General features: G+C 39.9%; 4 protein-coding genes across 5 annotated transcripts; 2 read left to right on the top strand and 2 right to left on the bottom strand.

The window, feature by feature from the left end:
- The first annotated feature begins 1,143 nt into the window (after positions 1–1,143).
- Positions 1,144–46,367, top strand: bmp6 (bone morphogenetic protein 6). The gene is made up of 7 exons (XM_072691370.1): positions 1,144–1,976; positions 25,781–25,973; positions 31,632–31,780; positions 32,759–32,953; positions 41,943–42,019; positions 42,281–42,391; positions 44,104–46,367. The coding sequence occupies exons 1-7, from the start codon at positions 1,583–1,585 to the stop codon at positions 44,251–44,253; spliced, it is 1,269 nt and encodes a 422-aa protein (XP_072547471.1). The 5' UTR covers positions 1,144–1,582; the 3' UTR covers positions 44,254–46,367.
- On the bottom strand, positions 46,168–59,158 carry txndc5 (thioredoxin domain containing 5). The gene is made up of 10 exons (XM_072691382.1): positions 58,910–59,158; positions 57,806–57,958; positions 55,939–56,044; positions 55,424–55,520; positions 54,610–54,725; positions 54,149–54,235; positions 52,537–52,686; positions 50,670–50,752; positions 50,416–50,545; positions 46,168–47,958 (listed from the first exon to the last, which is right to left on the bottom strand). Exons 1-10 carry the CDS (start codon positions 59,095–59,097, stop codon positions 47,836–47,838), a joined length of 1,233 nt encoding a protein of 410 aa, XP_072547483.1. The 5' UTR covers positions 59,098–59,158; the 3' UTR covers positions 46,168–47,835.
- A 19,808-nt stretch (positions 59,159–78,966) lies between these two features.
- On the bottom strand, positions 78,967–83,295 carry bloc1s5 (biogenesis of lysosomal organelles complex-1, subunit 5, muted). The gene is made up of 5 exons (XM_072658657.1): positions 83,058–83,295; positions 81,727–81,809; positions 81,102–81,231; positions 80,532–80,590; positions 78,967–79,932 (listed from the first exon to the last, which is right to left on the bottom strand). Exons 1-5 carry the CDS (start codon positions 83,074–83,076, stop codon positions 79,759–79,761), a joined length of 465 nt encoding a protein of 154 aa, XP_072514758.1. The 5' UTR covers positions 83,077–83,295; the 3' UTR covers positions 78,967–79,758.
- Positions 83,296–91,248: 7,953 nt separating this feature from the next.
- Positions 91,249–101,526, top strand: tfap2a (transcription factor AP-2 alpha). Of its 2 annotated transcripts, none has more exons than XM_072658644.1 (7): positions 91,249–91,326; positions 93,833–94,252; positions 95,268–95,319; positions 96,815–97,040; positions 97,596–97,714; positions 99,165–99,306; positions 99,977–101,526. In XM_072658644.1, the coding sequence occupies exons 1-7, from the start codon at positions 91,276–91,278 to the stop codon at positions 100,263–100,265; spliced, it is 1,299 nt and encodes a 432-aa protein (XP_072514745.1). In that variant the 5' UTR covers positions 91,249–91,275; the 3' UTR covers positions 100,266–101,526. The 2 variants fall into 2 exon arrangements, with proteins under 2 accessions (XP_072514745.1, XP_072514735.1); XM_072658634.1 differs by lacking the exon at positions 91,249–91,326 and adding an exon at positions 92,851–93,446.
- The last annotated feature ends 6,002 nt before the right edge of the window (positions 101,527–107,528 follow it).

Here is a 107,528-nt window from a genome sequence, read left to right as displayed (position 1 = left end):
CTTGAGAAGAAAATCCTGGCAATTAAGTAAAGGACTTTAGTCAGGCAATGCGTAGATATAAAAACATGATTTCTGCCTTGTGCTTTGTGTCTATGTGTGTGTGTTGGGGTGGGGTGGTGGTGGGTTCCTACTGTCTTCTGAGTATGTGTTGTTTATGGTTTACACTTGTGTGGGGCTGCTGTGGGTGGGGGCCCAGTTCAGCCAGCATCTGCTGGCTTTGATGCACATGCTCTGCTCTAGTGCTAGATAAGATTAGTCACTTAGAGATAACGCCTCACCTATCACATCCATCTTAAACCACAGCAGACACAACATGCTAGGTGTTTATGTGTGTTCATTTCTGGATATGCAAGTCCTCTATTCCCTCACACTGTAAAATAAACATGGAGGTTCTCGTCTTTTTTTTTCTTCCCCTAGAAGATCACCTCAAGCCCAAGCACCTGATTCTGCTCCAGAAGCTGGCAGGTCTCTTCAACCCCCCTCTAGCCCACCAACTACTGTGATCTCCTAGACTTCAACTTCAAGAGTCATTGGGCCTGATTGAGCAGGGGACAACCTTTGTTTTAGAAGTCTTGAAGGAGATCTTGGATTTCTCTCTGTCGTTAGGGGTCGTGCTTTGGCCAGAAAAACGCTCTGTCCAGGCGCTTTCTTCTAACGAGGCCTTCAACCAACACGTTTCAGAGCATTTCAGTGGAGTCTGTTCTCAAAGACTGGCTGGAGGTGGATATTAACTACATGTGTTTATTAATAGCTACTGAAATAAAATGTTAACGCACTAGCTTTTGCTATTTTATGGGGGTGAGACTTGCTTATAAAAGAGACTACCCTCTTCACTTCTTCCCCGCGTTAAGATTAGATGAACACCTTCACGTAAATGTTAACAGGTGTGACTCTTAAATGGACTCTGTTTGCGCGTCACTTCAGAGCATTTAAGCGCATTTGCGCGTCATTTTAGACCACAAAGATCCTTAAAAGCCCGAACACTTCTTTGACCTGATCATCTACCTCTACTTTTATTAGTCAGGACTTCATCTAACCAATAATACTTTGAATAGCTCCTCCTCTGGGCGTGTCCCGTGTGCGTGCGCTCCGCTTCCATGCCCAGTTCTCCCAGTGTGACAGGCTTCGCCGTGGACGGCCAATGTGGAAGCTCTTCTATGAAGACTCCGACTGAAGTAAAGTCCACTCCTGTGGCACGAACGTTTGGGAATACCGGCGTCTTTCCTTTTTGAGAAGTTAAACGCGAGCCTTCAAACGTCTCTTGGTGTTTCTTGGTGTTTCTTGGTAAAATCAACCATTACGCGGAATTAATGGAGATTTTGCTAAACAAACCATCCCATGCCTTCAAGCGCGTCCCCGCTGCTCTCGTATGGGACACTATCTCTGATGGCGTGACTTCTGGTGCTGCCCTGAGCTCGTTTTATCGCAAAGGATCGTAGAACCGTGCGCCTCTGCAGTACACTACCGCGCGCTCCGTCTCTCCGGGATCTGTACTGTTGTTGTTTTGTTGTTTAAGTTTTTTTTTTTTTTTTTTTTTGGAAAGTCCACAGCTTCATCCTCCTCCGAACAAACTGGATCTAAGATGAGAAGCCACCGCTTTGCTCTAACGGGCTTATGGTGGATCTCTTATTGCATGTTCCTCGTGCATGCGGGTAGCGCTGTCGAAAGCAACAACGAGCTTCACCAGCCCCGGCGGCTGCGGACGCACGAGAGGCGAGAGATGCAGAAGGAGATCCTATCCATCCTCGGACTGCCGCACAGACCCAGACCGCATCTGCTGAACGGCAAGTACAACTCAGCTCCTCTGTTCATGCTGGACCTGTACAACACCATGAACAGCGAGGAGAAGAACCAGGTGGACGGGATCTTGGACCAGTATAAGCCCATGTTCACCACGCAAGGACCTCCTTTAGCCACATTTCAAGACAATGCCTACTTGAACGACGCCGACATGGTGATGAGCTTTGTCAATCTGGGTGAGCACATACTTTCTGTTCAGCTGTTGTTGAGATTTTTGCAGAGTGCTGGTTGCTCGTATCGGTGGTCTTATGGTATGTCAGGCGGGTGCACGGGCTCTTCGGGCTGTTATACTCCTGCCTCCAGAGTCGGTTTAAATGAGCAAATGCAGCGAATTGCATGAACAACGAAGGGGCCACAACTTTTGCGCACCCAGTTGCGCAACGCAATTTAGCCTGAAACATGGGACTCAGCACACAAACAAACGACATGAGAACTCTTGCAGTCGTGTACGGCGATATTGCCTGTTTACACGACCCGGTGCTTTCCTTTAAAATCGCGAATCGCGAACCCAAACCGGTGCGTGCGTTCTCCAACTCGAGCAGGATACTAGCTGTATTAGTATTAGTGATAGCAGTTTTTAACATATCTCCACATATCATATCATATCTCCAAAACAGTAACTTTCAAGAAGAAGGAAAAATCTTCATAGCGTTCAATGGAAGTCAGTGTAAAAATATTTTATTCCACGTCATTTTGAACCATTTCATCGCGTTATAATGTTAAAGATTAAAAACTGCGATGACCTACAGATCTTCAGCCAGCACCTCCTAATAGGACCCCCGTCCGAAACCTGAGTGGTCTATCTCGTGTAAATGGGGAACAGTGCGGTGTATCTTTATGATTGATGGGTTTTTATTAAGAGCGCGCTTTATACTGTGGAACAGGAACAGCGAACTAATCAGCCTCGGATGCTTATCATCCACACTCAGTCATCAGCTCAGCCTCTTCACCATTACACAGTCAGGTTTAATCTTCATATCAAATAATCTTCATATAAAAAAAAAAACCTGTGGCAACTTTACAGGAGAAGGAAGAAAACCTTCTCAGCTTTTAATGGGAGTGAATGTAAAAACGAGTTTATTCCAAGTCATTTTGGAGCTTTTCTATTGGTCCATTCATTATAACATTTAGTCAAAACATCAAAAATTTAGACACTGGGTTTGTTCGTGGTTTGCCTGAGATGCGCGTGTTACTTCCAGTTCCAGAATTGTAGAATTTAACGGGAATTCAAGAAGAAGGGGATTATATCATTTATTTTAGAGAATTCTAGAGAAAAGCTGAAGATAAATGATGAAATTAGAGGGGGATTCCAGGAAAAGAGATGTAGGATAAAACATGACATTCAACGTTTAGGGAAAATATGAAATTTAAGAGGACAAAAGTCTAATATTAGTATTCACTGATTGAAAACCGAAGCTTTTATAAACACTAGAGATATTCTCTAGTGTTTACAGGGATACTGGAATGACCTCTTTACCGGTCAGTGCTGCTATGTATGGGCTGCAAGTCTTCAGGCGTTTATAAAGAACTAGGGAATGATTCGGAGGATCAGATTATTTTCTTCCTTAATGAGAGCCCTTCTCTCGCGCTCTTTTCCTGTCTGTGCTCCTCTGCTTTCTGTCTGCTCTGCTCTGTTCAGCAGACTGTCCTGCTTTCTCACGCCCGCAGCGCACAACTCTTTGGATGTGATTGCAATTAATGTTAGCTCAGCCAAGACCGGCCATCTGCTTTGGAGATAAAGGGGTGTGTGTGTGTGTGTGTGTGTGTGTGTGTGGAGGGGGGGGGGTATTCTGACTACCGTTCAGCACAGATCGCGTCGCGCTGCCACACCGAGCCAGTAGCGGACGAGGACGGTGGTCCTGACTGCGCGTTTATTTACTGATGTGTTTATTTGAACTTGCGTTTCGGGGTGAAGAGGAGGAGAGGATTGCTGGTAGACTCGAGATGACTCGCTTATGATCATCCCAGAGCACCCGTGAGTCAGCCCCAAAAGCCAGAGAAGAAGGAACATGTGTGCTGATGTTTACGGAGCTGCTGCTTAATATCCAGAAATGGTATCACTGAGAAAAATAAGTCTGATGGTCTGTCAAAGTCATCTCAGCATCTCATCATCTCTTTGTCTCTTTCCCTCTCTCCCTGTCTCTCTCTCTCCCTGTCTCTCTCTCTCTCTCTCTCTCTCTCTCTCTCTCTCTGTCTAATAATTATCAAAAGCATCTAATCTGAGCAGTACGTGTTTATTTATTCAGTTACTGCGATCATTAAACCATTTACAAAGCTCTCCTCATTAAATCAGGTGATCTGGTGATGGAATCGAGTCCAGGAGAAATCTGGAACCAAGCCTTGTTCTTCAAACTAGCTCAGATTTCAACAAGAAACTCTTTAATAATCAATAATGAAATAAATTGCCCCAAATCTTTCTGACTAGGGATGAATATCGGTTAGTGGGAAAGCTAATGAAGTAAAATATGACCTGATTTCCAGCTTGTAAATGCTTTTTGTAACCATTTATTCAATTTATTTTGTGAGGAATTTTCACTGATATTCATGTCAAAAGGTATCTAGTTCTGTGAGAAGCCATGCTCTTTTCATCTAAAGCTTTTTTTTAGACAGTGTGATGTTTGCTTCCAGAATGTGCTGGTATTTAATTTATTCCAGTGAAATGTTCCCATTGTCACTGGCTGCATCACAAGACAAAACATAAATCATCCGCCCCATGTTTAACAGTTGGAGAGGTGTTCTTTTCATGACATTCTGCCCTCTCTCAGCCCCCATGCATGCGATCACATAATTCTATTTAACTTCTTTTATTTTAACAAAATGCATCAGGCTTGGTTAGATATTTCCTTGAAAACATCTGTTGGTGAATTTTGTGGTGAGGATATAGAAAAGGCTTTCTTCTGATTACTCTTTCATGAAGGGTATATCTGTACAGGTGCCTTTGCACAGTAGAACAGTGCACCTCCACTCCAGAGTCAGCTAAATCGTCCTGAAGGTCTTTTGCAGTCAAGCAGATAGTTGGATTCGCTTTTCAAACAATCTTATGGGCAGTTATTTGTGAAGGCTTCCTTGTCTTCCAGGCCTCAACCTGGCCTCCACCATTCCGGTTAACTGCTTTTTTTAGAATTACATTACAAACTGAGGAAACTGTTACCTGAAAATGCTTTGCCATTTGCTTATAGCCCTACCCTGCTTTGTAGGGATCAGTTATTTTAATTGGAATTCAGAGCACTAAGCAGCTGCTTAGAAGAACCCATAGCTACTGAATGTTTGTAGTTTATTTGGAGTTGAATTTGCATCACCTGGCCTTTCTTAACTAGGATTGTAAACAGGCCATAACCATATACATATATAATTGGTTGGTTGGTTGGAAAATGGCATCATTTCTGTTCATTAACTTTTCCACCTGGTCGAGTGTCTGACTCTTCCAGTAACCTCGTTAAAAATAAGTTTTCCTTTACCTCATCCCTCCATCATGTCCTCCCTCCCTCTCCCACACAAACAAAACACACTCAGATACACTAACACACAAACACACACATCTTCTATTCCTATCTTTGCTGAGTGTCGTCTAAATACTGCTTTGCCTTCATCTAAATCCATCTCTAACCTTAACCTCAGAATATGAAATGAACCTTCTTAGATCTTTAACCTTTTCAAAAAAGGCTGTAATTTCATTTAGGGGAAAAAAGGCCGGACGAAGACCAGCCAAATGTCACACACAGACAAAATGACCAAATATACACAGGTTCAATATGAAGGTGACATTTAGTTCCCCAAAAGAGCTACGTACATGTCTACACACTCCCTAACGCTGGAGATTAGGGTCTTTGGAGTTTGCATTGTTATGAGGGGAGTACAGAATCTCACTTGAATCATTAGTCAATACTTCTAACGTCAGTCCAGCTGATCCCCGGTGGACTTATCGGCTCTTGCAGACGGATCGCAGGGCTGTTCTTGGCACACAGAGCTCTAAAGAAAAATCCATGTTTTGTGTGTGCTCATGATGTTGGGTTCTTTCTTTATTTGTTGCTGAAGGGATCTTCCAGTAATCCAGGGAAAACCCTGAAGGAATAAAGCTGCTCTGTGCTCTTGTTTTTACGCAGCTGTCATCGTTGCGTACCTGGGGTCCTTTTTTGTATTTCAGACTATATTGTGGCTTCTGGACCGGATTGAAATAAAGAATGAAATACACATAGAATCCTCTCCCTGTCTCTCTGTTTCTCTCTTCACCTCTCTGTCATTTTACCACTTAGTTTCTTGTCTCGGTAACTGAGAAGCCTTAACATTCTGAAGACAGGGAGTTTCTCAGGAGCTTAAGAGGGGTCTAGACAATCCTGGCTAATCACTTGTGTGAGTTCTGCTTTTTTTTTAAATGCTCAATGCTCTGGAACTTTGTTGATTTCCAAACCTGTGGCAAGCAGTTAATTCTGAACCTGTACCTGCGGCCAAGTCTGATCAAGTCTAATTAGTTAGGTATGATCAAAGAGTTAATTGTTGTTGAGGCTTTGAGTAATACCAGTTATCCTTTCTGAAAGACTGCCCGGGGATCACACACAGAGGAGTGCCGTATCTGCACTGTTTGGCGAGCAGGGTGTTAACATGGAAATTAAGAGAGGAATTTGAGTTATGCTCCAGCTCACAATAGAAGAAAGGGGATTTTCTTGGGAATGACTCAGCAGAGACAAGAAACAGAGAGGGGCATAAAACATTGTATCTTGTTTAGCAGTGGCCTCATGTGAGTATGATGTACTTTGAGGCGGCTTTCTGGACACAGGCTAAATGCAGTCTTCGGCTTAATGATAGTTTTAGTTAAGATTCTCTTTTTTATATACGTCATTACTTACTATGCATATACATATATACATATGAATACATTTAACCATTTCACATTTGTAACTCTATTGAAAAATAAATAAAATTACCAAGCTAAGTGATAAAAACCCTGCATCTCAAAAAAGGTAACATTACAGGAGAAGGGAAGGACCTTGTTAACATTCAGTGGAGGTCAATGTAAAAAGATTTTGGAGCATTTCTATTGGTCCATTCATCGTGAAATGTTGGCACAATGGAGATTGCTTTTACCTTGATGCTTAATTTTGAAGATTTTGCATTTTATCTTAGACCAAAGCAAGTCCAAAATCAGAAGAATGAGATCTAGAAAAATCAGTTTCTATGCTAATGGGTGCTCAACGTTTAAGTGATTTTGACCTAATACTTTTTAACTTTTTTTCTAGGCTTCTTTTGTTTGTACTGGAGTGATTAACCTGAAGTAATATTGCAATCTAAGTATGTTTTAATGCTACTCTGCCCAGTTATGATGTTATGGATAGGACAGAGTCAGTAGCTAAGTAGTAAAGCTAGCTGTACTCAGAATTTACTCCTGTATATCAAATTCAGATCTGGTGACTGGGAGGAACATATAGGAACACTGAACATTAATGAAATCAGTTTGAGACGACTGTTGCTTTGTGATATGGTGCATTATCATGCTGGAAATAGCCATTAAAAGATGGGATTTTAGAGCATTTGTATTGGTCCATTCATCATGAAATTTTGAAACAATGTAACGTTTCCAATCATGTTAAAAAGTGAAAAATAGAGATAACATGTTTGTGTGACACTGACATTTTTTTTTAATTTTATGCATGAATACTTTAATGTTTATTAAATATAAAGAAAAACTCAGTAGTTGCAGCTTTGTTTTATTTGCTGCAAAGAACTAACAGCTGAAACATCCATCAATGTTCCGAGTTGCTCGCTCCCACACTGGAGATAACTCTCAGAGATCCTCAGATGAAGTAAACATTTTCTGACTCTGATTATCCAACCAGGAATGTGACTTTTAATCTCTGGGCCTAACACGCGCATGCTCAAACACATGGCTGGTGACCGGAAGGTCAGAGATAAGAGTTTTTAGGAGACTGTCCTGCTTTTTTCCCCCCTCTTGTACCCAAGAATGCTTGATGATATCGTTCCTTCTCACGCCATAGTTGTTTGAGATTGCACCAGCGCTGATGCCGCAGATGATCCTTAGGGAATGTGCAGGTTTCTATGGGTAGCTGTTTAAAATGGATGGAGAACTCTATATCCATGACACTGCTACTGTCAGCCATTGGTTTAGATCTTTTTTGTTGGGAGTTTGACCATGATTAACAGCTCTGTGCTGTGATAATTTGGTTCAGTATAGGTTAGTCGTAACTGCATCAGTTACTGTATGTAATGTACTTACAAGTAATTATAATAACCTTTTTTCTAGGCTGAGTCATTTTCTCACTAAAGTTATATAGTTATTTGAGTATGGGTTAATGATACTCTGCCTAGTTACGATGTTCTGGCTAGGACAGTAGCTAAGTAGGAGTCAGTAGCTAAGTAGTAAAGCTATCCAAACTTAGAGTTTACTCCTGTATAATCACATGCCCTTTAGATCTACACTTTGTGGACAAAAGTATTGGGACACATACTCATTCCTTGTTTCTTCTGAAATAGAGAATATTAAAATTTATTTGATTTTTATTTTTTTGGAGTTACTGTCCATAATACCCAGGGAAGGCTTTGCTGTGAGGAATTGATCGCATTCAGCAACAAGAGCATTATGTTGGATGATCACAACTCAGCTAAGTGCTGGGGGGCTTTTTACACCTCTGACCCACACTACGCATTAGGCATGATGGCAAAAGATTCATGTTTATCTGCCCCATTTAGAGTCCTATCCTATTGGCAATACTTCTCCACAGGGACTAGACAAGCTGTGTCTGTTTGCGTGTGCATTTGAACATCTGTGGCAGCAATAGTTGTACTTCAAGTGCCTAAATACATTCATTAGAATGGTTGTCCACACACATTTGGACATATAGTGTACATGAATGCAAACTTCACAGTTTAATATGTAGTGTTTTAAATAAAAGCTGGTTGGGCCTCCTCTTAAAATAGCTTCAGTTCCTGAAACGTCTTGAGATTCTGGGCCATCACACAATTCCTGTAGGTTTCTCAGGTCCACTTTAATTATTCAAATCTATTGTTCAACCACATGCCACTGGTGTTCTACTGGATTCAGATCTGGTGATTGGGAAGAACATAGAGGAACACTGAACTCATTTTTATAGTCATGAAATCAGTTTGAGATGAATGCGTGTTGATATGTGATATGGTGCATTATCATGATGGAACTAGCCATTAAACGATGGGTAAATTGTGGCTATAAAGGGATACACATGTTCAGCAGAAATACTTAAATAGCCTGTGCCCACTGCAGCCTCAGCTTTCTGTTCTTGGCTGACAGAAGTGAAACCAGACGTGGTCTTCTTCCGATATGCTTTTCTGCTCACCAGAGTAGTTATGTGAGTTACCATAGCCTTTTTGTCAGCTTCAATCAGTCCAGCAATTCTTTGGTGATATCTCTCATCAACAAGGTGTGTTTTTTTCTTTATTACACCATGCTAAACAAAACTGTAGAGACTGCTGGGATTCACAGGAGATCAGCAGGTCTAGAAATCAAGAATCATGCCACACTAAATGTCACTGAAATCACATTGCCCCTCATTCTGATGGTTAATGTGAACGCTAAGTTAATCGGCTGGCCATGTTTCGGCATAATTTTATGAATTGCACTGCTGCTACACAATTGTCTGGTTAGAACATTGAATGAATGAGTAGTTCAGTGAGTGAACACTGTATATTTAACTCTCACTTTAATGGCCACTAATTAAATAATGGCATTAAATGAGTCTTTGAGTCTTTGAAGAGCCTTGCCCAATGTAGTAATGCTCTCTCAGTATACCTAGAGAATACTAGCTGTATGTGATTAGTTATGTTAAGTTGTGCAGGCTGTCCATTGTGCATTTTGAGAAGCCCCTGACCTCTGGAGAGTGAGTGAGAGATGAGATAGTAGCAAGTCTGTGAGTGTCACTCCTAATAGAGCACTGCATTCCAGCCACATTCTCAACAATGGCAAGACAAGGATTTATCCCTGTGTAATAAAACGTAAAATACAGCATGCAGAGAAAAAAGAACACCACACAAAGGCTTTGACCAAACAGTGACAGAAGCAGGGTCTACATATGACAAAGCTATGTGTGGAAAGAAACGTGAAGTGAAGGAGCTAAAAGGCTCTGAAAGACTCGTGGCAACAACTCATATAAAGACATAAGTGGAGAGAAAAGAAAGCAAGAGAGAGAGAGAGAGAAACATGGACAGATGAACAGACTTCAGATGATTTAACTGTTTGTCCTGAGTCCTAAGGGGCCAGAGGATAAGACGAGGGTCAGAGTTCAGCTGCCTTGGAGATGATATTGCCCACACACACACACACACACACACACACTTAACAGGGTATGTCCAGCGCTCTCTGAATTAGGACTCTCCACATAGTCTCAGGGGGACCTGCTAGAAGACATTCCTGAAACACTGCTGATGACTTTCTCTCTTTCTTAACTCAATTCATTATTACTGTATTGAGTTCAAAGTTCCCAAAGCATAGTTAAAACTTTAAGCTCACCACATTCAGTAGAAGCAACAAGAACAACAACAAATAACAATAATAATAATAAATTAAATAAAACAACAACGTTAACCCTTAAACATTAAGACTTAGAAAGACATTTGCAAAATAACCAACATTCTCTGCATTCAAATTTGACAGCTTTTCATTTTTTTCCCAGATGTCCCATTCAGGAAGTGGATACGCAAGTCAACCAGCTGGTTGACTTGCCCAGTTAGTGTAATTCTAGGCATGAACAAACAAACATTACAAACAATCCCTGTTATGCAACAGAAATGCAATATAATTACGTTTCCTGTGCTAAATAAAACATGGAGAATACAATCCAACTTTATTATATTAATATATATTAATATATTAACATTATACTAATATAGGGTTAGGCTAAATCTCCAGTGCATGGGACATAATGCATGGTGCACAGACAATAAAAAATGAATAAATGCAATAATTACAAATATGTGCATGTAAATGTGCAAATATGTGCAGGGTGAAGGCAACATGATTAATGTGGAAGCTAAGCTAAGTTAACTAAGTTACTATACTAATATGTTTAAGACATATATATGTAGTCCAGCCATTACAAGTGGCCATTGTACATGTATATGGACAGTACAGTAAGTTCAGGTGTGTATACTGAGATAGACCAGGTATGGTGTTGTAAACAGCATCACATATGTAAACAATGTGTACAGTGCAGTAATGAGTACATCAGCTTTGTGTCTAGAAAATAGTACGCGTACGTCCATCCCTTAAATTACAGCCTTATATACATGATGGAATAAAACGTAATGTTAATAGCTACCTACCTGTCTAGATAGCTGTAGCTATAGCTACAATACGGATTCTATCCAATGAGGTGAATAAGGTCAAACAGATGGGTTTTGCCAAGTTTTAATTACAATTTAATTGTGAAAAAGGTCTACCGTGCGGTTACAATGCCTGTTCAAGGGTCAGAAATAAAGTCTGTCTCTCTGCAACACAGTTATCGCTTCTGTCTAATGGCAGCGAGAATGTTGAGAATTGAATGCAAACAAAATGGGGAGGTAAAGAGAGTGACAATCTTTTTTTCCCCTCTTTCCTTCTCTCACAGACACATCCCGAGTGACACATCACACTCTGCAGTGTTTAGATTTGCCATACACAGACACGCCTACAAAATGCATTCTTCTTCACACACTTTTACTTGCTCACACACACAAACATATACACTCTGACCCGTGGAGACATTACCCAACACACTCCAGAAGTGAGCAGGATGTTGTGTATTCACCCTGTTTGTGTTTACTCTGTCAGTGCTTGGGTCTGGAGTAAGTAAGCATGACTAAATCTATTGGCCAGACCACAGGAGAGCAGTACATTCATTTCTGTATCAGTTTAACACAACTACGGCACATTCTTCCATAGCAGTAGATCTCATAGCAGTAGGTTTCATTATCTAATACAATTACATCATCAGATCATACACCTACTCATTAATGCAGTTATTTAATTAGCCAATCAGATGACTGCATGTGATCTGCAGTGCATAAAATCATGCAGATACAGACCAGCAGTTTCAGGTAACAATCAAATCAACCATTAGAAACAGGAAAAATGTGATCTCAGAGATGTCCAGAAATGTAGCATGTTTGTTGGTGCCAGACAGGCTGGTTTGAGTATTTCCACAACTGCTGATCCTCCAGAGTTTCTTCAGAGTGGTGCCATAAAGAAAAACCATTCAATGAGTGGCAGATCTGCAGATGGAAAAGCTTTGTTGACAAGAGGGAAGTCAATGGAGAATGGCCAGACAGGTTCAAGCTGGCAGAAAGGTTACAGCAACTCAGATAACCCCTCTCAGATAATGCACATAACGTCCAACCTTGATGCAGATGGGCTACAATAGCAGCAGGTCAGATAGCTGAGGCATAGCCTGATCTGATGAATCTGGATTTCTGCTGAAGCACACTGAATCCATGGACCCAACCTCCCTTGTGTCAACAGTCCAGGCTGGTAGAGGTGGTGTAATTATTTTGGGAATGTAATCTTGGCACACTTTTGGTCTGTTCATACCAAAGCCTCAGTAAAGATACAATGAAAATAGTAGTTCCCATGATTTCCATGTGTGTAATTGTCACAGCACACAGAAACATGTCCTACAACTTGCTGTGTGAATCTTTCTCTATCTTCTGTCATTTATATCAATGTAAATTTGATGTCTAGTATTAAGGCTAGTTTTGCATGATGCACTACACATGGAACAGCAAGGAGAAAATGAAAGGGAGACAAAGAGAGAGAGAAAGGTGCAGTCAGCGGGTGGCACAGTGTAAAAGAGAGAGAGAGAGAGAGAGAGAGAGAGAGAGAGAGAGTGGGTTTGGCTGTTGCTCTGGAATGCAAGCCACTAATATTTTGACTTCTCCTTTGGAAACAGCTGCGTTTCCTTTTTCAAAGATATTTTTTCCTTATTTATCAGATCCCTCAGGAGAGATCCATCTCTGCTGTCTGACAGTGGCTTCCTCCTCTAAATCTGACTCTCTGGCCAGCCCTGAGACACACACACATACACACACCTGCTGCAGCACACACAGATCACTCTAGCAGGTCTCCACATGTAGCTCACACACATACATACACACAATCACACACTATAATACATGCACAAGAACCAAAAAAACATGCACACCTTCACTAAAAACATGCACACAAGCCACAGTAGCACTGGAAAGCACACACACACACACACACACACACACACACTTTTGTACCCCAGGGACTTGCCCTTAGGTGACATCACAAACCTGGTGAAGGCCAATAAAAGGAATCCTTGTCAAAATCACGCCTGGCTTGGCTGCCGGTAAAAACGTGAATGCTAAAATTAGAAGAGTTCCAAGACCGAAGGGGTTGAAAGGGAAACACGCCAGTGCTCCTCTCTGTGTGGATTTGCTTGTTTTAATGAGAGACAAACGGTAAGGCAGCAGGGGAGTCGCTGGTGAGGAGAGCCAGGAACACAGGCCTGAAATCACAAGTCCTCTCGCGCTGTGTAACTTCCGAAGGAAATTGACTGAAACATCAAGGCGAAGGAGTCCAGCTGAAGGAAAAACAGGTCAAGAGATCTGTTTTTTCTGTTCCCTGATCTGATGGTCAGTGATTTCCAAATAAATAACGTGATAGATGGAATCTGACAGAACGTAGCTTTTTTGATGCATTTGGAGCGACTTCAGAAAACAACTTCACAAGAGGCGCAGCGAGCTCAGAGCACTTACGTCCTTCATGCATAAGCAAAACAAACTCTGCAAACTTCATCATCTTGCTGGTGTGAAAGAAAACACCTGCTTATGTGTGCGTGGATGCTGCTTATACGGCAAAGAATATTTTTCCTATGCTGAGGAACCATTGTTTTTTTTTTGTCGATATCGTATATTCATTTGCCAACTTTGTAGTTTGTATGTTGGTAGACACTGTGTCTCTTTTTGTGTGTATACAGATGCTATTAGGTGCGATTTGTAGTTGATGCCCTTATGATTTGATTTGTAGTAGAGGTTGTAGTAGTTTAAGTTGTAGTAGGTATGTGGTTGAGGTGAAAAATGCTTAGATGCAGTCTGTTTACCACCCTGTTATTTTGAGTCAGAATGAAACACACTGTACGGACTTAAAATTGATGACTAGCTAGTTTAACTTAAAATAGATTAGCTAGTTTATGGCACCACAATGGCTCAGGGGAGCTGCATAGTCTAGCATAGCTTAGCATACTTTTTAGCACTGTAATAAGAATGGTGTAATTATATTTAGTAATTATTCATTAGTCTAGGTAGTGTTGCTGTCCTCTCAGTGTCCTCTCAGTCTTCTCTCTGGAGGAGTGTGGTTAGTTAGCTGAAAAGATTGTAGCCTGGGTTGACTGGGGTTAGCTTTTAGCCTAGCACCTGCCCAGCACCTGTTCATTTTCTTGGGTTTTTGCTTCTTGGTGCTCTGGTATTTTGCTCTGTTTTGGTTATGCTGGATTTTCTTTTCAGTGAAGAGACAACAATGTTTGAGGCGCTCTTATTTTTTAACTATGCCAGAGTCAATATGATTTTCCATTGATGGGCATCTTTTAAGGGGAAACAATACTGAGCAGCTAATTGGAACACAGGTCATTTGCATAAACCAACATTATACACTTTTTAAATGCAAAGGTGCCTCAACTGACTCTTTGAGCAAAGCCACAGAAGAACCACTTTTGGTTCCATAAAGAACTGAACCATGTTTGTAATTGAGATGTGTGAGTGTGAAGAACCTTTAACTTCTTTCAGTTAGAAAGTTCTTCACTGTCACACATTTCTAATACAATCATGTTCTTGAAACACCTTTACTTCAGTGTAGGCCCAGCAAAGACCCTGTTTAATTCTCAGGCACAAAGACACACTGGAAAATACTCACATAAAAATGAATTGTGCATGTTTCTGGTACATAAACCTGCATAACTGTCATAAGTGGACCTTAGGGGACAGGAAGAAATACAAGAAACATGTTGGATATGAGAACTACAGTGAACACAAAATTGACTAGAGGAACTGTTTACACAGCAGGTAATTCCAGAAAAAAAAACAGCTTTTTATTTTATTATTTTTCTTTTTTGTGTTTGAAGACAGATTGATCAGGTTATTTTGGCCAAAACCTGAGCACATACCCTATTAAATATTATTATTGCTGTTATTATTATAGTTCTAACATAAAAAAATCAATCAATCGAGTTGAAGTGCCACATTCTGATGAATCGTGGTACATTCACTTTCACACTCTTAGTTGCAACTTGCATAATATCAATAATTATGTTGAAATTGAGATGGATGTGAGATAATGACACATAAACTAATTAAAAGCTGAGAGCTTTCTCTTTAGAACTGCTTTTGTTAACTTGTGAACAGACCAGTCAGAACATGGTCATGGGCTGATTTTGTTTGTCTGTGTTTTGATAACATTATTGGTCTCTGAGCGAATGAGTTCAAGCATCTCTGTTCTCCCCAGAGGAGTGTATTTTTTAGCCTGTCAGTTGTGAGGCCCAGAATCTAGCAGTGAGATTCAGACATCATCTTTTCTGAGCACCAAGCACCATTAGCCTGTCCCAAAATATTTTGTCAGCTGGACTCTGTGGATTGTGTTGTTTTAATGAATGTCTATATGTAGAAAAGAAGGAAAGAATGGGGAATGTTTATTTTCCAGCCCATGTCCTCAATTTTATGGAATTTCCTTCGTATAAAAAGGTTATTATATTTGTTGACAGGCCGTTGGCTTGTATTGGCACCTAAATGAAATATGGATGCTTTTTTTTTTACAAAGCCTGCAGAAGAACTAGCAACTGACCATTGAGTGACTAAGACATGCTAGGCAGTATTAAAAACATACAGTCACTGTGGCTAAATTGTTGCTCTTATCCAAATGCTAGCTCAAAGATTTCTTAAAGCCTGTACATTTAGTGTCTAACATGAGATCCTAAATGAGAAGTTGGTGGAAGTTGTAAGTGGTGGAGAAGTAACATTAAAAAGTGGATAGATAAACTATCTTGCATGCATTACTTTTTTGAGGTCTATCCAAACAGTTTTGATGATGGTTAGGTCAGAATTATGACAGAATTGCAACACTCAGTCTGTGATGTAATGGATTTTGAGATGTGTTTTTGTTCAAGTTTGATGGTTTATCTGCTCTACTTGCATGACAACTACTTGACTATTTGCTAGACATCCAGTATGACCAAGATGGACAAGACCAAGCAAGAGGACAGGCAAAACCAAGCTGGTTGACCAACACAACCAGTGTGACCACACTGGTCAATCAGCATTACCAGCATGACCAAGATCAAATGCAACACACACATGCTGGTCGACAGCTAGCTTACCCGCATAGGGTATGCTTTCACTTGGCTAACCAGCTTTTCAACCACCTTGACAATCAAAGACCAGCTACCAGCAAAAGCTGGTCTTGAGCCGGATTTTCAGCAGGAATATCTAGCCCTTGAGACCCAACAGCCCTGCTCCCTGCCTGAGCTATGCCCCTGAAGTACAGTGACTCAAAATTTCTGCCTGTCATGTGCAATGGGGCAAAATCTCCTACTGACACACAGGTATGAGCATCTGACTGGTGCCATTCAGCTGACCGCTGATCCACATACAGATAGTCTCCATTGGCTACAGTTGTTGAGATGAGGACACAGACAAGATTCAGGCATCTTTTAGCACAGTCCTTACGCAGCTGCAATTATCCCAAATTACTCTGAAACAGACCCTTTCCACTGGATCCCTTGCCACTGCAAAATAGCTTCAGTTTTCATTTAGCTCTGCATGGAATGTCAGCGCTGATAAAATGGACAGCAAAATATGCATTTTGTTGGCTGAGGTCTGTCCAAAAATTTTGAATTCAGTTCCTTGCAATAAGGCGTTCTTCCTGCTGATGTTCTTGAGTGGCATGTTTGTAAAATAACACAAACAGTGTATGGGTGGGATTGAATCCCAGTTGTGACATATGCATGTTCATAATTGATGAGTTATGTTATATTAGTTATATTAAATAAAGATTTATATTATTTACAGATTCAAGCCATTTGGTGTCTGCATGGTTACACAGTAAATATGAGAGATGGATATTCATTCAAAAGTTCCAAAGACCTTATTCTGGGGAACATGTTAAGACATGTATTATAAAGAGTGTACAATGTGTGTACATCTATATATAGATGACTATATTCAGTACAGCAAATACATTCTGGTCAATGTCTTATAAAACAGGATATGTTTATTATTTTTATTTTATTGTATTTTATTCATACTGAAAATTACACATTTTTATATGTATCCCTAGTGTGTTTCCATATATAAACTATTAAAAACATATGCTGGTGTCTATTTATACTTTTTATTACACTGAAAACATATAAATATATAATTTCCTTATATTAATAAGTTAACTGTTTAGTTGGTTTAGTTTAGTTGTTTAGTTGGTTATGGAACAACAATGATCTGAAAAATTATGGCTTAGTACTGATGCTGATAGTAGTGGGACATTTGCTTACAGAACTTGCAAGTATTTAATTCAATCCATTCTTCCCTCTACCAGTGAAACTTTCTCCGTGCCACTGGCTGCAACACAAACCCAGGGCATTATCGGTCCAGCCCCATGCTTAACAGTTGGAGAGGTGTTCTTTTTATGACATTCTTCACCCTTTTTCTCCAACCCTACTTTTGCTTATTGTGGCCAAAATGTTCTTTTTAAACTTTACCAGCCCACAGAATTCCAAAATGCATCAAGGTTGTATACATATGCCTTAAAGAGATTCTGAATTCTAAACCAGTGAACTGTCTGTTCCTTTTATAATGGCTCCATTTTCAGTAACAATTCACTTTCCAATCCAACTCTTTCATACACCCTTGCTGATGTTCACCATCCAGCCAGTTTAATGCTTTGTGATTTCTTTTAAGACAGCACACACAAGCAGCATCATTCACCTAATCTACTGAAGCCACCCATTACTCATCTTTAGTCTCGTCACCCAAGCCCAGTATCCATCCACTCTGTAGGGTTGTGGTTCTAGGAGTAGCTTTACTAACACCCTGTTGAGAGGAACTACGGTTAGCTGTAAACTCCTACGCCTCTAACTGACCCATGCCAAGTCTAGTAGCTCCTGCAGGGTTACCTTTCATGCCTTTTCCAGGTCAAAGACTTGGATCAGAGCCGTAAAGAAATGTCCAGGGAGCACTGACTCAAGCCCCTGCTGCCTCCCAGCTGCACTACAAAGCACCATGACCAGAAGTCTGAAGAAAATGGACCCTGTGACGATCCAAAATGGCTGCCCCATCCCTGGGGAGACCTGAGTTCGAGTGAACAGGACCTAATCTTGAATCCATGAAATATGCTACTACACATAGTGTCTCTTTAATGAGTTCATAGTCAAAAGTGAGAAAGGCAGCATGCTTGAGCGTTCAAAATTGCTGAACTTGTCTGGGGAAACTCCAAGAACTTGCATCTGTTGTAAGATTAAGTGATAGTTCTAAACAGGAGTTAATTATCATTCACATTCCTGAGAGGAACAAAACAAGTGAACCCCAAGAGCTTCTCAAGAGAAAGGGAGCAGCCATGGCCTTTAATTATGGAAGCTGGTGGAATTTGAATGTGGGGGAGAGCATTGAGATGTGTGAGCCAGTCCCCTCTGGAGTTGTATAATGTGAAAAGGGAAGCCTGGGAGAATCTGAGAATAATTGCATAAACACTTATGAATTCTTCACATGCCTGGGGCTTCAGCACATTTTTACTGGTTTATCCAAAAGAGACCACTTCCAAATCTTCTGCCTTTGACCATGTCATGGGGTGCAAAGATATTGGATGCAATTAAATGCTTTGTTTGACATTAAATTTTCACGCTTGCCAAGTTTGTGGTAGCACATATTTGACAAGGCCAAGTAATAAGAAAAGTCTGACCCTGAAGTAAGTAAGTTGCAGTTACTACTTGCAAAATGTAAATGATATTGTTACACACAGACATTATAAAAAGTACTCTACTCATACTTATTTCAGTAACTATTAGCTGTTACAGTCCACCTAATTGCTTATGTAAAAGAATCAGTAGTATGACTGGCCTGTAGTATATTGCTGTGTAACTACTAATGTCAAACAGCAACTCTTCATGCAATCTGTGATGATGTATTACTTCTAATACATTATTACATCTATGTGATAAGTGGGGCTACACATCTTATATATAGTACATAAAAATTAGTTATGCCAACTTAAAATGATATAGTAACAGATTGCAGAGAGTTCTCCTAACTCCTTTTTTTTATTCAGAATCTCAGCAAAAACATTAGCTAATGGGTTAATTCCCAGCTTCAGGTTAAGAGCTTCCCTATCATGGTTATGGAGGGCTGAAGGATTTATTTAACCTCATCAAATCATCAAATTCACTGAACTGGGTTCACAGCTCTAGGGTGGTACAACAGTCTAACTGCCAGCTTGTCAAATGTGACTGTTGTGAATCATGAGTTGAAAGGACTCAATTCAGTTCAAATGTATTTAAATAGCGACTGTTGTCACAAAGCAGCTTTTTAGAGTCCAAGCCAAAGGCGACTAAAAATCGTGAGTTAGGAAAACTTTTGACTAAACTAATTAGATTTCATTAGAAAAATGCTCAGTAATCAGCTACTTTATGATTTTTAAACTTTTTTTTTTTTTTAATGTGATATACTTATTGGTAAACAGGATGAATCATAACTAAAGATGTCGTAGCTAAAAGTTTTCTAGCTTCCAACTCTTTGGGCCTTGACAATGCTTTCAGTTTCCACTGATGCCCCTGGCAATTGTTTAAATTGTGCTTAATTCCGTTTCATTTCTTTGGTTCACCTCAAACCTTATCTATTTGCTACAGGTAATAAGGTAATTATAAATTTGCATGCTTAAAATATCCACTCTCTGCCACTGCATGCTTTAACTCCATGGGGTTGTCTCCCCATACTTGCATGAACTGGATCATGCCTGAATTACTTTAGTGACTGCAGCTTGCTGACCTGAATCCTGACTCTGGCGTGAAGTTTTGTGTGGTCTAAATCCCCAGGTTTCCAGCTATGAAGCATAATGGTCCTACAGGCACTACAGCTAAGTAGGCCTTGCCAAAGAACTAGTCTAGGATTACGTGACTGTTTTGTTCTTCTACTACAACACACCTGATTGGGGTTTTTGAGGGATTGATAAGAATGTTATTAATTAAATTACTTGTGGTTGAGACAGGTACACAACCATTTGATCCTTCCACCATTTTGTGTTGTTATCTTAAATCAATTTGCATATTGTTGTACTACTGGAGTCACACTTTGGCCTGCTCTGATGCTCTATTACTTCCAAGGCTTTGCTCCTACTGTTCTAAAAAAAAAAAAAAAAAAAATTAATAAATAATGAGTAGCATCCAGTATTAGGAATATTAGGAGCTTTTTATAAACAGAGCATGTTGCACTAAATAGTGCAGCCGTAGCCATAGCCGTACCTATGTGGTTACTAGGGGTGTAATGATATACGAAAGCCAAGGTTTGGGTCACACTGAGGTTTGTGAAATCTACCTCCACAATACCCTCAGCAATCTTCACATCTACCATTACACCTTCTTCCTTGGACTGTTTTATGCAATTACACCAGAAGAATATCAGCCTATAGGTAAGGTGTTTTATTGTAGAATAGTTTATGCTGTCTCTGCTAATATATGAACCCTCCCCCTCGCTCTTATTCTCTTTCATGCTTGTGCAAAGCACAGCTGTGTCACCTTAGACTCACAAATCTGCATAGTTATCAGCCAACTTCAGCTCTTAATAAACACTGTGAAATACCATAAGAGTTGCCAAGAAATTACGTTGACACAATGCTGTTAATGGAAGAAGAAAGTCATGCTTGACATTATGCCATTGTATAGTATGTTGCAGGTGCACCAACATGTAATATTTATCCTGTCATGACATAATCCAGAAGAGGTGGTGCATGTGTTTTTGTATACCTTTAAACGTTATATTTTAAGGAACTATACTTGCTGCTGCTGGTTTCGTAGGTTTGGAGAGTTTTCTTGGTGTTAGATTCTGAATGCTAAAACCTTTAAATATTTCTGCATTATAAAATAACCATTGCACTCTCAGGATAATAACTCATAACACCTCATATTTCATATTCACTAAGGGACTTGTTCGCTCTCTGAAACGTTTTCCTTTTCAAACAATCTCCATTTCTAACACAAGCCTGCCAAAAAATGTTGCAAAACAAAGAGGTCGTAGACAGTTTGCGATTGTTAAATGTGGCTTTATATTATGTAATTTACCCTGGTTGGAACTGAACTCTGATGCTGCATGTCTTTTTCTAAATGTAATCAGATCTATCAAATTGTTTTGGTCAAAATGCTTTCGGTTTGTCTCTGCTCATTCTTTCTTTCTTTCTGCAGTACTGAATGCTGTGGTGGCTCAGTTCTCAGTCTGCAGAAACAACTGTCATTAATCACGGCATGATGTCAATGAGTAGATCCACTTCCACATGCTAAAACATCTTCTGGCTAGCAGACATATGACCACTTCACACTGAAAGTGAAGTGTTTTTAGTCATCTCTCTGATGAGGGAACACATGTGCTTCCTTTTAAATGTATGTTTTAGTTTCACTCTTTAGACTTACAGGTTAAAGGGAAATTCCACTGATTTTTCTTCCATTTCTACAATCCGACAGGTGGGACAGTATTTGCGAAAGTATTCAAATTCAGAAGACAGCTTGTTATGACTACCATTGTACAATGTACCACTTTACACCAATCCACTCTAAGTAGATTTGTTTACATACACAGAATCCTGCTGTCTCTTAAGTGAGGCATAAACTTGGTATCAAATTTGCCACTGTTGGACCCTTGAGCAAGGCCCTTACTGATCCAGGAGCGCTGTAGCATGGCTGACCCAGCAATGTGACCCTGGCTTTCTGCTGGGATACGTGAAGAGAAGAATAATAAAGGCACTTACTCATATTTATGCTGCACATATCGGCTCTGTCCCCAAAAACTTTGTATCTCCACTTTTTTCTCTTTTTGACACAGTTTGAATCAGGTGGTTGTTCTTTACATTTCCATGATGAATCGACCAATAGAAAAGCTCCAAAATAATAGAATAAGATATTCTTACATTGACTTTTGATGTTTTTTCCTTCTCTTGTAAAGTTGCCGCCTTGGAGAAACAAGTTTTTTTGCGTTACAGCATTATGTGTAGCAGACATGTTTTGTCCTTTACTGCTGACATCCGCTGCTTCTGTCAGGACTGTGAAGTAGTAAAGGGGTGTTATTATTTCACTGCAGTCCCCACTGAGCAACGAATTGTAGAATGCACAAATCAAGGCTTTCCACCGGAGCAGTATCAACGCAATGCAGCATGCTATTTCACTACTAAAGCACATCTGCTGTACTCTCACGACTAACTGGACCCAAATATGGGTCAACAGCATGTGAAAAACAGAGGGAAAAAAGAACGAGATTTGGCTGCATAGCCGTTGCCACTTTATCACTCCCTTTGTTTTGGGAGGAGATGGATGTGGGAGGAGAAAAGAGGAAAGGAGATGTGTTTTTTTCCCCTCTCTTTGTGGTTGTAGACAGGGAGGAAAAAGATGAGATGTGGTAGGGATTAAATGCAGACGACCGCAGCGCTTCTCCGGAGGATGCGATGGAAAACATTTAGTGCGCTACTCGTAGCTGACCACTGACCACAGTGCGGCCCCACTGCCCATTTCTGTGCATCATCAAACTCATCCAGCCTTTGTATTGATTTCACTTTTATTTTATCCAACCAACCCCCAAACACACACACATACACACACACATCTTTGAGATGTTTCTCATTTTCTCTCTCTAGCTCTTACTCTACCTCTCTCTCTCATTTTCTCTATTCCTCTCCAAGCCTATGTTTTTCTCGCTGGAGAGTTTGGACTCAGTGAGTAGTTTCCCACAGCTGCTTGGTAGGTCACAGCCTCTTCTGTGTCACTCTGTGTGGGCTAATGACAATAGCACAAAGCTGGAGGAGCCAGAGGTTACGCAAGTGGAAGCACAAAATCAGACCTAATTACAATAACTTAGAGCTTTCCCTGCCGACCTTTCCCTCCAGCATTCACTCTCAATTTATTTTTCTTCTATATGCTTCTGTGGGCCTTTACACGTACATAATTCTCTATACACCACTGTGCATCTGTGTCAGTGAAGGTGAGGGAAATCACACCCACAGTGACAGAGACTCAAGCCATTTTCCATTCTAGAGTCAGTTGCATCCTCTCATGAATTGGTCTTTTGCCCAGTACCTTGTGTCCTTTTGCATATTTGCTATGTTGCACAGGCACAGGGTGGCTGGTGTAGGTCCTGTCTGGATCTTTCCACTAAGGCCACCACATTAATAATAAAGTGGACCATCTACCATTTTGTTTGCATTCAGCTGTGTTCTTTTTCTGTAATTCCTTTATGAATATTGTAGCCATTATGGCAAAACCTTGTATCTCCAAAATTACTTTGTAGGTGAAGGAAAAAAAATGTGAACCTGAAATTGCGTTCCAAGTCATTTTGGACCATTTTGGACATTGACATGTTCACACAATGTTAATGGCAGCTGACAATGATAAATAAAGCACAACGCATTAATGTTCATCAATTATAAAGTTAATTTTAAAAATCTGCAGGGATTTATTTTGTCAATACAACAAGAATGAGTTCTTCCCATTGGTCCATTTGTAAAAGTAAAAGTCTGCCATTCCTGCCTACCTACAGTATTTGGATGTTTAAATCTGAACTGAGAGTGAAGCTTGACGTTCTTTTTTTCTCTCAAAGAAGAAAAGAAAAATGGCTGTTTATTTGATGGAGACGGTTTTTGTGGTCTGACACTGTGGTTTCCAAACCCTTTAATGCCAAGACAAGACCAACTTGTAGGCATAGCAATCCAACAACTATTTTATAAAGAGAAATTCAGAGGAAGATTTTTTTTAAACTTTTACTCAGTATAATGTGCTTTCACTAAAATCTCACTTTCACTCATCTCATATATAATCTCCTCATAAATATCTCTGAAAAATGAATAACTGTACTTGAATGTACTAAATTTACTGTTGTGGCTGGAAATGAACAGAAGAAAGCCCAGTCACTGACTTTTGGACAGTGGTATATTCTGTATACCATAGCTTTTAAGCAAAAACTTTAAAATTTTTGACTTAATTTCATACTGGCAGTTGTTATTAGCATTGTGTTAAAATTTCCTGGACCAATAGAAATGTTCAAAAATAACTAGAATAAATAGCTAATAATAGATTTTTACATTACATTTCCTTCTTCTGTAAAGTCATTTCAGAGAATAACCTCCCATAATATAGCTGTTTTATGCCAATTAAATATTACAAACAAGCTAAAGCCAGTTATAAACGTACATTTTCTAAGAATTTGTGTGACTTATTATTAGCGCTAATCATTAAGACCCCAAAGCAACCCCCACTAAAGAGCTTTCTAAAGTAATTTGTGAGCCAGTGACCCCTGCTGTAGCTCCTGCTAGTGCTCCATGTAATAGATCTATCATCTATGAAGGCTGTGCCGCTGATGGACTGGCTTTTCGCTGCTCTTATGGAAACAGCTGTGAGGGAAGTTAATGAAATGGTCTCAGCTGCGTGCAACAAAGGCTGCGTTCAGGCTTTAGGTGATGGCATGTTCTGATGTAAAAAACATCACAAAGGAGACCTTTGGAGGGTTCTATCAATACACCTTACACATGCAATATTGCAGGGGTGGAAAAGTCAGGTGTAGAGTCACCACTGTGCTGGTCCTGCAGCTGGGACTGGGCAGAAGGGCATCCTCTCTTCCTCATCCTGTTCCTCTCATCCTTCTGGTTTAGACTGAAACTTTTGTGGGCTGCTGATAGGTTTGGAGGCCCCAGAGGATGCTCCACAGACTCTGGATTATAAATGAATTGTCCATGGCAACTCAGTCAGTTAGTTAGTACTGAGGAGGCTGGACAAGGACAAGCCTGTCCCAAGGATGCCCCTTAAGATGTACTCTCTGTTGCAGCCTTGTTGAGTTTCTCCACAGACACTGGTTATTAATTGATAACACATGTGTTAGGGCCTCCTTGTTTGAAGGGATGGAGATCAGAGATGACACTCCCTGGAGAACTTTGACCTCTTTATTCTGCTACTGTAACTCATCAGCAAGAGGAAGGGGGCACACCTTGGGTAACTCCCCTAACCCCTTGCCTGATCCCCCTCCATCCGTCTGTTCCCAGTTTAATTTACTCCTCAGACCCCAGATCTCTCCCCCACTCTCATACCCCCCTTCCTCTCTATGTAGGGAGGGAGGAGGCTGCCTGGGGTGGAAGTGTGGGCTCCTTACCTCCACGTGGTGAAGAGACATGGAAATCCAATCAGAACAGGCTAGTTCGTCCTGGGCCCGTGCACAGGGGTATCCGGCTGGACATGTACTTATGTGGCAAGACGACAGGCCGTGCACCAAGCTTGGGAAACAGAGGGAGAATTGGTGGTGGCATCTGTGGGGGAGTTGAACAGGAGATGACAAAGCTGTCGTCTGACTAAAAGGCATACTCTGGTTTCCATTCCTCCTTTTTTCCTCTTCCTCTGCTAGTGTTTAACTGCATGGAAACATGTCTGTCATGATGGAGCTTTGCTGTGGGAACCGCTTTAAACAAATAGGGAATTAGTGTCCCACCAGAAATACTGGATCATTATTGCAGAGCAGGCTCCCCAGCATGTGGCCTCTCTATGAAGTGGAGCTATATTATAAATGCATATGGCTGCATACTTACCATGAGGAGGAATTGTAATGGCAGTCAATTATAGGGTATGACTAAGTGTATGATTAGTATGTTTGCTAGATGTACAGTATATCATACTATAGCCTAAATAAAAAAAATAACATAATTTATTAACCTTCATATAAGAAGATATATGTCCTAAGTCCTATAAGTACTAACATTGGTGTCCTTGTGTGTTTTTCTGAACAGTGGAGTATGAGCGGGAGTTGTCTCCGCACAGAAGACACCATAAAGAGTTCAAGTTCAATTTGTCTCAGATCCCAGAGGGAGAGGCAGTTACAGCAGCAGAGTTCAGGATCTACAAGGAATGTGTGAGCAGTACGTTCCGCAACGAAACCTTCCTGCTCAGTGTCTTCCAGGTGGTGGGAGAACATCCAGACAGGTAAGGAAGTGACCAGAATGTTACCAGTGACATGCATGCCACTTTGCAAGCTGATTGGTTATGCTAGTAAACACACCCTACCTTACTCTTAAAAATAAAGGTGCTTCAAATAGTTCTATGAGCACCACTTTTGGTTCCTTAAAGAACCTTGTAGTAGAGTGTGAGTGTTTTAAGGACAATCTGAAGAACCTTTATTGATTAAAAGAATCTCTACCAATTTGAAGGTTGTTTTTACACTTTAACATCTCTATTACAAACATGATTTTTATGAAACTTACCTCAAGGAACCATCTGAAGACCTTTCATTTTTCAGAGTATAATTCAATAGCGATGTCTAAAAGATGTCTTCTGGTAACTACATGTCACCAGTACAGTGCCAGTTACAGTATTTAATTACAATTACAATACTTATTACTTAGATAATTAGATACATTATTTTTGGTTTATTTTTTATTTATTTGGATTTCTTTTTGTTCTTCTGACCTAACGTTTAAGCTCTTATATTCCAAAAAAAATAGATAACTGTTAGACAGAGATGATTTGGTCTTGTGGAGCTGAGTGAATGTTGTTTATGGAAGAGAATTTGTGTAAACATTGTGTAAACCTCATGATAAATGAACTGGACTTAGCATGATAATGACAACTGCAAGCATTATTCCAAAACTGTATTGGGTAAATAGACCTCACTTAACCTGTTTAAATATACTCTTGCTTGTGCTTCCATGTTGAAAGGCCAATGACTTGGCACATGCACATGGCACATAAACAAACAAACACTTAAATATGCAAGTAAACAATTTCCTTTAGAACATTCCGCTCTGTAAAAAGAGGTCTTACATGTTAGAGGTAACTTTAGGATATGTAAACACTCTTTTCTCTAGTCTCAAGGGCTCCAAACTCTTGTTTGTGGCCCACTGTGCTGGGAATTCAGAGCAGAACTGGGACGCAGACGAGATGCCTCCATCTCTGTTTTCTACCATGTATTTTGCACGGCCGAAGCCATCACCACAGCGGCCGGCCGAAAATAGTTCATTTGACGTCTAAAAATGAACCAAGCCAAACACACGTCAGACGTTGACATTGTGGGCGGAAGGAGGAACGATCTCCATGAATCACACCAGCAGCATGATTGGATGTAGTGACCGTTGTGAAAAAGGTGACCAATGAAGTGACAACGTATGCTTAGTCATCAGGTCACATTTTACAGGAAAAGCCACTAGTCTCATTTAAAATGGATCCTGTCCCTAAACTTAGCAAAATGGACCTCTCTGTCCTGTTTCTCCCCCCCCCCCCCCCCCCCCTTTCAGCACATTGTATGACTAGAAACTGTTCCAAAGCCTAGTGTGCTGTAATGAAACATAAGTCAAGGGGAGATTTTCGCTAATTGCTTAGCTCCCTTTTTTTCTGGAGCAGTCTCTAATCTTTATCATGAGGTCTTGTTTAGCAGACCTTCTCATTTTAATAGTAGGGACATTTTTGTTCCTTTCATTTTCACACAACAAAATCCCTTTGTCCAGCTGGACCCAAATGAACTGGTTAACACTGGGGACTTGAATGTGTAGAAGAAGACTAAACATTGCATTAAAAGTTTTCCTAAATACAGCTTTGTCATGTCTCCTTCAGTTAGCCTACCACTTGGGTGTGCAAATCCCCATAGTTGTGTAGTTTGCAAAAAGCATTTGCTTACAAGCAGATTAATTTGCCATTTTTAACGACATAATTACTTTAATTACAGCAGTCTGGAATAGTCTGGAGAAAGTGGCAGACATAGGATAAGCACATGCATGTAAGAAATGCTCTGAAGTGTGAAAGTCTTTAATCAAGATGCAAAATATTCCACCAGAGGTGGTGTTTACCCACATCAGCAGCATGCTAAACCTCAATACCACCAGAATCCCACTTTACCGCCATGTTTAGCTCCTTGGCCTACTTTACAACGGCTTTGTAATTATTTTATAATATGGTAGCATGTTCTTTTTAAGCAAATATTTTTAAGCAAGCCACTTTTCAGCAGAACAAAGTGATTAGGTAGGCTGGTAGATTACTGTGCTAGTAGATTGACTCATTACATTACTCGCATTACAGAATTGCTGCTAAATGGAAAAGAAAATAGAATTCAGTGTTTGTCCCACCTACCTGGACTAACACCTAACATGTTCAGAGTCCTGGCCAGGGACTCTTATTGGTATATCATGGTCTGTTTACCCAGTCAGAGAATTCAACCCTGGTCTAGGAAAGGCGTGTCGTTACACCAGCCACTACTTGATGATGTCTAAGCTGAAGCAGCTGTGGCCTAAAGGTTAGAGAAATGGGCCTGGGACCAGAAGACCACTGGTTTGATCCCCTGGACTGGCAGGAAGTGAGAAACAGGGTGAATGAATGAAAACCCACTTTTTCCTCCTTCAACACCTACGCAAGAAACCTAACCTAATTGCTTCCTAGCTGCTGAGGTGGCTTTCCACTGCTGTGTGTGTGCTCACTGCCCCTATTCATTAGTGTGTGTGTTCATTGCCATGAGTGGGTTAAATATGGAGGTTAAATTCAGTCGTACTGCTGTTTAGTGGCTGTACAGTCTGTTTCTTACTCAAAATCCTGGGGAAGATTTGTACTTTCTCAACCCGTACTACTACAAGGTCTGTAAAGACTATGTGTGGCTTATAGCAAGAAGCTGCCATGTGATTGCCCTAAGCTTTTGCAGCCCTACACATTATTCTATTCACTCAGATCCCTCAATACTGGTCTACTGGTTTCTAAGACCAGGTTGAAATTAATGAGGGGGCAAATCATTTAGTACTGTGTTTATACCTCCATCAGGACCTCTCTGACTGATCTCCCTTCTTCCATTTTAAAGCTCCTCTTTCTGCCGGTTTTTACTTTTTGACATCATTTGAATCTGAAAGTTGTTCTTTACATTGACTCAAAATGTCATGATGAATGGGCCTATAGAAATGCTCTAAAATGACTGGAAAAAATGTTTTACATTGACCACAGGGACAACAATATGGAATATGCCTGCAGAGCTAAATGCAAGGGAATTATTGTATAAATACTTACTAATACTGGACAAAATCATACAACAGCAAGGCCAGAATTGTCCATGCTCAAACCGCAGGCTAAAACCATGCACAATGATTTATGTAATAAAAATACTTGTGTTACCTCAAACCTTATCATTAAAGTTAAATTTAGAGTTTTACAGTAAGTCTGTCTATATGCTGCTACCAGAAACACTCCCTGCCAAGCAACAGTGGCTGACCAGTAGTGAGCAGACCAGCCGTTCACTCCAAGCATAATGTGTGAACTCTGTGTGAAGCGGACATCATATTGAGGGCTTCGAAGCAGCTCTAATTAGTGCACTGTAAAGAGGGGCAGCTGAAGCATGACTGCAGGGGCATTCCCAGAACACCTGTGTGCCTGGGTTGCTTTGAAGTACCTCGGTAAGGAAGAGGCTTTCTGCTGACCAGCATAGTGTGTCATTAGTGTAATGAGGATTGGCCTCTGTGTAATGTGCAGTTTTGGGGCAGACGTGTGAACTCATGGGAAGACCTGGAAGGTGTAAAAAGGAGTCAAAAGGTGTGACATTACGTAGATACTCAAGGCTAGGCGTAAAGCTGTCAGGTGTGGGTAAAAACTGCACGATGAGCAGTTTGTTAATGCACAACATCCAGCTTTATATATATATATATATATATATATATATATATATATATATATTACAGTCACCTTTAAGCAGCACTGTGTAGCCTTTATACCTTAAAATAACAGCTTTAGTCATTGTGATGCTCCACTGACTTACAATAGAGAGAATATTGTCTAGATCATTGCTACTCCAGGCTCGCAATGCCAACACTCATGAGAATTACGTAAATCACTGTGTAACCCGACTCATATTTGTGTAAAATCCTGTAATATTACTGTACTGCCTCAGTCCACATGCTTCCACATGGTTCTGTATCTCTCAGTTTGTCCAGAAATGCATGTAAGCATGTCCTTTGGGGTGGCTAAAGCAAATTACACTTCCTGACTATAGGGGGAGCCCAGGAGCAAGAAATTATTTTTTTGCATAATCCTGCTTTAACCTTTATCTAACCTTAAAACTAACACTCACTTTAAACCCAACCTTAAGCTCTATACAGTTGACTGTCAGTCATAGGCTGCAATTAAGCCATCATTGATTATCTTTATTCACTTTTTTCATCATTGATTATCTTTATTCTTAAGTTTTTTCAGTATGTCCCTAGCTCTAGCTCTGGCCCTGATTGACTCCTTAACTCCTCAACTTAGACAATGAGGAGAGAAACAAAAATGTGAAAAGCAAGCAAACCACTCCAACAAAAGTCCAATGAATTTCTTTTATCAGGAGTTGTGTTCCTATGAATGGGCAAGTTAACCAGTTCAGGGACTGCATATGCTGTGTAGGCTGCGTAGACTGTGAAGGCCAAACTGAAGTGAGACGGACTGCTCTACGACAGATTTCCTGTTTGTGTCTCCGCACCGCTGTTCCTGCCCTTACTTCTGCGTCACACAATGCTACTCCTCTCACCAAGCAACCTGCTGCAATTGGCATCCAGTGGATCTTGGGATATGTTGGCTTCAAAATAGGACAGCCTAATTTATATCACCTATTTTATAGCTAAAGCAAACACCTATGAACTTCTTAGAGATTATTTTTTATTATAATTTTAAGATTCACACTTTTCTAGTGATTAAGCTTTATTGAAGTAGCTTAAGGCAACTCACTAAGTTATGGTACAGGCTGTGACTTTAACTTAGCTTGCTAGAAATGTTACATACAAAGCACTGAATGGTCATTAATGTGCCTATTTTATTTACTCTTATTTTTCCCATTATAACTAGGTATTTATTTTATTGAGATTTTGTTTATTAGGTCATTTCACAATCTAACAAATGTTTTCCCAAGATAATGGAATTATTTTATTGAAACTAATTGGCATTTAACCCATCAATGACACTGAACACCTCAGCACCCAGAGACCAATATGAAGGGAGGAGAATGTACAGTTTTCATTCCTCCACTTCCTGCTTGTCCAGGGGATCAAACTGGTGACCTTCCGCTTCCAAGCCTGCTTCTCAAACCTTAAGGCCCCAACTGCCTTTGTGAAAATGTGGCCTTGTAGGATCATAAATAAAACTACCAAACCATTTATAAACTTTACTCTTACATGCCCCACAACTTTAATTCTGCAAAAATACTCAAGTAATATTTTTGTTTTTTAATCACAGGCCCTTCAAATCATCCTAACTTCTCCCCGCATTGCGGAGTAAGAGCTCTTAGGCTGCCAACCAGATGTGGATCTCTAAAATGTCTGATAGTAGTAATCTGATCTATCGTTGTCTAAATGCAGCTGTTTTAATGGAAAATGCTCATTATGCTCCAAAAGATTTTAACAATTTTCTGTAAAGTTTGTCCAACACAGTAACAGTACCTAAAAGATCGTAGAGCATGGGTAGGTCATTTGTGTAGCCACATGTGTCTTTATAATAGCAACTGTAAGGTGCATGTATTGCTAATACTGGGGTTTAGTTGTGCACACAGCTTGTATAATATCCGTAGTTAAGCATCATCAACAGGATGAGACATTCTTGAGAAGCTGCATTTGATCATAACTTAAGATCTTTTTTTTTTTTTTACTTCAGAGACGCAGATCTGTTTCTGTTGGAGTCCCGCCAACTGTGGGCTGTGGAAGAAGGCTGGCTGGAGTTTGACATCACAGCCACCAGTAACCTGTGGGTAATGAGTCCCCATCACAATCTGGGTCTGCAGATCAGTGTGGAGACCAGCAGTGGTAAGATACAGGGCAGGGACTGAGGGTTAAGATATTAGAGTTTAAGAGTTTTTGTGCAATTCTTGCCTAAAGACATCAACAAGCTATACAGCATGTCCAGAGGCTACAAGGCAGGGAATGCCCAAAAATTGTGCTATTCTGTGGTTTAAGAAAGCCATTTTCAATCCCAGTTTTATATGCCCTGTGCATTTTTTGTCTTTCCTGATCTAAGTCATCACTTTATTTTTTTTAGAACCTTTATTATCAAGATAGATCATCCAGTATCTATAAACATTTTTACATTCATACTTCTTGTAGCAATTTGCAATTTGTTGACAAGTGATTTGTGTCAATAAATTATACTTTTGCTGCTCCAAACCTGTTTTGAGTGCCCCCAAAAAGTGGAAATTTCAGTTCTGCTATGTCTGTAACTCTGCCTCAATTGATGACAAAATAGTGAGGATTTTTCCTGTTTTATATAGCGATATCAAAAATAGTAGCAATACCTGATTGTCTCACTCCTCATCCCCAGACATTTTTCAAATGTCCTAAGAAGGCGGGGGACTAGCCAATATTTATTCATAAATATAAAATTGAATGGGGGAAACAGCTGTGCAGAGCTACTGGCCTTATTATTGGCAGACTGCTGATTTGAACCCTGCTGATGTCACAACCACCTATTGGCCTTGCTCTTCCTTGGTGGGTAGCATCTCCCCCCATTGCTCATTGCATAGCATTGCATTATGTTAGTCAGTGCTGGTGTCTGTTACACATAACAGAACTGACAGTAAGACCTTTCCTTTACCCCCTCAGCACTGGTGCCATTCTGTGATTAATAGTTTTAGCTAAGTGTAGCAATATGTAAATGTCATTTTTACTTTCAATAAAACAGTGCTGCTTTATAACTTATAAATCAATTTCAAACATGTAAAATATGTATTTTTCTTGCTATTTCTGTTACAAACACATGTAATAACGACACCTTTGTGTTCTTCTCAGGTCAGAACATTAGCCCCAGAGAAGCTGGGTTAGTGGGTCGTGATGGAGCTCTAGAGCGGCAACCGTTCATGGTTGCCTTCTTCAAGGTGAGCGAGGTCCATGTCCGCACTGCGCGCTCCACAGGAAAACGCAGGCAGCAAAACCGCAACCGCTCCTCTCATCCACAGGAGGCGCCCAAAGGTCCTGGACAGACAGGTTGGTTGCAGTCACTCCTCCTGCCTAAAACTAGTCTTTGTCCACAAGCCCATTTCTAACAGTGAAATGACAGGATTTGCAGGCCTACCTTGTACTAGTCCAAAAGATGTATGGTGGACAGCTCACTACATTTTAATTAGACCTAGAAGTCACATGTGGTTCGCTGTTTGGTTAAAACTCTAAACCCCTTTTAAAGTTGACAAAGGTGAGCTCCAGTGCCGGTGAGTGCCAGTAGTACAGTTCAGTTGTGCCATTTGTACAGTTCAGTATGACATGTTGCCATTTCTGAAACCCATTACGAGTCTGTTCAGTGAGTTATTTTCCTCAGAACGCTACAAAGGAAGTTGAGAGGAAATTTGTCAGAGCTGTTAGAGAAAGATACTATACTTGGATCCTCAAAATAATTTGCAGCTGCTATTATGTAGCAATTTTATCTTAAAATAACGGCTTCAAAATCTCTGACTTATGATATGGAGAATGGTGTCTCTGTTATTGCCACTCCAAGTCCAACTTCTGTGGAACACTGCGAGACCTCTTTGCAGAACTCTGTAACGTTGTTTAACCCAAATCATATTAGTGTAAAATCCTGTGATATTACTATATGGTATGTATAGTATATTAGTAATGTCAGTCCACAGTTTTGGCTGGTAGCTGGTTTTGGACAGTCAAAGTTGTTTTTTTCTGGTCAAGGTGGTTGAAAAGTCACTCATACAGACAAAAACATACCCTATGCTGGTAAGCTGGCTAGTTCTTACCAGCCCTGACCAGTACAGTATATGTTGCTTTTGATCATGCCTGGTCATGCTGGAGGACCAGCTTGGTGATGCTGGTCATGCTGATCATCCAGTTTGCTCATGCTAATAATGACCATGGTAATGCTGGTCGTGCTAGTCGACCAGCTTTGTTATAGTTGTTCATGCTAGTCGACCAGCATGGTCATATTTGGTCAACCTGCATGACCAAGCCTCTGGCCAACCACTTTTTCAGAGGGTCCTTCTCCCACATTAGTACTTAACAAACTAATACAAGTAAGACAAGGAAAAGCTAACATCCTCTTTTGAAAACGGCAATCTAATTCTATCTAATTCTAGTTCTATCCAATGTCCCTCATTCTAAGACGGGCATTTTTGCTGGGAAGGGAGGGGGAGCTTAAACACAGCTCTGGTCAAAGTAGAATTACTCAATGAATTATGTGCACATCACACAATTGCCTCTCAGTACTGAGCTAGTTTGGACAGCTCTTAGCGGGAAAGAGGTTGAGGAGGTCTAAATCCAGAATCTCTGTTTCTCATTACATCACAGCTTTGAGGTGGTCTTTGTGTTTTGTGGGAGCTGGGCTTGGGAAAGGACCAGATGGCTTAACACTAATACCCACTTGATCCAGTGCTAATTTAGCATTTGGGAGTGAACTGTATTGGGCCTGAAGGATAAATCTGTGAACGTGCATTTTGTGACATGCGCTCATGTGTTCTTCCAGCATTAGAGTTTTCAACATGAGCTTCTACATGTCCCAGCTAAGAGGGAATAGCATACTTGATCCTTAATGGTACTGTATATGCTGATTCGGGAATCAAACAACAAAGCATAGATAGATTGAAGAGCTGAAAAGAGAGAGCCGAGTAGAACGTCTTCAGCTTTGTTTCTTTAGAGAATTCACTCAGACTGTAACTGAGCCCTATTTACATTAGTAGCTTTGGTAGGTCAGTTCACAGCAAGGTCTCTCATGTTGTTCTTCTCAGCCCATACTGCAGTGGTGAGACTCACCTCAAAAAGGCCACACGCTACATGTCATGGGTAATGAGGAAAATCTGCTTAATTTGACCTAGAGGATTGGACTTTATATAACCCAAAATCAGTCTTGCTTGCTTGCTCCACTTGGGATGATTGGAGCGTAAATATTTAGATTCAGAGCAGGAAGTTGTGAGGCCCGTGTGATAGCAGTCCCTGTGTGGCTGTTCAGATGGCATATGGTTCCAATACCATATTGCACTTCTCACAGCGTACAGTGACAGCTGTCTTCCTAATAATAAGATAGATACACACTTCTTTTCTGATATCTTTACTGTTATTGCTCTTTTACAATCATTATTAAGGCCTTTCTTGGGTTCCGGTCCCAGTTCATCATTTAACTCACAGTTTATATAGAGCTTCGCCTCTCTTTCACAACTTTGGATAACTATGGAAAAAAGAGAGGGAGAGAAAAAAAAAAAACCAAAAAAACCCAAACACCTTCATGGATAATTGCTGGTTTGCATTGCAGCGGGAGCTGGGCTGCACTCCAGAGAAGTTAACGACCATCTAGCATTGCTCAGTGAGGCGTTCCTGAGCAAGACCTGTAATTACCTCAGGACCGTCATTAGCCACTGTGCTAAAGCGTCTGACAGAGCTAACAGTATCGCTTAAAGAATTATAATAACACGCCACTGTCCAGCTGCAAGGTTTCATGTGGGCCACCCTCCCAGCCCCTGGCCCCCACGCCTCCTCCACCCCCCAAGCCCCCCCCCCGACCCCCCGCCTTCCTTTTGTTTACCGTCAGCGTAATTAGACATTGGCGTGCTCCAGAGAGAGGGGCTTAATAACGGCAGTGATGAAAGACAGGAAGAAAGATAAACTTCACATGGACACAGACAACAGTAACATTCTCTTTCAAGTCTTATTGGGAGCTGGGAACGAGAGCGAGAATGAGGGAGTGCTTCAGGGCTTCTGTTCTTGCCTCTGTGAAGTCAGTGTGTGTCACTCTCCTTGTCCGAGTGTCTGACGTGACGTCTGCCCTGTGACTGCATAATTGTGGGTGAATCTTCCTCTAGAGGACGGCAGTCCAACAGCTTGAATGACTTGACCTTTAAAGGAGTAATGTAGTTGCATCTGTAGCGTACAGTGGGATCACCATGGGTAATAGCGTTCCTGTTGAGTCATTCTACGAAACCCGTGCCATTTGTGACCACAACGTTTGATGAGCTGCATAAGGTACAAAAAATGTGCCAAAGTGTTTCCAATGACATAAGAGTTTGTTTAAAGTAAGTACTATTACTATTATAAGAGTACTATTTTTAATTATATAATGAATACAATATTTTTCATTAGTACATGGCCATTTTCACATGAATCAAACCATTATTCTACTGATTATTATTGATTCATTTAGAAATAAAATGTAGAAAGGCTGTAGAAAAGCTGTTAATTTAGAGGTAATATGTTTAATATAACATCTTTTGTTTGGCTTTTTGTTTTCCCTGATATTTTTATATGTTATAACTTTATATTACATTATATTACATTACAACTCTTTTTTATCAGAGAGTTAAACAGCTCAGCTGATCCTTGCCACACTGGAACAAGGGTGCCCCATCACTCAAAAATGAGAGGGAAAATAGAGAGTTTTTAAATTCAAAATGTTCTTTACGCAGACAAATGTGCGCTAGGTCAAGAACTTGACCACATGAAAACTGTATTTTAGCAATTTTAGAATAACATTTACTACCATGTTACATAGCACCCCACAATGTATTATTGTGAGTATGGCTTCCATGTTGGAATAAAATAATAATATTAATAAGTAGTAATTATAATTATTAATAAGTAGTAATTTAGTATAATAAATATTGTATTTGTATGCATATGTTTAATGTCTTAGTTTAATATGTTTAATAGCATGTTTAACAGTGTTTACTCTGGATGGAAATGTTGAAAATGTGGACGTGGAAATGTTTTGAGTCATTTATAGACTCAATGCACATATCATTTAAAACATCATTTTGAAGAAATACATTTAATACAACAGGTTTTCCTGGGGTTTTTGCTTTTCACTGATTTATATTTTTTACAACCTCCTCAATAATTTTACATTTCCTGTGGGAGAGTGACACAGAGTCATAAAGATAACTCTGTTGCTTATCAGAGAGTTAAACAGCTCAGCGGAGCCTTGGCATAGTGGGATAAGGATGCCTGTTTTCTCAAGCCAGGGGTGAGGTTGGGAGGGGTACAGATGGAGTGCACAGGGGGCCAAGCTCTCAGCAGTAGCAGTGTGGCATTAAACTTTTATGGACAGGAATGGATGAGGTGCTTTATGGGGTACCACAAATCTGGCCTTTACACTCAATGAAACAGAGAGCACTAAATATCTGCTTTATTTCTCCTAAAGAGCTCCCTGACTGTAAACACTGGCAGCAGTAAAAGTAAAAAGGCAGTTACACTAAATGTGTGTGTGTGTGTGTGTGTTATTATATGTTTCTCCTCATGGTCAGTCATTGCACTTGAGGCCCATTTTTCTTATGCATGCTGACATTAAAATCATATATAAGCCTGCAGTTTTAGACTATACATTCCCACATTTGGTGTGTATGTGTAACTTTTTCCCATCCTGGGGCTTTGGATAGGTGTTTATCCATGTGGGTGTCTGTGTATGTGATTATTGAGGTGGCGTGGCAGTCTCAGCCTATGATTTGAAGTGAGGTAGATGGTCTAAGACCGCAAACTCGTACCTAAAACGAAATCAGAGGGGAAGGGGGACCCCCAAGGGCATGCTGGGAGGTCTCAGGGGCCACTCCTACTGGCAGATTTATCTCAGTAAATATTTACCCTCCTCAGCCTGGATAGAAGGAGAGGAAAACAAGCGGAGGTCTCATTTAAGGGTCTGCATATCAAGGCTGGAGGCACTAGGCCAAACTCTTGCTTCATGGGCCTGAAAAGTTCACTACTGTTGGTTCATAACAGTTGGTAACAGGTAGACAGTGCAGGCTACTCATGTAAAAGTCTTTTCGATCAAAAAAGCAATGCAACTGCTTAAGTTGGAGTAAAAACAAAGTATCAGACTAAAAGAGCATAACTGAGTACTGGATTATTTGTGGGATTTCTTAGTATATATCAGGATAGAAACTGGAAGTCTTAAAGAAGCTCTTTTTTGGGGTGTGAGCAGCAGCAGTCCATGATGAAATTTAAAACAAATAAACCTTACATCTAAAAACGAAACTTGAATTCCATTTGAACAGGGATGTCTGACTTCCGAGAATTTTACCTGGCACACCTCCGGAAGTTGCATTTCCTACTTGAAAAGTCGGCACACTTTCCAACCCCGAGTTCGAAATCCAAGGGGCTGCACTGTACAGTTGTAAAACAGTAGAATTATACAGTTTATCAGCACTTCTATCCATTTATGTCTCATTAAATCAGTCATACACACAGTACTGTCCAACTTCTATCTGTGGACATATTTCCATGATGTTTGGATGTGCAAAATATTGTATAATGTGTTGTTATCAACTGGTATAACTAATAATGCTAACCTGGGACCTAAAAGGTGGAACCTATTTAGGTTAGATTCACCATAAAACACAAATATAGGATTGTCAAAACAGTTGTGGTAAACTTTGAAGTCTTTAGCAAAACATTTTATTTTTGGAAATATTGTTGAATAGTGTTTTCAAACAATTTTAAACAATTGGAATGTTTAACTGGAACATGGTCAACATGGGTCAGACCATATTCACAGCTCTTCTCATTTGGGAACCCTATGATAAGTACTGCAAATACGTAAAAAATATTTAAACACCATTTAAACACAAATACAGAATTTGTGTATTGTTAAGCATTATAAGCATTTTTCATTTTGGACATTTAAATCTGGCAGTTGTTTTCTATGTTGTGTCATTGGACCAATAGAAATGCTCTGAAATTGACTTCCATTGAAAGGTAAGTTGCTAGTTTGGAAATACAAGGAGTTTGTGTGTCATCTATAAAATATAACTTACTACCCATCTGTTTATTAATAAAAGAACATATTCCACTGCATTTAATCTGTTTATGCTACATGCTGTGTAACAGGGGATCCATGTGGTTGGTAAAATGTGAAGGAATCAGTAAAGTATCACAAACATAAAATATGGTTGATATTAAACTAATGAAATCAGTCTATTAAAAACAAAGTTGCAAAACCTCTCTCCTCAAACACCATTTTCTTTCAGTCCTTAAAACAGTTGTTAATTAAACATGCAGTGCAGTGGGCGGACACCTACACTGTTCTTCTTTGCGGAAGGCGTAGTTTGCCAGGACTTGTTGCTTGTGGAACATTTAAGCCGGGAGTGGCCATCCCTACTTGTTAGAGCCTAGATTAGCTCTAATCCTAATCTCAAACACCTCACTGCAGTATGCAGATGCACCTGAAGATCCTGACTAGTGGGATCAGGTGTGGTCAGTTAAGGATGGACACTGGATGTTGATTTTTCTGCTCCAATAATAAACTATATAATACTACACTAAAGCTAAAGAGCTAAAAGATGTGTATAAGTGAATGTGTATTTGAGCAGAAAAATCACTAAGATGCTATATATATATATATATATATATATATATATATATATATATATATATATATATATATATATATATATACATATACATTCCTATATTCATATACATATACATTACATTCCTTAATGAAACTTTTCCTGAATGAAACGCGAGCTACATTTAAAAACCTAAAGTGCAATATATATATATATATATATATATATATATATATATATATATATATATTGCACTTTAGGTTTTTAAATGTAGCTCGCGTTTCATTCAGGAAAAGTTTCATTAAGGAATGTTCATATATATAATTTTTTTTTTTGGGGGGGGTTTCAATGACTTGGTTTTATGACTTCTTTCTTTTTCTATATCATATCTTCTTCATGTGAGCTGACAGTTGTTAAGGCATTTACCAGTTATTGTATTAATGTAATATAACTTATATACATTCATACAGTCATAGCTCCATGTATTTTAAATTTTTGACTATCAAGCCCTTCACTGGGTTTCCTCCAATTGCAGCTGAGAACTCCTAAATTAGAAACTGCTATCTGAGTGTGCTTTGTTGTGACTAGTGGACTGACCTCCTGTGACCTTACTGTTGTGTCATGCTCAACTGTTTCCTATTCTTGTAGGCAGATTAACTAGGAGCCCTGTTAAGAGCCAAGTGTTAATATGAGATATGAGGTTATGTTTTTTCTCTTCTTGAAAATTTCGCACAGAATGTATGGTTGAATTTTCCTTGCAGAATGTTAATAGTTTTTTTATATTTTAAGACGATTTTTTTCAATTACATTCAAGTCAAGGGACGCTTCAGCTTGCATTTCCTGAAGTGGTTTGAGGTAGAGTCTGATATACAGTGTATGGACACAAATACTAGGACACTTGTTATTCATTCATCTGAAATCAAGGGCATTAAAAACAAGCTTATCCTGCTTTTTTGGAGCGCTGCTGTGAACATATGCGTGAGGAGGAATTTCTTTGGCATTTCTGGCACTGGAAATATTACAATTTGCTTACTACTGTTTTAAACAGTAATTTAGCAGTAATGATGTCCATAGTTTCGTACATGCCACAATAACTTTTTTTTCTATTTTCTAAGTATGTATAAGTAAGTAAGTGTGCATTAATAGCGATTCAGTTAATTGTCATCCATAATGCCACAAGGCCACATGAATGAATGTGGTGACTGAGTCGTCCCTGTTCCTGTCCTGCTTAGCACTCGCGCTCTCCCTTTTAGGCCTCAAAAATTAATCCAATTTGCACCACAAAGCAGAAAATGCCACAGCGCGTTGTACAATTGCTGTGGTCAGCTTTGCATGTTATAAAGACTGAATGCGCCTTTCTGGGCAGGGACATAAAATAACAGGAAGCGATTGCATCTGGTCAAGGCTGATATCATATATAGTGCCCTTTCATTCTTTCACTCTGCGATTTCTCTTTCACACCCTTTCTTTTCTTTTCTTGTTATATTTCTCTATTTCTATATGACTGGTGTTATTAAAAAATGGTGCGTTTAAAGAAGAAGGAAAAATGTTTTCCACTTTAATGTACATTAATCCCGCAAGCTTTTATTTTAAGCATATTTATCTTGGATACCACAAAGCTAGTTTTCCAGTGGTGTTAGAAAACGGTTGAGGTTTTGATATGACAGCGACATAGTCTGTCTCTCACAAAAAAATGTAACGTCAGTGGAAAGTAGGAGTCAGAGTGTAGGTCAGAGCTGAAGGCAGAGCCGGAGATGACCTTCTGCTTAGAACACTCATAGCTACCTGCTGGCCATAATGCTCTCACACCCTCGGCAGCAGGGAGATCATTACATTGCCCACAGAAAAAAATAATCATCACTGCCTATGATGATAGATGTCTGGTACAGGAACAGTGAAAGCAATAGTCTTTCATTTTACACCTGATGTTCTTTTGTTGGTAACAGTTGAAGAAAAACACAGCTCCTAAAGACAATGGCAAATATACACTCATGTTCCAAAGAAACACTGATATTCTGATGCAAACATTTAATTTTGTGAAAAGTTTGGGTTGGTTTCCTTCCTTTATTTTATTTTTTTAATGCAGGTCATATTTTTGTGAGCAATGGCGCACAGTTGAATTGTGCACCCCCATTCCAGTCCTAGCAAATCCTCTTGCAGTCCCTTGGTGTCATATAGTGTTTTTGCTTTACCTTTCTGACCAGCATATGAGCAATTCTGTCTAAATATTTTCTTGGTCTTCTAGATCTTTTGTTTTGTAATTGTTAGATTTAGTTTTGCTTCCTTTGGGCATTTAATTTTGTGATAAGTTTGGATTATTCTTTGAAATGAAATATATATGCAGATCATATTTGTGTAATCAACAGTAGAACGCTGCACCCCCAGCAAACCTTTCTGCAGGAGCAGTTTAGCAATGGTTCCCTCAGAAATCCCTCAGAAATGTTGGCAGCTGACTTCAAACTGATTCAGGGAATAGAGGAGGACATACTGGAGATCCCCACCACAAGCTTGACAAGCCAACCCATGTTTGTCTGTGTTTGCTGGAGAACTTAAGCGTGAACGAGATAAATATAAATTTTTGGAGGTCTTCACACCAAGCCCTTGAACTTATAATTATTAGGTTCTTATTTCTGTGGGGAGAGGGAGCATAACATCTAGTGTGGGAGTTAATGAAATGCTTCACACCTCTCTTGTTTTCTCATTTACAGATTACAACAGCAGTGATCAGAAGACGGCATGCAGAAAGCATGAACTATATGTTAGCTTCAGAGAGCTGGGCTGGCAGGTAAGAAAACATACAGGCACATCCGATGTATGAGCACACATAACTCACATGCACTCATGACTACCATAAACAGCTGCGGCAGATAAATCAATTTATATAATATATAAATGTATATATGTATATAATGAGCATTCTCAAAGCAATAGGATTTTCCTCTTAAAAAGTAACAGCAAATAATGTGCTGTAGGTCTGAAATCAGGTCTTACAAAGACTTTACACTGACCTAGACAATTTACTGTATTTGTTTTTGTCTCCTGCCAGGACTGGATCATTGCACCTGAAGGCTATGCAGCCAACTACTGTGATGGCGAATGCTCCTTTCCGTTGAATGCTCACATGAACGCTACCAACCATGCTATTGTACAGACACTGGTGAGCTTTGAAAAACATATTACCTAGAAAACAGCCTCAAGGCCAAGCTGCTTTATAGATGGTGATGATAATCTGGTATTTTTTATGTCTTGAATTAGTCAGAATAGTCCTAACAGGCTATATGAAACCAAGCCACTGCCAAACCCATACCTTGTTTAGCTTTTCATTTTCCAGTGTATTTAAAAAGAATTATAGACATTTTTTACTACAATTACTTCCTGGACTCCACTTTTCTTCATTCCACAGAGACGGGTAGTCTATAGATGTTCGTGAACTAAAGGGTGTATTTCAGACATAAAGTGCTGGCCAGTAATAAGTGTCTGCATCAAGTATTTGAGCCTATAAGTGTATGGAGACATTTACACTAAATGGTCGTTATTAACTTGCAGAAAAGGGTTCAAAACTACTGTGGAATAAAATGTTATACAACTTTATATATGTAGAAGAAATCCATGTAGAATATGGTTTGTCCTCCTTTCAGTCACTCATGAATTTTGACTGTATTCAGAAAGACTCAGGATTACTGTGAAGACCATACTATAAATGTATTTTTATCATCATAAGTGTTCAGTTAAGAAAGTCACAATTTAATCCTAGAGCTACTAGACCATGCTCTTAGTAGCTATAACTTGGAAGCTTTTGAAGCATGTACACAACTCACAGTGAGTGCTAGCCAGGCAAAAGTAGTTAGTTGTATGAAAGAATGAGCCTTATTCACAAATCGTTCTTATGTAGAATCTTCTTTTTAAAAAACACCTACAGTTTTCACAAAGATTTTGACATTTGGGATTTGTTGCATTTCAAGGACATTCATTAAATTCATAAGAGCAAACTGTGAAAAATTCTTTAGTTTAACAACACATCATTTACAGACTTGTTGTGAGGATTTTTTTCAAGAACAAATTTAAGACACATTCTTAGGAAGATTGGTGAATGAGTCCCAATGACAGACCAGCCAAAAGTGTTTTTTGGGATCACTGCATCCTAAAATGCTGAATTTCCAGCAGAATTTCTCAAATTATGCAGCAGTATTTTAAGTAATATACTTATAAGTAGAAATGCTTGGAGACTATGAGTTTGATATTCCTTTAACATGGTTTAAATGTCGATTAGATAAGATAAACTCACACATTATTCAATGATTTCTGCGAACTTCAATTCACAATAAAGGTACAATAACATGCATTACTTGATGTTGCTAAAAGTCCAAAAATGTTTTAAGGCCTCCTAACTTCCTGTTAGTGCTCATTATTGACTACAGCTGGTGGCTTCCCTGTGCCCATATATGAAGGCTTTGTTTGACAGCTCTCATTGGTGGGCTGACTAACATACAGTACATTGGGAGGGTCCAAGAAGCTAAATGTATATCATATACCATCGCATATACCATTATGCAAAAACCTTGAATCTCCATTTTTGCTGATTTTCACTTTTGGACATAACATGAACATGACAATTATTTGTTCATTGTCCAAATATCATGAGACATAAACCTATCGAAATGCTCCAAAAATCACTTGAAATAATGAAATCTTTTTCTATTTTACTTTCACTGAATGGAATAGTTGCCATTTTGGAGATGCAAGATTTCTGCATGACAGTGACGATCTTTGACTAAGATGCTTATGGTTTTTGTACTCGTGCACATTGTAGTCTAGAAAATGTAACTGTATTCATCATGGCTGAGCTCCTGTGTCCCTCTTGCTCTCCAGGTCCACCTGATGAATCCTGAAAACGTCCCAAAGCCATGCTGCGCCCCCACCAAGCTGCATGCCATCTCTGTGCTCTACTTCGATGACAACTCCAACGTCATTCTGAAGAAGTACAAGAACATGGTGGTGCGTGCCTGTGGCTGCCACTGACCCCAAGGACGTCACGCTAGCTTACCCCCCCCTCCTTTACCCCCTGCCCAGCGGCTGCAGCCTAGTGTGTGTGTACGTGTGCGTGTGAGACGTGTGTGAGACAGAGGACGGGGAGGGAAAGAGAGAGAGAGGTGGAAAAGATATGTTTGTGTGTGTGTGTGCTAAAACGTTTGAGTTCAAATGCTAGAATAGATGCATTGAATGCATGTGTGTGTGTATGTGTGTGTGCACGCGTGCATATCCCTCTTTTCGACCTGGCTGTACTGGATGTGGGATTATTAAGGACTGTGTGAGGAATGTGCTGCTTTCCCCCCCTCTTTCCTGTTCACACACAGTCAGTTCTCGTGTACCGGTTCCTAATCCTACTAAAGTCCGGAAAGTATGTACAGCCACATCTGAATACAGAGCCAGTGCCTAAAACAGTGAACTGTCACTGAACCATATTAGCCTAAATCCATTCTATATTTTATAAGAGGTATTTATTCTGTATTTGACTAACCAAAGCTTGATTTAACATCTCAGACTGTCGAAACCTAATCATTCCCTGCCACAGCCACATCACAGCACAAAAATGGAGATTTATTTTTATTTCCTGTTTTTGTACATTTTATACAGTTGCTCAGCCGTCCAAAAAGGCAACAGCTGAACTTGGATGAACTCTTTTAGGGTCTTAATAAAATGACTTATTTTTATTCTCTCAATATTTGCTCTACACTATGCGTGGTTTGCCGTTGCCAGAGAAAGCGGCCACAGGCATCAAAGCAACCAAAACAACAGGACTATTATTCTCAAGAGGACAGAACCCTTCTTTTGTTCTCCTGCCTCATTCACAATACTACACACACCTCTCTCTTTTTAATGCAACACCTGCCTCTGGCCATCTTCCAGCTTCTTACAGTTCATTTTACAGTTTTTCCAGGGTCAGTTTCCACAAATGATGCTCTAGTTTGCCAGCCAGCTCATGTCCATTTTTGCTGTTTGTTGCTTTTAGTTTCATACCGTCAATGTTGGGCAAAAACCTTGCATCTCCATTTTTTCTGTATTTAACTTTGACAATTTGAATCTGGAGAGTTTATTCTTGACATCATGTCAAAATGTCCATGATAACAAGACAAATAGAAAAGCTCTAAAATGACATTACTTGGAATAAAATCTTTTTACACTGACATTGTTGCGGTCACACAAAACCTTCCAGTTTTGCCGTTTTTTACGTTTTTAAAATAATTTCTTTCTAATTTTACCTCATTTTCTACCCAACGTGGAAGGCCGATTATTTAATCACCGTTCATGTGAACTCCCCAATCACTAGCAATGCCCCAAACAAAAGCCTCAGACACATGTGCAGCCAACCACCGCGGTCATATCTCTAGCTCCAATTCAACAGCTAACAGATGCCTGTGCTGACCATCATTACACTAGGAGTGATGTGGGGAGGAAGTAGCATCAACCGAACCCTGAGAGAAAAAGAACAATTGTGCTCTCTGCGCCTCTGGCTGCTAATGGCAAGCAGCATGAGCCCAATGAGTTTTCCATGATGAATGGACCAATAGAAATGCTCCAAAATGACTTCTTACTGGAAAAAAAATATTAAGAGTTTTTCCTTCTCCTGTAAAATTGCTATTTGGAAATTTTTGCATGGCTTTTTTTGTGTGCATGACAGCAACGACATGCTTTACCCAGTCATCAAGGACTATGTGCAACGTTCAACGGTACAAGTATAAACCCTACTAACTTGTTGCAGATAGATTTGCTTTTTTGCAACCAGCCACACGGTCATATACCTCTAGTAAACTGCTGTTTACATATGTTTCCATGTCTAGATGTCTGTATGTAAATACTTCTGTATATTTTCTAGGTTATTTATTGCACCTCTTCAGAAAATCTTAGACAGTAAATAACCATTCTGACAGCTACTTTTGGAAAACAAAAAAAGCCTTAACATTTTATTATGAAATTTGTATTACAACTTTCATTGTTTTCTTTTTGTACAAAATTTCACAGGCAGTGTGTAACCTATAAAAAAAAAGAAAGTAAAAGGAGAAAAAAAAAAAAAAAAAAAAAAAAAACTGCTCTCTCTTTCACTGGGGTCTGCCTGTACCATGTGCCTCCCATAAACAAACTTTGTTGAAAAAAAGCTGCTTTCCTTCCTTTTGTTACTCTTCATGCTCTTCAGAAATTAGTGGAAAACTTCAGGAGAATGGAGATAGCAGGAGGGGGAGGGTTGATTCAGCTCAACCACTCAAGAGCTCACTAGCATGTGGATAAGGAAATACAGTCATAATACAAAACTGCAGGTGGAAGAAAATGAGAAGGAAAAACTAAAAAGGTCCCAAAACAAAAAACTACTATGCATGATTAGCAGCTTGTAGTGTTTTGAATTCAGTTCTAGTGGCAGGTTACATGATGCTTCTGGAGTCCTATTTACATACAAAGCAAAGAGATAAACAGCTTATCTAAATAGAAGAATAAATGCTTAAAGTGAAATTCCCTTAAATGTGTCAGTCATGAGTGGTTTTTGATCCCAGTACAGGACTCCAAGGTAACCCCATGCACTGTACTGTAATAGTCCCAGAAATGTAGCACTTCTGCACTGAACTCAAACATTTTGCAAGACCCAATAATGTAATAAGGTATTAACAATGGGCAAGCTGAAATTACCAATGTTATAATAAGGTTTAACAGTACTAGTAAAACCTTTTACAACACTGACAGTCAATATCCAGTCTAAAAATTGGCAAGTTATTCCATTATTAGGTGTCAACATTGAGTTTTCTGAAAATGTTTGTTACATGTCTGGAATTATTACTTCATTGGGACAGTATTACTATAAGTGCTACAGGCTCACAGAGTAAATGTGTGAAAAAACATGCTGCGCTTATAATGGAAAAATATTGAACTTGTCTATGCAAAACACACAAACAAAAGTGCAGTCCTCACATGGAGATTTAAAATTGAGGGTAGAGATGGTGGTGTAAAAGAAGAGAAAAGGCAGAAAGGAGGAACATATGATTTTAACTTTATATTTAAAAAAAAAATGTTCTCCCTGAGAGCCAAGTCACATGATTCTCTATTTACAGTAAAAATAAACCGGGCTGTCTTTCCGGGCACTGTAAACACATAAAGGCCAAACCGTTGGCCTCAAAAAGCAACAGAATTTCTCGTTATAAAATTTCTCCACTTATACATGGTGCAATAATCTCTATTTCTGTGTTTATAACATTGTCAAAAGGAAAGACTATAATAACTCACTGTGTTGACAGACAGAAAAACAAAGGGGAAAAAAAGGGAATTTCTAGAATTGGATAATTGGTGTAATTAATCAGGTACCGTTTCCTCTCATTGGTCCATAAGTTGAAAAAGACTTAACTGCAATCACTTATTCACATTTTATCTATGGACATAATGAATTGTAGCGCTTACTCTAGACTTTTGATGAGTTGAAAGCAAAAAAATTCAAATAAAATAAAGAGAAGGGTTTTCATGGACCGACATGCCTGTACTGCTGGGGGGGGGGGAAACACCGGGGAAAGATCAGTGATCAGAGCAAGGGATACTGTGAAACGTAGGTAGATATAAGGAGAGTTACAGCTCATCTCTGGCCTGCTTCATGACGAAGCTGTGAAGGCTCTCCAAGTCACGCCCGCCATTGTGCTCTTCTCCTTGCTTGCCTGCACGGAACATCAGCAGCGTTGGGTACCCGTGCACCTAAAGTGGTGAAACAGCCAGCACTCATAAGTCAGAAGTAACCAGCACCGGTACATCACTCATCTAGGAGGTTTAAGAGTGAAGTTTTTCCCCCCATTTCAATGTGAAGACAAACCTCCACAACGCATCTCTAATTCAAACATATGTATTACAAAGAAGGGGGCCTTATTTACCAGTACCTTCCCATAAATCTCACCGTCCTCATAAAATGAACAAATTCCAAGTAAGGAAACATGGGTGCTTGTTAGAATCTGTGAAAACTGTAAGTGGTTTTTAAGAAGAAGGGTCTTCTTTAGAATGGTTGGTGAATAAGGTCCAGTGTCTATAGCAGTGGGTAGCAGCTCAAACAAGGATAAGTGACAGCAAAAACAACTAAATATAGTGAGTGCAGACGTATACTGCATGAATAAATTCAGTAATTACAGTGGCAATCAACATTTCAATCCCCATGGCAAATTAGGTTTTTAAGCATAATTTACGACCTTTCAGCTGTTTGCAATAAACCAATCAAACAAGAGCATTTTAAATAGCTCAACACATTCGTGGGTTTGCGTGCTGCAAAGGGGATAGAACCATTTTGATTGAAACTGGAACATCCTACCGTGATTGAGTGGCATCTCCAAAAAAAATAAAAAAAATACAGCCTGTCCAGCTGGCAGTGTTTTAATAAGCACAGTAACAACATTAAAATGTTTGATGGTTCTAAATGCAGAAAAGTAAATATGGTTGAACGATTTGGGCGAAAGCTGACTGATGCTTGTACACTAGTGCGATAAGCAAGGAAAAACAGAAGAGCAACTGTTCCTCAGGTGAGGGACAACGTCAATACAGGACGTAATAAGACTGCGTCAACAACAGTTTGCCACACAACTGCCTAGAAAAGGTTATAACAATAAAGAGGAAGAACATTAACCTCATCACAAGGGCAACTGCACATTACAGAGATTTGAGAAGAGTGACATGGTCAGACGAGCCAAGCTTTGATATGCACTCGCCCACATGTGAATGATCCAGGCCATTGAAATGGCGACCCTTTTCTAAAAGGCCAAATACAGAGGAAACGCTCATGTTAGTTGTATCTAAGCTTGACCGTTTCTTTCCTATTGGCTCCAAAACCCGTCTTCTAAAAGAGCGACTGCACCCAAAGTCAGCCAGGAAACTGATGATAAATGAATCAGCTAGCATGCTAATATTGCAGTCAAATTTAAATCCTTGGCTGAACAGAGCTGATTTAACAGAAACTAAAAGATACAGATACTAAAAATCAATGTGCAGTACTGTACACTGTTCACTGCTCGTTTTACTGTTTATCTACGTTTGCCAGCCTGCTTATTGCTAGGTTAGCTCCAAGCTAAGTGCAGCTCCATGCACAGACCCAACCACAGCAGTCCTATACTTTTTCGCTGTGACTGTGTGTGTCACTGTACTAGACATCCAGACAGACATCCCTATAGAGAACTACTGCCAATAGAACAGGACTCTTTGGAGCAGGTAAACAAACTTCTTGGCACCATGCCTTATGCCATGTGAGGGCTAAATGGGAATAACGCCCGCCAGCATTAAACTGTGGAGCAGTGGAACAGATCTCTGGAATGATGGCGCTCCATTTATTACTTTTGGAAGGAGTTGGGGATGAGGTGAGGTGAGGTGGGGTGGAGGCTCATCCAACATCCCGACCTCACAAACGCTTTTGTTGCTGAATGCAATCAAATCCTCACAGGAATGCTCAAATCTTGTAGATAGCCTTCCCTGGACTCTAGGCACATTTACTCCAACAAAGGCAGAACTCACCTCAATCACAACATGCCTTTAATTTCAGAAGAAACGAATCAGCAGGTGTCCCAATATTTTTGTCCATATAGTGTATAATTTTTAAAACTAAACTTTGTGTTTGGCAAGTTAGCTAATGTTAGCATGCTAAAAGCAACCAAAAACTTTGCAAATGGACTTTTTGTCCATCACCAGTCACTCATTTCACAACGCGATGCAAACGGCAAAGGTCTGGCATGACTACAGCTTTATGCTATGGGGGAAGAGATTGGCTTCCAATGTTTGGATTCTGTTTGGCTTTGCTTAAGAGTAAAGGTCATCCCTATCTGAGGATTTTAAAACTCCAAGCATTTTAGCATTGGTCTAAACATCTAAACATTCTACTGTAAGACAAAGGTTTAAAACTCCCGTTTGTGGAGAGCCACAGGATTGCAAACGTTACCAGCTCCAGCATGTTAATTTAAAAAAAAAAAAAAAAGCCCAGTAATTAACTGAAGAATAAATCTGTATGTCACAACAGAGAAAACATTAACATGTCAGTGCTGTGGTCCTCCAGGAATGCAGCCTAATACATGCCATAATCCATAAGCAAAAAGTATGAGATTTGTTCTTTGATCACGGTTACATATCAGAGTCAGAAGATCTTTGGCTTTGTGTGTTGAACAGAAACAATGGCGAGTGACTCACTGAGAATCTGTTGCAGAGGGATCTCTCAACAGTGCAGTCCACTTTAGCAATCTTCACATCTGTCAAGCCAGGAAACTCCTTCTTAGACAGGTCCTCCCATGCAGGAGCCAGGTTCTTACAGTGGCCACACCTTCAACACAAACCAAGAAACACAAGCATCAGAATCTTGGGGGTTATAAAGGACGACTTCTGCCATCAGAGACCGTTTGATCAGATTACAAAAAAAATTGTCAATTTGGCAAACAAGAACTTACCATGGAGCATAAAACTTAATGAAGGAGACCCCTTTGGCAACAATTTCATCAAAGTTGCTTTCAGTGAGGACAACGACACTGGACTGAAAGAGAAAAGGGAAATGAGGGGAGAGAGAAAAAAAAACAAAAAACACATTTTTGTATTAATCTGTAACTTACAATTAAAGTTGGTTACACAGCATCAACTGATGACTTAAAGGAAAATTAATATACATTACATACACACATTCTAGAAAGCAGAGCTGGTTGAATCTCAATTCAGTCATTCCTTGTTTTAGAAAATACATTATAAAAGCAGACAAATGTTCAACCTTAGGTTCTGTCAAAACAAAATGTTCTAAACTAAACAGAGATGGACATTTGTGCATATTATGGTCACAAGTGATGCAGCATCCTGAACAGTGTTGATACAGATACTGAAGTAGTATGAAAAACATTGAGAGTCTGCAGTGATCTTTTTTTGGCAGCAGGTTACCAGGGGCTTGTCCGAAACTGAAAATTGTAAGTAGTGTTTTCACAGTTTTCACATTGTGGGGAGACAGATGTACATCCTAAAGGTATTTGAAATTATTTGGTAACACACTCCTGATTTCTTTGTAAAGTACTTCTAGCGATTGTTATGCAGTTCTGTTAATCTGGTTGCTGAACTGGCAGAAAGCAGATCAGACTGGTTATAAAGCCCTCAGATCACAGAAAATAGTACAGTGTGAAAACTGACATCCTGAATTCTGAATGGTTGTGCTCAGAGTTTTTTTTTTGTGTCCCAGCTAAACTCAACACTACCACCACTTACTCACATACCAACACTGGATAAATACACATGTGATGGTAGCATTCAAAGGCAGTCGTATTTTGAATGATCAAAACTGCCGAGGCATATGTGAAAGTGTAAAATATGTATTTTGCTATTAAATGGGGTTCTATGGAAGAGTGGATGGGAAGGGTTGTTTTATATGAATTTCCTTTAACAAATTAAGTAATTAAACTAAGGTCCTAAATATATAAAAACCCAAAAACCAAACATCTTGTATGGCTCAAAGGCTCAAATGTAGAATAAAGTCAACTTCCCCTTTAAGATTATTTATATAGAGTGCTATTTCTGAACATCGCTCCACATTAAGTAACAAGCCACAGAAATTCCATTGATTTAGACTACATCCTCTACCACAGCAAAAATGGAAAAAGTGAACCTCGCAAAGGCTATGTTGCAAAACCTCGGAAGCTCATACTTGAACACACTCCGGCCACTCATGCACACATTATATTATATATCTAAAAACATACACAATTTCTCTCCCTGTCTCGCTCTCCTGCTCATACACTCACACAAATATTTGCATCAGCAGGAGGAGGAAATAGCTAGTCTACCCATAATTGCTACTTCACTTCTGGGATGCAGATTCATGACTACAGGCTAGACACTGATGACAATCTCACGGTTCAAACATCTGCCTAAGAACTCCCTCCTTAATCAAACCTCTGCGGAGCCAGACAATATTACCAACTACCTATAATCTCAACAGGGAAATGTTGCATACATCAAAGACTATGGGCTAGACTTTAACCTCAATAAAATGACCTAGTGTTGTGGTCAGTCCACCAGTGCTTCATTTCCAGTTATGTTTAATAGCCAATATTTTGTATTTTGATCATACCATCAAGACAAACCCACAATTCCACCTATAGACAACCAATAAATGATAAGGCCACTTTAATGCCACATTATGCACAGGTGTACCAACATAAACATTATAATCCTTAGCAAGCGTTAGGCCTATCAAGTGTGTAATTGCTGGGTATTCAAATCCAATGACCAAATCTATTCTTCTAAAACCTGTTGAGTATTTCGTGCAAACACATACACTACCTCTTGTTTAGCAGGCTCTGTACTCCCTGGGATTTCATTGGCCTTTGCATCCTCTGTAGCAGGCTGATCTTTGGAAGCAGCCTCAGCCAAGTGATTATCCACAAATTCCTTGAAGGACTCTAGATCACGCTTACCCCTGTACTGATCCACCTGAAAAACAACAAATCAGAAGAGCTTTCAGTCATAATTGCAAAGAATGGAAGAATGACTGTGTTAATGTCTTATTCTTCTGAATATCTGTCAGCAGGCTGTGTACTTGTACAGTCTGTTTGCTATGTTTTACATGGCACGTGTGGGTGCTCTCCAAAACATAATTCGTATGTGTAACATAACTGGCCAAAAAGTGATTGATCCACTCTGCAATTAAATTTGTATTAGGGATGCATAATATTTTATTTACCAGCCATTGATAATTAAATGGAACAAGTACATTTTAGCCCAATGCTGAAATAAATGCACACTGAATAATGTGTAGAAGTGCGTAATCACAAGTGCCTAGACCCCATAGTGGCATCTGCCGGCCGCACCTTTCCTCCCCAAACTCTCGTTCACCAATCTTCGCCAACAATCATGTACTGTAAAATCTTCTTTAATCATGAAGTGTCTTTTAGTAAGTTAGATATTTTAGTGTTCTAAAATATGTTAGTTTGTAATCAGCAACAGTGCTGCACATTAACACAATCTGCTCAGTGCTCACGAAAGTATGAGACATACAAGTCATCACTGCTTATGTTTGCTTTTTATTGGTTTGATTTTAATACAATTCTCTGTGTCAATATAAATGTTGTAGTAATTCTGCAGTTGGTAACTACTGCAACATTTAGGGTAGAATGGAAAGACAGTAGACAGGAGTAATTTCTGTTCACCTATACAAACTTAGCAAAATGTCTTCGGTATAGTACTGAAAAAAAGTCCTTATCAATTTAAAAAATCAAAAAACTAATAATCCATTTAAAAAGGGGACACTAGCATTGTGCTAGAGTCTGGTCTCTGTCTGAAGGTCATAAATGAGCGGGTTCTGTCTTGAACTTATTTGAAATCTGTCTTTTCTCGGTTTATTAGTATTCTATAGTTATTGAATAAGATTTTATTTTAAATTTAAGGGTATACAAGTCAACTCTACACTCTCCATTAAAGACACCATACACTGGGGAGCAGACACACTGCATTGTGCCGTTTAGCATAACATAGCAGATACAGAACAAAGCAGACACAGAATGTGTTGCAATGAGAGTACTGATAAACACATACGGAGCACTGTGAGTTGTTGAGTGCTGGCACATGTTGAGGATCTAACTGTTTCTTTCCATTATAACTCAACTGGATAGTTTTTGTTTGAGGGCAGATTGAAATGTATTAATTATATCAATTAACGAATAATTATGAATACAAATGGATGGAATGGATGTTGGTGGTTTATATTCAGTTGGTTTATGTGGTGATTTCTGATTCTTAGAAAAGTCTTTGAAAAGTAAGAATACAGAATAACTGCTACAGAAAGTTACATAGCTTTAGTGCAACTATAAGACTAAAATAAATTAATAATTTTATAAAAATATAAATACCCCTCTCTTTGAGTACTGAATATTCAAGTTGCGTCAGGGTAGTTTACCTTCTCTCCGTCTGTGAAGAAGAGCAGTGTAGGATAGCCTCGGACCTGGTTCTCTGAACAGATCTCATAATGCTGCGTGCAGTCCAGCTGTGGCAAGTAAACCAAATCAAAGACCCTGATCAAACCAAACATGAAACTCACTACACACTGACAGGATCTTAAATGTTAAAAATCATACACAATGTTTTACATAACTCCTCATGTACAGAGATTTACATAAGACGACAAATACGACACATTGAATGACACCTTTTGGTGAAATTGCTTTGAGATCAGTGAAATCTGATTTGAGCACAATTATAATAAAGCATTGACTGCATGCTAAGTGACAGCAAACGATGTGCATAATACGCAAAATAGCTAGCATGTTTGAGGCATTTACAAGCAGAGAACAACTATGGCTTACACAGCTTAGCAGATGATTAACCCCTTATAAAAATTATTCTGAAATATGGTCTTACCTTGCCAATTTTGACCAAATCTGAGTGCTCAAAGCTGGTAGCAAGCTGCTCCCACGTTGGGGCCATAGCTTTGCAGTGTCCGCACCACGGCGCAAAGAACTTCACAAAGTGAGATCCTGCAGAACAAGACAGAATGTAAATAAGGTAAAAGACTTGTGTACTTTTAAGATAAGAAGAATATCACTTAATAACCAAATACAAATATTTTTTGTTGGTTAATGAAATTATTTTTTTATTTAGTTATTTCCTACTACCCCACTTCATATGATGCCACCGGCACTCAAACCTGCAATCACCCGATGATAGGAAGAACAGGTCACTTGATAGCATGGCTTTAGCACTTTGGAGCCCTACAGTGAGCATTTGTGAAGCAGCAAGATTTACAAAACTACACATTTCTTTTGTTTTGTTCTGAACACAAACTTTTCTGTTCTTGCTCCAGTGCTCTGTTGCATAATCAGTAAAAAACGAAATAAAAGAACATGCATCTAGCAACTCATCATGTGGCTAAAAATAAACAAATGCACAACTGCCACAGAAACTGAAAGAGATGGTGTCAGAGTTAAAACTGGAAAAGACCTAAATAGTATACAACCTTAAGCATAATGAAACTCAGACACCTGTTCTGAGAACAGTGAGTTGTGAGTGTATATATTTAGAGGGATATGTTAACTTTTCAGAGATGCCAATCCTTACAGTGATACCATTTCAAAACAATTTTTTTTAATAGTGTGGAAACTAGCTCAACAAATATATTTTAAGAGACCTCATCTGGTTCATTTAAATGTGCGTCAAGCTGTTTTTGAAGTGATACCTTTGGAAATATGTGCTTTGAAGTTGGAAGCAGTCAGGTCATACATGCCCTGCTTGGGCTCTGGCACTTTGGGGGGCTCAGGCTCACTTTGGGGGTCCTGGGAAATTAATAAAAACCAGACATACAGGCTGTGTATTACTCTTCTCTGTTTATTTTCTTTTTACTGAAGTAAAATGTACACACGTTCTGCCTTTGTGTTGTCACAGTAAGGACACTGTGTTAAAGCTAAAGGATTAATTCACCTTTCAACTACCCCACAACACATGAGAGACTGAGCAAAGGGGGGGGGTGGACAAAAAACATAAAAAGTCCCACAATGGTCAAAGTCCAGATCTCAATTTAACTCACTATATCTATAGCCCTATGCAAACCTGTACATCCTGGTAGTCAATCTGCCAAACTGACTTAAAGTTGAATACCAAACAGGAAGTGCAAAAAAAAAAAAAATAGATAATACAAATAATTCTGGCTTTGTTATTTTTGTATCCTATCTCTCCTTCAAGAGAGATTCTTACCTCAGGCTCATCCTGAAGAGTTTTCAGCATCCAGGTCTCCAGGGATTGCAGGTCTCTTGGGCCCTGATATTTCACTGCCTCCTGCTCAGGTTTGAACAGCTTCAGACTACACATAACCAAATCACACACAAAAAAAAAAAAAAAGTTTAAACACCTAAAAGACAGTCAGATGTAGAAAACACAGCCTCTGTAGGTAATCAAATATACAAATATATTTTCAGCTAACCATAACACAGATCCATCAAATTAATAATCTAACAAATAAAAATAAAATAAAAATCAACATCTTCAGTGTGGCTTTGCAAAGGCTCCGATTTTATTTTTTGACATATCTTAGTCTCAGGACTTAGCAAACCAGGCCTATGTCACCAACTACAATTAATGAACCAAATTTTCAAGCTTTATAAATTCTGGCCTTTAAAAGACTTCATTACATTCACGAAATTTAGCTGACGCTCTTATGCAGAGCGACTTACAAGATTACTCATATTACATAAGATACATATATACATTACAGATGTCCACAAGGCAAGGGAAGGCTAAAAGAAGGCAGTCAAGCATTTCCAGCTTGTTTCACAAGAGTGGAGTTAAAGGTGAGATCTGCAAAACCAAGACAACTCTTGGAGAGAACTGCTTGTATGATGAGAAGATTGGCAAATCTAAACACCCACATCTTCATGAAAGAGCTCAAAAACAAACAAACAAAAAATCCCTTAACTCCCTTAAAGAATACCTAGCCAACTGTGTTGAGGGGGATTGATCATGTTTTTGGGTTGTTTTGCTGCCAGTGGCAATATTTTATAGGTGGAGGGAAGAAAAGACTCCCCAAAATACAGAAAATACCTGGAGTCACATTTAAAAGCACCTGCAAACTGTCTGAAGCTGAAAATGTACCGTTTTAAACACCTACAAGAATTTAAAGATTTGTAGCTGCCTACAAAAAGAAGTAACCCAAACATGTGAAAGCTGTGATTTCACAGGCCACATTGATGATTTTTGCTATTTCATATGTTTGATTAGGCTGTTCATAAGAACAGGACGAGAGGTACAGAGCTGTTATGGAATAAATCACTTTGCAACTCTGCCCTATATCCCAGTGCTGTAAACCTTTGTAAGTATGGGGATGGCTCAACTAATGAAATGTGAAGTTGCATTTATGCAAGTATTTGAGCCGAGGACGCCATCAACTGGAGTTAAACATCACTCTGGGAATAACCAAATGATAGGAGACTTTGGCCCTCCACTGTTAACACATGACAGTCATTCGAGTGACCTGTGGACACTACTTTTCCTCTTACTATTCTCAATGAATACAGCAACCCCTCAACAATGTACACTATATGGACAAAAGTACTGGGACACCTGCTTATTCACTGTCCCTTCCACAATCAAGGGTATTAAAAATAGTTTACCCTGCTTTTGTTGGGACTAACTGTCTACTTTCCAGGGAAGGCTTTCAACTAGATCCAGGAGCATTGCTGTGAGGATCTGATTGCAGCAGCTACAAGAGCATCACTAAGGTCAGGATTGTGGACGATCTCAACCCCCATCTCATCCCAAAACTACTGGATAGAGCACCATCATTCTAGAGAACACAGTTTCACTGGACTTTATACCCCTCTGGCCCACGCCTGGCATTAGACAGTGCCGATGGGTTCATGTTTCCTATTGGTAGCACTTCTCTACAGGGACTTGACAATCTGCATGTTTGCTTCTGTACACCTGTCAGCAGCCGAATGCATTGGTTAGAAGGGGTGACCACAAACATTTGGACATGTAGTGTACCGTCATTATAGTTTTATCCATTTTAACACCATGATAGCTTTTAAGGAGGTCTCAGCGACAACATAAAAGTTGTAAAGCTTACGTAGGATATCCGCGGATTCCATGGTCACTGGAGCAAAACTTGGTGTCTTTAGTGCAGTCTACTTTTACAACATAGGCGGGGGGAGTCTCCATACTGTTGTACTTATCTGCCAGCTCATTCCACGTCCCCTGTAGCCTCTGGCAGTGACCACACCTGTGTAGAACAAAGCACATGATACCATCTTAACACATCCTGGGGACAGAAATGAAGATTAACAAAAGCACTGAGTGGAGCTGCCTTTGATTAGAGGGTCTTTCCTGGGGATGCAACTCTAGGGTTTAACTTACAGGCCTATAACAATGCTATGTAAAGACTGGGATTTTGAGCTCAGGTATACTCCTTTATTAAAATAAGAAAAAAAAAAGACAAAAACATATTCACGGCATGTTAGGATCAATGTGAGGTCTGTCTCGTTACTTTTTGCTGCTTCTTGCCACGTAAGCTGAAACTTCTCATACTGGATGAACTGTGAACTTGGCTAGCCAGCTTTGAGCGCTAGCTAGCTAACCCGCTACAACTGCAATTGAGTTTACCCCTCCAGATAAGCTGGATACTCCTTATATCTTTTAATGGCTAAATTCGAAACGAGATAACAGCCATTATAAAAACCACACGCGGCATAGATATCCCACTTTTTCGGCATTTATGTACTAGAGGTGGCAAATCCCGATCCAGAAAGTGAAAATCCGCCACAGGATTTTGCCCCGACTGCCCGTGCGGCTCTGCTGCAGTCCAGATGGATTGGAGCGGCCGCGGCCGTCGGAACAAAGACCCGCGCCGGATTTTCACTACCTGGATCTGGATCTGGCACCATTGTACGCATTTGCGTTAGGCTTCTTCCAGCAAGCTGAGCTAACGGATAGCTATCTAGCTAACCTAGATAGATAGCTTAGCAAAGCACCTGGGAGACTCCTAGATTGTTCTCCTGCAGAAACGACACCGAACAAAGAGTTTTAATCGCGTAGCGCCCGTTTTCACATTAACACGTGTCTCACCTACCTGCATTAGCTAGCACTAGGTTAGACAGCTGAGCTAGAACTGAGCTAACACGAACTCTGAGAGCCGGCTACAGCTAGGCGAAGTTAAAGATGTCTGTAACTTTACCAAGGGGCGAAGAACATCACGAAGTGTGGAGCTGTTGGGATCGCATTGTTGAACATTTCCACCGTGTAAGTGTGCTTGGCGTGTTCATCCTCCTCCGTCTCATTATCGCACAATATCGTACCAAAGAGTAATACTGAATACATACAACTTATTAAAACAGGGGACATTCTCAGTGCTGAGGTGGCCATGACACCGCCGAGCTGAAGCAGGGATGCCCAGTGAATGAAACCAGCTCACTTCACTCGCTCTCTGCTAAAGCTTGGCTATAAAGCGTTTACTACGCTAGATACGTAAATACACGCTTAGTTCGGAATCACTAGGAAACGCGGTGCGTATGACTTGGAGATCTGCAGTGCGGCGCGGACGCGGGACTAAACGCCCCCTAACAGGCCTAGGAAGATTGCAGGCACTGGTTTTATACATGGGTGACGTTACAACATTTAATAACTGTTAAAATGTTTTATTATTTTTATTATTATTATTATTACGTATAACACAAATCTGAATATATAAGTATAAGTATAAATATTTGTTTTATTTGTAAATATTTAGTTATATTTAGTTTTATTCATTTTGTAATCTTTTTTTCAGTATGTTTGGGTCATTATTTGCTCATTAATTCATTAAAAACACAATATGTTGCACTAAAACATTGTGAAACCTTAAACAAGCTGTGCATGACATGACCCAGGAACATCTTCTTTTTGTAAAGAACAGTGGGAAAAATTCAAGAGTTAATAAAAAAAAATAAAAGACTTTGTAAGCGTTTAGTTATTAGTCTTTTGAACTCTAAACTATTTAATAATGTAAACAACCGGATATAAATAATTATAGAAAAAAACTGTAACAGAATAAAAGGAGAAATAATGTAAAGGTAAATACAGAAATAGTAATTAATGCTAGATGTTTTGTTTATTTGTTTTACATGTATTTGCATACCATACCTTTTTGTGTATTTTTTGACACCTAAAACTACTTTCGCCTACCTGTTTAAGCTGATGCAAGACTGTCAGTCAAATGCCATATATAATTACCTTCATTATATCAAAGCATTCTCGCAGTCACAGGAAAACAATCAAATGCGTTCATTCATGTGCAAGATATCAGGTATCCAGGAAAAGTAATAATTACATGTAAAACCTCAGAAATGAATTTTTCAGAAAAGATTTATGAGGCACTAAAAAACTTTTCCCCAGTCTTTCCACAGGTTCCACATGTTTTCCATGTCATGAAAGCAAGACATCATTGCCATGACTCTGAATACTTGGAAGCAACTTTAAAGCACTTGAATGACCAAGATTCCAGTCATTCCCTGATGTTGTGAACAGCAGCCAGACACAACAAATGTGTTCATATATGTACGAATGTTAATAGTGTGAAATATTGAACTCTTAGTTCATTAAGAGTTCATTAAGCCTTAGTCCATGTTGTTCTGACATTGTGCACTAATGTAATTTGATGCTTTGACATCTGCAGGAAATCCTGTAGAAATTCATCACCAGCCTGTAGAAGAACTTAGAGCCTTGACTCCTTGCCTGGTGGGAAACCCATTGCTATACCTACACCAACTTCTAATTTATATATTACAATAAGTTTAAGAACGAAACAGGCAAAATTAGCAGTGACCTCCTGATTAAGAAGCTGGTGGGAACGTCCGACGTCAACAATTTGAATTTGTATTGTATTAAGGTTTTATGTGCTCCTTCTGCTGGAAGCGTCAGTCAAGGCTAAGACTTCTGGAACAGTGCTCGCTTCCAGGGTCGAGTGCTAAATAGCAGGAACTCTTCTTGAAAAGATGTTGCTAGTCTAAACACATACAGGCACACACATGCACTCACACACTTCAAAGAGGGTACGTATGGCTGCCTTCAGGCACCAAAGTTGGTGTCTACTTCTATTCTTCAGTTTTTATAACCACAAGCTGTTGAATTCTGGTGACTTCACCCCTCTAGCACCTCCAGATCAGATCCAGATCCTCTCTGCTCCAATATCAACATGTCAGAGGTCTGTGGATCAGGGGTACAACTCAAACCACTCTGCTGCTCTGAGGCTCTGCGTTAACTGAGCTTGTCCACTAAAGACATATTGCTTTGGCTGTTCTCTACAGCTACAACAGACATGCCCAGTTTCACTCACTATTTCACTTACTATAGCTATTAGCACTTTGCAATTACTGGAGCTTTGGCGACAGGGGTCCGTGTCAGGGCTTTTGACATGGGCGATGGCTAACTGTTGTTGGCACAAAGTGTGAGCACTTGCTGGGAAAGTTATTAGAGGAAAAGATGTCCAGAATGGTCAAGAGAAGTTAGGTAATATAGAGGAGCTCCTTTAGAGAGAAGGTCTCCCCCTCTCTATATACAAGCCTGGTCTGAGAGAGTGCAGTGGGGTTAGGCTGTGAAGTCTATTAGTACAACACTCCCAACATGACTGTAAGAGTTGGTCAACACCAGCTTTTTATGACCTATTTTTCCAAATGTGGATTTAATGCTTTGATCTTATGCTTTAGAGATACATCTGTATTCATTAAGAGTTGTGAGTTTGATACCCATGTCCCCTAGTCTGCCACTGTTGAGCCCTTGGTGGTTAGTATCCTGAGTATGTGGGTTTAATATATGGTTGATGTAGTGTAGTGGATAACAACACTGCTTTCCTTGCGATCGACTAGAGTTCAGTTCCCTGGCCAGACAGGCATGCAATGCTATACCAGTTAGAATCCTTGGGCAAGAAGACCCCTAACACAACAATTGTCTACAATCTGTTTAACCTAATTCAAATGGTTAAACAAGGTTTTGAGTCACAAGAAAATAAGCTAATGCCTTCTGAGGCCCACTGTTGGGCTTCTGGTGGTTAGGACCCTGGGCTATTGACTACAGGGCTTTGCTACCATGTCTGCTAAGCTGCCACTGTTGATTACAGGGCTGATCACAGGGTTGTGAGTTCGTTACCCATGTCCCCTAAACTGCCACTTTCAGGCTTTGGTGGTTAGGACCCTGGGTTATTGACTACAGGATTGTGGCTTTGCTACTCGTGTCTGTTAAGCTGTCACTGTTGATCACAGGGCTGATCATAGGGTTGTGAGTTTGATACCCATATCCCCCAAACTGCCACTGTCAGGCTCTGGTGGTTAGAACCCTGGGTTATTGACTAAAGGGCTTTGCTACCCATGTCTGCTAAGCTGCCACTGTTGATTACAGGGCTGATCACAGGGTTGTGAGTTCGAAACCCATGTCCCCTAAACTGCCACTGTCAGGCTTTGGTGGTTAGGACCCTGGGTTATTGACTACAGGGTTGTGGCTTTGCTACTCGTGTCTGTTGAGCTGTCACTGTTGATCACAGGGCTGATCATAGGGTTGTGAGTTTGATACCCATATCCCCTAAGCTGCCACTGTAGGACCATTAATGGATAAAGCACTGGGTTATTGATCACATGATTGAGGGTTCAATACCCACTTCTACTGAACTGCCACTTCTGGACCTTTGACCAAGACCCTTAACCTTCTCTGCAACAGAGGCTCTATAGCATGACTGACCCTGTACTTTGACCCCAGCTTTCTTAGCTGGGATATGCAGAAAGAAAAGTACAGGTACAGGTTCAGTACAGGTGTATAATGAAAATAATTCGGAAACCACAATTATAAAGTCACTTTGTCTTCAGTTGCTAGTTGAGGTCAAAGTTGTTTTGTGAAAGTAGGAACCAAAAACCATCTGGCTGAAGGCTTCCCCTAAAAAATTTTTATCCAGTTTAAGTAAAGCAAAACTGGCCACTAACATTAACTTTTGGGAAACTTTGAGCTCCTCCTGTCTTTGATGCTGGTTGAACATGTTGCAAGGCACTTAAGCAGACCTACATTGCATCAAGGTTTGTTTTTATTTTCCCCCTGAAAAGAAATTACAGATGTTGTCACTTACTACTCTCATGGAAAATGACCCTGCTTGGCTGAAGGCAGTGGGACTGCGCCAGACAGAAGAGGCCAAGTCTCCAAACAGATGCACAGTGTTTTTCTTAGAGATGATTTGTTCTGTTTCGTTTTGATGGCTGTCCAACCAAAACGGCTCTTTAATGCACACTGCAGGTTCAAAGATGGAGAGCGTTGCTGTACACAGCCGGGAGCAGGTGTACATGCAGTTGTGTGTGTGTGGTAGGAGGTAATTTTAACACATGTATTTATGTTTCTAAATGTACTGAGGTGTATGCGGGTACATTAAAGATGCATTTTTCAATATAATATTCTTTATGGAACCAAATATGTTTTTTCTGTGGCATCACTCACATCCTCACTTTTAAGAGTGTACTGTGAATGATATATATCAATCAAGGTGTTTCGTAAAACCGTACACCCAAGCCATGAATGACACCTTCATTTTGTGTGTGTAAATGGATGTATATGTGTCTTATGATTGCATTTGCATTGCATTCACAGACAGTGTAAACAGTGGAACTGTATACCTGCATAATCCTTTTGCAGGAGTCTTGAGTGAGCACATGGATGTTTTGCCTTATATGAAAGTATTATTCTTTAGCCTTGTAGCTTCAGTTTAGTAATAGTTTTGTGCTAATGTTTTTCTAGCCTCTTTTCCCTCTAAGGAGCAGTCAATGGGACAGTCTTGCCATGGCTCACTGTTCGCAGGGTCACCACAGAGCCATTAAGTGGCTGTACCAGTGGAATAATGTGTTTGTGTTGGCCAGAGGGCAGCAGCAGGTGCAGGCAGCCTTAGCCCCAGTCTGGCCCTCTTTGCAGCTTTGATCTCCCAGTCTCCCAGAGGCCTTGGATCTCCTGCACTGGTACATCCAACATTACATCAGCTCCAGCACACCTCTGACAGAGTGGCTGCACTGGTTTAGTACCACAGCTTATATTAGATGTATCATAGGAACAGAGGATCACATTCACATGTATGGTAGACTGTGCAAAAAGCAAAAGTCTGTAAGAGCTATATGCAGAATAAAGAGTATAAAGCAAACCATATAAAGTTACATATATTTCTGATTTGATAATAGCTAAGCATATGAAAGCATATGATAATAGAATTGTATCAATATTAGATACACACAAGGGTTTGTCCTTTTCTGCTTCTCTATTTTTAAGTAATTTCAAGGTTTTATTATTTTTTTTACTTGATATGTAGGCACACATTTCTGGTATCTGATTAAAAACTATACCTATACATACCTTAACATCCCATCTAATGATTGCAATAGAACAGGATTCTCTGGAGCAGATAAGCATGAATCTGTTGGCACCATGCCTAAAGCCAGGCGTGGGCTAGCGGGGTATAAAGCCCCCAGCATTGATCTGTGGAACAGTGGAGCTGTGTTCTCTGGAATGATGAGGAATGGAGCTCCATCCTATACTTTTTCTGGATTAGTTGGGCAGTTGGGGATGAGGTGGGGTGATGATCATCTAACATCCTAACCTCTACTAATGCTCTTGCTCTTGTTGCTCTTGCTGAATGCAAACAGATCCTCACAGCAATGCTCCAAAATCTAGTAGAAAGCCTTCCTTGAGACAGTTACTCCAACAAAAGCAGGGTAATCTATTTTTTAATGAATAAGCAGGTGTCCCAATAAAGTTTGTCCATATAATGTATTTGGCATCTTTGGTCACAATTTCTTGCAGTGTGAATAGCTAAGTAGGTAAAAAGTTGACAAACTCATTTTGATTAAGCATTTCTGGAAGATTTTAAGCAAGATTTGCTTTTCTTATTTACATATTTTACAAATTTAAAATAGCAAAAAAAGGAAAAGGGCACAAGGCAAAAGTTTGGGAACCTTTGGTCAAAATGCATCACGATTGTTTAGATGTTCCTTTGAAAACATCAGATGCTGAATTTTGTGGTGAAGACCACACCACGCACCATCACGCCGAAGTCTGCAAAAACATCCTGAAAGTCTTTTGCTGTCGAGCAGCGGTTCTTATTAGCCTGTCTAGCCATGCTATGAGCAGCTTTATTTCATTTCTACACATAAATACATTTCAAGTAAATGGTGACTTGAAAATCTTGTCCTGCTTTTTGGGCATCACTAATTGTCATCTTCAGAGGGCTAGACAGCTGCTCAGAGGAGGCTGCTGATTGTTTGGAAAATGATTGAGAGGTCAGTGCTCAGAGTTATACATGGTGCTCTATTTCGTTGTTCACTATAAAATTCAAACAAAACAAAAATAATACACACATCTTGCTTAAAATGTTCCATTCCTAACTTGCCTTTTGGAGACCAGGTCATTTCCTACTGAACTATTCACAGTAACAGAACTTTGTGACCAGTGTGGCCACACTTTCTTTATTAAAAACAGCTGGACATATAAAATATATTCCTCACTTTGTGCTTTTTGATTTGTGCACATGAGGCAGGGATTGTGAGATCATTTTGATACTTTTAAGACCTCTTGGAGAAGACAGTGTAACACAGAAAAAACACAGCAGGTGGCTTCCATAAGAGTGAATCCGGAATGACATCAACTCAATAAATTGGTGTTGCTCTTTAAGGACCTTAGCTGTGATAGGCAAAGACATCTATTTAGAATTGTCTTTCATACTGTAGACAGGCGACAGACAAATGTCTCTGCTGCTGCGTTAGTCATGAGCGACAGATCCAGCAGACGTTACATCAGCCTGCATGATGTCCTACAGGATGGTGCATGTCAGCAAGTCTATTACAGCCTAAACCCTTTATTCTGTAGCCAGATTTAACAATGCATTCACTTCAATTTTAGGTGCACAGCGAATATTCCAAAGCATCAGGGCTGAATCTGCCAAACACACTCACCAGTCATTTTTTAGGAGACCTGTACACCTACACATTCATGCAGCTGTCTCATTGTTAACCGTGTGGCAGCAGCACAGTGTATAAAACCCTGCAAATATGGGCCAACAGCTTCAGATAATGTTCACATCAACCATTAGAATGTGATCTCAGTGATTATTACATGATTGAAGGTCCTAGAGAGGCTGGATTTAGAATTTCTAACTTATCTCAGCACAGTGGTCTCCAGTGAGCGGCAGGTCTGCAGAAAGAAATGCCTGTGTTGATTAGAGGGGTCAACAGAAGATGGTCAGACAGGTTCAAGTTGACAGAAAGGCTACAGTAACTGTGTACAGTTGTCTGTACCAATGTTGAACCCTGAGGTAGATGGGCAACAACAGCAAAAGGCCATCTCAGGCCAAGAACAGAAGGCTAGAGGCTGCAGTGGACACAGACTCACCGAAACTGGGCAGTTGAAGACTGAAGAAATGTAACCTGTTCTGATAAATCTCAATTTCTGCTGAGGCACACAGATGGTTGGGTCAGGATTTGACCACCAACAGCTTAAATCCATGGACCCCACCTGTCTTATGTCAACAGTGCATGCTAGTGGAGGTGGTGTAATGTGTAATAAGGGGGGATCAATCATCACTAGAATTATATTCTGATATTTATTACTTAACAACTGTAGCACAGACTTAAAGGACCATCTTAAGACACTAAACAGGCCTTGACAGTTGTGGCAAGAAAAAGTGTGAATAATTGTGTTTTTTTTTTCATCACTTTAAGATGCATGCATGCTTCATGTCACTGCTCCTGCACTGCACCGGCAAGTCAGTGCAGCATGTTGCAGCTCTTAGGCCTCCAGCATCAGGGAAAGTCATTACAATATAGCCTCAGCAGACAGGAAGGCTCAGGGTAGACTATCAGAGTGTGGATCAGGAATTACATCAGGCATTTCTCTGGAAAAGCCCACAGTTAAGCACAGGGCTTCCAGCATAAGTGCTTCACCCCCCCACCCCACACACACTTTCTTTACTAAAGGCAAACCAATATGCTCTTAAAAAGGTGTTCAAAGACAATGCATCATCAGCATTAACTCTGGTGTGTTAAGAGTTTAAATAAGGTTGTTACTGATTTTTCCTGATGCCTACCAACTAGTTAGGACTACATATTCATGATGCTATGGGAAGGGAAAGGCTAGCATGTGCCTCCTTAATACGTCAATGAACAGGTAGTTCTGTTCCGTCAGCCAACAGACACCCACACTGGTAAGCATCATGTTGAATGATGTAAGTAGAGGAAGGGCCACCCTACCCACCAAGAGAGAGTGAGGCCACTCATGCTCTTTGGAAGCCATATGTTGTATTTACAGGGATCACCATGATCCCCCAATGATTGGGCCAACGCTTAGAAAACAACACCATTCAGGAGCCCCCCCTTTAATTTGAACATGATGACCAGTCACTACTGATATAAACCAACACCATAGCATGATGCTGCCACACCCATATTTCACTGTTCAAATGAAGGTGTTTATTGAGGAATGGACAGTATTAGCACCTGTGTTAGCATAGTGTTTTGAATTGTGGACAAAAGCCTCATCTTACTGATTCCTGACAGATAAACATGTTTGGTTTTTTAATTTGCTTTTTTTTTCCAAATTAAATGCTAAATTAAAAATGGCACATGGTTCACTGTTGTTGGTTCTATGACCTAACTGAACACCATATATGTAAATGTCGTTTGGAAAAGTAAATGGATATATAAATGTAAAAGTATATGTAAACACCTTTGTCTCTGAATTTTGTGGTGAGGACACAGGAAAGGTTTTTTTCTGATTTATCTTCCATGAAGGCCATAATCGTGCAGGTGTCGCTGCACAGTAGAACAGTGCACCATCGCTGCAGAGTCTGCAAAATCTTTCTAAAGGTCTTTAGCTGTCAAACGAAGGTAGTAATCCTACAAGCAGTTTTTTTGAGTACAAATTACTCAAATGTATTTCTGAGCAACTAATTCACACAGTTGCATTGAACCATGTAATGTTTTAATTCAACATTTTATAAAAACGTAGTCACCAAACATTATTTACATTAAACTTATCTTCTCCAAACATATTTATCTACACAAAATCATAGGCAATAAAATATTAATACATGTGAAATAAAAATATGAAAACGAATAACACACTGTTCTATGTGTCAATGTTCTTTGAAAAACCTGTTAGATACACAGTATTTTAACAAACCGAGCAATTCTAGTATTGCACCAAAAAGGGTTCTCAAAGGTAGAAGCATAGACCATATAGCTCTGGAAACCCTTTTTGAACACACACACCATGTTAGATAAGGAAAGAAGCTCAAGAAGCATCTTCCATAAAGACCTAGATCTAGAAGATCTAGAGGCTGAGAAAAACAGAAGCAGACAAGATTTTATCACACATACCTTTCCTTATGGGTTCCATCATTGCTTTTCAATGTAGAAGAGCAGTGACACGACAGCAAAAGCAGCCAGCTGAGTGAGTGCTGACACACTCACAAAAACTGACTGATTGATTTATTACATTTGGAGGACTCTGTCCTCTATGGGCTATTAGGTTTAGAAAATACTGGCTAGATGCTTGGCCCTTGAGGAGAGCCCAAAACACCTGGTCACAGCCGTCTGCCCTGAAATAAAACTTTAAAAGAAAAACCACCACTGTGCAGAGAGAAATCCCATGGAAACACGGCAGAGCCCCAAACCTGTACGTGCATTAGCTATTATTTATAACTTCAATGTTATGATAAAAGGAGTGGTGGTAAGAGAGAAAAAAGATGTACATAAAAACATGACCAAAAAAACATTAAAAAGTAAAGCCAGTCTGGGACGGGGTCCCAAAAGATTCCTAATATAATGTATAATGTGTCTTGGAAAGGAGAGATCAGAAGAATATATGCTTTGAGTCTCATGCTGATGACCTATAGGATTGGCCCTGACCGCAGACAGGAAGTGAGGTATTGGTTGCCATGGAGATTTTGTGACTTTCCACTGAACAGGCACTAGACCCTGAATCATTTTTTATTTTTTGTTTTTATAGTAGCTCTCCTGCTTGACTTACTGCCTTGAATCTGTATGCCGACAGTAAATAACTAGCAAAATGTACACAGATGATGGCTCTCCCATGATCTTTGACCAATCAAAAAGCTTTCTTCTTTCTGACAAAGTTAAGAAAATAAGAAGCTTAACGATGGGATGCAAATTCTATGTTGCCAGTAAGATAAATTAATCTCACTATTGACAGACTGACAAACTACTGAATGGGCAAACATTTTAAAGCCCTATAGCTATAGTCTATTGATGCGTGAAAATTAACCAATGAAAGTCGACATTGCTTTTCAACCATGCTTCAACAGAATTATTAAAAAAAACAATAAACTCATGAAACAGGCCTGGACAGAAATGATGGTACCCATAACTTAATATTTTGTTGCACAACTTTTTGAGGCAATTACTGCAATCAAACTATTCCTGTAACTGTCAATGAGACTTCTGCACCTCTCAGCAGATATTTTGGCCCACTCCTCATGAGCAAATTGCTCGAGTCGTGTCAGGTTTGAAGGGTGCCTTTTCCAAACGGCATGTTTCAGCTCTATCCAAAGATGCTCAATAGGATTTAGGTCAGGGCTCCTAGAAGGCCACTTCAGAATAGTCCAATGTTTCCCTATTAGCCATTCTTGGGTGTTTTTAGCTGTGTGTTTTCAGTCATTATCCTGCTGCAAGACCCATGACCTGCGACTCAGACCAAGCTTTCTGACATGGGCAGCACATTCCTCTCTAGAATCCCTTGATAGTCTAGAGATTTTATTGTACCCTGCACAGATTCAAGACACCCTGTGCCAGATGCAGCAAAGCAGCCCCAGAACATAATAGAGCCACGTCCAAGTTTCACAGTAGAGACAGTGTTAATTTCTTGATATGCTTTTTCCATCTACATGAACATAGAGCTGATGTGCCTTGTCTCATCTGTCTATAGGACATTCTCCCAGAAGCTTTGATGCTTGTCAACATGTAGTTTGGCAAATTCCAGTCTGACTTTTTTATGATTTGTTTTCAACAATGATGTCCTCTTTGGTCGTCTCCCATTAAGGCCACTTTGGCTCAAACAAAGACGGATGGTGTGATCTGATACTGATATACCTTGAGCTTGAAGTTCACCTTTAATCTCTTTAGAAATTGTTCTGGGCGCTTTTGTTACCATTCGTATTATCCGTCTCTTTGATTTGTCATCAATTTTCCTCCGGCCACATTCAGGGAGGTCGGCTACAGTCCCATAGATCTTAAATTTATGAATAATATGTGCAACTGTAGTCACAGGAACATCAAGCTGCTTGGAGATGGTTTTATAACCTTTACCTTTAACATGCTTGTCTATAATTTTCTTTCTAATTTTCTGAGACAACTCTAATCTCCTGAGACAACCTCTGGTCCATGTTGAGTGTGGTACACACCATGTCACCAAACAGCACAGTGACTACCTGTAGCCCTATATATAGGCCCACTGACTGATTACAAGATTGTAGACACCTGTGATGCTAATTAGTGGACACGCCTTGATTTAACATGTCCCTTTAGTCACATTATTTTCAGGGGTACCATCATTTTTGTCCAGGCCAGTTTAATGAGTTTACTTTTTAGAATAATTCTGTTGAAGCATGGTTTTTCATTTGTTAATTTTCATAGAATTTTTATTTATTATTTCTTTTGTCAGATTCAAGTTATTTCCGTGACCATTGTGGGTTTTTCTTTCATTAACCGAGGGGTGCCAACAGTTTTGTCCACGTGTGTATATATATGTATGAAGCTAAGAAATTCTTCATGAAACACTAAAGGACTATTCCTTTATGTAAATACAGGAATGTAGCATATTTAAGGGTTCCTTTTATCTCTGGTAGTTGGATCTTGCATTCAGATCAACATAACATTCCTGCAAATCCCTCTTAAGTGTTTCAAAAGCAGAGTGCTGAAGCAAGCACGTTGTTTTTCTGAAATCCCAGACTGTAAATTTGATGATAACACTGGCAAGAAAAGAAAAAAAAAACATTATCTACATACACTGTCTGCAGGAACAAGGAAAATGGAAAAATATGTAGAGGTGCTGCTGGCACATGGTCCAGACATTCCTCTAGACACGACAACATGCAGTGGCGGGCCTGCAGTGACAGGGCATTCTCTCCAGCTCGGCCATCCATTGTTTGGAGAGTGATTGACTGAGGAAGCGGGTTGTTGATACTACCCTTATCTGTGTTCTTCTGGACTTGCCACAGTAGGGGTGAAGGGTCCTGTCTGGACTAGTGAAAAATACCTACTCCTCCAAACACACTGTTATACCAAACTGGACAGGTCATAGACAAGGTGAGATAGAGAGGTCACTTAGGTCAAAAAATGATTTACAGTTGATCACCCAACCTTTGTTATTATATTTACAACCCCTTTAGGTGGAAACAAGTGTGTTATTCCTTTTTTTCATTTCCTTTTTTGTTTTTGCATGAAATATCTAAAGTGTGAGAAGATACCATGTCTCAGCACTACAGTGGCAAGAAAAAGTATGTAAACCCTTTTTTTTTATTGTATATTTAATTTTGCATTAATTTGTCATAAAATGTAATCTAGTCAAGTCAAGCATATCGATAAATCTAATGTGCCTAAAATAGTAACACAACAGAGATATGATCTTTCAGGTCTTTACTGACCTGATGGTCTTTATTGCTGGTGGAAAAAGTAAGTGAACCCTATCTGTGGATCAGACCTGCACATCATTTAGGAGGAATTTTAGCCCATTCTTCCTGACAGAACTGCTTTAGCTCTGTCATGTCCCCTGGACGCCTCATGTGTATGGCTCTCTTCAAGCCAATCTACAGCATTTCTTCTAGCATATTTTGATTTTCGTAAGCCATTCTGTTTAGGATTTGCGTCAGTGTTTTGGGTCATTGTCCTGTTGTATCATCCAACTTTTACAGAGTTTCAGTTGACATAGAGACACTCTTACTTTATCCAGTAGAATTTTTTGATACACTTGGGAATTCATCTTCCCCTCAGTGATTGTAAGCTGGTGAGGCCCTGATGCAGCAAAGCAGGCCCAAATCATGATGCTCCCTCCACCATACTTTATAGTTGGGTTGATATTTTCATGGTGATGTGCAGATGTTTCTTTTCAAGTAGTTCAATTTTAGTTTCATCTGTCTATAAAGTTTTGCCAGTACCGCAATGTTCTCTTTATTAAGCAACGGCTTCCTTTATGGTGTCCTGCCATAGACACCCTGCTTGTTCAAGGTTTTACGGACTGTAGACTCATGAACACAGATGTTACCTGTACCAATGACGCCTTCAAATCTTTGGCTGTCACTCTGGGTTGTTTCTTTACCTCACTGATGAGTCTCTGTTTTGCTATTGGGGTCATTTTGACTGGACGCCCATGTCTTGGCCACAGTCCCAAATTGTCTCCATTTTTACATTGTTTGCCTCACTGTAGACTGGTGAATTTCTAAAGTTTCTGAAATCACTTTGTAACCCTTTGTAACTTTATGTAAATCACCAATTTCTGATCGTAGATCCTCTGAAAGCTCTTTTTGGCAAGACATGGCTCACATATGTTTGAGTGTTTTTTATCAGTCAAAGTAGCTCTAGTCCACACCTCCAAACTCATTTCCTTAAGAAGCCTGACTCCAGTTAGCTTTTTTGGGTTCACATACCATAGGCATGAAAGATCAAATTTGTTTTGCGTTATTATTTTGGGAACATTATATATATCTGTCAATACGCTGAGGATCATATTTTATGACAAATTAATGCAGAAAACCATAAAATTCCAAATGATTCACATACTTTTTCTTGCCACTGTATGTGCTGTAAAAGCGAGTAAAAAGGATCTGAATTCTTTACTTGCTGTATGGCCTGCTGGCCAAGATTAGGCAGATCCCCCTCCTCTTCTTTAGCTGAATCTCAGGGGAAACATTTGCCAGTGCCAAAGAATTCATATTACCACCTGTTTTACTGTGCACTCAAGACCCATCTGCCTGGCCCCTGTGGAGCCGTAAGACGGCCTTATTAACTGGGTAGCACACCCAAGTGCTTGCCGCTGTTTTCATTTGTGCGGGGCAATAACGGAGCATGATGGTTATAAAGAGACACAATAGACAGAGAACAATCGACACAGGGAGAAACTCAACCTGCTCATAATGAATAGCTCTGGAAATTAATACTCTGGCTACTTATGCTTTGTGGTGAATAATAGGATAGTCCCCTTCTCAACCCTCCTTTGCAACCCCCCATTGCCTCACCTCCCTCGTTTGCTAAGATGATGAATGCACTTTTAATTTAGCAGGTTGAAAAGTGCATGCTAGGCAGTGCCAAGGGCCTCTGCCGGGTTTCCAGAGGCTTCGCTGAGCTGGAGCAGGACTTTATTGTTCCTGAAGGTAAGAGAAAAAGCCAGAGCAGTGTGCAGCTGGGGCCCAAGAACACTGCGGCAGCTGGCCTTTGTTCTTCACTTCAGAGAAGGATAAACGTGGTAAAAGTAGCAAGCAAGGAGTCATGGGACCCAGTACAACAGAGGAGCAGCTGAGCAGCCAGGAACACCATTTCATTTCTTGGACATTAGGCCTACTTTTCCATATCATTACTCTTGCTCTTTTATCTCATGTAGAAAACTGAAGGAATTGGTGGTGACTAGTGTTTCACAAAGCAAGACTTGCCTTTTTTTCAGGCAATTAGGTAAGATTGAGACAGCTTAGGCTAAATGTGTCTGATCAACTGAAAATCTTTGCCTCTTAATACAAAATAGGTAATACTGGAAGACCACACCTTTTAGGTGCATGTTTTATTCTATCACTTTTGGCTAGTATAGATTTATCTTTTATTGCTGATGTGTGGTCAGGCCAAGCTGGCCTTTGTTCCTCAGAGAAGAATAAAGGTGGCAAAGGTAACTCTGCTGAACAGCATAGGAATATCATTTCTGTTCATGGCTATTAGGGCTACTTTTCCATATTATTCTGGGAGAGTTTGATGGGAGACGCAAACTATAGGCTTAAATGGAAAAGAGTGCTCCACAGCTGCACACATCTTGCAACTATGGTTCTCATATTTACAGCAGTGGTTGGAAGTTTACAGACATTCACCATGTTCATGAATGTCATGGCAACACTGGACTTTCAATGGTTTCTTCATGGGTTCATGGGTTTAATGTTTCACTTCTCCCAAAAAAATCTGCCTCATCTGACAAAATACCCTTTCGTCCTGAAGACGGTTTATTGTCTATGTAGCTGCAAACTTTAGTTGAGCTTGAACTGTACTGTGTGATGGCCAATGCAACAAGAGCTGTCAATCAACACTTATGTGGACTCAAAAAAGTCTTCGAGATGTACTCAATCATGATCCTTATCAGGAAGATAAGAGCCCTTGGCAAGTTGAAAGACATTTTGGAACTTTTAACACCACTGAATTAATAATCTAATCTGTGCATGTATATGTATATTTCTGGCCCTGTGATGATTTCAGAAAACACCCAAAACATAAAAAATTGTGCACCACTTCTATTAAAGATGTATGTTGAACAATCATTCTGCCCCAGAAAAAGACTTAGTTGGCTGTAAATAGTTTAAATCCATTGTTTATGCATTACAGCCACTGCAAGAGCATGATGTCTCACGTATGAACTACGAGCGCAATTATATTAGCTGACACATAACTTGACAAATCTGGTGCTTTGTGGAATTCCGTCACGATTACATATTCAGATGGTATAGTCATTAAAAAGAAAAGAGGATGTTGCCTGCTAGTCTCCCAGTTATCAGTCCCTAGTAGTACATGATTGGCTGGTTAGTAATTAGTAGAACAGCAAGGCAGGTCAGAACAGCTAACAGAGACTGAAGTTCTTTGTTCTGTGAGTAGACATGAGATAGTTGGACGTTCAGTTTCTGTTAAGATGTGGCCTTGCTAATTAAACCTTAAATTCGAGACATTTTGTGGTCTGCACAAGTTTACAGTACACTTAATAATTTGCTGTGACATGCTGTTCGCCTTTGGAGAACTGTGGATGGATGTTCCTTTGTTTAAAGGAAGGTGGAGCAAGCAGGAACGTAGATTGGACGTCTGATCTCTGTGCATTCCCCTGACAGAGCAGCTCTTGCTGCATTTCTCCTGCACGATTTATGTTGGCAGGCTAGTCCGGCTTCTGACCAGGATCACTGCACTCCCTCCAAAACAGGAAGACCTCTGCAACACTGATAGAGAGGAGGCCAAAAAAAAAAAAACCTCAGACAAGCTTGGGTTCCTGGAGCGCTGGCGAGGCAGGCCTGGGTCTGATAAAATTCCACGGCAACAGGCTCACTCTGCTCCCATCTTGCTGGATGGTCAGTCTTAAGAGGCAAAGACAGGAAATGGTGGCGCAAAGCACCGTTTCCTGAACCAAACACTACATCCGAAGGAGCCTCCCTCCAGGGTCAGTGAGCAGAAGTGATGCAGCCTCTGTTGGGAACCACATCAGGACGGAGTCAGTGCTGCAGTCTGACCCCTCTGTTGGGTTTGTTTCATGACAACACTATCCCTGGGCAGCCATTTTAAATTAGGGCTCAGTCTGGCTAACTGGTAAAACTATTAAAGCCTAGATAAAGAATATAATATAGAATAGATGGTCACTGCTAAATTGAGAGTCTTCGCCAATTAAATATAATCAGCCAAGCGTTTCCTGTGGTCCAAAACTGACCTCTGATAAACGGCTACAGGATAATTAACACCAACTGTGAATAGAAAAAGCTGAACTATACTGTCTATGAAAGTGGTCAGTAGGTGTAGACAGTTTTGTAAAATGCCCACTGCCACTTCACTGCACCAACACAACACTCACTACCATGCTACTGCCATGTCAATATCACTGACATGCTGTACTGAGAATGGTACTGCACCCTAATAGTATCTGGTCAGTGGTGGCCTAATAGTACATTGACCCACCTCTGTAATATGAATAACCTTGTTAGTCACTCTGAATAAGAGTGTCAAATGTAAATGTACTCTTGGAAGAGCTGGGTCTTCAGTCTGCATTTAAAGACGGCAAGTGACTCTACTGTTCGGACACCCAGGGGAAGTTCATTCCACCACTTCCGTCGCAGTACAGAAAAAATGGCTGGATTAGGAGCTACTGGTCTCCATGGATGCTTGTCTTCCATGGATCTTAAAGGATGGCGGATCTAGCTGAGGCTAGACTCTTGGTCTAAGGCTCTTGGTACAGATCGACTTTTGACCATTGCCATCAAGTATGAAGGAAACGGTCCATTCTTGACTTTTTAGGCCAGCTTTAGGGTTTTTAATCTGGTTGAATTCTCTGGATGTTGTAAAGGAGAAATCTGCATGACCGAGTCGGATTTGCAACATTGATTGAGAACAATAACTGGTCATCTATGGCTTTGTGCTTCAGCAGATGGAGTAACCAGTGAGTTCTTGAAGGAGATGGCAAGTTAGCCTGTTAATCTAGTTCACCAACACCTTGAGGTATGTTCTGGGGCATTGTCTTTTTGGAACACCCAACCATATTCAACAGTCTACCTGATGGTTTGAGGTTATGTTGAAGAACTCTGAGGTAGTCTTTCTTCTTGATTATTCCATACACTCAATACAATTTGCCAGTTCCACTGACAACGAAACTACCAGGGATAACAGTTAGTACTGTGTTTTTGAGGTTCAATGCCTTAATTTTACTCCACCAAACATTTTTGTGTCATCAGACTGGACATTTTTCCATCTTTGTCCATGTGATAAAGGTGTAATTTTTTTAAATTGCTCCAAGAGACATTCCCAATCTGTAAACTTATGATCATCCTTCTCAGATCTGCACTGAGCTCCTTGGACTTTCCCACTGTTAGTCAATCCAGTGAGTGATGTAAAACAATTTTTTTTTACGTGGACAAAGAATTAGCAGCTGTCACTGAAAGCCAAATATCAACAAGGCATTCATGTGCATGATGTGAACTTCCAACCACAACTACAGCTCAAAAATATCTTCAGTTGGAATTAACACTGGACTGTTAAATAGGTGAAAGTGTGGTAAACACACTCAGGATTAGTTCATCCTGTGACTTCATTTTTGATCTTTCCATTGACGATGTGCAGCCTAGCATGCGTGAAGGGCAAATGGTTGGAGATAAAAGCCTTCTTGTTGGTGAAGGGGCGCTTTGTTTTTCGCTGTCACTCGTTATTAGACAGATGACCAACCGTATAATATACTACACTTTGGCATGCCTCAAAAAGAGCTGCCACTGGCATCACCCCTTCAAACATAAACATTCATACATGTATGTATAGAGTGACAGAAACACACATGGCTCACTTGTTTGCTGATGTGCAAATGAGAACCCCTCAAACCAGAAGTCAGCCACTGGCCAGAAAGAGGTACTGTAAACCTACAAAAACAGCTAAACTAATCACAAGTGAAAAAGACTAATTTGACAAGATATGCGATTTTACAATGACTTAATTTGTTTTAATATCAAGCAAAGAGCTGTGCTGCAGCTATACTTTCTCAGTTTACTTGCATGCTCTGGAACGTTAAAGCCAATTTGGAATGATGGTTTAAAATAACAGGACATTATAGGACCAATTCTATCTTCTCTGAAGTCTTTTCAATCTATTTTCCTGTTCACCATCTTAGTGCTGGTCACAAACATAATTCATATAAAGTTCACAGATACTTCTACAGTGTTTTAATCTAATTTAAATATTAAACAGCAACCTTCAGTAAAATGAAAAACAGAGGTGTATATATAATATAACAACAGTATGTACCAAGCAGAGCCAGCACATGTAACTGTTAACATACTAATGAAAGATAAAAGAGGCAGGAGATAGATACAGGTTTAGCTAGCTAGTGTCAGTGAATAATGCTCTATACCCACAAAATACTAATATAATTGAGCCTAGTGCTTCTCACACTGGTCCTCAGGACTTCTCAGACAGTCCACATACAGGCATGTGAAGTTAGGACACTCCATGAAACACTTTGTTCATATTTAAACATATGGACATTTGAGCATCATGTGAACACTACTGGGAGATGGAGGATCATTTGTAAAACATAATGAATAAAAATACTATTTTCCTCTGATGAAAAAGTTAGGACACTCCCACATTTATTACTACTTTAAATGCCTAAAATTAAAATCACCACATTAGAGGGAGCCTGTTTTACATTTAGTTTGGTTTGACCTCGATGGGTAAAGTGAGTGTTATTACCATGGCAAGAACAAAGAACAAAAGAACAAAAGAATATATTTTTGCTAAAGGTTGTAGATGCATATCTGTCTGGCAATGGATCTCAGAAGATCTCACACAATTAGCTGTTTCACTGTCTGCGAAGTAATTTACAAGTGCAACAACTGCCAACATGGCCAAAATGCAAAGAAGTCTCTAACAATCCTAAAATGTCATTATGGGATCTACAGGTAGCTCTTGCCTCAGCTAAAGTCATAGTACAGCATCCACCATCAGAAAGAGACCATACACATTTGATTATCATGGGAGGTGTCCAAGGAGGAAACCCTTGCTGTCAAAAAATAAAAAATCAGAGCAAGACTAAAGTTTTCCAGAGAACACCTAGACCAAAACCAGAACATCTGAACCAGTGTGCTTGAATTATTTGGACAGAGCAAGAAAGGGCATTATTGGGATAAACTAGACACAGCATTTGAGCACAAGATCCCATATCAACTGTGAAGTGTAGAGGTGAAAAGGTCATGGTTTGGGGCTGATTTTCTGCAGTTGGGCCTGGAAAGCTCTCCTACACAGAATACACTTGAAAGTCTGAGAGTTTGAGGAAAATGTGAGATCATCTGTCCAAAAAACACATCACACAGCTAAAAGAATTCTGCACAAATTTTCTCCCAGGTGGTCAGAGACTGGTACATTATTATAGGAAATGTCTAACATATGTCTAAAATAAGTTATTTCAGCCAGGGAGGAAAATACCAGCTATTAGGGCATTAGGTGTCTTAACTTTTTCCTCACAAGAAAATTGCATTGTTACATTTTACAAATTAGTTTTTTTTTTTAAATATCATCTTCTTCTGTTAATATTGTTTAAAAGATCAAATGTTCATATATTTAAATAGGTCTGGGGGGGGGGTCCTGAGGACAGTTTTGAGAACAACTGATCAGTTCCAGTTTCAACCTTTTAAACATTACCATGACCGAGAGAGAATACACTGGTGATTCCAGTCAGAGACACTGGTTCAGATGCTTGGGGTAAGACATGTCCAAATTATGTTCCAGTGCATAAAAAGACACACCAACAGGCTTTAATATACTCTAATTTAATTTATACAACAATTATATATGTACAAAATGTTTGAAGTTGTTTCTATTTATTCACCCAATAATAACCTTTCTAAACCTCTACATTTGCAATGTATCAATCATTTCAAAACAATAAATTACAGAGACAAAAGGCATACGTGCACACCTAGGCCTCTTAATGTGGAAGATTTATACAACTGGAAATGCATCTTCTTGGCTACGGCTGTTAGTTTGTTGTGGTTTTGATGAAAAAAAACTCTAACACTAGTATCTTGGTTAAAAGGGTGCAACATTAATATGGAACAATGTATAGCAAGTAACAGTAGTAGCATCAGAAAGCAAGAAACATTAATTGATGTATTGGTAAAATTACTCCATAATTTGATATGATATCAATGAGAGAAACCAATTTAAACAAAATGAATGAATGAAGAAATGAAACCACACTTTGATTGTATTGGCATTTTAAATGTCCATGTTAATGCTTTGCATGTATGATGAAAAAATATTATCATTATGGATCATCTAACAAGTCTAATATGAATATTGCAAATTTGGTCAGCAACTTTGACAGCCTATGCAGAGAATTAACAAATGTCTTCAAACATAGCTCCAGACCAGGGCCATTCTCAGCTCAGAGGTAGAGTGGTAGCTGTTTCTAGGTGTGGTAATTAATACACAGATGGGTCTCAAAGAATATCAGAGTGAGATGAGAATTGTACACCTGTCCCCCTTGCACCACAGGCAGACTAACAGAAATACTTTACATTAACTGGGACATACATAGAGGGTGTCAGAAGTGGGAGTACTTGGTGAGATCCTTCTTCATCTCGCTGTACTGGGTGCTAAGTCTGCCCACAGCTTTAGCATGTTCCTCATCCACCTCCTCCTTCAGCTGAGCCTGCTCCTTCAGGAACTCGTCCCAGTCCTCCCTACGCCTCTCCATACACACCTGCAGCTGTGGACTCTACATGCACATATACGAGAATCACAGAGACCCTTTTTAAACCTGGTCACTTTAAGTGACAATTATCTGGATTGTCTCTTGATAAGATGTAGGCCACATGCATTTACACTTGAGTGGTCAAATTTGTCACTGGTTGGGCAGGCTGAAATCTGATAGCTGTGCAAGAAATATGCTTGTTGTGCAGCAGTTATTACTGGTGTTTCGGTTGTGCTGGGAGGGGTTTTGGTTGTTGAATGCGTCTTGGAAAGGCGGATGTGTTACACTGCTTTAACGTGGCTCCAGTGGGCCTCAGACCACCTCCTAAAGTGGAATGTATATCTGCATTTTTATGTGGCTTGACCTTATCCAGACAAAATCCTGATACTCAAGGTTGGAGTGACCAATTGTTGGAAGGGTCAGGATATATTTGGTAAAAACAGTATCAGAGGTTAGTGTGTGTTTGCTGAAATTCTTTCAAAATAAAAAATAACACTTTATTGCCTAGAAACTTAATGTAAACTATAAAATAGCAGTTCACTGATGCCTTCTAGGCGTTCCAGTTATACACACCACTAAATAAATTCACTTCTGGTAATAACATAAGTAGAGCTCAAACTTACATTCTGGGCTTCTAGCTCCCTCTGCTGGATCCTTTGTGTCATATGATTGGCAGCTTCCACTTCATAAGAAAAAGCAGGCATTTTCAACTATTCAAAATTATTCATTAGTTTAAAAACTTGTCATTTTCTATTTTTGATTTGACTGTAAAATTTAATAGATATAGAAAAGACAAGATGTGATCATAATTGTTAAACAGCTGTTTACTTTTGCTTAAACAGCTAAATGAACAAAAAAGTTATTTGTGTCTTACATTTTACCTTTAACAATCCTGAAGTATAATCAATTATAAATAAATTATTAAACAATAAGCAAAGTGTGCTGTGAAATATATATATATATATATATATATATATATATATATATATATATATATATATATATATATTGTAAGAATATATCACAAAACTATATAACAAACTGTTCCCATATAGACAGAAGTACAGACATAATATTACACACCTTCATTGAAAACACATGCATTGCTTACTACTTTGTTTCACTATAATTACTATAGTTCTTTTATCTTGTAAAAGAAAAAGACTAAAAGAAATAAACAGTACTACACGTACATCGGGTCAGTATGTCACATAAATTGTTCTGCATGCTCTCTGTGCATTTGGGCAGTACTTGTTCATTGGTCTCGGTTGCCATCTTGTTAAGGTTTTCCAGGAGACGGCACTCCCTAAAAGCCCGTTTCTCCTGTAGAGCGAAAAACACATTAAATACAGATAAACTAAAGAAGTTAGGCTACTTGTATGAGCTACATATAGACTAAATATCTCCATACATGAATGCTGAAACAGGTTGCCAATTTCTTTTTGCCGACTGTCAAACAACTGGTATTGCACACTTTTGCAATGTTGCAATGTTTTACAGGAGTGCTGGATCTAACCTCTCCAAGGTGGAAGATCTCCAGGACCAGGATATGGCTACGCAATTGTGACTTTAAGTGGAAAAACTTGCTTTGTTAGATCTTGATTTCTTTTGAATTAAGGATAACGGAAGAAATAGAATTTTGTGCAAGCAACATTGATGGATGGAGTCTACAGTACAGGGCACTAGAGGCAGGCGTGGGGAAGGTTTTTCTGGAACACTTTACAACCCCTGATACCCTGACTCATGTGCAACTGCCTCAGTGTACACCATTAGCTTTGCATGTTAAATCTTGAGACAAAGCAGTAGAAACATTCTCACCTCAAATTCTCTAACAAAGTATCTGATCTCCCCCTGTAAAACTGGTCTGTGGTCCAACAGCCTGGACTGGATTTCACCAACATCTGTGAATGAAAAAGCACATTGTTGAACACAGAAAATCTACCCTTTTGCATTGAACTGCTTAACTCTTTTTCATGATTCCCTCACACAATAATCCACTTTCATTAGACTGCACATTTGCCCTAAAACAGACTACTGATCAGAAACTAATTTTGCATAAGGAAATTAAATATACAGAGCAAATTTCATCAGATGCATGACTAATGTAAAAATACATTCTAAATTCCTTTAATAATCTTAGCGCTGCAGCAGTTAAAGCAAACACTGAATATCTTAGACTCCTGATTAGAAACCCAACCAAGACATAACTAGACATATTCAAATACTATTTCAGTTCTCCCTTATGGTGCTGATTTCTGAAGGCGAAGGTTCGGTTTCTACTATGACAGTTTTAACAAGCTCTTATGCTATCATGACATTTTAGATATATTTAGACCAATAAGGGCAGCGGTGGCTCAGCAGTTAGAACACCGGGCTATTGATAACAAGGTTGTGGGTTCGATACCCGGGCTTGGCAAGCTGCCACTGTTGGGCCCTTGAGCAAGGCCCTTCACCCTCTCTGCTCCCCGGGTGCCGGAGTTGGCTGCACACCGCTCTGGGTGTGTGTGTTCTCACTGCCCCAAGTTCACTAGTGTGTATGTGTGTGTGTGTGTGTGTGTGTGTGTTCACTACCACAGATGGGTAAAATGCAGGACACATAGTACAGTGACAAATGCGTGTACCTTTACCTTTTTACCCTGAATATAGTGTGTATTGTGTTGAATGTTTGACTCATATTAGAGAAATCGGAGGGATGAAAGTCCTAGTCAGAAAAAGTAAGTAGTCTGGCTATTTAAAATGCTTTAAATCCCAGAGTATAATCATAGCTGGTAACTGTATTTGCTAAATAAGGTGTTTGTTTATTTCTAAAGGAAAACTGTTCTTCATTTCCATGCTTCACTTTACAGGTAGGGTAGGCAAACAACACAGGGGCATGACTTTTCAACGCCCCCCCCCCCTCCCCCAGTGTGTTAGTAGCTATTAACATCTGCATGCATGCAGGATCCATACCCAACTCTAAAGAAACGGGATATTATGGCTCATGAAGGATGAAACCAATCACATACGTCCTTGCTTAAAGACAAACTCGCATTTCTGTGTAACTTTACTTTTTTAGTTTTTTACTTTTGCAAAAAAAAATAAATAAATAAATAAATAGTATTCGGCTTATTTATTAGATATAACAGCTAAGCAGTGCTGGCACTACCTACCTTTGGCTATTTTGTCCATGGTCACGAGACGTCACCACCCTCTCTGTGTTCTTTGTAAAAGACCAGAGCGTTACAGCATTATTCTCAAACCACTGGAAACACAAGAGGTTATTTTTAATGGCGCCTATCTTCATATAGCACTAATCAAGTCAAGTAATACCACAGACAAATGGTCTGTAAATTCGCTATAAACTGCAGGACTACACTGACAACATTCTCCTGCTCCTAAGCGCTGAACGTCCTACTCCAACTTCCTTTCAAAATAAAAGTCCTGGTTCGTGTTATTGTGGCTGGCTTCGTTTTGTCACATACACAAAGATTGTTTCCACACACTAAGGACAAAACCCTTCCTGGTCACTGCAGCATATTATCCATTTGAGTTCAGATTGCTGAAAACAAGACAACAATAGAACAAAACAATGGCACACAGACTTGATACTTTTATACTTATTATACATTACATTATTATTATATTATACATACTTATTAGCTAGCTATATTGAACAATTTCATTTGAAACACTTTGCTGACCAAATCTATTCTAAATGTTCAAAACTACCCATAAAGGCGATTTCTGTCTTATACTATGTTTCGACAGATCAAGTGAACTTATAAACACATAACAAATTGCAACTACCAGTGGTTACATCATTAATATCATGATCCAATTTCTGTTTATGCAATTAATTGTGTAACTGCCATTTCTCACTGGTCTGCTGTGGCTTTATAATACTAAATAATGTACTGGCTAGAATTTTTACCCAAGTGTTTACATGTACAATATTTATATATATATATATATATATATATATATATATATATATATTTTTTTTTTTTTTTTTTTTTTTTTTTTTTACCACTGTCAGCTAGGTTCATTTCTTTTGGTAATCTGCTTTAACCGTTTTCAAATCGCAGGACATTTTTATGATATATCTAGTACAAACAAGCAAAGATGAAAGGTTGCTCTACAGCAAAAAACTGCATTTACTTTGTTATCGTTGAATATGAAACTGACATACTGTGAACTTCAAACACTGTTCTCAGTGTCTCCTCATTTAAATGCAAATCCAACATAACCAAAACAGCCTGTAAAATGTGCCAATTCCAAAATCTCAAATCTGTTTTTTTAACAGTCTTGACTCACTAATACTTGTATCCCCAAAAATTCACATACACCAGCCTTTGGTAACAATGCACCGACCCTCTAAAATGTTTTTTTCTGTACAAGTTCACCGGCAACACTGGTGAACATGCACATTAGATGGATTTTTAAGCGAACAAGGTCTCATGACCACGGCTTTTTCAATGTCCGCAGAAGGGAAACACAAAAGCAGAGCACAAAGAAGCAAAAGCTAGTGAAGCAAGCAGATATCCATGCTAGGCTTAAAGCTAACGCTGCCCACCTAACATGCCCATGTTGGGTTCATATGGGTAGCCCAGCTGGGAACCAGAAAGTTTTGTCCTCAGGTTCCATGTTGGCCCATATGGCACATATGGATGCCCACCAGGGTTAGTGAGCAGAAGAGGTCAGACCTGAGCCTCATCTGGGTTACACACTGCATAGGCAGGACCCATGTAAACATAAGGTAGGCAATAATGATGGAACTCATTTGAAAAGCCCAACTGGGTCCCAGTAAAAATGTATATTCAAACCAACACAGAGCCTGTGCCCGCCTGAAATCCACCTAGCCAATGTTCCAACACATGAGCATGTTGGCTGGTAAGTTGACCAGCTTTACCATCTCATCCGGATAGCTTCACCACACCAACAAGATATCATACTAGAATAATTCTATAATTAATTACAATATTCTTGTTACAGGGCAAAAAGTAAATATATACCATGCTACATTGCTTCTGTGTCTGTATAAAGCAGAGCTTGACAAAATGTTCATGAGCCCACCATAAAAGAAAAATAGCATGTTTTACTGTTAGGCCAAATGATAGGTGGAAGGATAGATGTGTAAAATCGCATCTGGCCATTTTTGCCCTGACAAAGGCAAAGTACCTTCTACGTAGACATCAGAGAACTGCATAAATAACTAATAAATCCATTCTATGGCACCTTTGAACACCCAGGTACCGAATATCTACCGCAAATTGACATAAACCTGGTAGAAACTGATTAAATCTTCAATATACTTTTGCAAGGAATCAACATATGTCCAACTATTTGCTGTGGACTGGTATGACAACTACTTTAAGCTGTGCTGCAAAAAAACTTGCTGACTTGCAACTTTTTCTGCAACAGATACATGTTTTATGTTTTCCTTACAAAACTGTAAATAAATCATAATGCTCTTTCCCATGACTTTTAACCACGTTTTATCTGACCCAGTGTCTCAGTAGCGTGAATGTTAAGGTTGTGTGAAGATACAGTAAAGAAACGGTAGCTCGGACCCATTTGCAACATGGGTAATCAACTCAGCCGCAAGGTGGCGACAGAGGATCAGCAATTGAGAGAATCCCAGCTGCTCTTCTCGGCTCATGTTTTAAACACAACAGGTAACAATCGAGTCTGTATTTGATCGTTGGACGATATAGTACAGATTCTGTTTACCGTTCTGATTGTAAATTAGGCGATTGGACAAGGCTGAACTCTTTCAGTAGCAGTTACTCAATAACACTGGATTCATATATGAAGGGATGCACACGATGACACACAGATGAATTAAACAATAAAGAGTTGATTTAATTGAACAATAAGCAGTTTGCTTAGATTGTTAAAATAGCTATTAATATTGTCTTGGAAAATTGCCTGGATGAAGAACTTTGGACTACAACCGTGGTAGATGTTCAGGCTGCGGATAGAGCAGCACCTAAACTGACAAACTGCCATGGGGTAAAAGTCAACTGAACGTTTTATTTGTTGTATAAACTGCTTTTTGGCTCAATTCTGTGATTGACATTTAATGTCAGCACAACGTCTAATTCAATCCGAAGTCTAAGTTAAACAACCAAAATCCAAAGTCTTTCAAACGTCATATGCCAACATCATGTAGATACAAAATACCAACATTTGATTGAGATGTGGTAACCAAACCCCAACGTCGGTTAAACGTAATGTTGACGTCCACAGAACCTGACATTTTGCCCTTGTTTGACGTTCATATGTCGTTGGTTGTTGGTTGTTGGTTGTTAGATACCCAAACTTCAACATTTGTTTTGCGTTCGAGCTTGATGTCAACTCAATATTGGTTTTTGACAGATATGTGATTTTGGTTTCTAACCAAAATTCAACGTTGGGTCATGACCTCATGACCTTATTTTTAACTAAGCTTTAATGTCTGTCCGACTTTAAATTGGTGGATAGAGAAGCCTAACTCACAAGTTATGCCTTTAAATGAAAAAAGTAATATTCACATCAAGACAAATGATGTATATATACAGTTGTAGACAGGTTTGGCTATGCTTGTTCAAACTACGTTTGATTGATTTTCTAAGTGAAACCAAGTTGATATTCCAGCATGACGCCACCTGCATATGCTATTTACCCTCCTGCTGAGCCAAAAACCTCACCAGCGTGGTCCACTCATCTGCCTGATCCCCATATACGCTTAATAAAGCCATTACATCAATATCAGTATTTTTATTATGCTGTGTCAACCAGCTCACTTCTCTGTAAAGCTGTTTGTGACACGGCCCTTTGTTTAAAGCGCAATATAAATATTTAACATGACTAAAGTTTAGTTGAAATTACACACATACATAAAAACGTTAAATATTGCTTCTTTCTGCTAATTTTAGAGCACAATTGCATTGTATTTAATTATTAATTTTATCAGGAAATATAAACAACATAAAATATATGGTGTAATCTTTGTACATGCCACATGAACTGAGAAATCACTTCGAAAATCAACAAAATGTCATTTGACCAGGAGTACCAAAACATTTGCATACTTTGCATAAAAAGTAGTTTGAAGAGTGAAGATTTTTAGTAACTTTATGTTAGTTTAGGGACTTTCATTCAGTTTCTTCTGTTTTGGGAGTATTTGGTGGAAAATTAAATTATGGATTGTCCAATACAATAAACAAATAAATAAATTATATACAATAAAATAAAACTAAATACAAACACGGCAACATTTCACTTCATTACATGTAGGTTATCTGAGTAACTTTACTATCAGCCTATACTTACGGGGCTTAGCCAACATTCCAAATTTCCCAAATAGTTGGTTTTGTATATTATTACTCAAATAAGAACCAATCAGGAGTCAAATAAAAATAAATGTTGGCTATTTAAACACTGTTCGGTCAACCATTCACCACCAAAAGATGGCGACAGAGATCGTTTCATTGACTGTGAGAGAGTAGGTCCACTTTGGCCAGTTCTCTGTGTTCTTGCTGTGTTAGAGGGAAGCCTGTGTTGAACCAGCCAACTTCTCGAACACAGTGTAGGTCGACAAATGTGCAGCTATAAGACGCTGCTGCAACAACGTGGTGTCGACAACATGATGAAGGTTAAGAGATCTGACTGACAGTAAAGTCAGACCTGTTACTAGTTTAGTACATGTCTGTAGAAACGTTTATTATTTGTTTAGTTATTAGACTTTATGAGGTAATAAAATTATTAACTATATTTCCGACTAATTTTTACCAAGCTATCAGAGCCTTTCCCTTCCAGTCTGCTGTAAATGTTCTAAATATCATCGCTGGTGTACAAACCCATCCATCTTCGTTTTTCGCTGTTTTTCACTTTTCGACATGATGTGAATCTGGCAGTTGTTCTTTACATCGACAAATAGAAATGCCACAGATGCTCCAAAATCTCTTTAGCGTTGACTTTTATTGAAAGTTAAGAAAGTTTTACTGTAAAGTTAATGTTTTCAAGATCAGAGAGTATAGTGACAAATTATAGGATCCACCATCTTTTCTTTACTGTAAAGTTAATGTTTTCAAGATCAGAGAGTATAGTGACAAATTATAGGATCCACCATCTTTTCTTTACTGTAAAGTTAATGTTTTCAAGATCAGAGAGTATAGTGACAAATTATAGGATCCACCATCTTTTCTTTACTGTAAAGTTAATGTTTTCAAGATCAGAGAGTATAGTGACAAATTATAGGATCCACCATGCCAAACACAAACAGTTTCTTAACGTTATTCAATCAAACTGATGATCGTTTTTACATGTTACACTGAAGACTGTGTGTGTGCTTCAATGTTGTAAAGGTTCGCAGCTCTGAACACTCGAAGCCAGTGCATGTAAAAAGACTTCTCTATCTTTCTGCCTTTCATCGTAATGTTCAGGATGGACAGTATCGGTATGTGACATCCACCATTAATATTTCTGTGTGGTGTTCTTTAGCAGTTTGGAATATGTGACCCATCCTCTCACACCCAAAGGTCTTAGCTCTTAGGACACATGCCGTGAAATAAAGACATTGTTATTAACTGTTGCATATGTTTTTGTTTGAATATTTATTTATTGTATTAAAACAGCCTCAAAGAAGAAGGTGGCCAATGTTTGAGAAAAAGACAGACACTCACACTGTACCCCGTTTAAACAGCAAACACTCAGAAACTTTTCCAAAAAGCAATGAGAATGCCTACAGCCTTACTGTACTACACACAACCAGAGCTAAGTTAATCAAGTCTTCCAGAAAAGCAGCGATCATTCACACTGAGTGTGTATAATGTACACGTTGGTTGTAAACGACGGTCTGTGGGATTTGAAAAAACTTTTCTCGGGAGTGTTTCTACCTTCACAGGTGTAACTCAGCCTCGAACACGCAAATCAGCAGTGCGCATGCGCCGCGAGGTGGCACTCTGTTTTTATGACCAGGTGAGTAGATTTTGTTCAGGTAAAACTTGGAATTTGGCTTAAGGACAGGAGCCTAAATGATAGCACGTCGCGTGATCTATCCTTTCCAGCAAGAAGAATCATACATGTCAGTCGTGGGCAAAATGGGAGATTGGCAGGTACGTGCTGTCCCTTTGGGTCATGGAGGTGTGTATATGTATGTGTGTGTGCTTGCTTTTACTTGTGAACACAGGTAGCCTACATTTAATGCGGTAGCCACTGCCGCTTATAAAAAAAGACTCGATTCATTCCGTTTCAACCGCACTTTTAACGCGCCAGAAACATCGTTTCACATTGAGTGTTACCACTGGAATCTGTCTCTCAAACAAAATGAAGAGGTAAGCAGAGCTTACTCAAATCCTCTGGGAGATAAAAACGAGTCAACAGAACCACTGGCTGGAATACCTTTGGTTGGCCTGTCAAATGTATGTTTTTTAGACAGATATATAGAGTAAATCACACACACACACACACACATATATGTATATATATATATATATATATATATATATATATATATATATATATATATATATATATATAATTTTATTATAGATACCTAATAGAGAAATACCTGACTGTCTGAAGATTCAGCCATGGTTTTGTAGCATGCAGTTATTTATATATATATATATATATATATATATATATATATATATATATATATATATATATATATATATATGCATCTACGTCATACTGTTCCTTACCCAAAGCAATATCAAAAAAGTCTTTTTTTTGCAAACACTGCAGCATTAATTGAGCTCAGTTGCATTACATTGAAATCACTAGTCAATATCAACCTAACTAATTAATTCTAAATTAAATCAAGCAAGTAAATCACTAGTAAACTAGATTTAATTGCCGTAGAGAAATCTTCACCCTTAAACACTGTTAATAGTATATAGGTCTCCTCTTAAATCCTCTTAAAGCGCGTTTTCACACCACGGTCGCTGAACTACGAAGGGGGCGCAGAGAAACACACTCTAGGCCGAAACATCTCTGCAGAAGAATGCAGTGAGGTTAGTCCCACTTTCAGCAGAGCTTGCTGCTTTCACCAGCCCGGTGTATTAACCACACAGCCCCATTCATCTCTGCTGCACTTTTCTCTGCCTTGATGATTGCCATTGTGAGCGAGTTTCATTTCGACTTCTCATTAATGACAACTGCTTTTAGAGCTGTTTTTATCCCCCACTCCAATGATAAAAGCGCCTGAAATGGAGAAGGCCAACGCCTTAAACCTGTCGCCCATGCTTCTTTTCGCCGTGACCCGGGGTCCCGGGGTGCTCGTGTCGCCGCTGTCGCGGGGCCAAGCCCTTCTCGTCGTCCACTCCCTCATTCACATTTAACGACCGCACGTTGTTGTGTTAATTATTGACATCTCCAAAACGGCGCTCTCAATTGAGCTCCTGTACCTGCACGAGAATCGACCCCTTTGCATAACAGTGACAGCAGCGTCTCGCGGGCTCAGCTTCTCAATGGGCCTAAAACAACAGTTTACGAAAATCAGTGCACCAACAAAGTGTCTGTGGCGACGGAGAGGCGTGCTGGAGATTTGCATTGCAGCAAAAAGCTCACTGATATGCTAAAGGAGCTTGGTTTTGAGAGCTGTCATTGCAGCAATGCTGAACTTACCTGAAACGGTGCAGTGAAAAATTACATGAATGTGCAATTAGATAGTAACAATAATAATCATGGGCTAATGGTTTGGTCAGCTTTTCTGTTAGAAATATAATACTATAATAAAATATGCTTATTTTTTATTAACAGTTGACAGTGTTTTCCATATGATTGTTCCTCATGTCTGAATCAATTGTTCAGAAATGCACCAAGTAGTTTCTTTTCCCCAGAGTATTTCCTACCACTGTTGTAAACTTGTTCTAGTCTCTCAGGGTTCCCCTTTTGAGTCTTGGTTCCTCTCTTTTTTCTTCCTCATGCTCTCAGATATAGACTAGTGTTTCCAGATGGGCTTGCTCGTTATGGGTCTTATCTTGCACTTCTGCAAAGCTACTTTACAGCCATATTTACTGTAAAAAAAAAACGCCCTATAGAAATGAACCTGAAGTGAGGGTGAAATTTGCATGTTCTTGTGCTCTTTCCTAGTATATAGACTATAGTACCTCGATTGGATTGGAGAGAAAAACAAAGCTCCACAAACACTTCTGACTTTTGATCTCTGAGCGAGTGTTTTTTTTGTACCTGAGTGTGTTCATTGGTGTTGGCTAGATGAAAATCAAGCTGATATGCTAATGAGGGAGTTCTAGCAGCGCTACGCGAGCCTCTAAACTTCCACCATTAGAGGGAGATCTGAGCGCGCACACTGCTCAGCCCGCCGAAGCTCTGCCATCTTGAGCTCTGCGCACTGGGTGTAAAACTAGGCAAAGACGCTCTATCCTCATTCCACAACCCATGAAAATGCTCTGGAAATTAACTGATAATATTAAATATGAAGACTGTGAGGTAAGAAACAAGTTCATGTATTTTTAAGTATTTTGTTGCTCTTTAAAAAACAGTTGATATTTTTAAATGTGTTTTATTATTAAAATTTAATAAGTGATATGCATTTCCGAAAGTGCTGCATATGGGATATTTATGCATGCTTCAGTGCTCTCGTTGTCATATACATTCCAAAAATATAAAACAAATCTAATAAAAATCAGAAATAGTAACAGTGTTATTATTATTATTATTATTATTATTATTATTATTATTAGTGGTAGTAGTAGTAGTAGTATTAACAATTACAAAGTATTCCATCAATACTAATATTATAGCAAATATAGTAGTAAAATGCCGAATGGTAAAATAATATTAGTCATATATAAATTAAAAAAAAATAAAAAAGCATGTTACAAAATAAATATAGAAATATAATGGACAGTACTTTTAACGTTTTCTTTTAAATTCATAATAAAATACTAATAAAATAATAATGATACTAATAACAATCACAACCATATTAATAATTATAATAAACATAATAATAATAAACATTTGTCATTTTATTATACTTTCAAAAAAAATTTTTGTCAAAAGTATGCTGTTTAAAAAACACCAGTAGGGTGGTCTCGCTTTCGCTGTCTTTTAAAGCTGTAATTTAGCTCTGTTCGCTCGAATGGAAGGAAGGTTGGGACGGTGCTGTTTGTGGAGCTTGTGTATGGAGTGTGTGTATGGAGTGTGTGTATGGAGTGTGTGTGTGGAGTGTGTGTGTGGAGTGGTGCAGCCAGTCGAACGTGTTTTTGTCCGCCTCTGGAGGACAGACACAGCACGGAAACTCTGACTCTTCTTTCCCACGATTCATTTGGGCTTGTGTGATTTATTGAGTTATGCATGTTGCTCATTTTTCAGTCAGGCAAATTTAAATTGGACTTTCCAAAAAAAAAAAAAAAATCAGCAGGAGAAACAGGATCGCGTGCGAATAAGCTAAGGAGTGGAGGGGTGGAAGTTTACCCTGTCCGTGTGTGTGTGTGTGTGTGTGTGTGTTTTGAGTAAACGTTGGGTCGTAAACTTCGGAGGTTTTCTGGCTAGCTCAGAGAGCCGTTTTAGCGGTGTGGTGTTTGAAGCCATGTGGCTGAGCTCTCAGAGAGGAGCTCGGAAAGGCCACGCGACGGAAAGCGAAGGGAAAATCACGAGAAAGAGCACGAGCAGCAGCAAACATGCCCAACGAAAAGGCCCCAGCCTCAGCCGGATTGCCTCAACAGTCTAAGGTGCTCGATGTTTCCTTTCCTTCGGTTCTTCGTTGGGTTCCTCTCTCTGTCGTTCGTTCTTTCACTTTTCCTCGCCCTCAAACCTTTTAAAACGCCCCCCCTCTTCTCTCTGATTCGTCAGACGCAAGAGAATGTCCCTCTTTTTTTGTCTCTCTCTCCCTCCCTCCCTCTCTCTCTCTCTCTCTCTCTCTCACCCACTCCCCCTCTCTTTCTCTCCCCATCTCTGATTAGATATACTGATTCCTCATTCAATGGACGTCATTTAGTGCGGAGTCTGCCTTGAGTTGCTTCCTCGCTTCACGCTCGATTTCCGACCATTCTTCCCTTATTAAGTATTCGTGTAATATTAATAGTCATGAATATCTGCTATTAGGAGTCCGAGAGGAAGAAGAGGCAGCTCTTTTGCTAAATATGCGCCCAAGCGAGGGAACAGCTCACTGAGAGAGAGCGAAGGAGGCGATGGAATAGGGGATCTAGGAAACTTTAAAAAAAGCACCGCAATCCTTCAAGACCCTCCAAACTCAAAAAGCTGCATTTATTTTCTTTTTTCTTTTTTGATTTTTTTTGTTTTGGTTTTGGTTTTCCATCTCCAACAGCAGATGAAGAACATTGGGAATTTTACCCAGGCTCTGATGGATTATCGTGCTTCTTCTACGCGTATTTGAACACTGGGACTCCGTGACCTCGACGCACAGACAGAAAAAGAGAACGAAAGAAAGAAAGAGAAAGAAAGAATAAGAGAAAAGCGCCTCCGTGCTTTGGCTCTTTATTCCGGCTTGCTCGCTTCGGTTCTTCGCCCAGATTTTCTCGCGTTCTCGTGGCAGAAACGCCCGGAAATCTCTTCAGATGTTAGTGCACAGCTTCTCCGCGATGGTGAGTGAGGGGCTGGCGGGATGAGAGAGTAAAGAGGACCGTGCACTGTTTCACACCGTCTCCTGCTTTCTTTTCTTTTCTTTTATTGTATTTTTGTGTGTGCACCGTCATGCCAGCCGTACTTAGTAGCATCAAATGCTATTACAAAGACTTTTTACTGGATGTGAGCTCTTGATATTTTATTCATATTTCTACCTTGTTTTTTGGCTTTGTACTAAATGACATTGACTTGTAAAAATATGACGTGTTATTATTATTATTATTATTGTGCCACCCTAAAAATAATTTAAAATATCTTTTTAAAATGATCTTTTTTGAACGCAATTATTCAGAATTTCTTTCCTTCTTTCCTCCCTTCCCTCTTTCCCTCTCTCACCGTCTTGCAGGATCGCCATGACGGGACCAGCAATGGCACGGCCCGGTTACCTCAGCTGGGCGGTGTGGGCCAGTCACCGTACACGAGCGCGCCCCCGCTCTCACACACGCCCAACTCGGACTTCCAGCCGCCCTACTTCCCGCCGCCCTACCAGCCCATCTACCCGCAGTCTCAGGACCCTTACTCGCACGTCAACGACCCTTACTCTATCAATTCACTGCACGCGCAGCCCCAGCCCCAGCACCCGGGCTGGCCGAGCCAGCGGCAGAGCCAGGAGAGCAGCCTGCTGCACCAGCACCGCGGCCTGCCCCACCAGCTGTGCCGGGAGTACCGCAGAGAGGTGCTGCTGCCGTCCGGCCACGGCATCGAGACCGGCCTTACAGACTCTATCCCAATCCACGGAATACCTCACTCTTTAGACGATGTGCAGGTAAAAGCACAACTTCTGTTAATCGTGTAGTTTTGCATGCAAAAGCTTTTTTTTTGTTTGTTGAAAAACTGTAATCATGGTCTATGCCTGTAAGTAGAAGTTAATAACCATAGCGTCAACACCAGTAAAATTGTTTTACTGATCTAAGTATCAGTACAAAAAGTAGTTTTTAAGTGCTTCTATTTTTTAATATATACGATTTAGGGCACACCCCAGGGTTAAACTACTGTGTCACGTTTATTTAGATTTGTATTAAAAATAAAACAACTTTTTTTTAAAACAACAAGACGATTTGCGTCTTTCAAAACGTTTTTAAAACTATTTTAAAATTAAATTTCAGTGGATTTTAAAACGAGCAAAAATTCAAATAAATAAATAGCAACTATAAAATCCGTGGATTAATATTTTGCTGGACTGCATTGTCATCGTAGGAACAGAACATGCTGTATTGCACATTTTGCTTTAATCCTGTCTGTCATTTTTTGGACGTGATTCCTGGTTACCCCCCTTCTTCTCCTCCTCCATTTCCTTTCCTCTTTAATTTAATTGTAGTCTGCCCAGTGAAGAAATTCAGACGAAGAGAAATAACGAGGCTAAGTGAGCCATTCCACCCGGAACCATTTTTCGCAGGACTAATAACCCATATATTCACTGCTTAAAGAGAGAATTTCTTTCGTTTACCGCCCGGCAGGTGGAATAGGGGGAGATAAAAAAGGAGTCTATTTAAATAAAAAAAAAAATAAAAAAAAAAAATAAAAAAAAAACAAACAATTAGCTAAAAATCACCAGTGTAATTTTCAATGTCTTTATTTTTACAGCTTGTGTCAAAATGATAAAGTATGCTTTTATTCTCTTACACACCACTGTGCATTTTGTAGTGGACTGTCAAAAACCTTGATAATACAATTCAGTGTAGTTTTCTTAACAGTCTAATTTAACAAGCCTGGCAGAAATAGTTTTATCATTTTTTTGTGAGTGTTTGTGTTTTAATGGCTTCTTTTGAACCACTTTACAGCACGTTGAGGATCAAGGAATTCACATCCCTGACCAGACCGTTATCAAAAAAGGTAAGCAGCTTCCTTCTGAGACCTCTACGTGTTCGAACTGGTTCTGCTCAAGTACACAAAAGCCCCTTGTTTTGCCAGCCCCTGCTTTGTAAGAGGGCTACATTTAAAACGTTAAAACGTTTGCTAAGATTCGCCATGCATATCCTATCTGTAAGTGTGTGTGTGTGTGTGTGTGTGTTTGTGACAGACAGTTCGTCCTTAATCTCGACTAGTTCTTTACCACCATGCCTGCATTTAAAATGGCAGCCTCAACACTGGGCGCAGAGGGCGAGCATGCATTTTTGATATTTTATCCACGAGAATTGTGGCTGAATTGTGAACTGTTTCGTGCAGCATAACGGTCTCGCGGTTGATAGAGTGAATTCGTACAACTCGTTTCTTTTAGCGTTTTTCAACTCGTAATCTTTGTTAAATGTGACGCATCCTGTGTGAATATTAAGGGATGTCTTCTTTTCCCTCCATATCTGCGCCGTAATTGGTTGTTATATTAGCAATCTCCGGAGTTCGCTTAACTGCCATTGTCTCTATTAGCCTCCGCTGAGCCATTAATGTCACTAGTGATCTATCCAAAGGCGCGCGGCCCTTTGTCTCCGTTTACCGTGCATGGAAACGGGGCACCCTTGCAAAGATAGGCTGCAACACGCGCTGTTCTCGAGATTTTTTGTGGCATTTTGACGTGTGTGTATGTGTGTTTGAGAGAGAGAGTATGTGTATGTGAACGCGCAAAAGAGAGCGAGAAAGAGTAAGGCAATCTGAAAATGTGCAATAAGAAGAAATTGGCTATTCAAGAAATTCGATCCTTAAGAACAGTGTTAGTGATATGTGGGATACTTGGGACTAACTGTGATTAAAAGTGAAAATCCGTCTCAAATGATCATCATCATCATCATCGTCGTCGTCATTATTATTATTATTATTATTATTATTACTACTACTACTATTACAATTACAAAAAATAACCTTCATGCTTTAAATGTAAACAAAAACTCTCTAATGCTACAATTCTAAAAAAAAAAAAAAAAAAAAAAAAATTTAAAATAATCAGACATGGGCATCACATAGTGTTTACAGATACGCTGTTTCTCTCATTACCCCCCTCGGCGGGTCATCCAGGCAGTGTCCAAATCGCAGCAAATCCCGCGCACGTTCCGCTGTCATATTCTCTAAGCCTGCTCTGCAGTCACCATCGCGCTAATATTAAATATTTTGATGGCTGGGCCACTTCATTACCCGAGGCACATTCGAGCAGTTACATTCATGAGCTGAATGAAAAGCCACTGCTATCGTATCTATTTTTCTTTCACCCCCTCCTCCTCAGATAAGAACATATTGCCTTTGATTCCACAGGCCTTCGACGAGATGCTGTGCATAATCTTATTCCATATTCTGTCTGGGTGCATATCAATTCAGCCCCCCGCCATCCCCATAACCATCTCCATCCCCATTCCCTGAGACTGAATCAAGGTCCTCATGATCGTGTCCTGCTTTCTTCTAGGTCCGGTTTCGTTGTCCAAAAACAGCAATGTGTCGGCCATTCCCATTAACAAGGACGGGCTCTTTGGCGGCGTGGTCAACCCAAACGAAGTGTTCTGCTCGGTCCCTGGCCGCCTGTCCCTCCTTAGCTCCACGTCAAAGTACAAGGTCACGGTAGCAGAAGTGCAGAGACGCCTCTCGCCGCCCGAGTGCCTCAACGCTTCCCTGCTCGGCGGGGTGTTGAGAAGGTGAGCGTTTGCTTTTTTTTCACCCCCATTAAATGTCACCAATAATTACATCCGACCAGTCGATTCCTCGCTGTCCAAACAGCTCAAATGGGCGTGCATTAGGGATCTCAAACTCTAACGCTGCCCAGGCTAGGCCAAGCCTAGCTTTTCCCCTAACTGCAGCGTAATGACAACCCCTGCCCTGCTAAGAATGAATAGTTGGGGGAAATGGGCCTAGATTTCCAAAAAAGATCTAGCACATCAAACTAAAAGCCAGAGGAACATCCTAAATAATAGTCTTACCTTTTTGAAACTCCAAATCTCGATGAATACCCGTGTGTGGACTTTCATAAGGGTTTTGGAAACATTTGGGGACAGCAACCGTTTATATATCCACTCTTAAGGAATGCATGATGTGGAAGTGCAGTATTTTAGGCAATGCACTTTCTTCAGCTACCTGCCATTTTGAAAACTGTGTGCAACGCTACAACATAGACTCGGGCAGGAATAGGCTGTAAAACAGTTGGACAACTTTGGCTAATTGTGTGTGCTTGTGTGTCCTTTTTTTTCGACCAGGGCAAAATCTAAGAATGGAGGGAGATCCTTAAGAGAGAAACTGGACAAAATCGGATTAAATCTACCCGCAGGAAGGCGCAAGGCCGCTAACGTGACCCTGCTGACGTCACTGGTGGAAGGTAAGTCGCATAAGTGGCGTATGAGTTCCGGTGCGCGCTAAAGCAGGTGCTTAATGCTGCTACTGCGCGAGGGGGCTTTTGGAAATCAGCATACGCGCCCAGGCGTGTAATTTGGATTGAATTTGGCCTCGCAAGTAACAATGCATGAAGGATATATGTGTTTTGGTGGGAAACGAATTGGAGGATAGAAAATGTAGATATATCGTGGAGGACTTGAGGGTGATTCCAGGCGCCCTTTTTAACATTGGCTTGGTGGCGTATGCAGACTTGCAGACGGCCCGCAGTTTTGGATTTGCCTAATTTTTTTAAGCATATGCTTAGATTTGCTGGTGCCAGTTTGGTGGAGCATCCGTAGATGGTTCTGACTGTTTGGTTAATGATATCTCATATATATGTATCTCATTTTAGTATTTGTTTTATTATGCTATACGTGTAGGGTTGCGTGTGTGCAGATGGACGTTCTAGCCTACATGATGGTTTGATGGCAAAAGAATGACCTGTAGTTGTAAGCCTATTATAAAATATAAATGAGTTAATTATGTTGCTGCGCGAGGATGCCATTGCTGCTGAATAAATCCATTTTGCTTGCAAAGTTGAAGGTGATTATTCCGCGCGGTGGTATTTGGTGTGCCATTGGGCTTTAAAGGTGAAAGCTTGGGACGGTTCATTGGTTCCTGTTAATCATTGTCGCTGAAGACCGAATGCAATATTCATCGTGCTTCATTGAGATTTGGTTTTGTATGGTAATGAGCCTGAAGAAATGTATGATTCCTTCTCGATAAAGCGCAGAGGGGGTGGTGGGGGTGCACGAGGGGAGGAGGGTGGTTTGGTTTAAGGGACAGTGGCTTGCTGAAGTGCTGTTATTGTTTATGATCCGCTTGGTTTTATGGAAAGCGGTTTGCTGGACTGGAGCTTTGATGCTAATTGGCGCATGCGTCCTTCCGGAGCCCAGACTTATGACAGGAAGGCCTGCAGTTAAAACCCAACTGTTTCAGGAAATTAAAAGCAAAGACTTGGAAAAATCCACACAACGGCTCTGACTGGAATGAGCCACTCATGCTCAAGAAAGAAGGATGTTTTAGGCTACTTGCAATCAACTGTTGTCTTATGCAGCTTCCAGCTTTTTCTCAACGTCATGGTGCTTGTCTGACGCCCATTATTATTAAACGTTGTTTATTTTTTTGGTGCTTCTCTGGTTATTCTTTTGGAATGATTGGTCTATTTTGACATGATTGTTGATAACTCATAATTCACTTTCCAAACGTAAAAAGTGACGAAAAGGTGCTATTAACAAGGTTGGAAATCCATAGGCCATGGAAGGGTGTCCCGTTTGGCCGAGAACCTTAATTAGATGATGAATGTGCAAAGCGAAGGTGTTAATTGGTCTGCATTTGATGTCAGTCATTTCAAGTCATATCTTACACACTCAACCCCATTTTCTCCTTCTTAGGCGAAGCCGTGCATCTTGCCAGAGATTTCGGTTATGTATGCGAGACCGAGTTCCCGGCCAAGGCAGTAGCTGAATATGTAAACCGTCAGCATTCCGACCCAAATGAACAAGTCCAAAGAAAAAACATGTTATTGGCAACGAAGTAAGTGCTACTCTTGCTTTTCAAATGTCAGAAAGTGCAGTGTTTACAACCACGTTTGTTTTTTTCTTCTTCTCCAGCACAAACACATGTTAATAGACTCGATTGCAGCAAAACACTTACACTTAGCGATTGTCATGTATTTTTCTCAGGCGTTAATTTCATGGGCTTGTAATATTTACTCAATGATTTAGTAATTGCAATAGCTCGTAGGAGCTGTGAATACCCTAATGGAGAACATTTAACCGTTCCAAAAATGCACATGCAGCCATTAACTGTGCCACGTTCAAGTTGGAACATGAACATTGAGCATCGTGCTTCTCTTGCAATGAAGAGACCAGAAATGAGAACTGGTGGCAGGCCTATTGAGAGTGTTCTCTCCAAACCAAACACAGCTCTATGATTGACGTCCAGTGACAGTTCTGTTTGAGTCCCATTCAGCTGAACTTTGGTTCCCCTGACAGTGTAACCAGCTGTCTCATTGATTAGGAGATACGACACACTCGACGAGCACATTTTGAGAAAGTGTTACTTATGCATTTTTTTCTGAGTGTCGAACCTTCAGCTTTGATTAAGGTCAGGTTTGACACTCTGTGCTTTGTAAACTCATGGCATTTTCTTTATATGCCGCCAAGCCATACCTCACACGCTGCTGCATTGTGTCTCCTTCCAGACAAATCTGCAAAGAATTCACCGACCTGCTCTCCCAGGACCGTTCGCCCCTGGGGAACTCTCGCCCGCAGCCCATCCTGGAGCCCGGCATCCAGAGCTGCTTGACCCACTTCAGTCTCATTTCGCACGGCTTCGGGACACCGGCCGTGTGCGCGGCCGTGACTGCGCTGCAGAACTATCTGACCGAGGCCATTAAAGCCATGGACAAAATGTACCTTAACAACAACCCCAACAGCCACTCCGAATCTGGCACTAAAGGCGGGGACAAAGACGAGAAGCACAGAAAGTGATCTCCACACCATGTCCAGATCGCCCCATTAATGTTACAACTACATATTAAAAAGAATCACTAGTGACCAAGACGACAGTCGTGCCAATTATTATTATTTTATTGTTTTTTTTATCTCCCCGAGCTTGATCCATTCTCAAAATGTGTTTGAGAGTTCTTTTCGAGACCACGAACCAAGTTGGGATTGACGGAAGATCCATTTCTTAAAATGAAAAGAAAGAAAAAACAAGAGAATAAAAAATGAGAAGAACCATAAAGGAGGGAAAAACGACCAGATTTGCCACACGAGGACTTTTAATGAACTTCATCTTTTTTATAACGAGCTGCAACGGACTGAAATCTATCCACCCCCTTCTCAATCCACGATTGTAGCCATGTGACAAAAAAGAAGCTGAAAGAGGATGATTTTCTATCAGTATTGTGAATAATAAACTTGAAAGAACGAACGACAGAAAAGAAGACAGAAAAAGAAAAGCTCCATAGTTCCATTGCCATGACTTCAGACATAAGACGTTTCACTCTGAGCGACCAACTTGAACTTTTGAAATTTCAACACGATTCACGGTTATATGAGGGAATCTGTGTTCATGTATGTATATATTTATTTATGTGTAATTTAACGGGAACTGTAAATATGGTGCGTCTGTTGAAACTTCTTTTTTATTTATCTGGTGCCTCCTGTTTTAGTGGGTTTGAATATTCGCTTAGTTCTTCATGTGGTTTTATGGTTCTTAGAAAAACAGAAGTTTTGGGGGGGGGTTATTTTTGTTTTTTGTTTTTTTCTCTGGGAATATTTCAACTCAGCCCTCTTGTAGCATGTTGAGGCGTCATCGAAGCAAGTGAACAAATTGAATAGAAATAAACGTCCATTTCTCTATATATCATCCTTTATGCCATTCAGTTTTGAATTGAAAAAAACGACAAGACCCCGACGAGACTCTAGTTTTGTGTTTCTATTTTCTTGTTTTTATACGAGCTTTTATGTGTTGTGCCAATCAGAATACGTTTCACCTCTTGTTCTTCCCTCGAAGCACCATAAGAGCAATAAATGGATAGCCTATTGTCCTCAGAAATCCTTTTCTTTTATTTTCTTTTGTTTTTGAGAATTAAAAAAAACATTTGGGACCATCTGATATCTTGTATGTCCAATGTCGAATTGGAGGCGGTTTTATCTGTATTGTATAGGCCTGTGCTGGCAATAGTTCCCATGCCTGTCAATGTATTATAGTCATTTGTTGCCCAGGAAAAAAAATAAATATTTGATACGCTTCATGTCGATATTTTTATTCATTTATTTTTTTTTATTATTTGTATTCCGTGCTTGCGCCTTTTTATACAGCACGGTTACTGTAATTGAGTTTAGCTCTCCCTTGACGATTGTTCCTTGCAATAAGCAATTGAACCCATTGTTGTTTGCCTCAAGTATAATAATAATAATAATAATAATAATAATAATAATAATAATAGTTGCTTTCAACTCTTCGTTCAGAGCACCGGATCATTCAAACATGGCAGGAAGCTTTTTTTTTTTCAACCAAGCCAAATGACACAGAAAACAATGAATTCTCAATCGTGTTTGAAGTGAGCGTGTGTAGTTTGAGCCCTGGAGCGAAACGGCTCTTAAAATCAGTCAGATGTATAAGCCTACGCTGAAGGTTAGTGCGTTTCGCCATTTCCACGCTTTTATCGCTGTGCTGTTGGGCGCCACTTTGTTTTGATACCTCCTTTCAGTCGGCTTATGCTAAACTATGCGATGATATAATGTAGCACCCAGAGTGTGATTTGATCATGCCATGTTTGGATAATATTTTGGGTGAATCCCACTTTAAAAATCTAGTCGGCACTCGTGTTAAAGGAATGTCAGTGTGGGTAAACGAATGAATGGCTGCTGCTGCTGCTCTGTCTTGTGTTTTTGGTCTTGCTTCCTGACTGTGTGTTCCTCTAGTCAGTCGTTGGGTCATCGGGCTATTCATGCGCCTAATCACGTGCACGAAATATAGTATACCTTATATATAGCAGTGATGGTGCAGAGCCATTGCGTAACCGCAGCTCCAATGCAATCTGATTGTTTATTGATAGTAGGCACCTCCAAGTCCATCTCCAGCCGAGCGTGCGGAGCTGGATACCCCTCCGCCCCTTCACCCAACCACCCACTCCCAATGCCAACTCTCCATACCAACCCCCTCGCCCCTCCCGCCCAACACACACACACACACACCACACTTCGGCTCTGCCTGGTGGCGTTTTTTTTAACGAAAGCTCCGCCGAGTGTGGTGCACGCTGCGCCCAAGCGCCTTCTTATTTTTTACTCCTGGACTGTGCTGTTCGTTTTATTAGAAGGTGGCTCGCGCTTGGTCGCTCTTTCACGTGTAGGGTAAAATACAGCCCGAGCTGCACGCGCCCTCGATCGCCGCGATCGTGAGGATGCGGAGGGCGGCAGCAGGTGAGAAGAGCCATTGTCTGTCAGGAATGTTTTGCTTGGCTCCATCTCACATTGCGTGTGGGATCCTCACCTCGGGCGCAATGGCTCGCGCAGAGAAAGAGGGATACCCGGCTGCTCCCTTCTGCGCGGGCCGGAGGTGAAGAGTGGGGAGAAACCACAAACAGTAATTTGAAGGGTGGTCGTAGTAAAGAGTGTTCACTGGATTTAGGAATCCCCTCACGTGTGTATCATTAGCTCTTAATGTCATTTAATAAATGAGGGTCAGTGATTCCCCCACTCTTTCGCGAGCGAAACGAAAGCATTCGAAACAGCATCTATCACTGTAGGGAGATATCCCCCCAAAAAAGCGAGAAAGAGTGTGTTATTGTAAATGATATGCATTTAAGTTTATTAATTTTCCTGTTATCAATGCAATGTTTTGCAGTGTTTCCGCTGCCCTCCTTTTTGTCTAGGTCCACAAAAAATTCTCTCTCTCTCTCTCTCTCTCTCTCTCTCTCTCTCGATACATATCTATATATCTAATTTGACTTTTGGAAGTCAATTTAATTTTTTTCCCAATTTATTTTTACATTTCTATTGGTTCCATTTATCATGAAACTTTTTAAAACATTGTAAAGAACAGCTATCAGATGCAAAATATGCCAAAAAAAAGTGGAGAAACAAGGAGATACAAGGTTTTGCACGACAGCAACGATAATATTGCTTACTGCCGTTTTATGTGGACTGTTAGAAGTAGTTGAACATATCAATGCCTGGCAGCGAGAGCGGCGTGTGTAAAAACCAGCGCTCGCTGAAATCGGAGCGCATGGCAATACCCTGCTGAATTTGGTTAATTCACTCAGTAAAGCGCCGGTACGAGCTGTATCAATTACACATGATTCCATTGTAATAATTAACATGTGTGTGTGTGTCTTTTTTGTGCCCTTTTCCCAAAACCATTAGCCATTTTTGTACATCATTGAATTATGCAGCAAATCTTCGATTTCATTCAAACTGAGTGGCGATATTTTTAAACAGACAAAATGCTATTTACTATTTACTGATTATGATTGGACAGGCTCTCTCTCTCTCTCTCTCTCTCTCTCTCTCTCTCTCTCTCTCTCTCTCTCTTCCTTCCTCCTGTTATGATGGCCTTGCTTTAAAACTGCAGACTGAGTTTAATTACACCAGACCCAAACTCAATAACTCGGGATGGTCTCTAGAACAGTAATTTAAAGCGGGCAAACGCGACATATTCAACAGCGCTGACAGAAAATTACTTTAGCCAAATGTCAGCAGCGCCTCACGTGGGCTAATGTTGGCTAACGCGCTGTAACGGATTAAGGGGAACGAAATAATAAGTACATCGATGCTATATTCGTTTGTTGACAGATTGTCTTACGTTTTTACAATTTTTCGTTTTATTTCGCTTTTCTTTTTCTTTTTCAGCAACAATTGTCAGCAAGTCTTGTTCATTTCCACTCCTGCTGTAAAAAAAAAAAAAAAAAAAAAAAAAAAAAAGTCTTGTAATGTAAACAAACAAGTCTTAGACCCTGTTTTAGCACCACTGTTGGTTTCATTTACGTCCACAGATAAGCTGGACACGGAGAAATGTCTCGAGTACGAGAACATGTGGACATCATGGTCAGTGCTGGACCCATTACGAGCCTCCATAAGCCTTCAATGGAGCGCAAAATGGCTAATTGCACTCGACACCTAACCTCAAGCCCTCATCACTTTGGGGTCTGACCCCCCCATTACTGACCCCACCCGGGTGAGCAGGCTTGGGCCTCCGCAATGCCAACGGAGGTCAAACACTCACCAAATCGCCGCTGATTACGCGACACATCAGGCAACCGATTAGAAAACGTTACATGGCTTTGAATAAACAAACGGGTGTAAAGAGAGGAACAGTTAGACTGTTGGTGTTAAATTCCTAAAATCAGGTGCTGCAAAGGGTTATTTGAGTAATGCCACGGGAGAACCCTTTTTGGTTCCATAAAGAACCGTTTTTGCAAAAGAGTCATTAAACCTTGAAAGGGTTCTAAATGGTTCTTTATAGATCCCCAACTAGTTATTATATGTAATCGCTTAAAGAACCATTTGTAAAACACTTTTTTAAGGGTGTAGGTATGGATAAAGGGGAAAGGGTGTGGCCACACACACCCCTTGTATTATTATTATTATTATTATTATTATTATCATCTTCATCAGCTCTAATCTAATTATATATAATGATGATTTATAATACATCAATAATAATAATTATAATTACACAATAATAACATATAATTATTAATTACTATTAATAATACAATACATATATAAATAATATATATATACGGCTATAAGAATATATTAACATATAATAAAACGATTAATCCTGATTAGTACGATTATTTTTTCCCTCTCCGTTTTATTTACCATGAGCGTTCTAGATATTTTAGGTTAAGCTTTCAAATTTAACAAATTAAAGACAAAGTGTCATTAAATAACTAATGGATTATGTATTTATTTATATATTTATATCTAATTAATTATGTATTTATTTATGCGTTATTTTGTTTATTTTTAGTCCCATTGTTTCACATAGGCCTCTTCATTGAACACTATATTTAGCTCAAGACTAGGCTTCATCACTGTCCGGAAAACCGAGGCAGCAGTTTGTCTTGCTTGACCTCTTTCGTCCCCGGCAAAGAGTGGACGACTCTTTCAGCTGAGCTTGAGTGTGTGTGTGTGTTTTCTCGCTCCCCCAAAAATAAAGGCTCTACAGTGGTGCTAATGTTTCCCTTTTTCCTTAATATAGTTGATATTCCAGTTTGGAGCTCTCTCTCTCTATCTCTCTCTCTCTCCCTCTCTCTCTCTCTTTCTGTCTGTCTGTCTCTCTCTCTCTCTTTCTCTCTCTACACTCCCTCCCTCCTTCCCTCCCTCCCTGCGCCAGCCGGGGGGAGAGTCGCCGCGGGCCAAACATATGCTTCTTTCCATTGCACTAATCCAAATTCAGCGTGGAGGAATAATTGCTCGAGTGGCCATGGTTTCGCAGGGCTTTGTCCCTCGCTGGCTCCCGTCAGCCAGGCACACGCCATTTCAATCAACTTCTTTTGAGGCCTGTCTCTTTTTATCAAACCTTAGACCCCGCAAATGATGTGAACATTTAACAAACCGCTTCACGCTTCATAAAGAACGCCAACCTGCTCTCTCTCTCTCTCTCTCTCTCTCTCTCTCTCTCTCTCTCTCTCTCGCTCTCACACACACACACACATACGCAGAAGAGGGGTGCGACCCATCTTATTATTCATTGCTTTATTTGTTTATTCGTTAAGACTTGGACGTTTGTCACTCAACAACGAAATCTCGCGATATTTCACGAGGCAGCGTGTTAGACAACAGTGGACAAAGTGAATAATGAAGGTGATGCGACCATAAGCTACAGCAACAGCAGCGCTCTTAAAGAAAAACTGAGAGAGAGAGAGAGAGAGAGAGAGAGAGAGAGAGAGAGAGAGAGAGAGAGATGCCCTCACTGCCCTGCTATCTCAGAAACGACGCGTTTCGCCTTGAGCCAGTGTTGTCTACAGAGAACAAAAAGAAATTCAAACGATAAGAAAACTTGCTTATCTGCGTTCAGATGAAGCTAATGGAAGACTTATTGATTCCCATCTTCTTTCACGATCTCCTGACACCCAGGTGAACTTTAGGCTCTCTTCGTTCACTGACTGCTGCACCATTGGCGTTCCTGTGTGAGAAGACGACGTTTGCTCAAAGGTGCTTTAGATGAGCAAAGCTAGAGTAGAACTAATTTTGGTACAATAGAAAAGAACCGAATTCTTCTATAGCATCGTTTAAATAACCATTTGAAGCACCTTTATTTTTTATAAGTGTATGTAAGAAACCAATGGGCCAAACGAGGTTTGTTGACTGAAGAACTCTTAAGAATAAGGGTATTATGGCGATGCCATAGAAGAACCACATTTGCTTCCATGAAGAAGAACCATGTTTGTAAAAGAGATCCGTGAGTGTCAACAACGTTTATAAGGTCTGATGGATCTTCTCTTGATGAAAGGGTTCTTTACCAATTTAAAGGGTCTTTACATGCAAACATGGTTATTTATGGAACCACAACTGGTCCTTCTGGTTCTTCTAAGGCATTGCTCAAAGAACAGTTGAAGCATCTTTATTTGTTAGAGTGCAGCAAAGTTGTCATGCTTTACACGCACCATATAGTGGAGATTACACATTCACACACACACACACACACACACACACACCGTCCTCATATCAGAGTTGGCTACAGACGCACGTGGACAACGCTAAATAAACTGACACATGCGGATTGATTGGATTTGTAGAATGAATATCAAAAGCGCCAGAGGCAAGGCTGTATTAAGGTCAAGGGGTTGCCAAATGGTTGTGTCCTCAGCTTCATATAATTTTAGGGGAACATTTAGTGATTTCCAACGTGGTTTTCCATATTTTGTGTTTGAATATTCCATGATAAATTGTCACCTGTGCCCTGTTCTCATCCCGAATCTAAATATTTCAGTTAGCACGCTGCAGAATGGTGAAGATCACTAGCTCTCTAAACGAGCAGCTCGGCCCTGTTAGATGTGGCAGTGCTGGGTTCAGCGCTGGTCAGACCCAGTGCACAGCCTGTTATTTGGAGATATCATACTTTAGTAGGAAGCGAGCGCCTGAAGCAATGTTGACCCAGTAACACGCTTGAAGGTCTGCATAGGGTTAATGCATGGTAATCAGTCCCAAAGCCCGTTTTAAGCTCGCCTCTTTACTGCACACTCAACTCAGCTGTTTCATGAATTGTGACACTTTCATCCACTAGACAGAAAT

This window comes from Salminus brasiliensis, chromosome 1, assembly GCF_030463535.1.
Source record: "Salminus brasiliensis chromosome 1, fSalBra1.hap2, whole genome shotgun sequence".
In the NCBI taxonomy this organism is placed as follows: Eukaryota; Metazoa; Chordata; class Actinopteri; order Characiformes; family Bryconidae; genus Salminus; species Salminus brasiliensis.
This window is presented reverse-complemented; position numbering and strand designations above follow the sequence as displayed.

What these genes read in the sequence shown, in the direction of transcription:
- bmp6 (XM_072691370.1), top strand. Translation starts at nt 1,583, where the DNA reads ATGAGAAGCCACCGCTTTGCTCTAACGGGCTTATGGTGGATCTCTTAT. An exon ending in GTGGGAGAACATCCAGACAG is followed by an intron (nt 25,974 to 31,631) that starts GTAAGGAAGTGA and finishes TTTTTACTTCAG; the next exon opens with AGACGCAGATCTGTTTCTGT. An exon ending in TCAGAGAGCTGGGCTGGCAG is followed by an intron (nt 42,020 to 42,280) that starts GTAAGAAAACAT and finishes GTCTCCTGCCAG; the next exon opens with GACTGGATCATTGCACCTGA.
- txndc5 (XM_072691382.1), bottom strand. Translation starts at nt 59,097, where the DNA reads ATGGCCACCTCAGCACTGAGAATGTCCCCTGTTTTAATAAGTTGTATG. An exon ending in TCTTCACAGACGGAGAGAAG is followed by an intron (nt 52,687 to 54,148) that starts GTAAACTACCCT and finishes GTTGTTTTTCAG; the next exon opens with GTGGATCAGTACAGGGGTAA. An exon ending in CAGAGCCTGCTAAACAAGAG is followed by an intron (nt 50,753 to 52,536) that starts GTAGTGTATGTG and finishes TTTCTCTTTCAG; the next exon opens with TCCAGTGTCGTTGTCCTCAC.
- bloc1s5 (XM_072658657.1), bottom strand. An exon ending in ACTTTGTTAGAGAATTTGAG is followed by an intron (nt 81,232 to 81,726) that starts GTGAGAATGTTT and finishes TTCGCTCTACAG; the next exon opens with GAGAAACGGGCTTTTAGGGA. An exon ending in ATGTGACATACTGACCCGAT is followed by an intron (nt 80,591 to 81,101) that starts GTACGTGTAGTA and finishes TTTCTTATGAAG; the next exon opens with TGGAAGCTGCCAATCATATG.
- tfap2a (XM_072658644.1), top strand. Translation starts at nt 91,276, where the DNA reads ATGAAAATGCTCTGGAAATTAACTGATAATATTAAATATGAAGACTGT. An exon ending in TTAAATATGAAGACTGTGAG is followed by an intron (nt 91,327 to 93,832) that starts GTAAGAAACAAG and finishes ACCGTCTTGCAG; the next exon opens with GATCGCCATGACGGGACCAG. An exon ending in AACATGTTATTGGCAACGAA is followed by an intron (nt 99,307 to 99,976) that starts GTAAGTGCTACT and finishes GTCTCCTTCCAG; the next exon opens with ACAAATCTGCAAAGAATTCA.